Source organism: Chlorocebus sabaeus, chromosome 24 (genome assembly GCF_047675955.1).
Source record: "Chlorocebus sabaeus isolate Y175 chromosome 24, mChlSab1.0.hap1, whole genome shotgun sequence".
Taxonomy (NCBI): domain Eukaryota; kingdom Metazoa; phylum Chordata; class Mammalia; order Primates; family Cercopithecidae; genus Chlorocebus; species Chlorocebus sabaeus.
In genome coordinates, this window is record NC_132927.1 from 10,977,154 (window position 1) to 11,121,332 (window position 144,179).

General features: G+C 44.3%; 1 protein-coding gene, 2 non-coding genes and 1 pseudogene across 4 annotated transcripts; 2 read left to right on the forward strand and 2 right to left on the reverse strand.

The window, feature by feature from the left end:
- Positions 1–798: 798 nt before the first annotated feature.
- On the reverse strand, positions 799–962 carry LOC119623576 (U1 spliceosomal RNA). Its single transcript, XR_005239743.1, has one exon. It is a non-coding gene; the product is annotated as a U1 spliceosomal RNA (small nuclear RNA).
- A 3,679-nt stretch (positions 963–4,641) lies between these two features.
- SNX6 (sorting nexin 6) lies at positions 4,642–73,994 on the reverse strand. 2 transcript variants are annotated; one of them, XM_037983880.2, is made up of 14 exons: positions 73,911–73,994; positions 73,707–73,754; positions 55,197–55,301; positions 53,575–53,685; positions 49,092–49,213; positions 46,508–46,631; positions 40,470–40,565; positions 36,002–36,107; positions 29,229–29,304; positions 24,539–24,578; positions 19,125–19,211; positions 10,822–10,981; positions 10,654–10,739; positions 4,642–6,410 (listed from the first exon to the last, which is right to left on the reverse strand). In XM_037983880.2, the coding sequence occupies exons 1-14, from the start codon at positions 73,950–73,952 to the stop codon at positions 6,357–6,359; spliced, it is 1,257 nt and encodes a 418-aa protein (XP_037839808.1). In that variant the 5' UTR covers positions 73,953–73,994; the 3' UTR covers positions 4,642–6,356. The 2 variants fall into 2 exon arrangements, with proteins under 2 accessions (XP_037839808.1, XP_037839807.1); XM_037983879.2 differs by lacking the exon at positions 53,575–53,685.
- A 49,782-nt stretch (positions 73,995–123,776) lies between these two features.
- Positions 123,777–123,880, forward strand: LOC119619239 (U6 spliceosomal RNA). The gene has a single exon (XR_005235651.2). It is a non-coding gene; the product is annotated as a U6 spliceosomal RNA (small nuclear RNA).
- An 18,021-nt stretch (positions 123,881–141,901) lies between these two features.
- LOC119618975 (large ribosomal subunit protein uL23 pseudogene) lies at positions 141,902–142,483 on the forward strand (annotated as a pseudogene).
- The last annotated feature ends 1,696 nt before the right edge of the window (positions 142,484–144,179 follow it).

Here is a 144,179-nt window from a genome sequence, read left to right on the forward strand (position 1 = left end):
CAAAGTGCTGGGTTTAGAGGCGAGTCACCGCACCCGGCCCATGAAAAGCCTTTCTACATGGCTTTTCTGACCAGTCTTGCGTGGTCTCCCAAGGCCATTAGCGAGGACCCAAACTGTTCTTGAGGGCCTTGTAGTCCGGCCTTCACTGTCATGCATGACACGTCTGCTTCTCTTTGGGAGTGGGATGAGTCAGTTCTAGTCCTTCCAGAAGATCCTGCTGCCTACAAGCCCAGCACCTGCGTGGGTGGGATCAGCAGCTCCCGCGGAGTCGATCTCCCCCTAGGTGGGGACGCGGGGAAGTCAACCCTGTCTGCTTCTCTTTGGGAGTGGGATGCGTCAGTTCTAGTCCTTCCGGAAGATCCTGCTGCCTACAAGCCCAGCACCTGCGTGGGTGGGATCAGCAGCTCCCGCGGAGTCGATCTCCCCCTAGGTGGGGACGCGGGGAAGTCAACCCTGACGGCTCCTTCCTAAACCTCTGAGCCGGATACTTGCCTGTACCAGGATTAATTGCCCATACATACTCTGTCGTTTCTGCTAGCGGTTAACAGATCCTGGGATATTTTCCCCAGGGGCCCAGTCCACACCAGAGAAAGCTGTTGTGGCTTTTTCCTCTACACACCCCAAACTTACAGGAAAAACGCAGCTTTGGCCTGGAAAAGCAGAAGATAGTAATGTTTTCAGCTAACCCGTGCGCAAAAAGCTCTTCCCCAAGCGAGCGAAGAAAACCAGCAGCAGTCTCTTCGGGGAAAAAAAGAGAAACACGACCGGGTGCCACCTGTTTTTCAACCTGTTGAATGCCAGGGGAAAGCGCGAACGCAGTCCCCCACTACCACAAATTATGCAGTCGAGTTTCCCACATTTGGGGAAATCGCAGGGGTCAGCACATCCGGAGTGCAATGGATAAGCCTCGCCCTGGGAAAACCACCTTCGTGATCATGGTATCTCCCCTGCCAGGTAAGTATGAGTTGTCATTCCCGCTTCCTCTCACACTCTCGTGCCCACCACACTCTAACACACGGTCACTTCTCTCATGCGGCCCCAGCCGCCTCACCCTCTCCAGTCCCCTTGCTCCATCCTCGCCGCTAGGGAAAGTCACACCGGCAGCACTTGGAAATCCGCACGGGACGTGGGGTCCCAGACCGACCGTGACCGGCAGCCTCCGCGCGCCGTGCTCATCTGCATATGCCACGCCCTCGCTGGGGGACGTCCCTGGCGCTCCGGTCTCTCCAGCTGCCTGCCCGGGGACCTACTGAGGGACAGGCCTGGGTGTCTCGGGGCTGGGTGGGCGCAAGTGGGGGCGCGGCCGGGAGTCTGGAACCTGAAAGGGAGACCTGAGAGGACGAGAGAGAGAGAGACCGAGACACAGAGAGAGAGACAGTGACAGAGAGAGAGAGAAGAAGAAGAGGGCGAGAGGGAGAGAGCGAGAAGAAGAAGAGGGGGAAAGAGAGAGAGAGAAAGAGAAGAGAAGAGGGGGAGAGAGGGGGAGAGAGGGAGAGGGGAGGAGGGGAGAGAGAGAAAGAGCTTGCGGCCCCACCGCCCAGTCCCCGAGGGACCTAGCGTCTGGGCCCGGCGGGGCTCGGGTTTGGGCTCACCTTCCTCTCAGCAAAAAGCAAGTTTCGGCCCCTTCTCTTCTCGCCAGCCCAACAGAAGTCTTCCCCACAGGACACGACTATTATGAAGTTCCCCTCCTCCCCCCGGTTAAACATTAAGCACTAAGATTTCCCCAAGCAGCTTGACAGAACATCGTTTTCCTTGAGCATCTTCCCTGGTAGGCCTGTCAGAAATGGCTGCAACTAACAGGAGAACCTAAAGGAGAGGGGCCGGGTGGAGTCGGGAGAGAATCAAGCCTCTTACTTTGAAGGAAAACAAATCAGGACAAAGTACAAAGTTGTCCACTATGCAAACCGTGCGTGCGCTGGTCGAGTTAAGTGTATAACGCTGGACAACAGACCGTGTTTAAACACTTGGGAAAATCTGTAAATACACTGTTATTATTTTATTATTATTATTGTTGTTGTTGTTGTTGTTGTTGTTGTTGTTGTTGTTGTTTTGAGACGGAGTTTCGCTCTTGTCCAGGCTGGAGTGCAATGGCGCGATTTCATCTCACCGCAACCTCCGCCTCCCGGGTTCAAGCGATTCTCCTGCCTCAGCCTCCGGAGTAGCTGAGTAGCTGGGATTACAGGCATGCGCCACCACGCCCGGCTAATTTCGTATTTTTAGTAGAGACGGGGTTTCTCCATGTTGGTAGGCTGGTCTCGAACTCCCGACCTCAGGTGATTTGCCCACTCTCAGCCTCTCGAAGTGTTGGGATTACAGGCGTGAACCACCATGCCCGGCCACTGTTATGTTTTATAGTCAATTCACCCGATCTGAGATATTCTAGGTAATCTGTTCAACCTTCATTTTATGCTCAGATGGTGAGCCGTCCTCGATTTTTTTTTTTTTTTTTGAGACGGAATCTCGCTCAGCCGCCCAGGCTGGAGTGCAGTGGCGCGATCTCCCCGGGTTCAAGTGATTCTCCCGTCTCAGCCTCCCGAGTAGCTGGGATTACAGGCACCCGCCATCATGCCCGGCTAATTTTTTCTATTTTAGTAGACCAGGCTGGTCTTGAACTCCTGACCTCAGGTGATTCGCTCGCTTCGGCCTCCCAGAGCGACCGCGCCCGGCCGATTTTTTTGGACAGTAACCCGAGAACTTTCTTCTTTACTACTTCTCCCATCGAGAAGTAGAGTCCAATTCCCCTCTCCTTGGATCTGGTTTGGCCTTATGCACAACGGCATTTGGCAGAAGCGATGTCCAGGGGCTCCCGAGGCTGGGTGGGAGGCATCCTTACAGCTCCAAAGGCATCTGGGTCTCCGGGAATCGTCTTGGAGGTTTGCGCCGCCATGGAAGAAGGCTGACTACGCAGGCTGCCGTGTCGTGAGGAAGCCCGAGGCTTTGTGGAGAGAAATACATGGAAACAGTTTCAGTCCCCAGCCGAGACCCTAGGCATCAGGGAGCAGAACATCAAAACTGTGGACTTGGGGATAGAAATGCATGATCATTGTTGTTGCAAAGCCCTTACGTTTTGAGGGTGGTCTTTTCGGGAAGCAATAGAGAAATGGAACGGGGAGACGGACAATGAGCAGACAAGTAATATGCAGCAGAAGGGGGAAAAACGTGGACCACGGGACAGAGAAGAGGGCACGGAGAGAAAAGGCTGCGGTTGAGGGCTTAACATGTTAGACAAGGGGGTCACGGAAAGCCTCCCTGCTTCTCTCTGTTTGCTCCAAACTCTTGCTTCTCTTTGCTTGCTCAGCATCAGCGCATAGAATCCCCAAAGGTCACCCCACAATGGCAGCCTCAGCTCCAGTTTACGTGTCCTGTTACAAGTCCTAGGACCACAACCAACTCTAGACTTGTGTGCTTTTCTTCTAATGTAATACCCACACACGCACACACACATTTTTGAGACGGAGTCTCGCTCTGTCACCAGGCTGGAGTGGGGTAGCACGATCTCAGCTCACTGCAACCTCCGTCTCCCGGGTTCAAGTGATTCTCCCGCCTCAGCCTCCCGAGTAACTGGGACTAGAGGCGCCCGCCACCAAGCCCGGCTAATTTTTTGTTATTTTTAGTAGAGACCGGGTTTCACCGTGTTACCCAGGATGGTCTTGATCTCCCGACCTCGTGATCCGCCCCCCTTGGCCTCCCAAAGTGCTGGGATTATAGGCGTGAGCCACTGCTGGCAGCCAAAAAGTTGTTTTAAAATTTTTTTAGCGATAGGATCTCGCTTAGTTGCCCAGGCTGGTCTTGAACTCCTGGGCTCAAACAATCTTCCCACTTTGGACCCCCAAAGTGCTGGGATTACAGGGGTAAGCCACCGCACCCAACCTCAATCTTCTTGTGATCTGTTATGTTGACAACCAAGACAGCTATTTAGTGGTTGGTGGGTGGACAGCGTATACAGCATGGACACACTGGACAGAGGCGTGACTCAATGTTCCAGGTAGGACGGCAACAGATTTCATCACGCTGCTCAGAACAGCATAAAATTTAAAACATAAATCGTTTCTGCAGTTTTTCATTTACTGTTTTCAGATTTCAGGTAACTGCTGTAACTCGAAGAAAAGTGAAACTGCAGAAAAGGCAGGACCACTGGACTGCTGCCTTCATTCTACGCCCACTTTTTTTTTTTTTTTTTTTTTTTTTTTGAGATGGAGTCTCGCTCTGTCACCAGGGCGGGAGTGCAGTGGCCAGATCTCGGCTCACTGCAAGCTCCGCCTCCCGGATTCACGCCATTCTCCTGCCTCAGCCTCCCGTGTAGCTGGGACTACAGGCGCCCGCCACTTCGCCCGGCTATTTTTTTGTATTTTTTTTTTAGTAGAGACGGGGTTTCACCGTGTTAGCCAGGATGGTCTTGATCTCCTGACCTCGTGATCCGCCCGTCTCGGCCTCCCGAAGTGCTGGGATTACAGGCCCACTTTTTAGAGTGCATTCCCACAATAAGCACTCTAACAATGTAAACCAGGGGCCGGGGGATGCACCTTCCGCTCTACTTCCTTCCCCAGAAAAGATCACCTTGGTACAGAATAGCAAATGGTTAAGTGAAACACTGTATAGCTTTTGGCCCTATACTTAGTATTTCTTAACATTTACACAGCGTTTTCACATTTCCAAAGCACAGTACCAACGTTTATTAATCCTCACAACACCCCTGTGAGGTAGGTCAATAGGTCCTTTAGAGTAGAAAACTGAGGCAGAGGTCAAGCAAACCTGCCCTGGGCCACAGAGCGGCAGATGAAGGGGCTAGACCTGGATCCAGAAGCTAGGGCTCTTGGTCCTGCCTTCATCCACTGGTGGACATCACATGGGCTTATTTTTACCAGTGAAGGTTATGTGAAGGACAAAACGCACTCAGCCAGCAACGGAAAATCAACAGTTCAAACAGCACTGGGGAACACGTCAGTTAAAGAGACGAAACACTGATCAGCTCATGAATGAGACAAGAGAACATGCTGCTGAGGAAGTGTGGAATCATCACCACCCGGGACTAGACCAAGAATGGGCGCTCAGGAGGGTTCAGGAAAATGTAAACAAACTAGGAACCCATCCAAGGGGTGACAGGCCCAAATCCCTATGGGTCTCCAAATGGTAGAAAAATTAGAAAAAGATAGTGGAAAAATCCAACCACGCAACCTAACTTTAAACTAGGAATGACAGTAATGTTCATTCACATTAGAAAGGCCGACTGTGTTTGTAATATAACTACTGGCGATAGTATCCTATTTGTATGCCAACTTTCATCTCAAGTATTCTACTTTTCTTTCCCCACAGACAAACAAGTGTTGTTCTTTACAGCAGACCTCTTTCCCTCTACATACCAATCTATCCACTCGCATAACTACTAAGTGGCTCACTGGTATATGTCTCATGCTTAATTGGCTGAGCTAGGCGCGGAATCCTGGAAACCACAACAGACTGTACTTTGCTCCTGTATTTCAGGAATAACTGTCGCTAACCTGCCTCTGTCCGATTCCACCTTCTATGAAGTACACACAGAGGAGCAGTTCATTCTTTTGTAAAGGGATTGTTGGACTTTGTTCGAGATGCCATTTCAAAAGAAACGAGAAAAAGAAAAACTAAGACCTGCACTGTAAAGCATTATATAGGAGTAGATTTATTACAGCTACTCCACATTTTCCAGAGTGATACAATTACCACAGAGTTAAAAACTATCACTGTTATCGCTGTTTATTTTACAATAATTGGTTTAGTCTACAAGTTTAAGGCAAACATACTAATGCATTTGCTTTTCTTCAGAAATCATACTTATAAAGATTACATAAAATCTGTCCCAAAACTTCTAAGAAATATTCAGTAATTAAAAATAAGTCTGATTAAGATGCTTTACCAGGATACATGAATGAACTAAGGTGGTATATAATGCTTTTAAAAACAAAATTAAAAAAAATTCAAAAAAGGCAATCTTCATCTTGTTTGAACAATGCATTCTGAAAAGGTTAAACTTCAGAAATTATTTAAAGGTAAATAAGATTGGCAGCCATAAGGAATACTATTTATAAAATAAACAGAGTTATAGAGGCTACTTTAAAGAAGAATGAACTTTGGACTTCTGAGTATGACAAGTGCACGATGATGGACCACTGTCGTGGAGAACACAGTGCAGCATCACAGCACACAGACTGGCATCGCCTAGGTGTGCGCTGCTCCATGTTTCTCAGAAAAAGAGGAGTAGATGCACTTTTTCAGCTGTTTTCTGTTGGTTTCCAGTGAGCATAAATGCTTAACATCATTAAGAAAACAAAAATAACATTTGAAGGAAGGCAGCCCTTTTTAACAGGAAGGCGGAGTGTGGCTTATGTGTCTCCATTTAACACTGCCAGGCAGTTCTGCAGCAACTGTAGGTTACCCTAAAAAAGGGATAAAAAATAAATTATAAATTTTAGTCCAAACAATCTAGAAGACTCCTACTGAAAATACACTGTTAGAAACCACATAAAATAGACTGTTAGAAATCATATGACTTTATCGATACATTAGAAATTTAAAAACAGCCATTCATTATATACACATAAAGGGTTAAACACATAAAATTACATAATTTGTTTCACATACAATAATACTTTCTGCATACCAGATTCTTCAGTAAATTTCTTTTTTTCTTTTTTTTCTGAGATGGAGTATTACTCTGTTGCCCAGGCTAGAGTGCAATGGCACCATCTCAGCTCACTGCAACCTCTGCCTCCCAGGTTCAAGTAATTCTGCCTCAGCCTCCCCAGTAGCTGGGATTACAGGCGTCTGCCACTATGCTCCGCTAATTTTTGTATTTTTAGTAGAGACGGAGTTTTGCCATGTTGGCCAGGCTGGTTTTGAACTCCTGATCTCAGGTAATCCACCTGCCTCAGCCTCCCAAAGTGCTGGGATTACAGGCATGAGCCACCGCGTCAGCCTTTCTTTGTTTTGATATGGAGTCTTGCTCTGTCACCCAGACTAGAGTGCAGTGGCATGATCTTGGCTCACTGCAACCTCTGCCTCCTGGGTTCAATCGATCGTCCTGCCTCAGCCTCTTGAGTAGCTGAGATTACAAGCGTGTGCCACTACACTGGCTAATTTTTTGTATTTTTTAGTAGAGACAGGGTTACGCTATGTTGGCCAGGTTGGTCTTGAACTCCTGACCTCAGGTGATCTGCCTGCCTTGGCCTCTCAAAGTGCTGGGATTACAGGGGTGAGCCACGGCACCCAGCCTTCACTGTAGGACGTTTAACAGCATCCCTGGCCCACCATGTACTGGTAGTAACCATAGAACACCCAGTTGTGATAACCACAAATGTCTTCAGCTACTGCAAAATGTCCTCTGGGGGGCAGAATCACCTCTGATTGAGTACTACTGTTAATAGAACAGTTATCAGAAATCTAAATACAGAGAACTCAGGTCAGAAAGAACTTGAAAAATTATAGAATCTGGCCAGGCGCGGTGGTTCATGCCTGCAATTCCAACACTTTGGGAGGCCGAGGTAGGCGGATCACCTGAGTTCAGCAGTTTGAGACCAGCCTGGCCAACATGGTGAAACCCTATCTCTACTAAAAATACGAAAATTAGCCGGGCATGTGCACCTGTGTCCCAGCTACTTGGGAGGCTGAGGGAGGAGAATCGCTTGAACCCAGGAGGCAGAGGTTGCAGTGAGCCGATATCACACCACTGCACTCCAGTCTGGGGCAACAGGAGCGAAATTCCATATCAAATAATAAAAAAAAAAGTGCAGAATCTGGAAACTGGACACTGACATCAGTCTATAGCAGGACTCAGCAAACTTTTTGTGTAAAAGGCTAAATAATAAGTATTTTAGGCTGTTTCAATAATTCCAGTATACTACTACGTAAAAGCAGCCACAAAGCATAAATGAATGAGCTTGGCTGCGTTCCGATAAAATTTTATTTATAGATACTTAAATCTGAATTTCATAATAAATACATGTCATATTATTATTATTATTATTATTATTATTATTATTATTTTGAGACGGAGTCGTTCTGCCGCCCAGGCTGGAGTGCAGTGGCCCGATCTCGGCTCACTGCAAGCTCCGCCTCCCGGGTTCAAGCCATTCTCCTGCCTCAGCCTCGCGAGTAGCTGGGACTACAGGCGCCCGCCACCTCGCCCGGCTAGTTTTTTTGTATTTTTTAGTAGAGACGGGGTTTCACTGTGTTAGCCAGGACGGTCTCGATCTCCTGATCTTGTGATCCGCCCGCCTTGGCCTCCCAAAGTGTTGGGATTACAGGCGTGAGCCACGTCGCCCGGCCGACATATTATTCTACCTTAAAAACAAAAACCAGGCCGGGCGCGGTGGCTCAAGCCTATAATCCCAGCACTTTGAGAGGCCGAGGCGGGCGGATCATGCGGTCAGGAGATCGAGACCATCCTGGCTAACACGGTGAAACCCCGTCTCTACTAAAAATACAAAAAATTAGCCGGGCGTGGTGGCGGGCGCCTGTAGTCCCAGCTACGCGGGAGGCTGAGGCAGGAGAATGGCGTAAACCTGGGAGGCGGAGGTTGCAATGAGCCGAGATCAGGCCACACTGCACTCCAGGCTGGGCGACAGAGCGAGATTCCATCTCAAAAAAAAAAACCAAAAAACCCAAAAAAAAACAAAAAAAATCTCAACCATTTAAAAATGGGAACACCATTCCTGGCTCACAGACTTTACAAAAGAAGATGGGCTGTAGTTTGCCAACCCTTGATGTATAGCAAAACTTCTGGTAGTTCATAACTTTTTATTTTTATTTTTGGACACAGAATCTCATTCTGTTGCCCAGGCTGGAGTGCAGTGGCATGATCTCGGCTCACGGCAACCTCTGCCTCTCGGGTTCAAGCGATCATCTTGCCTCAGCCTCCGGAGAAGCTGGGATTACAGGCGTGCACCACCATGCCCAGCTGATTTTTGTATTTTTAGTAGAGACAGGGTTTCGCCATCTTGGCTAGTGGTCTCGAACTCCTGACCTAAAGTGCTGGGATTACAGGCATGAGCCACTGTGCCCTGCCTCTCTTTAAAAAAAAAAAAAAAAAATGAATATTAGAAACCAGCTCAGGCTCCATAAGAGTAACAATGCCAAACTTATCAAAACATTTTGACAGGGTTATTAGACTAACAAATCAGAAAACAAAAATAGCAAATGTTAAATAAATTTTTTTTTGGCGTCCAGGCTGAAGTGCAGTGGCGCAATCTCGGCTCACTGCAGCCTCCACCTCCTGGGTTTAAGCAATTCTGCCTCAGCTCCCAAGTAGCTGGGATTACAGGCACCTGCCACCACGCCCAGCTAATTTTTATATTTTTAGTAGAGACAAGGTTTCACCATGTTGGCCAGGCTGGTCTTGAACACCTGACCTCAGATGATCCACCCATCTTGGCCTCCCAAAGTGTTGGGATTACAGGTGTGAGCCACTGCACCCAGCCTAATTTTTAAATGTTTTTATTAAGACTTTTAAAAAAACAACTAGTCAAAAAATGATACTGGTTTCCATATTAGGTATTAGATTCTTTCAGAGCTGACCATTGGAGATGATATAGATATTATTCTTACCTTGATTAAATAATCTTTAAAATCCCTCTCAATTCTAAGATTCTCTATTCTTAAAATTACTCTAAGGTTTGGGCCAAACTTTATATTAACTACAAGAAGAGGCTTAATTCAAAGTAAACAACTAATGTAAAAAAGACCAGAGGGCCAGGCATGGTGGCATACACCTGTAATCCCAGCTACTCGGGAGGCTGAGGCAGGAGGATTAACTGAGCCCAGGAGTTTGATGCTATCCTGGACAACACAGCAACATTCCAGCTCTAAAACATAATTAAATAAATACAATTTTAAAAAACCAGGCCGGGCGTGGTGGCTGATGCCTGTAATCTCAGCACTATGGGAGGCTGAGGCAGGTATCGCCTGATGTCAGGAGTTCGAGACCAGTCTGGCTAACATGGTGAAAACCTTGTCTCTACTAAAAATACAAAAATTAGCCAGGTGTGGTGACTAGCTACTCGGGAGGCTGAGACAGGAGAGTTGCTTCAACCTGGGAAGCAGAGGTTGCAGTGAGCCGAGATCATGACACTGCACTCCAGTCTAGGTAACAGGGCAAGACTCTGTCTCAAAACAAAACAAAACAAAACAAAAAACCCCCAGACTAGCTGGGTACAGTGGCTCATGTCTGTAATCCCAGCACTTTGGGAGGCTGAAGCAGGAGGATCATTTGAGGTCGGGATTTCGAGATCAGCCTGGCCAACATGGTGAAACCATGTCTCTACTAAAAATACAAAAATTAGCCGGGTGTGGTGGCACATACCTGTAATCCCAGCTACTTGGGAGGCTGAGGCAGGAGAATCGCTTGAACCCGGGAAGCAGAGGTTGCAGTGAGCTGAGATTGTGCCACTGCACTCCAGCCTGGGCAAGAGCGTGAGACTCTGTCTCAAAAAAACAAAACAAAACAAAAAACCCAGAACAACTGTTTTGAAGCAGTGAAATAATCTTGGAAAATGTAATTCCAATTCAGGAATAGTTGTCACAGTATCCCTATGAGAATTAAGATTAAAGAATTATCAATGTCATAACTGATTAATTTCTAAATTACAAGTAACTTAAATTATTACATCTTTATTACAACACTACCTTTGCATGCTTCAGTTCTAACTCTGCCAGTTCCACTAAATTTTTTCTGAATGCAGCAACTCTTCTTGTCTTAAAATCTATAAGTTCTGTGAACAAGAAATTAGGATTATTTAATTTACATAATAGTCATAAAGCATACCTTGTGATTGAAAGTTAACATAACAGTACCTTGTTTTGCAGACTCAGAGATTTTTTCAAATTTCTGACAACATAATTGTTGGGAAGTTTCGGCCTGTAGAACATCTTTATTTTTTGCTCTTGCTTTATCCAGTGCTTTATTAGCATTTTCATAATCCACTAGTGACCTAGACCTTCGATACAGGAGATCCTATAAAACAGAATGCTTCACAATAGTATACATATTGCATGTTTCCAGTAGTCACACCCAGCCACCACTGTCACCACCACCACAACCATCAGAGCTAACACACAGTGAATATACTACACGCTAGTTACTCCAGTTTTTTTTTTTTTTTTGAGGCAGAGTCTCGCTCTGTTGCCCAGGCTGGAGTGCAGTGGCGCAATCTCCGCTCACTGCAAGCTCCGCCTCCCGGGTTTACGCCATTCTCCTGCCTCAGCCTCCCGAGTAGCTGGGACTACACAGGCGCCGCCACTACGCCCAGCTAGTTTTTTTTTTTTTGTATTTTTAGTACAGACAGGGTTTCACTGTGTTAGCCAGGACGGTCTCGATCTCCTGACCTCGTGATCCGCCCGTCTCAGCCTCCCAAAGTGCTGGGATTACAGGCTTGAGCCACCGCGCCCGGCCTCCAGTTTTTTTTTTTTGAGGCGGAGTTTTACTCTTGTGGCCCAGGCTGGAGTGCAATGGCATGATCTTGGCTCACTGCAACCTCTGAAGTTATTCTAAATTTTTTTTTTTTTGAGACGGAGTCTTGCTCTGTCACCAGGCTGGAGTGCAGTGGCGCAATCTCAGATCACTACAACCTCCACCTCGCGGATTCAAGCAATTCTCCTGCCTCAGTTTCCCGAGTAGCTGGGACTACAGGCGCGCACCACAACGCCTGGCTAATTTTTGTATTTTTACTAAAGACGGGGTTTCACCATATTGGCCAGGATGGTCTCCATCTCTTGACCTTGTGATCCACCCGCCTCCGCCTCCCAAAGTTATTCTAATTTTTAAATATTTTTGTAGAGATAGGGCCTCACTATGTTGTCCAGGCAGGTCTCAAACTCCTGGCCTCAAAGCGATCCTCCTATTTCAGCCTGCTAAAGTGTATTACAGGCGTGAGTCACTGCACTCAGCCCGTTTTTTAAGTAACAGCTTGAATTACATAGTCCATCTACCACATAACTCACAATTTAAAATATGAAATTCAATGGTTTTTAGCAAGCTCACAGAATTGAGGATCACCATAATCAATTTTAGAACGCTTTCATCACCCAAAAAGAAACCCCATGCCCATCAACAGCCATGTGCCATTTTCCCATGTGTGCCCATATCCCTAGACAACTGCTTATTTGTTGCCTCTACAGATTTGCCTATTCTGGACATGTCTTTTTTTTTTTTTTGAGATGGAATCTCACTCTGTTGCCTAGGCTGGAGTGTGGTGGTGTGAACTTGGCTCACTACAACCTCCGCCTCCCGGGTTCAAGCGATTCTCCTGCCACAGCCTTCTGAGTAGCTGGGACTACAGGCGTGTGCCACAACGCCTGGCTAATTTTTGAATTTTTAGTAGAAATGGGGAATTCACCTATTCTGGACATTTCATAAAAATGGAATCATGTGTTTTTTGTGCCTGGCTTCTACAGCTTAGCATGTTTCAAGTTCATCTATGTTGTAGCACAAATCAGTGTTTCACTCCTTTCTACTGCTGAATAGTATTTCACGTATGGCTATATCACATTAATTCATTCATCAGTTGATAGGCATTTGGTTTATTACCACTATTTGGACATAATTAATAATGCTGCTATGAACATTTACATACAAGTGTTTATATGGACATGGCTTCATTTCTCACTATTAGGGAATGAAATTGCTGAGTCATATGGTAACTCTACATCAAACCTTTGAGAAACTGCCATATGGTTTTCCATAGTGGCTGCACATTTTACATTCCTACCAACACCATATGACAGTTCCAATTTCCTCAGTCACATCCTTGCCAACACTTATTATCTGTTTTTTGGTTTTGGAGAAGGAGTTTCGCTGTTGTTGCCCAGGCTGGAGTGCAATGGCGCAATCTCAGCTCACCACAACCTCTGCCTCCTGGGTTCAAGCGATTCTCCTGCCTCAGCCTCCAGAGTACCTGAGATTACAGGCATGCGCCACTATGCCTGGCTAATTTTGTATCTTTAGTAGAGATGGGGTTTCTCTGTGGTAAGGCTGGTCTCAAACTCCCGACCTCAGGTAATCTGCCTGCCTCTGCCTCCCAAAGTGCTGGGATTACAGGTGTGAGCCACCGTGCCTGGCTTTATCTGTTTTGTTTTTTTTTTCTTTTTAAAATGAAGGCCACTTTGTGGGTATAAAGTGATATCTCGTATTTTTTTTTCCTGACACGGAGTCATGCTCTATCATCCAGGCTGGAGTGCAGTGGCGCGATCTTGGCTCACAGCAACCTCTGCTTCCCAGGTTCAAGCAATTCTCCACCTCAGCCTCCTGAGTAGCTGGGATTACAGGTGCCTGTCACCATGCCTGGCTAATTTTTACATTTTTAGTAGAGATGGGGTTTCACCATGTTGGCCAGGCTGGTCTCAAACTCCTGACTTCAAGTGATCCACCTGCCTTGGTCTCCCAAAGTGTTGGGATTACAAGTGTGAGCCACCACGCCAGGCCTATCTCATACTAACGATTTGCATTTCCCTGACAGCTTGTGAGCATCTTTTGATGGTTTAATGGCCATTTGTGTATCTTCTTTGGAGAAAACTTTAAGTCCTTTGTCCATTTTTAAATTGGGTTATTTCTCTTTTTATTTTTATTTAGTTATTTATTTTTGACAAAGTCTTGCTCTGTCACCCAGGCTAGACTGCAGTGACACGATTTTGGCTCACTACAACCTCCGCTTCCCGGTTCAAGCAATTCTCTGCCTCAGCCTCCCGAGTAGCTGGGATTACAGGCGCCCGCCACCATGTCTGGCTAATTTTTTTTGTATTTTTAGTAGAGATGGGGTTTCACCATGTTGGCCAGGCTGGTCTTGAACTCTCAACTCCGCGATCCACCCACCTCAGCCTTCAAAAGTGCTGGGATTATGGGCGTGAGCCACTGCACCTGGCCTTCTCCCTTTTTTTTTTTTTTTTTTTTTGAGATGGAGTCTTGCTCTGTCGCCCAGGCTGGAGTGCAGTGGCATGATCTTGGCTCATCTTGGCTAGACCATCTTGGATAGACCATCTTGGCTAACATGGTGAAACACCGTCTCTACTAAAAATACAAAAAATAAGCCGGGCGTGGTGGCGGGCGCCTGTAGTCCCAGCTACTCGAGAGGCTGAGGCAGGAGAATGGCGTGAACCCAGGAGGCGGAGCTTGCAGTGAGCCAAGATCGCGCCATGGCACTCCAGCCTGGGCGACAGAGCCAGACTCCATCTCAAAAAAAAAAAAACAAAAAAACAAAAAACAAAACAAAAAAAAAAACAAAAAACAAAAACCAAAAAGACATAGAAGAAACTTAAATGCATAAACTAAATGCAAGAAGCCAATCTGAAAACACTATATATGATTCCAACTATATAACATTCTAGAAAAAGTAAAACTATGGAGACAGTGAAAAGATCAGTGGCTGCCAGGGACTGAGGGAAAGGAGGATGAATGCAGAGAGAATAGAGGATTTTTAGGACAACAAAAATACTACGTATCATATTATGAAGGTGGACACATATAATAATGGTGGACACATATCATGCATCCATAACACATTTCTTTTTTTTTTTTTTGAGATGGAGTCTTGCTGTGTCTCCCAGGCTGGCGTGCAGTGGATCTCAGCTCACTGCAAACTCTGCCTCCCGGGTAGCTGGGACTACAGGCGCCCGCCACCTCGCCCGGCTAGTTTTTTGTATTTTTTTTAGTAGAGACGGGGTTTCACTGGGTTAGCCAGGATGGTCTCGATTTCCTGACCTTGTGATCCGCTCGTCTCGGCCTCCCAACGTGCTGGGATTACAGGCTTGAGCCTCCGCGCCCGGCCAACACATTTCTTTTTATTACTGAGTACTATTCCATCGTATGGCTATATAACAATGTGTTTATCTCATCATCCATTGGATATTTGTGTTGTCAGTTTTCAGCTGTTACAAATAAAGTTGCTGTGAACATCTGTATGGACATACGCTTTCATTTCTTTCTTTCCTTTTCTTTCTTTTTTTTTTTTTTTTTTTGAGAGGGAGTCTCGGTCTGTCACCCAGGCTGGAGTGCAGTGACCGGATCTCAGTTCACTGCAAGCTCCGCCTCCCGGGTTCACGCCATTCTCCTGCCTCAGCCTCCGAGTAGCTGGGACTACAGGCGCGCACCACCACACTTGGCTAATTTTTTGTATTTTTAGTAGAGACGGGGTTTCACCGTGTTAGCCAGGATGGTCTCGATCTCCTGACCTCGTGATCAGCCCGCCTTGGCCTCCCAAAGTGCTAGGATTACAGGCGTGAGCCACCACACCCGGCCCTTTCCTTCTTTTCAATAGAGATAGGATCATGCTATGTTGCCAGGCTGGTCTTGAATTCCTGGCCTCCAGCAATCCTCCCGCCTTGGCCTCCCAAAGTGTTGGGATAACAGGGGTGAGCCACCATGCCCAGCCCTGCTTTCATTTCTCTTGGGTGAATACCTAGAAGGGAACTGACTGGATCACTGCATAGTATATTTCGCCTTTTAAGAAACTATGGAAGTTTCCCAAGGAGGTGCACCACATTCCTATTAACAGTATATGATGGTTTAAGTTGCTATGTATCTTTGCCAGAATTTTTCTCCTTTTATCCATTCTAATTAAGGTGTATAGTGATACCTTGTTGTAGTTTTAATTCTGACAACTACATTTTAATCATTTCTTAAAGTTACTAAGAAATTGTTATCTATTAATGACCACATTTGGCTGTGAACAGGGGCTCACACCTATAATCCTGACACCTTGGGAGGCTGAGGCGGGAGGATAACTTGAGCCCAGGAGTTTGCAACATAGTGAGACACTTGTCTCTGCAAAAAATTAAAACAAAAAACAACCACATTTGATAATTTAAAGTCTTCAAAAGTGAATATTTTAGCACTGCCCACCCAATGTAGTTTATAAGATATAATTTGATATGAACAGTGTATTTATAAGTACCTAAGAATTCAAAGTTAAAAGGTTATAATTTAATAAAAATGATCAGCATCAGTGATCAGGTGGGAATTTTGTGTACAATATCTCAATTCACAAATCAACACTGAATTTGGGTTATCTGATCCACTAAGTTTTCGGTGCTTTTCAGTTATCCGTGTTAACGTTTTCTTTTTTGAGATGGAGTCTCGCTCTGTCGCCCAGGTTGAAGTGCCGTGGCGCGATCTCCGCTCACTGCAAGCTCTGCCTCCCGGGTTCATGCCATTTTCCTGCCTCAGCCTCCCGAGTAGTTGGGACTACAGGCGCCCACCACCACACCCGGCTCATTTTTTGTATTTTTTAGTAGACACGGGGTTTCACTGTGTTAGCCAGGATGGTCTCGATCTCCTGACCTCGTGGTCCACCCACCTCAGCCTCCCAAAGTGCTGGGATTACAGGTGTGAGTCACCGTGCCCGGCCTTGTGTTAACTTTTTTTTAAAGACAAGGTCTTATCTTACTCTGTTGTTCAGGCAAGAGTATACAGTGACAATCACGGCTCACTGCAGTTTTGAATTCCTGGGCTCAAGCAATCCTCCTGTGTCAACCTCCCCTGGGACTATAGGAACATACCACCATGGCCTAGCTAATTTTTAAAACTTTTTGTAGACACAGAATGTCATTTTGTTGCCTAGGCTGGTCTTGAACTCTTGGCCTCATGTGATTTTTCCACATTGGCCTCCCAAAGTGTTGGGATCACAGGCATAAGTCACAGTGCCCAGTCAAAAAAATTTTTTGAGGCCAGGCGGGATGGTTCATGCCTGTAATCCCAGCATGTTGGGAGGCTGACACTGGTGGATCACTTGAGGTAAGGAGTTCGAGACCATCTTGGCCAACATGGTGAAACCCCGTATCTACTAAAAATACAAAAATTATCCGGGTATGGTGGCGAGTGCCTGTAGTCCCAGTTACTCAGGAGACAGAGGCAGGAGAATGGCTTGGACCTAGGAGGCAGAGGTTGCCATAACCCAGTATCACGCCACTGCACTCCAGCCTGGGCAACAGGGCGAGACTCTGTCTTAAAAAAAAAAAATTAATTAATGATAATAATAATAATTATTTTTGGTTAGTGTTTTAGTCTTGCAGTTTTTTTTTTTTTTTAAATTAATTTTTTTTGAGACGGAGTCTCACTGTGTTGCCCAGGCTGGAATGGAATGGCGTGGTCTCGGCTCACTGCTATCTCCCCCTCCTGGCTTCAAACGATTCTCCTGCCTCAGCCTCTGGAGTAGCTGTGATTACAGGCACCTGCCACCATGCCTGGCTAATTTTTGTGTTTTTAGTAGAGATGGGGTTTCACCATGTTGGCCAGGCTGGTCTCAAACCGCTGACCTCGTGATCCATCCGCCTCGGCCTCCCAAAGTGCTGGGATTACAGGCGTGAGCCACTGTGCCCTGCCGCCCATGGCTTTTAAAGGGAAACATGAGTTGCCTTATAAAAAAACATGTTTTTGTTTTATGGCGCTCTGATTCTCAATGGAGGACTTGCATAGACCAAATTAGAAATCCTTTTGCAGCTGGGTGTGGTAGCTCATGCCTGTAATCCCAGCACTTTGGGAGGCCAGGTGAGGGGATCATGGGGTCAGGAATTCAAGACCAGTCTGGCCAATATGGTGAAACTCCATCTCTACTAAAAATAAAAAAATTAGCTGGGCGTTGTAGTGGGCGCCTGTAGTCCCAACTACTTGGGAGGCTGAGGCAGGAGAATCACTTGAACCCAGGAGGCGGAGGTTGCAGTGAGCTGCAGTCACGCCACTGCACTCCAGCTTGGGTGACAGAGCTAGAGTCCACCTCAAAAGAAAAAAGAAATCCTTTTGCAATATGTGGCTCATGCCCGTAATTCCAGCACTTTGGGAGGCCAAGGCATGCAGATCACCTGAGGTCAGGAGTTCGAGACCAGCCTGGCCAACATAGGGAAATCCTGCCTCTACTAAAAATACAAAAACTAGCTGGGCGTGGTGGCACACGCCTGTAATCCCAGCTACTCAGGAGGCTGAGGCAGGAAAACCACTTGAACCCAGAAAGCAGAGGTTATAATTGGGTGACAGAGTGAGACTCCATCTCAAAAAAAAAAAAAAAAGAAAGAAATCCTTTAGCAATACAGCTGCTATTTGACCATTTTACTTTTGTTTTCCAAGACATTTTACCCAAAGAAATATACCAAATTCATTTTTTTTTTTTAAGACAGAGTTGGGGTTTCACCATGTTGGTCAGGCTGGTCTTGAACTCCTGACCCCAGGTGATCCACCCGCCTCGGCCTCCCAAAGTGCTCGGATTACAGGTGTGAGCCACTGTGCCCGGCCAGGTCTTGCTTTTTTTCTTTTTCTTTGTTTTTATTATTTATTATTATTTTTTGAGACAGAGTTTCACTCTTGTTGCCCAGGCTGCAGTACAATGGCGCAATCTCTGCTCACTGCAACCTCCACTTCCTGCATTCAAGCAATTCTTCCTCAGCCTCCCGAGTAGCTGGGACTACAGGCGCCCACCACCATGTCTGGGTAAATTTTGCACTTTTAGTAGAGATGGGGTTTCACCATGTTGGTCAGGGTGGTCTCAAACTCCTGACCTCAGGTGATCCATCCGCCTCACCCTCCGAAAGTGCTCAGATTAGAGGCATGAGCCACCACCCCCGGCCTCTTTTTTTTTTTGAGATGGAGTTTTGCTCTTGTCACCCAGACTGGAGTTCAATGGCACGCGATCTCGGCTCACTGTAATCTCTGCCTCCCAGGTTCAAGTGATTCTCCCACCTCAGCCTCCCAAGTAGCTGGGATTATAGGCACCCACCACCATGCCCAGTTAATTTTTGTATTTTTAGTAGAGACAGGGTTTCATCATGTTAGCCAGGCTGGTCTTGAACTCCTGACCTCAGGTGATCCTCTGGCCTTGGCCTCCCCAAGTGTTGGGATTATAGGCGTGAGCCGCCACACCTGACCACAGATTCCTTTTTTTAAAGTTCTAGATTATATCAGAAATATAATAAAGAGGAGACTTTTATGTGGGGTTTCCCACATGAAATATGTATAATTATATACATATATACAATTTCTAAAAGGAGAAATAAAATTCATATTTGAAAATATAATTTAAAATCACATAAAGGAGATAAATCATCAACAATCTGAAGTCTAACAAACTCAAGAAATGGCTGTTTGTAAAATGGCTCATTAAAAAAAAGATTAAAATTACCTTAGCAGCTTGAGATTCTCTTAAGTAATATTTTAAAAGATCAGAAAGTTTGAGGTCTTCATCAGCAGACACTCGTGCTTCTATTTTCTGGAAAGGAAAAAATTGAATATTTAATCAACAACTACATTCTGCTCTCAGTGGTTTCCTTCTTAATTACAACTATTATTATAGTTTAAAAAACTGAAGTTTTAACTATAGTATCCATTCCTATTTATCTAGCTTTCCTTCCCTTTTTGTTTCTACTAGCCTGCTACTTTTCTTTGCAACTCTCACATAAAATGAACAGAAAAAAGATCAGATCAAATGAGACTCGTGAGTTTATGGAAGGACAACTCTTTTTTTTTTTTTTTTTGAGACGGAGTCTAACTCTGTCACCCAGGCTGGAATGCAGTGGTGCAATCTCGGCTCACTGCAACCTCTGCTTCCCAGGTTCAAGCAATTCTCCTGCCTCAGCCTCCCAAGTAACTGGAAATACAGGCATGCACCACCATGCCCAGCTAATTTTTCTATTTTTAGTAGAGACAGGGTTTCACCATGTTGGCCAGGCTGGTCTCAAACTCCTGACCTCAAGTGATCCTCCTGCCTCAGCCTTCCAAAGTGCTGGGATTACAGGTGTGAACCACCATGCCCAGTTAGACTCTATAATGAGTTTCAATATCATCTTTTACCTTCATTAATATTTTCTCAGGCCAGGCACGGTGGCTCATGCCTGTAATCCTGGCACTTTTGGGAGGCCAAGGTGGGCGGATCACGACGAGGTCAGGAGTTCGAGACCAGCCTGACCAACATGGAGAAACCCTGTCTCTACTAAAAATACAAAAATTAGCTGGGCATGGTGGTGTGTGCCTGTAATCCCAGCTACTCAGAAGGCTGAGGTTGCAGTGAGCCAAGATTGAGCCACTGCACTCCAGCCTGGGCGACGAAGCAAGACTCTGTCTCAAAAAAAAAAACTTTCTAGGTATTTCTTTCTTTTTCAGACGGAGTCTCGCTCTTGCCAGGCTGGAGTATAGTGGCATGATCTCAGCTCCCTACAACCTTTGCCTCCTGGGTTCAAGAGATTCTCCTGCCTCAGCCTCCCTAGTAGCTGGGATTATAGGTGTATATCACCACACTCGGCTAATTTTTTTGTGTGTTTTTTTTAGTAGAGATGGGGTTTTGTCTTGTTGACCAGGCTGGTCTCGAACTCCTGACCTCAGGTGATCTTCCCACCTCAGCCTTCCAAAGTCCTGGGATTACAGGTGTGAGCCACTGTGCCCAGCTGCTATTCATTTCAATTGTAATTGATATGTACACACAATTTTAAAGGAATGAAGGCTTACAATGGTAGACTAGTTAATTCAATCTAATCCTCCTGCTGAGGACAACCAGAAATACAGTCAAAGCGTTAGTAAAATGTGCCTGAAGACACTGTAGAGTAATAAACAGAAGTGGTATGTACAAGGTGAGATTGAAGGGGAAGTAGTCAGGTCAGACTAAAAAGATAGCTCTTCAGTATGACTGGACAGAGGATTAAAAAAAATACATCAACCAAATGTAATATATGGGACCCTGTTTGTATCCTGATCAAACAAACTATACTATAATAAAAAGCCATTTATGAGACAATTGGGAAAATGTATATACTGGATATTTGATGACATTAAGGGGGAATCATTAGTAACAGTATTGACTATATTAAAAATAATTCTTATACTAAAAAAAGAGACAAGTGTGCATGAAGGACACAAAACAGAATGAAGATGGACTTTTTGGAATGTAAGAACTTTAAGCAATGTAGAAAACGTTAACATTGGCCAGGTGCAGTGGCTCACATCTGTAATCCCAGCACTATGGGAGGAAAAGGCAGGTGGATCATTTGAGGTCAGGAGTTCGAGACCAGTCTGGCCAACATGGTGAAACCCCCCATCTCTACAAAAACACAAAAATTAGCTAGGAATGGCAGCACACGCCTATAATCCCAGGTACTTGGGAGGCTGAGGCATGAGAATCACTTGAGCCCAGGAGGCGAAAGTTGCAGTGAGCCAAGATCGTGCCACTGCACTCCAGCTTGGGCGACAGAGCAAGACTCTGTCTCAAAACAAACAAACAAACAAACAAAAAACAAAAGGGAAAATGTTAATATTCAGAAACCTGGCTGATGCATTACAGGAATTCTTGTACTATTTTCTGCAACTTTTCCATAAGTCTGAAATTATCGTCAAAGTAAAACGTTAAAGTAAGGCTGGCACCTTAATAAGGCTCATGCCTAGCATTTTGGAAGGCTGAGGCGGGTGGAACATTTGAGGTCAGGAGTTCGAGGCCAGCCTGGCCAACATGGTGATACCCATCTCTACTAAAAGTACAAAAATTAGTCGGGTGTAGTGATGTGTGCCTGTAATCTCAGTTTGGGAGGCTGAGGCAGGAGAATCACTTGAACCCAGGAGGCAGAGGTTGCAGTGAGTCGAGATTACGCCACTGCATTCCAGCCTAGACGACAGAGACTCTGTTTCAAAAAAGAAAAAGAAAAAAAAAAGTTAAGGGGCCAGGTGCGGTGGCTCACGCCTGTAATCCCAGCACTTTGGGAGGCCAAGGTGGGCGGATCACGAGGTCAAGAGATCAAGACCGCCCTGGCCAACAGGGTGAAACCCCATCTCTATTAAAAATACAAAAATTAGCTGGGCGCGGAGGCGCGCACCTGTAGTCCTAGCTACTCGGGAGGCTGCGGCAGGCGAATTGCTTGAACCTGGGAGGCGGAGGTTGCAGTGAGCCGAGATTGCGCCACTGCACTCTAGCCTGGCGACAGAGTGAGACCTCATCTCAAAAAAAAAAAAAAAAAAAGTTAAACTAAAATAACTACACACCTACCAGAATGGCAAGAATTATAAAGGTAGAAAACACTCAGTTTTAACAAGCTTGTAGAATAACCTAAATGCTCATACTTATTCTTGTGGGCATGCAAATTGGTACAATCATTATGGGAAAGTTTTGCAGTTTCTGCAAAAGCTTTTCAGATGGTTATCCTATGATCCATCAATTCCCCTCCTAGTTATATATATCCAACAGAATTGTATACTTGTGTTCAGAAGATATACAATAATCATCTTAGCAGTACTGTTATAAAGAAACCCAAACTAGAAACCATCCAAATGCCTATCAACAGTAGAACAGATAAACAAATTAATAAAATACTATACAGCAAGAAGAATAAAGGAACCAGGCTAGGTAGCTCATGCCTATAATCCCAATGCTTTGAAGGGTGAGGCAGGAATATCAACAGAGGCCAGGAGTTCAAGACCAGCCTGGGCAATGTAGTGAGATTCCCTCTCTACAAAAATTAGCCAGGCAAGGTAACACACATCTGTAGTCCTAACTACTTGGGAGGCTGAGGCGGGAGGATGCTTGACCTCAAGAGTTTGAGGCTGCAGTGAGTTATGATCATGCAAGTGCACTCCCACCTGGGCAACAAAGTGAGACCCCGTCTCTAAAACAAAAAGAATAAAGGAACTACATCTATGTGCAACAACATGGTTTAATCCTATGAATGAATATAATGTTGAGTATATTAAACAGACATGAAAGAATATAAGCTAGGCACAGTGGCTCATACCTGTAATTCCAGCACTCTGGGAGGCTGAGGCAGGATGACTGCCTGAGGCCAGGAGTTTGAGACCATCCTGGGCAACATAGCAAGACCCTGTCTCTACCAAAGGAAAAAAAAAAGAAAAAAAGAAAAAGAATACATGTTGCACAAGCATTTATATTATGTATAAAACTAAAAAAGGGGCCAGGTTGGGCGCAGTGGCTCACGCCTGTAATTCTAGCACTTTCAGAGGCGAGGGTAGGCAGATGGCTTGACATCAGGACTTTGAGACCAGCCTGGTCAACATGGTGAAACCCCTCTCTACTAAAAATACAAAAATTAGCCTGGTGTGGTGGTGCATGCCTGTAATCTCTGCTACTCGGGAGGCAGGAGAATCACTTGAACCTGGGAGGCAGAGGTTGCAATGAGCCGAGATTGTGCCACTGCACTCCAACCTCCAGCCTGGTTTTGATCTCTAAACAAACAAACAAACAAAAAACAAAACAAAAAACCCAAATCCATACTGGCAGTGCCTTGAAAGGCAGCTGAGGAGATGAGGAGGCAGCCAGGCATCTGGGTTGCTGGTAATTGGTAATTTTCTATTTATTTTCTTTCTTTCTTTGATACAGGGTCTGTCACCCAGGCTGGAGTACACTGGCACAATCACAGCTCACTATAACCTTGACCTCCTGGGCTCAAGAATCTTCCTGCCTCAGCCTCCCAAGTAGTTAGGACTACAGTTGTGCACCACCATGACTGGCTAATTTTTGGTAACTTTTGCAGAGAGGGAGTCTTGCTACATTGCCCAAGCTAGTTGAACTCCTGGCCTCTACTGATCCTCCCGCCTCATCCTTCAATGTATGGGATGATGGGCGTGAGCCACGTGGCCTGGTTCCTTTATTCTTATTGGTATGTAGTATTTAATTAATTTGTTTGTCTGTTCCAGGAGGTATTCTTTTTTTTTAGAGATAGGGTCTCACTCTGTTGCCCAGGATGGAATGCAGTTGCATGATCATACACCTCACTGCAGCCTCAAACTCCTGAGCTCAAGCATCCTCCTGCCTCAGTCTCCCAAGTAGGACTACAGGCTTGCACCACCACACCTGGCTAATCTGTAAACATTTTGTAGAGATGGCATCTTGCTGTGTTTTCCCAGGTTGATCTCAAATTCCTGCGCTCAAGAGATCCTCCTGCCTCAGCCTCCCAAAGTGCTGGGATTACAAGCATTAAATCACTGCACCCAGAAGAATATGAACTTTTATACAAATACCTAAAGGCCATAACAAAAAATGGAATTTCCTGAAAAACTCCCAATGGAATCCAAATCTGAATCTGTTTCATCCTTCTGAAGTATATTCATCTTCCTCGATAGAGTTAAACAGAACCATAGCAAGTTAAATATTACCATATGCAGATATTTAAATAGCCAAAAGGTTAATAGTGATTACTTTTTTTTTTTTTTTTTTTGAGACGGAGTCTTGCTCTGTCGCCAGGCTAGAGTGCAGTGGTGCGATCTTGGCTCACTGCAATGTCGGCCTCCCAGGTTCAAACGATTCTCATGCCTCAGCCTCCCGAGTACCTGGGACTACAGGCATGCGTCACCATGCCCAGCTAATTTTTGTATTTTTAGTAGAGACAGGGTTTCACCGTGTTGGCCAGGACAGTCTTGATCTCTTGACCTCGTGATCTGCCCACCTCAGCCTCCCAAAGTGTTGGGATTATAGGCATGAGCCACTGTGCCCGGCCAATAATGATTACTCTTTTAAAAAAAATTTTATGAATTGTGGTAAAAACCTTTAACATGAGCTCTCTGGGCACAATACTATGCAGTATATCTCTATAATTTAGTACTTACTCTTGTTTTATCGAACAGTTCTGAAACTTTGAGAAAAAACCTGTAAAGGAAAATATTTTCATCATATGCTACATTCAAAGTAATTTTCCATTTCAAATGTATGAGAATATGCTCCCAAACCATATTAACACCTTGTCTCATTGCAATTATATTCAATAGCCCTATTAACTGCAGACTTGATTTGGCTTCACAAAAATCTCCCTGTATTTCTACCAGTAAAAGAGATAACTTGAAATCTGTTTACAGATAGACTATCTGTTCATTTATTTATTTATTTCTTTGAGATGGAGTTTCACGCTTGTTGCCCAGACTGGAGTGCAATGGCTCAATCTCAGCTCACCGCAACCTCTGCCTCCTGGCTTCAAGCGATCCTCTGGCCTCAGCCTCCTGAGTAGCTGGAACTACAGGCGCCCGCCATCACGCCCAGCTAATTTTTGTCTTTTTGGTAGAGACAGGGTTTCACCATGTTGGCCAGGATGGTCTTGATCTCTTGATCTCATAATCCGCCCACCTCAGCCTCCCAAAGTTCTGGGATTACAGGTGTGAGCCACTGTGCCCAGGCCTGATTTTTTCTTTTCTTTTTTTTTGAGACAGAGTCTGGCTCTGTTGCACAGGACAGAGCGCAGTGGCGCAATCTCAGCTCACTGCAACCTCTGCCTCCTGGGTTCAAGTGATTCTCCTGCCTCAGCCTCCTGAGTAGCTGAGATTACAGGCAATTGCCCTCATGCCTGGCTAATTTTTGTATTTTTAGTAGAGACGAGTTTTCACCTGGTTAAAAATTAGCCAGGTGTGGTGGTGCACACCTGTAATCCCAGCTATTCAGGAGGCAAAGGCAGAAGGATGGCTTGAGTCCAGGCTCATCTTGGACTCCTGATCTCAAGTGATCTGCCCGCCTTGGCCTCCCAAACTGCTAAGATTACAGGTGTGAGCCAGAGCGCCAGGCTCCATTTCAAGATGACAGCCTAAGCCATACATTAAAGGTGTTTTTGTTGTTGTTGTTCTTGAGACTGAGTCTCGCTTTCTCGCCCCAGCTGTAGTGCAGTAGTGCCATCTCGGTTCACTGCAACCTGCACCTCCTGGGTTCAAACGATTCTCCTACCTCAGCCTCCTAAGTAGCTGGGATTACAGGCACCCACCACACCTGGCTAATTTTTGTAGTTTTAGTAGAGATGGGGTTTTGCCATGTTGGCCAGGCTGGTCTCAAACTCCTGGCCTCAAGTGATGTGTCCACCTTGGCCTCCCAAAGTGCTGGGATTACAGGCGTGAGTCACTGTGCCCAGCACAAAATTTATCTAGATTCATTTTAGCAAACAGGCTGAGGCAAGCAGCTCACTTGAGGCCAGGAGTTTGAGACTAGTCTGGGCAACACAGTGAAACCCTGTCTCTACTAAAAATACAAAAAATTAGTGGGGCACGGTGTCACAATCCTGTAATTGAACTACCCTTTAATACTCTGGTGCTTGGTCAGGTGCAGTGGCTCATGCCTGTAATCTCAGCACTTTGGGAGGCCGAGGTGGGCAGATCCCAAGGTCAGGAGATCGAGTCCATCCTGGCTAACATGGTGAAATCCTGTCTCTATTAAAAATACAAAACAAAATTAGCCAGGTGGCGTGGTGGCACACGCCTGTAGTCCCAGCTACTCAGGAGGCTGAGGCAGGAGAAAGGTGTGAACCTGGGAGGCGGAGCTTGCAGTAAGCCGAGATTGCGTCACTGCACTCCAGCCTGGGCAATAGAGTGAGACTCCATCTCAACAACAACAAAAAAAGTCTGGTGCTGGGATATTTTTTAGTTGGTATCAGCATATGACAGATAAACTAGGTAAAAGTGAAAATAAATTCTTAAGTAGAAATTGGTTATTCATTTTTTTCTTTTCTTTTTTTTTGTGATGGGCTGTTGTTCTGTCACCCAGTTCTGGCACAAATCTGTGGTCCCAGCTACTCAGGACGCTGAAGCAAGAGGATCACTTGAGCACAGGAGTTCAAAGCTGCAGTGCTCTATGACTGCACCTGCAAATAGCTACTGTATGCCAGCCTGGGCCACACAGGAAGACCTGCTCTCAAAAAAAAAGGGCACAGCACAGTTTCAAGTATTCTGTAAAATATATAATTAAAATGACATTATAAATGAATTAGGGCAAATACTACTCAAAGCAAAAACAATTTTATGAACTTTGCTTTCACTCAAGAGAATTTGCTTTGACAGATTTACGTTAGAGAACAGATGGCAAGGTTTACTTTTTTCCTTCTTCCTGATAAGAAGAATTAACTCTTTGGGAAGGTGGCTTTTTTTTTTTTTTTTTTTTTAAAGACAGAGTTCCTCTCGTTACCCAGGCTGGAGTACAATGGCGTAATCTCTGCTCACTGCAACCTCTGCCTCCCAGGTTCAAGCGATTTTCCTGTCACAGCCTCTGCAGTAGCTGGGATTACAGGCATGCGCCACCATGCCTGGCTAATTTTGTGTTTTTAGTAGAGATGGAGTTTCTCCATGTTGGTCAGGCTGGTCTTGAACTCCCGACCTGCAGTGATCTGCCTGCCTTAGCCTCCCAAAGTGCTGGGATTACAGGTGTGAGCCACTGTGCCTGGCCGATGGCATGTTAATTAGTGTAAGCTATCATACCGTGCTTTGTCAAAAAGCTTGACTTTTAAATATCTGAGACAGAATATACTAGAGAAAAGGTCAAGGATGTGGTTTAGAAAAAGGCATAGACTATGAAAATAGTTTTCCTGCTTAAAAATGTGTTTAATTTTTAGTTTTTTTGAGACCAAGTCGGCTTTGTCGCCCAGGCTGGGGAGCAGCAGTGTGATCTCGGTTCACTGCAATCTCTGCCTCCCAGGTTCAAGTGATTCTCATGCCTTAGCCTCCCAAGTAGCAGGGATTACAGGTGTGTGCCACCACGTCTGACTAATTTTTGTGTTTTTAGAGATTGTGCCACTGCTCTCCAGCCTGGGTGACAGAGCAAGACACTGTCTCGCAGGGGAGGGGCGGGGGGCGGAATCAATTTGACCTCCAGTGAAATACATATACACATATACATACATACATATATGTTCTAATTTCCAAATAGCAGTTCTTATTTATAAGCTTTATCAAAACCTAAAAACACTAATATAAATTCTGTTCTTCCACTCTCTTACACACAAATCAGCCCATTTTCATAAATAAAACAGGGGAGGAAGAAAAAAATATATATATATAGAGTAAAGTCGATTTTTATTTCTCAGATTTAAAAAAATAGGACAGAAAGGGAGGAGAAAAAATATCAACCCAAGTTTTTTTTGTTTGTTTGTTTTGAGACGGAGTTTTGCTCTTGTTGCCCAGGCTGGAGTGTAATGGTGCCATCTCAGCTCACCACCACCTCCGCCTCCTGGGTTTAAGCAATTCACCTGCCTCAGCCTCCCAAGTAGCTGGGATTACAGACACCCACCACCACACTTGGCTAATTTTGTATTTTTAGTAGAGACAGGGTTTCTCCATGTTGGTCAGGCTGGTCTCAAACTCCTGACATGAGGTGTTCTGCCCACCTCGGCCTCCAAAGTGCTGAGATTACTGGCATGAGCTACCTGCCCAGCCCTCAACCCAAGTTTTTAAAGGAGGTCCTTATTATCAATGTGTTTTGACAAAAATATTCCAAAAGTTTTGCATTGTAAGTATTGTTGGCTGGGAGAAGTGGCTGACACCTGTAATCCCAGCACTTTGGGAGCTGAGTTGGGCGGGCCACTTGAGGTCAAGGGCTTGAGACCAGCCGGGCCAATACGGTGAAACCCTGTCTCTACTAAAAATAGAAAAATTAGCCAGGCATGGTGGCAGGCACCTGTAATCCCAGCTACTTTGGAGGCTGAGGTGGGAGAACTGCTTGAACGTGGAAAGAGGATGCTGCAGAAAGCCATGATCATGCCACCTCACTCCAGTCTGGGCGACAGAGTAAGACCCTATTTCAAAACAAAAACTAAAACAAAAACCAAAAGTATTGTGTGCATCCAGACTGCCAATAGAAAATTTTCTCTGCTTTATTTATATTTCACATATATATATACATACACACATACACACACACACACACACACATACACACACTTTTTTTTTTTTTTTTTTGAAACAGTCTTGCTCTGTCACCCAGGCTGGAGTGCAGTGGCATAATCTTGGCTCACTGCAACCTCCGCCTCCCGGGTTCAAGTGATTCTTGTGCCTCAGTCTCCTGAGTAGCTAGCTGGGATTATAGGAACACACCACCCACACCTGGGTAATTTTTATATTTTTTGGTAGAGATAGGGTTTAGCAATGTTGGCCAGGCTGGTCTCAAACTCCTGACAGGTTTTCCACCTCCCAAAGTGCTGGGATTACAGGCATGAGCCACTGTGACCAGCTATATTTCAAGTTTTATTTATTTATTTTTTTTCTGAGATGGAGTCTTGCTCTATTGCCCAGGCTAGAGTGCAAAGGTGTGATCTCAGCTCACTGCAACCTCCGCCTCCCAGGTTCAAGCAATTCTCCTGCCTCAGCCTCCTGAGTAGCTGGGATTACAGGTGTGCATTTTTGTATTTTTAGTAGAGAAGGGGTTTCACCATGTTCGTCAGGCTGGTCTTGAACTCCTGACCTCTTGACCCGCCCACGTTTGCCTCCCAAAGTGCTGGGATTACAGGCGTGAGCCACTGTGCCTGGCCTATTTCATGTTTTAAATTAGAATACTTACTTGCATATATCTGTAGAATCCTGAGTTCCTAAAGCATATAATGAAGAACCAATTCTATTGTAATCATCTGCAGCACCTATGGAGAAAGTTTTAAGAATTTAGTATACCTATTCCTTGATTTAAAAATACTGAGTACTCACCTGTCAAACAATGTGTAATATGAGACACACTAGTAAAGAAAATAACACAAACAACAGGCATGGTGGCTTATGCCAATAATCCCAACACTTTGGGAGGCTGGGGCAGGCAGATCACCTGAGGTCAGGAGTTTTGAGACCAGCCTGGCCAACATGGTGAAACCCCATCTCTACCAAAAATTTAAAAATCAGCCAGGTGTCGTGGTGCATGCTTGTAATCCCAGCTACTCAGAAGTCTGAGGCAGGAGAATCACCTGAACCCAGGACGCAGAGGTTGCAGTGAGCCAAGATCACGCCACTGCACTCCAGCCTGGGTAACGGAGCAAGACTATCTCAAACAAAAAAACAAACTGGAGGCTGGATGCAGTGGCTCACGCCTGTAATCCCAGCACTTTTCGAGGCAAAGGCAGGTGGATCACGAGGTCAGGGGATTGAGACCATCCTGGCTAACATGGTGAAACCCCGTCTCTACTAAAAATACAAAATGTTAGCTGGGCGTGGTGGCGGGCGCCTGTAGTCCCAGCTACTTGAGAGGCTGAGGCAGGAGAATGGCGTGAACCCGAGAGGCAGAGCTTGCAGTGAGCCGAGATCACGCCACTGCACTCTAACCTGGGCAACAGAGCGAGACTCTGTCTCAAAAAACAAACAAACAAAAAACAAACAAACAAAAAAAGCAAAGTAGAAAGCAAGAAATATAACTTTCTTCATTAATAGACGTGACATGATCATCTACATAGAAAATACTAAGGAATCTACAAAATAGTTACTAGAACTAATAAGTGAGTTTATTTAGCAAGATTGCAGAATATAAGATCAATACTGAAAAAATACACTGTGTTTCTACGTATTAGCAAAGAACAATTTGAAATTGAAATTTTAAAAAACATAACATGGCCTGGCGCGGTGGCTCACGCCTGTAATCCCAGCACTTTGGGAGGCCGAGGCAGGCGGATCATGAGGTCAGGAGATTGAGACTATCCTGGCTAACAAAGTGAAACCCCGTCTCTACTTGAAATACAAAAAAATTAGCCAGGTGTGGTAGCGGGCGCCTGTAGTCCCAGCAACTCGGGAGGCTGAGGCAGGAGAATGGCGTGAACCCGGGAGGCGGAGTTTGCAGTGAGCCTAGATCGCACCACTGCACTCCAGCATGGGCGATAGAGCTAGACTCTGTCTCAAAACAAACAAACAAAAAACCAAAAAAAAACCACCACCACCACCAACAAAAAATAACATTTATTTATTTGGAGACAGGGTCTCACTCTGTTGCTCAGGCATGAGTGCCGTGGTGTGATCATGGCTCACTGCAGTCTCAAGCTCCTGGGCTCAAGCGATTCTCCCACCTCAGCCTCCCGAGTAGCTGGGACCACAGGCACATGCCACCACGGTTGGCTATTTTTTTTTTTGGCAGGGGAGGGATAAGGCCTGACTCTGTCGTCCAGGCTGGAGTGCAGTGGTAGGGTCTTGGCTCACTGCAACCTCTGCCACCCAAGTTTAAGCGATTCTCATGCCTCAGCCTCTCAAGTAGCTGGGACTACAGGGGCACGCCACTATGCCCAGCTAATTTTTGTATTTTTAGCAGAGATGGGGTTGTTTTTTTGAGATGGAGTCTCGCTCTGTTACCCAGGCTGGAGTGCAGTGGCTCAATCTTGGCTCACTGCAAGCTCTGCCTCCCGGGTTCACACCATTCTCCTGCCTCAGCCTCCCGAGTATCTGGGACTACAGGCGCCTGCCACCACGCCCGGCTAATTTTTTGTATTTTTAGTAGAGACAGGGTTTCACCATGTTAGCCAGGATGGTCTCGATCTCCTGAACTCATGATCTGCCTGCCTTGGCCTCCCAAAGTGCTGGAATTACAGGTGTGAGCCACTGCGCCCAGCCAGAGATGGGGTTTCAGCATGTGGGCTAGGCTGGTCTCGAACTCCTGACTTAGGGTGATTCGCTTGCCTCAGCCTCCCAAAGTGCTGGAATTACAGGCGTGAGCCAACACGCCTGGCGCCTATTTTTTGCAAAGACTGGGTTTCACCATGTTGCCCAGGCTGGTCTCAAGCGATCCAAACACCTCAGCCTCCTAAAGTGCTGAAATTACAGGTTTGAGTCACTGTCTTCAGCTTAATAAAACATAACATTTATAATAGCATCAAAAACCAAATAATCAGGAACCAATCTGACTAAAGATGTATAAGAGCTATACAATGAAAACTACAAAACACTGCTGAGATAAATTAACAAAGACCCAACTCAGCGGAAATATGCTATATTAATGTACCAGAAGGATCAATATTGTTAAGATACCAATTCTCTTCAAATAAATCTATAGAATCTACACAATCCCAATCAAAATCTCAGCAGCCACTTGTGTAGAAAAAGACAGCTGATTCTAAAAATTTATATGAAAATATAAAGATTCTAGGGTTGAGGGCAGTGGGTTCACACCTGTAATCACTCCCTCCTTTGGGAGGCCGAGGTGGATAGATCACTTGAAGTCAAGGGTTCGAGACCAGCCTGGCCAACATGGCAAAACTCTGTCTCTACTAAAAATGCAAAAATTAACCAGGTGTGGTGGCATGCATCTGTAGTCCCAGCTGCTCGGGAGGCTGAGGCACGAGGATTGCCTGAACCTGTGAGGCGGAGGTTGCAGTGAGCCAAGATCACGCCACTGCACTCCAGCCTCCAGTCTTGGTGACAGAGTGAGATTCTGTCTCAAAAAAAGGAAAAAGTATAAAGATGCTAGGGCTGGGGGTGGTGGCTCACGCCTGTAATCCCAGCACTTTGGGAGGCCAAGGTGGGCAGATCATCTGAGGTCAGGAGTTTGAGACCTGCCTGCCCAACATGGTAAAACCCCCTCACTACTGAAAATACAAAAATTAGCCAGGCTTAGTGGCAAGTACCTGTAATCCCAGCTACTCATGAGGCTGAGGCAGGAGAATTGCTTAAACCCAGCAGATGCAGGATGCAGTGAGCCGAGATCGTGCCACTCACTCCAGCCTGGGCAACAGAGTGAGACTCTGTCTCACAAAAACAAAAAGCAAAGCAAAACAAAACAAAACAAAACAAAACAAAGAAAACATAAAGATTCTAAGAGGGGTCAAAAACCACTTTGATAAAGAATAAAGTTGGGCACAGTGGTTCACACCTGTAATCCCAGCACTTTGGGAGGCTGAGTTGGGCGGATCACTTCAAACCTGGAGTTCAAGACCAGCCTGGGCAATATGGCAAAACCCCATCTCTAATAAAAATACAAAAATCAGCCAGGCGTGGTAGTGCACACCTGTAATCCCAGCTACTGGGGAGGCCGAGGCATGAGAATCACTTGAACCCAGGAGACAGGGGTGGCAGTGAGCTGAGACTGTGCCACTGCACTCCATCCTGGATGACAGAGTGAGACTCCGTCTAGGGAGAAAAAAAAAAAGGAGTCTGGTGGCTCATGCCTGTAATTCCAGCCCTTTGGGAGGCCAAGATGAGAGGACTGCTTGAGTCCAGGAGTTTAAGACCAACCCGAGCAATGTAGCAAGATCCTGTCTCTACCCCCTCAACAACAACAACAAAAATTAGCCAGGCATGGTGGCGAATGCCTGTGGTCCCAGTTACTCGGTAGGCTGAAGTGGAAGGATCGATTGAGGCTGCAGTGAGCCATGTTTGCACCAATACACTGATCCTGGGTGACAGAGCAAGACCCTGTCTCAAAAAAACACAAAATACAAAAAACAAAAAACAATAAAGCTGGGGCTGGGCACAGTGGCTCATGCCTGTAATCCCAGCACTCTGGGAGGCTGAGGCGGGCAGAATACGAGGTCAGGAGATTGAGACCATCCTGGCTAACACGCTGAAACCCCGTCTCTATTAAAAATACAAAAAATTAGCCAGGTGTGGTGGTGGGCGCCTGTAGTCCCAGCTACTCGGGAAGGCTGAGGCAGGAGAATGGCGTGAACCTGGGAGGTGGAGTTTGCAGTGAGCCGAGATTGCGCCACTGCACTCCAGTAGCCTGGGTGACAGAGCAAGACTTCGTCTCAAAAAAAAAAAAAAAGAAAGAGTAAAGCTGAAGGAAGGACACAAGAAAAAGAAAAGATGTTGAACCTCAACAGTCATTAGGACAATACAAATCTAAACCACATTGAGTTACCACCACTGACCTACTTGAATAAAGTAAAAAAGACTTCAAATTCCACTGGGAAAAATAAAAAGACTGACTATCCTTGTTGGCAAAGATGTGGAGCAACTGGAACTCTCATGCCCTGCTCGTGGGAATGCAAAATGGTACAATCATTGTGGGAAAAAAATGTGGTAGTTTCTTAAAAAGTTAAATATTCATTTACCACATGACTCAGGCATTCTACTTCTAGGTATTACCCAAGAGAAAGAAAGGATGTCCACATAAAGAGTTATATACAAATGGCTCATATAAATTGTATCTGTAATAGTCAAAGCTAGAAACAAATAATTTTTGTATATCCATTCAATGGAACACTACTTAGCAACAAAAAGAAATGAACTATCGATGTACACAACAACTTGGATGAATCTCAAAATAGTTTTTTGAGTTTCAAAGCTACACAATAAAGAACACATACTATATGATTCAATTTATATAAAATACTAGAAAATACAAACTAATCTCTAGTGACAAAAAGCAGACCAGTGGCTATCTGGGAATACGGCGGGAGGGAGAGATTTCAAAGGGCCACAAGAAACTTTTGGGGGTGATGTGTGTGTTCATTATTTTGATTGTGGTAAGGATTTCACATATGTCAAAACTTACCAAACTGTACATTTTGACTACTGCAGCTTACTGATATCAATTACACTCAACACAGCTGTTAAAAAAAACCTCATTGGTCTATTTTGCACTTTGAGTGGTTCTTTTACATATATGATTTTGTAGCATTATGTACTTGGCCGTTTAGAAAACATCGGTCCAATGAATTATGCAGATATTCTAAGTGGTGACACACTTAAATGTACAATTTTTTAAAAAATCACATTCACTAGTAACATTATCAATCTCTATATAGGTGTTCATTGGCCCATCTAGCTGGGCACAGTGGGAGGCGCCTGTAATCTCAGCTACTTGGGAGGCCGAGGCAGGAGAATTGCTTGAACCTGGGCGGCAGAGGTTGCAGTGAGCCGAGATCGCACCATTGCATTCCAGCCTGGGCAACAGAGACTCCGTCTCAAAAAAAAAAAATTGCAAGTGTATGGCAGGAAAGAATATAGAGACTACTAGTCCAGTATCCATTGGGAAGTAAGCTCATGGTGAGAGATGGAAAGTTTTCCAAAATTCTAATTATCGCTTGAAGTTTGACTTTTCATTGGCAACAAATACTATCTTTGTTTTTCTTGAAATAACTGATTTTTTTTTGGCCAGGTTCCTCCAATTTAAATAATTACCTGATTTTTGAGAAAACATTTGCCAAATATATTTCATAAACATAGTTTGTCTATCAGTCATTCTTTAAAGTAAAAGTAGTATTCTATGAAAAAATTAGCTAGTTCAATCACAACTCAATCACTAAAATGCTTTTCTACAGAACCATCATACTTGAGTATGTAGCCAAAGTGCTTTATGCATACCTCCTATTTCATCACTCAGAATATTTAAAAATGTATACTCAAGGGTAGAGATTACAATCAATTTTTACTGTTTCATTAAGGGCATTCTTAAGTGAAAGTCACATTTTTAAAAATTGTAAGTGGCTGGGTGTAGTGGCTCACACCTGTAATCCCAGCACTTTGGGAGGCCAAGGCAGGTAGATCATGAGGTCAGGAGTTCAAGACCATCCTGGCCAAGATGGTGAAACCCCATCTCTACCAAAAATACAAAAATTAACCGGGCACGGTGGCAGGCACCTGTAATCCCAGCTACTTGGGAGAGTGAGGCAGGAGAATTGCTTGAACCTGGGAGGCAGAGGTTGTTGCAGTGAGCCGAGATCGCGCCACTGCACTCCAGCCTAGGCGATAGAGACTCCATCTCAAAAAAAAAAAAAAAAAAAAGCTAGTGCATGGCAGGAAAGAATATAGAGGCTACTAGTCCAGTTTGTTGCCACTGCCTCAATTTGTATGTAATTAAGCAGCAGCAGCTTTATCCATCATTGGTGTAAACGTCAACATGGTGAAAAAGGCAAAAACTATCACAGTATCATTATAAAAATAATTATTGTTTTGTTGTTGTCTAGACAGTCTCACTCTGTCACCCAGACTGCAGTGTGGTGGTACGATCGACCACAGCTCACTGCAGCCTCGACCTCCCAGGCCCAAGGCATCCTCCCCCACCTTAGCTTTCCTAGTAGCTGGGACCACAGCCATGGGCCACCACGTCTGGCTAATTTTATTTTTTGTATTAGGCTGGTGCAATACAAACAGGGTCTTACTCTGTTGCTCAGGCTGGTCTTGAATTCCTTAGCTCAAGTGATCTTCCCACTTCAGCCTCCGAAAGTGTTGTAATTACAGGCGTGAGCCACTGTGCACAGCTGAAAATAGTTTTGACCTCACAGGCTCACTATAAAAGAGCTAGGGAGCCTGGACTCCAACAGACCACAGTTTGAGAACTACTGCTCTATATTAAGACTTTTTCAAACTATAATATGAACTTTATAATTATTCCATTAAAAGATATAAGCTTTAGCCACAGAAACATCTTACTTTTGTGAGATCTTGTCATTCTATCAGATTTAGCAGATGCATCCTTAACTCGGTTATGATATTCCAAAAGAAATGTTCGTTCATGCTCAAAGAAATCATCTACATCCTATAAGATCAAAAGAAAATACAAACTTTTTTCACTTATTTGCTTTAGTTTAATATATAAATAACTTTATAAATATAAAAGATTATCAGTAAAATAGCACAGCTATCCTCTAATAGTCAGATGTTACTGTACTAATTTCACCAGCAAGACTTTAATAGACATGCATTTCTATCAATCAAGTAAGAAATCTTCTATGATTTTGTAACTGAAGGCTCCCCAGATAGGTCCAAGTTCACATGCTGTATGTGCTCCCCAAATAGGTCCAAGTTCACATTCTTTCTTTTTTTTTGAGATGGAGTCTCACTCTGTCGCCTAGGCTGGAGTGCCGTGGCATGATCTTGGTTCACTGCAACCTCTGCCTGCCGGGTTCAAGCAATTCTCCTGCCTTGGCGTACCAACAGCTTGAGACTACAGGTGCACACCACTACACCCAGCTAATTTTTTTTTTTTTTTTTTAGGCGGAGTCTCGCTCTGTCACCAGGCTGGAGCGCAGTGGCGCGATCTCGGCTCATTGCAACCTCCGCCTCCTGGGTTCAAGCGATTCTCCTGCCACAGCCTCCTGAGTAGCTGAGACTACGGGCACACGCCACCACGTCCAGCTAATTTTTTTTTGTATTTTTAGTAGAGACGGGGTTTCACCATGTTGGTCATGCTGGTCTCGAACACCTGACCTTGTGATCCACCTGCCTTGGCCTCCCAAAGTGCTGGAATTACAGATGTAAGCCACCGCGCCCAGCCTAATTTTTGTATTTTTCAGTAGAGACAGAATTTCGCCATGTTGGCCAGGCTGGTCTCAAGTTTCTGACCTCAAGTGATCCGCCCGCCTCGGCCTCCCAAAGTGCTAAAGTGCTGGGATTACAGGCATGAGCCACTGCACTTGGCCTCACATGGTGTACTTATTTGTGATCTGCCTCTACAATTCTGCCTCTTCAGTAAACATACTATTGCCAGCAGAAGTGATCAATTGTTTTTAAGGAAAAAGAAAACAATTCTGGTGGACAAAAGTGAAAATCTATTTTTCTTGGCCTCTTACGTATTCTACTGGCCATTCCTGAAGGCTGCCTAGCCTTAGTCATTAAGGCCCTTTCTGACTGCACTGAGGAACCTGGCCAAACTATCTGAGAGCAATAATACGATTAACCACTGTCTTCAATCTTTTTTTTTTTAAACAAAGCTAGCTATACATTAAAAATAAAAATTATTATTATTATCTTCAGACAGAGTCTTGCTTTGTAATCCAGGCTGGACTACAGTGGTGCAAACATGGCTCACTGCAGCCTCAACCTCCCTGGCTCAAGAAATCCTCCTGACTTAGTATCCCAAGTAGCTGGGACTACAGGTGCATGCCACGACGCCAAGTTAAAAAAAAAATTTTTTGTATTTTTTGTAGAGACAGGGTTTTGTCATGTTGCCCAGGCTGGTCTTAAACTCCTGAGTTAAAGTAATCCACCTGCCTTAGCCTTCCAAAATGTTAGGATTATAGGAGTGAGCCACTGCACCTGGCACAAAACTGAAATTAATAGTATTTTACCCCCTTGAAAATTACCAATAATTAAGTGAAAAAGCATCAGCTGACAGGATATAATTGGAGACCAGTATCAACAGAACACAAGCAGCAAGAGTCAGTACTGACAAAATGTCATTGAAAACTGTAATTCAGTTGGATACAGTGGCTCACACCTGTAATCCCGGCACTTTGGGGAGGCCGAGGTGGGCAGATCACTTGAGCCCAGGAGTTCAGCCTGGGCAACATGGAGAAACTGTCTCTACAAAAAATACAAAAATTAGCTGGGTGCAGTGGCATGCACCTATAGTTCCAGCTACTTGGGAGGCTGAAGTGGGAGGATCGTCTGAGCCTGGGAGGCAGAGGTTGCAGTGAGTCGAGATTGGGGCTGCACAGCAGCCTAAGGCAACAGAGCAAGACCTTGTCTCAAAACACAAAATAAAATAAAAAATAAATATTAAAATAAAATTCATAATTCATATGTAACAGTTCTCTCTCTTTTTCTCTTTCGCCCAGGCTGGAGTGCAATGGCACAATCTTGGCTAACTGCAACCTCTGCCTCCGGGGTTCAGGTGATTCTCCTACCTCAAAAGCCTCCCGAGTAGCTGGGATTACAGGCATGAGCCACCATGCCTGGCTAATTTTGTATTTTTCGCAGAGACAGGGTTTCTCCATGTTGGCCAGGCTGGTCTCAAACTCCCAACTTCAGGTGATCCGCCCGTCTTGGCCTCCCAAAGTGCTAGAATTACAGGTGTGAACCACCGCGCCAGGCGAGTTTTCTTAACTGTAGAAATGTGGATAAAACTGGCAGGGTTGTTGTGAAGATTACACAAGAAAATGTGGGCTACCAATCAACACATTATAAGTGTTCAAAAATGTTATTACTCTATTAATAAAATTATCAAAATTATAATCAACATAGTGGTTTACATTTAATGGCTAAGAAAAATGGTTGATATTAATGCATAAGCAGCATCAAATGGAAGTAAGCTGAGTCCTTATTGGAAAGCAGCCATAGCACACGCACTGTCAAGTATCCACTGACCTGTCTCTGAAAAATCAGAGTATAAATCAAATAGTACTCTACACACCAATTTTATTATGTCTATAAAAACAGGCAATGATGACAAAGCAGCATTCTTTTTTTCCTAGTATTTGCTTGATAATAGAAACATTGTTCTCATATTTTAATGGTAAGAATCTTCAGATAAATCAATTCTTGTACCATTTTTATAACATCATTAAGAAAAATACAGGTGTTTTCGGCCGGGCGCGGTGGCTCACGCCTGTAATCCCTGCACTTTGGGAGGCCAAGGCAGGCAGATCACGAGGTGAGGAGACGAGACCATCCTGGCCAACACAGTGAAACCCTGTCTCTACTAAAAATACAAAAAAATTAGCTGGGTGTGGTGGCGGGCGCCTGCAGTCCCAGCTACTTGGGAGGCTGAAGCAGGGGAATGGTGTGAACCTGGGAGGCGGAATTTGCAGTGAGCCGAGATCACGCCACTGCACTACAGCCTGGGCGAGAGAGTAAGACTCCGTCTCAAAAAAAAAAAAAAAAAAAAGGAAGAAAAAAAAAATAGGTGTTTTCCACACATATTATCTCAATCTTTTTATTAAGTCAGTAAGGTGGGTAGTATTATTAACCCCATTTTGAAAATGGAAAATCTGCCAGGGCACAGTGGTTCACACCTGTAACATCCTAGCACTTTGGGAGGCCAAGGAAGGCAGATCACAAGGCCAAGACTTTGAGACCAGCCTGGCCAACATGGTGAAACCCCGTCTCCACTAAAAATACAAAAATTAGCCGAGCATGGTGGCAGGTGCCTGTAATTCCAGCTACTCAGGAGTCTGAGGCAGGAGAATTGCTTGAACCTGGGAGGCAGAGGTTGCAGTGAGCCGAGATTATGCCACTGCACTCCAGCCTGGGCGACAGAGCAAGACTCTATCTTGGGGAAAAAAAAGAAAAAAGAGAGAAAACGGGAAAACCGAGATCCAGAAAAATAAAAGAAAGTAACTTTTCCCAAGGACATGTAGCTTGAAGCAACACCAAAACCCCAACTGAGATCTTTTTTTTTTGTTTTTTTTTTGGGACAGGGTGTCTCACTCTGTCGCCCAGGCTAGAGTGCAGTGGCAAAATCTCAGCTCACCGCAACCTCCGCCTCCTAGGTTCCTCAGCCTCCCGAGACCTCCAGGCTGGTCTTGAACTCCTGATCTCAAATGATCCACCCACCTTGGCCTCCCAAAGTGCTGGGATTACAGGCGTGGGCCACCGTGCTCAGCCTCAACAGAGATCTTCTAACTCTAAGCTGAACTTAGGTCTGCCCCTAACATTTCCAAGGCTAAACGTTAAATGTAAAAACAGAGGCAGCACCTCTTGGTACGCTCTGCAGCTCTGTCTGTCCTGCATCTAGGAGGACTTCATGTGCACGTGGGTGGACATTCCAAATTGCACACTGTCCCTCCCCTCCACCCACCTGCCCCATGATCACCCCTTAACCACTCATGGAATACACATGAATGGCATGAACTCAGGGACGCTGCCCACATAGGAACTGCAAGGCTTGGGATTTGGGTAGGGAAATAGGGGATTCTAGAAACCTGTAACCTGGTCTGATGTGAAGGGAAGGGGTGTGGGCTGCAGTTGGGCAAATTCCCTTAGCTTAAGACTTCTCATCCATTGTAGAAGGGAACGCTCTAAGGAGAGGAATCCAGGTCAAGGAGATTCCTCCTGTTCCTAGGACTAAAGATTCTAACCATACAAATGTCTTTTACTCTAATTCTGCACATTTGAAATCTCAATCTATCTCCCTTTTAAAAGAAGACTCAATACCACAGTTAATCAAGTAAAATCTTACCTTTACTCCTGAAACGATTACTCCATCTGCTGATTTAACCATGTTTTTAAAGAAATCTTCAAGTTTCTCTTTTTTATTTTTTCCTCGCACACTCAACTGAAAGAAAGGTAATTTAACATTTTTTAAGGTTACAAAAGGAAAGCAATACCTCCTTTTTCTTTGATATTTAAATGGCAATCTCAAAAGGATCCTAGTTTTTAATCTTAATATATAAGTGGCAATTTCATCATGTACATCAATGATTTTCAAATTTTAGGGCATAAAAAGGAGTTTGGTAATAATATAGATATTCAGGACTCACTCTCAAAGATTCAGGTTCAGTTGGTCAACAAGAAGGCCTAGATATTTCACATTTTACGAGCATATCTGATAATTCTGTTGCAAGCAGCCCTCTCACCATATTTTGTCAAACACTGCTGTATAAAATTTTAATAGACAATTAAAATTTTGGCTCGGGAATTCCTTTAAACATGTAAAATTTATTGGGGCACAATATACTACTGTACGATTCCACAATAACTCTGAATACATATCCTATACATTTGGAACTCTGCACTCATCCAAGTGTCTCTTGTCTGGCTTTTGGGGTCAGCAATTTATAGCACAAGGGACACAAAAAAGATGACTGTGAACAACATGAATGGTTATCCAAGGGCAAAACCAACAAGCAGCAGCTAACTTTGACTCCTAGCACTTGCTGCATCAGGGTGCTCCATAAAGGAGCAACCCATCTAATTCCCGTGTACTTCCATTGCTTCAATGCCCACCTTTATGTAAATGACTCACAACTCTCTATCACTACCTGCTATGGTCTGAATGTATGTGTCCCCCTAAAATTCATATGCTAAAAAAAAATTTTTTTTGAGACACTGTCTCCCTCTGTCATCCAGGCTGAAGTACAGTGGCGTGATCTAGGCTCACTGTAACCTCTGCCTCCCGGGTTCAAGCTATTCTCCTGCCTCAGCCTCCCGAGGAGCTGGGACCACAGGCATGTACCATCATGCTCGACTATTTTTAGTAGAAACAGGATTTCACTGTGTTGGCCAGAGTGGTCCTGAACTCCTGACCTCAGGTGATCCAACCACCTCGGCCTCCCAAAGTGCTGGGATTACAGGCATGCGTCACCACGACTAGCCCGTATCTTGAAGCTTAACTCCCAAGGTAATAATAATTAAGAAGAGGTGGGCCTAAGCCAGGTGCAGTGCCTGGAGTCCCAGCTACTTGGGAGGCTGAGGTGGGAGGATCATTTGATGCCAGGAGTTTGAGACTGCAATGTGCTATAACTGCACCTGTGAATAGCCATTACATTTCAGCCTGGGCAACACAGCAAGACTCCATCTCTTAAAAATAGGTGGGGCTTTTGAGAAGTGATTAGGTGATGAGGGTGGAGCCTTCATAAATGGGATTAGTCCTTATAAAAGAGGCTGAGGGAATGTTACCCTCTTGCCCCTTCCTTCTGCCATGTGAGGACACAACAAAAAGGTGCCACCTATAAAGCACAGCACCCTCACCAGACACGCAATCTGCCAGCACCCTGATCTTAGACTTCCCATTCTCCAGAACTGTAAATGATAAATTCTGTTGTTTATAAATTAGCCAGTCTAAGGTATTTTGCTATAGCAGCCAAACAGACTAGAATACTACCCATAAGCTCGTTCCTTAACCTTACATGTTATATCCAATTGCCCACATGATTTCCTTACATGGAGACTGTGACTGTAACCTCACATTAGATGACTCTAACACAGTGCTCATTATAATCTAATCTCTGGGCTGGGCGCAGTGTCTCACACCTGTAATCCCAGCCCTTTCAGAGGCCAAGGCCGGTGGATCACCTGAGGTCAGGAGTTCAAAACTAGCCTTGACCAACATGGTGAAACCCCATCTCTACTAAAAATACTAAAATTAGCTGAGCGTCGTGGCATCTGCTTATAATCCCAGCTACTAGGGAGACTGAGGCAAGAGAATCTTTTGAACCCGGGAGGCAGAGGTTGCCATGAGCCGAGACCGCACCATTGCATTCCAGCCTGGGCAACAAGAGCGAAACTCCGTCTCAAAAAAAAAAAAAAAATTAGCCAGGCATGGTGAAACGTGCCTGTAATCCCAGCTACTCGGGAGGCTGAGGCTGGAGAATCACTTGAACCTGGGAGGCAGAGGTTGTACTGAGCTGAGATCGCACCACCACACTCCAGCCTGGGCAACAGAGCAAGACTCCATCTCAAAAAAAAAGAAAAAAAGAAAAAAAAAATCCAAACTCCAAAATTTCTGTCTTCCCTCTTTGAGTTGTGGCCCCTTCATCCGAACAGTCTCTCTGACTCCAACATGTTCCCTAAAATTCCACACTTCTCATTTAAATCTTGAAATTTCTACAACTTCTTCCTTTTCCTCATAGCTCAAATTCTACCAGCAAATGACTGAAAACTGTCCCTTTCCACTCCTATTCTCCTAGTAAAGTCTTCATCATCTCTTTCCTAGACTGATCTATTAGTTAATAATTCTCATCTTATTCCAATCCATTCTATTGCCTGGGACAGCTTTCCCAAATCAAATTTTGAGCATCTCATCCTTACTCACAAACTTTAGCTTCTTTTCTCTTTTTTCTCTTTTGAGACAGAACCTCTCTGTCACCCATGCTGTTGCACAATCTCAGCTCACTGCAACCCCCACCTCCCACATACAAGTGATTCTCATGTCTCAGCCTCCCAAGTAGCTGGGATTACAGGCCAGCGCCATCACGCCCAGCTAATGTTTGTGTTTGTAGTAGAGATGGGGGTTTCACCATGTTGCCCAGGATGGTCTTGAACTCCTGGCCTCAAGTGAATGTCTTGCCTCAGTCTGCCAAAGTGTTGGGATTACAGAAATGAGCCACTGCACCCGGCTTTTTTCTTTCTTCTTTTCTTTTTCTTTTTTTTTTTTTTTTTTATTGAGACGGAGTCTCGCGCTGTCACCCAGGCTGGAGTGTAGTGGCCGGATCTCAGCTCACTGCAAGCTCTGCCTCCCGGGTTTACGCCATTCTCCTGTCTCAGCCTCCCAAGTAGCTGGGACTACAGGCGCCCGCCACCACGCCCGACTAGTTTTTTGTATTTTTTAGTACAGACGGGGTTTCACCATGTTAGCCAGGATGGTCTCAATCTCCTGACCTCGTGATCCGCCCATCTCGGCCTCCCAAAGTGCTGGGATTACAGGCTTGAGCCACCGTGCCCAGCCTCTTCTTTTCTTTTTTTAAACAAACAGGGTCATACTATGTTGCCCAGGCTGGTTTCGAACTCCTCAGCTCAAGCACTCCTCCTGCCTCGGCCTCCTAAAGTACTGGGATTAAAGGTGTGACTTACCACACCTGGCCCAAATTCTTTGATCTTGAGCTTAACCTGTAAGTACATGAGCACTATGCTACATTTATTTTCTGCGAAAATTATGAATTAATCTTGTCATCCAAACATAGGTTCCAAGATTTGTATCAGTGATTCAGTAAAAAATTTTTTGCCAGCACTATGAACGAAGAAATCGTTAAAGTGCAACCACCCTGGTCTGGCACGGTGGCTCACACCTGTAATCCCCGCACTTTGGGAGGCTGATGCAGGCGGGTCACCTGAGGTCAGGAGTTCGAGACCAGCCTGATCAACATGGCAAAACCCTGTCTCTACTAAAACACAAAAATTAGTTGGGTATGGTGGCTACTCGGGAGCGGCAGAGGAATCACTTGAACCTGAGAGGCGGAGGTTGTAGTGAGCCAAGATCGTGCCACTGCACTCCAGCCTGGGCGACAGAGAGAGATTCCATCTCAAAAAAAAAAAAAAAAAAGTTTTTAGGTAGGGAAGGGAAAAATAACGACTGATCAGCACCAATGGTCAGTTAAACAGATTCAGAGTCAATGATTTACCCAAATCTGGAATTCTTTAGCTCAATCACCTCCTCAGAATTCTCTACAAGGCTTCAGAAGACTCCAAACTCGGCCGGGTGCGGTGGCTCAAGCCTGTAATCCCAGCACTTTGGGAGGCCGAGACGGGCGGATCACGAGGTCAGGAGATCGAGACCATCCTGGCTAACACGGTGAAACCCCGTCTCTACTAAAAAATACAAAAAAAAAAACTAGCCGGGCGAGGTGGTGGACGCCTGTAGTCCCAGCTACTTGGGAGGCTGAGGCAGGAGAATGGTGTGAACCCGGGAGGCGGAGCTTGCAGTGAGCTGAGATCTGGCCACTGCACTCCAGTCTGGGCGACAGTGAGACTCCGTCTCAAAAAAAAAAAAAAAAAGAAGACTCCAAACTCAAATTTAAGAACATTAGTCAATGTGATAACCCTATTTCTTTTGTTTTTGTTTTTCTTTTGTTTTGTTTTTGAGACGGAGTCTCGCTTTGTCACTCAGGCTGGAATGCAGTGGCGCAACCTTGGTTCGCCGCAACCTCCGCCTCCCACGTTCAAGCGATTCTTCTACCTCAGCCTCCCAAGTAGCTGGGACGACACGCATGTAGCCACCAAGCCCAGGTAATTTTTGTATTTTAAGTAGAGACGGGGTTTCACCATGTTAGCCAGGATGGTCTTGATCTGCTGACCTTGTGATCCACCTGTCTCGGCCTCCCAAAGTGCTGGGACTACAGGCGTGAGCCACTATGCCCAGCCAGTAACACGAATTTTTTATTTTTTATTTTTAGTTTTTGAGATGGGAATTTCACTTTTGTCCCCCAGGCTGGAGTGCAATGGCACGATCTCGGCTCTCTGCAACCTCTGTCTCCCGGGTTCAAGTGATTCTCCTGTCTTAGCCTCCCGAGTAGCTGGTACAGGCACCCGCCACCATGCCCAGATAATTTTTGTATTTTTAGTAGAGGTAGGATTTCATCATGTTGGCCAGGCTGGTCTCGAACTCCTGACCTCAGGTGATCTGTCTGGGTCAGCCTCCCAAAGTGCTGGGATTACAAGCATGAGACACCATGCCTGGCTAGTAACATGCTTAACTAACATTCTGTCAATTAATCTACTCAAGTTCTACTGAAATAACTGCATTACTACTGAAAAAGTGTCACTTAACTTGAAAAATACAAACAGGCCAGGCGCGGCTCACGCCTATAATCCTAGCACTTTGGGAGGCTGAGGCGGGTGGATCACCTGAGGTCAGGAGTTCGAGACCAGCCTGGCCAACATGGTGAAACTCCATGTCTACTAAAAATACAAAAATTAGGCTGGGCGCAGTGGCTTACACCTGTAATCCCAACACTTTGGGAGGCTGAGGTGGGTGAATCACCTGAGGTCGGGAGTTCAAGACCAACCTGACCAACATGGAGAAACCCCATCTCTACTAAAAATACAAAAATCATCTTGGCATGGTGGCGCATTCCTGTAACCCCAGCTACCTGGGAGTCTGAGGCAGAAGAATCGCTTGAACCCAGGAGGCAGAAGCTTTGGTAAGCCGAGATTACACCATTGCATACCAGCCTGGGAAACATGAGCGAAATTCCATCTCAAAAAAAAAAAAAAAATTAGCTGGGACTACAGGTGCATAGTCTTGGGAAGCTGAGGCACGAGATTCACTTGAATTTGGGAGGAGGATGTCGCAGTGAGCAGAGATTGCGCCACGGCACTTCAGCCTGGATGACAGAGCAAGACTCTGTCTCAATAAAAAAAAAAGAGAAAAATACAAACATTCTAAAAAAAGGCCTTGAGCCTTTTCTAACTATGCTTGCCTTTTCCAATGACTCTTTAAAAACAAAACGTGGGCCAGGCGCAGTGGCTCACACCTGTAATCCCAGCACTTTGGGAGGCCAAGATGGGCGGATCACAAGGTCAGGAGATCGAGACCATCCTGACTAACATGGTGAAATCCCCTCTCTACTAAAAAATAGAAAAAATTAGCCAGGCGTAGTGGCGGGCGCCTATACTCCCAGCTACTAGGGAGGCTGAGATAGGAGAATGGTGTGAACCTGGGAGGCGGAGCTTGCGGTGAATCAAGATCATGCCACTACACTCTAGCCTGGGAAACAGAGCGAGACTCCGTCTCAAAAAAAAAAAAGAAAGAAAATTTGACCACCAATCATTGATACTCACATCTTGATTATATTCCAAGAAGACATGGAAATTTAAATCTTTTCTCAAAATAGGATGTGCTGCCACACGACACAGGAACACTTCATGCATCGCAACTGTCTTCTTGAATATTGCCAAATATTCACTAGAAACAATACAGAAAATTAAAGGTAAAAAACTCCATCAACTAAAAAGTCACCTGCAACAATTTTTTTCAGAAAATATTCTTTGGATTATTCCAAATGCAAAATTAGAGATACAAAGATATAATTCATGTAAACAAGGGTTTTAGTTGAACTGTTAATGAAATACATAAAACCCAGCTTTGAAAAAGATTTCATGCCAGTTAATAATATTTATATCTGATTGTTAATATTTTTAAGTTTTACAAATTTTTCTTACTATGAGAGTAGATGTTAAAGTTAACTATAGGGCTGCTTGTTCTCAGCTCTAGAGAAAGTATGTTACAAATTATTTGATAGAATCTTAATGATTCAATATCCAATTACTGCTTTTAAACAACTTAGTACAAAAAAAATTAAAACCCAAACCTCAGTGAGCATATTTTCAACGTTAATAATTATTTTCATCTAATTACCTAAACACACAAGAAACACACTACGAAGAAACTGATTTTTTTTTGCCATTACACCAAGGAAATGTGTTTAAAATATTTTAATACCAGCAGTGAATCTCAGAGACCACAAAGTAATATATGTCAGTTTGGGGGGAAAAAAAACCAAACATTCAAGGAAAAGGCCTGATATTCTTGCTTCAGCTACGTGCAAGAAGGGTAAGTTTTACATACCAGCAAACCAGCAAACCAGCAGGACCAATCAATGTTGGGAGAAGTTTGATCTCTGTGAGGGTAGTCATTCAGTGAAGACAAAAAAGAAGGATGCAGAGGATGGAGGTAGCAGTAGAATAAACCCAAGGTTCTCTGTCATCCAACCCCTAACCAGACCACAAAAGAATCATGATCAGGGCCACTGGAAAATCACAGATTCTTCTATATTAATGTGCTCTGCTCATTTCCAGTTTTCAGTCTTATAAACTTTGAATATATATCTGTCTGCTATCAGACCACTGCTTGCATCCAAGACCTGCTTTGCTGATTTATCTTTTCAAGAGTTTAGCATCCTGAAGAGGAGTCTAGTAGCAGTGTCAATATATAACTGATAACTGAAACTAGTGGAAGAAGAGGAGAGGAAATGTATGAAGGGGAGAAATGACCCAAAAAAGTGACAGAGGTGATAACTAAGGAAAATTATTTCCTTGTACAACTCTCAAAATAGAGAAACATATCCAGCAAATCCAAAATTACTCCAAATGTTTAATAAAAGGGGAAAGATTCTGTATGTTTAGCAAATACACTAAAAATGAAATATAGGCTGAAAATCTAAAAATATACCCCAAAATCTGAAATCTAAAATACTCCAAAATCTGAAAAGTTTTAAACAAAGACATGACGCTCAAAGGAAATATTCATCAGAACATTTCAGATTTCAGATTAGGGATGCTCAATCAGTAAGTATAAAGGAAACAGTCCAAAAAAAAACCAAAAATTCAAATCCAAAATGTACTCCCAGGCATTCTGTGTAACTGATACTCAACCTGTACATAATTTCCCTTTCTTCCTTTCTCTGCCTGTGGCTTCTGCCCAAAGGGAAAAGAATATAGGGCCGGGCGCGGTGGCTCAAGCCTGTAATCCCAGCACTTTGGGAGGCCGAGACGGGCGGATCACGAGGTCAGGAGATCGAGACCATCCTGGCTAACACGGTGAAACCCCATCTCTACTAAAAATACAAAAAACTAGCCGGGCGAGGTGGCGGGCGCCTGTAGTCCCAGCTACTCCGGAGGCTGAGGCAGGAGAATGGCGTAAACCCGGGAGGCGGAGCTTGCAGTGAGCCGAGATCCGGCCACTGCAGTCCAGCCCAGGCTACAGAGCAAGACTCCGTCTCAAAAAAAAAAAAAAAAGAATATAGAAGCAAAGTAACTAAAGAATAGTTAAAAACTGTTTTTCATGAAATGACTGTATTAGTTTCATATATACTAGAAATGTATTAGATTCTTGAAAAAATTGTGATAATTCGCATTGTATACACAGGCATTTTTAAGAAAACAGAATATATGTAGTTACTCAGTACATTCTCTTTTGAGAATTATGGCAATATGTCCACATTGAAAAAAGAGAACTAGGTTGGTAGTGACTAAGCTTTGTAAATAGAAATAAAACAAAACAATGTCTATTCTGCTTTAAAAAGTCATGTTCTCTATTTCTTTTTCCCCTAAGTCCAAAGACAGACTGAACCTTTTACTTTTTTAAAATAAGCTTTTGGATCTTCCATTTTCAACTTTCAGGGTCTATTTCAAATATGAATTTAAATAATTTTACAGTGGAGACAATTATTCTATCATTTTCCTGTAGGCTCTGATCATGATCATTAATACTGGTTGTGTGACTTAAACCTGCATCTTCCAAACAGGGTCTCCATGGTGAAACAATTAAAATGATGGGATATCAGAAAACACCAAAAAAGGCAAGCACAATTAACAAAGGCAACAACGACCACAAAAAGAAAAAAATAAAAATAAAATCACATACGCTTCCAGTTCCTGTTTCATCTTTGTGAATTCCTCCTTCGTCATCGACCCTTCTCCTTCACCAAGCTTCTGTAGTTTTTCCCTTGAAGCATCAAAGTCAGGTCTTGGTGGTGCTGGTGGAATCTGTAACAGGACCAAATCACTAATTTTAAGGAAATTTTCATTTCTTGAAGCACTATACTACTGCCACCATAAAAGACTGTGTCTGGGAAAGCTAAGGGTATCCAGAATGAGCTGAACACCAGGAACACCCAAATTCAGATTGGAGAACTTGACTAGTTGTAGAAATTAAGAGTTTTGACCGAGCGCAAAGGCTCACACCTGTAATCCCAGCACTTTGGGAGGCCGAGGCAAGTGGATCATGAGGTCAAGAGATTGAGACCATCCTGGCCAACATGGTGAAACTCTGTCTCTACTAAAAATACAAAAATTAGCTGGGTGTGGTGGCGCACGCCTGTAGTCCCAGCTACTCGGAAGGCTGAGGCAGGAGAATTGCTTGAACCAGGGAGGCAGAGATTGCAGTGAGCTGAGATCATGCCACTGCGCTCCAGCCTGGCAACAAAGCAAGACTCCATCTCAAAAAACAAACAAACAAAAAGAGTTCTGAGGTCCTGTACACTAAAGAAGAAATACAGCATAGACAGAACTACTTTCTGCTATTAGAACAGCAATTCTAAATAAATTTCAATCTGCAGACTCCCACAGCAACCTGGAATCCTCAAATTCATGTGCATACTAAGCTCTGACCACAGACTGAATACGTGTAACAAATACGCATATCACTTTCCAAAAGTATATAAATGGTATGATTAAACAAAAATGTATTTTTTTTTTTTTTTTTTGAGATGGAGTCTCACTCTGTCACCCAGTCTGGAGTGCAATGGTACAATCTCGGCTTACTTCAAGCTCTGCCTCCCGGGTTCACGCCATTCTCCTGCCTCAGCTTCCCGAGTAGCTAGGGGTACAAGCTCCTGCCACCATGCCTGGCTAATTTCTTTTCGTATTTTTAGTAGAGACGGGGTTTCACCATGTTAGCCAGGATGGTCTCGATCTCCTGACCTCATGATCTGCCTGACTTGGCCTCCCCAAGTGCTGGGATTACAGGCATGAGCCACCACGCCCGGCCAACAAAAATGCATTTTAAAAATTAATGAACTCCTAATAGCTTTATGCTATTGTGTTTTTTAAATTAATACTAATTAAAAAATTTTTAATTAATGAATACATTACAATGCAGCAAGGGATGTTAAAACGGGTCCTGGATTGGAGGAATGTACCAGAAACAAAGAACTGTTTTAAAAATAAAAGAACAAACCAGGTGCGGTGGCTCACGCCTCTAATCCCAGCACTTTGGGAGGCCGAGGCGGGCGGATCACGAGGTCAGGAGATCGAGACCATCCTGGCTAACACGGTAAAACCCCGTCTCTACTAAAAATACAAAAAAAAATTAGCCGGGCATGGTGGTGAATGCCTGTAGTCCCAGCTACTCGGAGGCTGAGGCGGGAGAATGGCGTGAACCCAGGAGGCAGAGCTTGCAGTGAGCCGAGATGGTGCCACTGGGCGACAAAGCAAGACTCCATCTCAAAAAAAAAAAAAAAAAAAAAAAAAAAAAAAAAAAAAAAAAAAGCACACACAGAAAATAAAAGAACAAGACACAGATTAATGACTAACTTCACTCTATTCATCCACAGTCAGGGAGTAAGTAAGCACTTACCTTAAATAAAAATATAAGACTTAGAAGACATATATCATTCAAGAGAAAGATGTAAGAAAAAAAACTGTCTTAGGAGGAAGGGCCCATAAATAAGAACTGTTGGCTGGGCATGGTGGGGGCTCATGCCTGTAATCCCAACATTTTGGGATGCCAAGGAATATCACTTGAGGCCAGCCTAAGCAAAGAGTGAGACCCCTTCTCTATAAAAAAATTTGAAAATTAGCTGGGTGTAGACACCTGTAGTCTTAGCTACCGAGAAGGCTGAGGCAGGAGGATCACCTGAGCCTAGGAGTTGGAGGCTGCATTCAGCTATGCTTAGCACCACTATACCCCAGCCTAGGTGACAGAGCAAGACCTTGTATCAAAAAAAAAAAAAAAGAAAAAGAAAAGAAAAAGAAAATAAATTACTGAAAAGGGTGGAAGCCACAAGGATGGAGATGAAATCAGGTCATGATGATTAAAAAAAAAAAAATTTTAGAAATCTGAATGTGGTTAACAGCTGAGACCACAATAACCATCTATTCTTTACTATAACATCTGGCACATATTTATTTTATTATTATTAATTTTTTTTTTTTTGGTAGAGACAGGGTTTCAACATGTTGCCCAGGCTGGTCTTGAGCTACTGCGCTACAGCAATCTGCCTGTCTTGGCCTACCAAACTGCTGGGATAAACAGGCGTGAGAAAACATGACTGGCCACATCTGGTACATATTAAAATTAGATAACCTGAGGCTGGGTGTGGTGGCTCATGCCTATAATCCCAGCATTTTGTGAGACGAGGTGGGAGGATCACTTGAGGTCAGGAGTTCAAGACCAGCCTGGTCAACATGACGAAATCCTGTCTCTGACAAAAATACAAAAATTAGCTGGGTCTGGTGGCAGGCGCCTGTAATCCCAGTGACTCGGGAGGCTAAGGCAGGAGAATCGCTTAAACCCGGGAGTCGGAGGTTGCAATGAGCCAAACTTACACCACTGCACTCCAGCCTGGGTGACAGAGGAAGACGCTGTCTCCAAAAAAAAAAAAAAAAAAAAAAAAGTTATCTACTTTTTTTTTTTTGGAGCCAGAGTTTTGCTCTGTCGCCCAGGCTGGAGTAGCTGGGATTATAAGCGCACAACACCACACCCAGCTAATTTTTGTATTTTTGGTAGAGACGGGGTTTCGCCATGTTGGCCAGGCTGGTCTTAAACTCCTTGCCTCAGGTGATTCACCTACCTCAGGCTCCTAAAGTGCTGGGATTACAAGCGTGAGCCACCGTGCCTTGTTGCCCAGCCTGGAGTGCAATGGTGTGATCTCGGCTCACCGCAACCTCCGCCTCCTGAGTTCAAGCAATTCTCCTGCCTCGGTCTCCTGAGTAGCTGGGATTACAGGCATGTGCCACCAGGCCTGGCTAATTTTGTACTTTTAGTAGAGATGGGGGTTTCTCCATGTTGGTCAGGCCGGTCTCAAACTCCCAACCTCAGGTGATCTGCCTGCCTTGGCCTCCCAAAGTGCTGGGATTACAGGCGTGAGCCACCGTGGCCAGCCGAGACTTCCAACTCTTAAGTATCTGTCCAACTATGGCTTTTTCTTTCTTTTTTTTTTTTTTTTTGAGACAGTGGCTCGCTCTGTCACATAGGCTGGAGTGCAGTGGTGGGATCTTGACTCACTACAACCTCTGCCTCCCAGGTTCAAGCAATTCTGCCTCAGCCTCCCGAGTATCTGGGATTACAGGCACCTGCCACAACGCCCGGCTAATTTTTAAAAATATTTTTAGTAGAGACGAGGTTTCACCATCTTGGCCAGGCTGGTCTTGAACTCCTGACCTTGTGATCCACCCGCCTCAGCCTCCCAAAGTGCTGGGATTACAGGCATGAGCCACCACGCCCAGCCCCAACCACGGTTTTAAAACCAGTATGGTTTGTAACATTTCCTTAGTCCCTAGGACAAGCCCATTTCAATTCTAACAAACGGTAAGAAATTAAGTTTAAATGAGGGAACGTAACATACCCCACATCCCCTAAGAAAACATTTCAGGATAAAGGTGGTAACCAAACATGTTTCATAATTGACAATTTAAAAAAACATATCAGGCTGGGTGTGGCGGCTCATACCTGTAATCCCAGAACTTTGGGAGGCCGAGGCAGGAAGAATCACCTGAGGTCAGGAGTTGGAGACCAGCCTGGCCAACATGGTGAAATCCCGTCTCTACTAAAAATACAAAAAAAAAATTAGCAGGGCATGGTGGCGGGTGCCTGTAATCCTAGCTACTTGGGAGACTGAGGCAGGGGAATCGCCTGAATCCAGGAGGGAAAGGTTGCAGTGAACAAAGGTCACGCCATTGTACTCCAGCCTGAGCAACACGAGTGAGACTCTGTCTCTAAAAAACATAACAGAGCCGGGCACGGTGGCTCACACCTGTAATCTCAGCACTTTGGGAGGCCGAGGTGGGCGAATCATCTGAGGTCAGGAGTTCAAGACCAGCCTGGCCAACACGGTGAAACCCTGTCTCTACTAAAAATACAAAAATTAGCTGGGTGTGTTGGTGGGTGATTGTAATCCCAGCTACTTGGGAGGCTGAGGCAGGATAATTGCTTGAACCCGGGAGGCAGAGGCTGCAGTGAGCCGAGATGGAGTCACTACACTCCAGCCTGGGCAACAGAGTGAGACTCCATCTCAAAAACAAAACAAAAAAACAGTTCACAAAAAATGCTAAACAATATTCCAAAACATAATAAAGTACCTAAAACCTCCTAGAAAATGGAATTAAAATGGAGTCTCAATACTTACGATATAACCTGCATAGTCTTCATTTTCAACAAAGGAATCATGAAGCCAGATAAATTCCTCATGTTGCCGAACAACTGAAAACTCGTTTTGTTTAAAATTTGGCAGTGAACTCTGTAAAGATAGAGATTTTCTTGAATAAAAATCAAATTTACACTAAAAAGTTTTTTGAAACTGCGTCTTGCTCTGCCACCAGGCTGGAGTGCAGTGGAACAATTTCAGCTCACTGCAGCCTCAACCTCCCAGGCTCAAGCAATCCTCCCACCTCAGTCTCCCAAGTAGCTGGGACTACAGGTACGAACCACCACACCTGGTTAATTTTATTTTTTGTAAAGATGAGGTCTCACTAAGATGCCCAGGCTGGTCTTGAACTCTTGGACTCAAGCGATCATCCTGCCTCGGCCTCCCAAAGTGCTGGGATTATAGGTACAAGCCACTGTGTCTGGCCTTAAAAAGTTTTTAATAAATATTTTCTATCATTTAAAAAAATTCATCTTATTTCAAGACTATCAGTGCCCTTTAAAGTCTATCATAAAACCTGAGATATCTGGACAAAATTATCTTCGGATTGTTGGGAAAGTAAGTTGACAGACTCTTATTATATTGTACTGCTACAGTTACTTAAAAGTTACGTTACTAATGTATATTAAACTCACCTATTCAAACAAAGGAAAGAAATCTGCAATCTGAAAATGCACTCAAGAACTGAAATCTAATAACAATAATAATTTGTGGCCAGGCGCGGTGGCTCAAGCCTGTAATCCCAGCACTTTGGGAGGCCGAGACGGGCGGATCACAAGGTCAGGAGATCGAGACCATCCTAGCTAACACGGTGAAACCCCATCTCTACTAAAAAATACAAAAAACTAGCCGGGCGAGGTGGCGGGCGCCTGTAGTCCCAGCTACTCGGGAGGCTGAGGCAGGAGAATGGCGTAAACCTGGGAGGCGGAGCTTGCAGTGAGCTGAGATCCGGCCACTGCACTCCAGCCTGGGCGACAGAGCGAGACTCCGTCACAAAAAAAAAAAAAAAAACAATAATAATTTGTGCCTGGCCACGGTGGCTCATGCCTGTAATCCTAGCACTTTGGGAGGCCAAGGTGGGTGGATCACCTGAGGTCAGGAGTTAGAGACCACCCTGACCAATATGGTGAAACCCCATCTCTACTAAAAATACAAAAATTAGCCGGGCGTGGTGGCTTGTGCCTGCAGTCCCAGCTACTTGGGAGGCTGAGACAGGAGAACTGCTTGAACCCAGGAAGCGGAGGTTGCAGTGAGTGAGCCAGGATCACACCACTGCACTCCAGCCTGGACGAAAGAGACTCCATCTCAAAAAAAATAGCAATAATAATAATTTGTAAGACAGTAATTTGACAGAAAGAACAATGAAATTGAAAGTAACAAGAATGATAAAAGATACTAATAAAAATTTGGAAAAAAATTAAATTTGCCCTCTGTCTAGGTTCTGATTCTCAGAATATTAATCTAAAAAAAGTACATTTTCCTACACCTATTTTTGTTAAAATAGTCTCTTTCCAATTATGTTTAAAATCCAAGTACCAGTCAACATATCACATATGTAGTATAATAAATGGCTAAAATAATAGAAAGTACAAAATCACATTTACCTTTGTGTGAACAGTGAATTTTACTTTATCCCGCTCACTAAGAGCATCAGAAATGTCCACCTGCAGCGCAGCATCACTTTGAAGATCTACATTTATTGCTTTAAGCTGGAAGAAGAAAACCAGCATCTTAATGAAAATCATGTGCTTTTATATAATTTTTTTCTCAGACAATGCAAAAACAAAACAAAAATAACAAAAGATTAAGTCTAAAGAGGTACTCATGTCCATATAATATACATATTATATACATTTTGAAGCAGCTGCTTTGGGCAACGCTATTACCTTAATACTGTAGTATTCAACTCTAGAATTTTCATTTTATAGTATTCAACTATATTTTGCTTAAGTCACCAAGCTAATCATGATTAATTATAGTTTAGTTACAGTTTAATTCAAAAAGAAAACTCTTTTCGGTCAGATGTGATGTCTCACGTCTCTAATCCCAGCACTTTAGGAGGCTGAGGCAGGAGGACTGACTGAGTCCAGGAATTCAAGACCACCCCGGGAAACATAACAAGACCCTGTCTCTACAAAAATTGAAGAAAAAAAAGAAAATAGCCAAATATGGTGGCACACACCTGTGGTCTCACTACATAGGAGGCTGAGGCAGGAGATGTGAGCAGTAATCATGCCACTGCACTTCAGCCTGGATAACGGAGCAAAACTGTCTCAAAAAACAAAAAACAAAACAAAAAAAACAAAAAAAAAAAACAACTGTCTCAAAAAAAACCCAAAAAACCTATTTTCCAAGAAAGTGCTCCATCTAAGTTCAAGTACTCTAAAATTAAGGAATGTATCTGTCTTGAAGCACAAGAAAAATAATAGAAAGACTATCAAGCAACAAGTTTAACTCCCGCCTCTTTATATTCAGGAATATACAATGTAACTATCAAATATAATTAAATACATTAAAGTGCTAAGAAAAATACTAACATACAGTAAGTACTCAATAAATAACTCCATAAGCTACATTTCCAGAAATGAATATATTCCCTATATAGTGCTTCCACTTTCTCATCTATAAGAAGACTCTTATTTTAAATTTTTAAACTTCATGTTTTTCTTTTTTTTTTTTTTTTTTTTTTGAGACGGAGTCTCGCTCTGTCGCCCAGGCTGGAGTGCAGTGGCCGGATCTCAGCTCACTGCAAGCTCCGCCTCCCGGGTTTACGCCATTCTCCTGCCTCAGCCTCCCGAGTAGCTGGGACTACAGGCGCCTGCCACCTCGCCTGGCTAGTTTTTTGTATTTTTTAGTAGAGACGGGGTTTCACCATATTAGCCAGGATGGTCTCGATCTCCTGACCTCGTGATCCGCCCATCTCGGCCTCCCAAAGTGCTGGGATTACAGGCTTGAGCCACCGCGCCCGGCCTTCTTCATGTTTTTCTTACTCTTTAAACAATAAATACTGTAACTTGTTTGGGTAATTTTGAGACTTAGGAAAGACTCAAAACACTAAAAGATAAGTCTTAGCCAGCTGCAAAGACATGAAATAGACGGTTTCAAAGACAGTACTCTAGTTGTAAAACCTAGGACTTAGAGAATCTCACCTGGTCATTAGTACCTCAAATTTTAATTTATTGTAAATGAAAAAAATGCTGAATGCAAATGCAAAATTGTTTACTCAATGATTTCAAATATATACATATGTATATATAAATTTTATTTTTTGTTTTTGACACAGGGTCTCACTCTGTTACCCAGGTTGGAGTGCAGTGGTGATCTCTGTTCACTACAACCTCTCCCTCCCGGGTTCAAGTGATTCTCCCACCTCAGCCTCCTGAGAAGCTGGGATTATAGGCGTGCACCCCCACATCCAGCTATTTTTTGTAGTTTCTGGTAGAGACGGGGTTTTGCCATGTTGGCCAGGCTGGTCTTGAACTCCTGACCTCAAGTGATCCGCCCACCTTGGTATTCAAATTGCTTGAGCTCAGGAATCTGAGACTAGCCTGGCCAACACAGAAAAACCCCATCTCTACAAAAAATACAAAAATTAGCCTGGCACATGTTGTACACCTGTAGTCCCAGCTACCTGGGAGGCTGAGGTGTGGGGAATGGCTTGAGCCCAAGAGGTGGAGGTTGCAGTGAGCTGAGATCACACCACTGCACTCCAGCCTGGGCAACAGAGCTAAACCCTGTCTCAAAAAAAAAAAAAGGGGGGGGGGACGCCAGGTGCAGTGGCTCACACCTATAATCCCAGCACTTTGGGAGGCTGAAGCAGGTGTATCATGAGGTCAAGAGATTGAGACCATCCTGGCCAACATGGTGAAACCCCATCTCTACTAAAAATACCAAAATTAGCTGGACATGGTGGCATGCGCCTGTAGTCCCAGCTACTTGGGAGGCGGAGGTTGCACAAAGTGGAGATCACGCCACTGCAATCCAGCCAAGTGACAGAGTGAGACTCCGTCTCAAAAAAAAAAAAAAAAAAAAATCTGTTTCCCTGTTTCCTTTTCTTTTTTTTTTTGGAGACAGAGTCTCACTCTGTCACCCAGGCTAGAGTGCAGTGGTGCAATCTTGGCTCACTGCGAGCTCCACCTCCCGGGTTCACAACATTCTTCTGCCTCAGTCTCCTGAGTAGCTGGGACTACAGGTGCCTGCCACCATTTTTTGTATTTTTTTTTTAGTAGAGACAGGGTTTCACTGTGTTAGCCAGGATGGTCTTGATCTCCTGATCTCGTGATCCACCCACCTCGGCCTCCCAAAGTGCTGGGATTACAGGCGTGGGCCACTGCACCTGGCCTCCTTTTTTTCTTTAATCACATTCAGGCCTTTTGTTTTTTGTTTTTTGTTTTAAATAGAGACAGCGTCTCACTATGTCACCCAGGCTGGTCTTGAACTCCTGAGCTCAGGCAATCCTTTCACCTTGGCCTCCCCAAGTGCTGAGATTACAGGTGTGAGCCACTGAGCCAGGCGAGGCCACTTTTAAGATGTTTATTGTGGTAGCTCCCTGGGAGGTTATCTACATCCAAATTCCTGGGAGCTGTAAATGTTACCTTGTATGTCAATAAAGGACTAGGACTTTGCAGATGTCATTCAATTATGGATTTTGAGATGGGGATTTTGAGATTATCCTGGATTATCTAGGTGGGCCTTAAAGGCAATCAATCACATTATTTTTTGAGATGGAGTCTCACTTTGTCCCCCCAGGTTGGAGTGCAGTGGCCCCATCTTGGCTCACTACAACCTCCGCCTCCCATGTTCAAGCGATTTTCCGGCCTCAACCTCCCAAGTAGCTAGGACTACAGGCATGTACAACCAGGACCAGCTAACTTTTGTATTTTTAGTAGAGATGGGGTTTTACCATGTTAGCCAGGCTGGTCTTCAACTCCTGACCTCAGGTGATCCACCCGCTTCAGCCTCCCAAAGTGCTGGGATTACAGGAGTGAGCCACAACGCCGAGCCAGCACGTTATCTATATACAAAAGGCAGAGGCCAGGTGCTGCTGGTGGCTCACGCCTGTAATCCCAGCACTTTGGGAGGCCAAGGCAGATGGATTACCTGAGGTCAGGAGCTCGAGACCAGCCTGACCAACGTGGAGAAGCCCCATCTCTACTAAAAATACAAAATTAGCCAGGTGTGGTGGCGCATGCCAATAATCCCAGCTACTCGGGAGGGTGAGGCAGGAGAGTGGTGTGAACCTGGGAGGCAGAGCTGGCAGTGAGTAGAGATGAGGCCACTGTACTCCAGCCTGGGCAAGAGTGAGACTCAGTATCAAAAAAAAAATCTGACACAGAAAAAAATACTCCAATAACTAATGAGAAGGTCATGTGACCATGGAGGCAGATTAGAGTACTGCAGCCACAAACCAAGGACTGCTGCTGCTGGTAGCCACTGAAAGCTGGAGGAAGCAGGGAATCCTTCCCTCGAGCCTCTGGAGGGAGAGCTGGCCCTGCCAGCTTGACATCCTGACGTCAGCTCAGTGATACTGATTTCTGACTTCTGGCCTTCAGAACTGTGAGAGAATAAATTTATGTAGTTTTTTTTTTTTTTTGAGACGGAGTCTCGCTCTGCCGCCCAGGCTGGAGTGCAGTGGCATGATCTCCGCTCACTGCAAGCTCTGCCTCCCGGGTTCACGCTATTCTCCTGCCTCAGCCCCCAGAGTAGCTGGGACTACAGGCGCCCGTCACTACGACCAGCTAATTTTTCGTATTTTTAGTAGAGACAGGGTTTCACCGTGTTAGCCAGGATGGTCTCAATCTCCTAACCTTGTGATCCGCCCGCCTCGGCCTCCCAAAGTGCTGGGATTACAGGCGTAAACCACCGCACCCGGCCTAAATTTATGTAGTTTTAAGCCATCAAGTTTGTGGTAACTTGTTACAGCAGCCACAGGAAACTAGTTCATTTATCATACAGGTTTTAGAATAATAACTGTGGCATTTCTCCACTTCTTACGTTTTCATTGCTTAGTCTAGCATTTCCAAAACACACCTAATAAGAATCAACCTGGTTGCTTGTTAAAAATACAGAATCTGGGGCCGGGTGTGGTGGCTCACGCCTGTAATACCAGCACTCTGGGAGGCTGAGGCAGGTGGATCACGAGGTCAGGAGTTCAAGACCAACGTAGCCAAGATGGTGAAACCCCCGCCTCTTACTAAAAATACAAAAATTAGCTGGGCCTGGTGGCAGGCGCCTGTAATCCCAGCTACTCGGGAGGCTGAGGCAGCAGAATGCTTGAACGTGGGATGCGGAAGTTGCAGTGAGTCAAGATGGCACCACTGCACTCCAGCCTGGGCGACAGAGTGAGACTCCATCTCAAAAAAAAAAAAAAAAAAAAATCTGGCTGTGTGTGGCAGCTCACACCTGTAATCTTAACACTTTGGGAGGCTGAGGCGATTGGATCACTTGAGCTCAGGAGTTCAAGACCTATCTAGGCAACATGGCAAAACCCTGTCTCTAAAAAAAAAACCCGAAAACAATTAACAAGAACAAAAATTAGCCAAGGGTGGGATTACAGGTGTGAGATTTAGTGTTCATTAAATAAAATGTACACAAATTGTCTAGGCAGATTTTCTTCTCAGTTTAGCAAAAAGTCAATCATTTAGAGGGTTTTACTAAGGACAGGAGTCAAGCAAACAACTTGTGTTTCATAAAAATTTTAAAAATGTTATGTGTTTCATAAAAATTTTATTGGCTGGGCACAATGGCTCACGCCTGTCATCCCAGCACTTTGGGAGGCCGAAGCAGGAGGATCGCAAGGTTAGGAATTTGAGACCAGCCTGGCCAACATGGTGAAACCTTGTTTCTACTAAAAATACAAAAAAGAAAAAAAAAATTAGCCATGTGTGGTAGTGGGCGCCTATAATCCCAGCTACTCAGGAGGCTGAGGCAGGAGAATTGCTTGAATCTGGGAGGCGGAGGTTGCAGTGAGCTGAGATCGCACCACTGCACTCTAGCCTGGTTGAGAGAGCACGTCGTCTCAGGTAAAAAAAATTTAATCAACTTTCTGCAACTAGTGAGTTCAGTTTGAAGAAATTTCTAATTAGATTACATTCAATGGCTTAATCTTTTTCTGGGACAATAAACATTGGACTGTCTTCTGTCAGAGGCTGACTAGGTTAAACATTTGTGTCACTGGTCAAGAGAAAGATTATGACAAAAAAAAATAAGGATTAAGTAACATAAATGTAGTATCATTAGAAGAACAATTTAAAGACCTTGACCTGCTGTTCCATATATAATCACTTAGTAAAAGGCTAGGCACGGTAGCTTATGCCTGTAATCCCAGTACGTTGGGAGGCCAAGGCAGAAGGACCACTTGTGGCCAGGAGTTTGAGACCAGCATGGGCAACACAGTGTGACCTTGTCTGCACAAAAAATTTTTAAATTAGCTGGGTGTAATGGTGCACATCTGTGGTCCCAGCTACTCAGGAGGCTGAGGCTGCAGTGGGCTGTGACTGTCCCACTGCACTCCAGCCTGGGTGACAGAGTGAGATCCTGTCTCAAAAAAAAAAAAAAAAAAATTGGGCCAGGCACAGTAGCTCATGCCTGTAATCCCAGCACTTTGAGAGGCCAAGGCGGGTGGATCACGAGGTCAGGAGATCAAGACCATCCTGGCTAACACACTGAAACCCCGTCTCTACTAAAAATGCAAAAAATGAGCCAGGCGTAGTGGCAGGCACCTATAGTCCCAGGAACTTGGGAGGCTGAAGCAAGAGAATAGCTTGAACCCAGGAGACAGAGCTTGCAGTGAGCCGAGATTGCACCACTGCACTCCAGCCTGGGGGACAGAGCAAGACTCTGTCTCAAAAAAAAAAAAAAAAAAAAAAAAAAAAAGACTTAGGAAGACATTGACTACTAGTTATTATACTGACTAGTGTACTATGAAGTATCTAGCTTAGAACATCCCTAAAAAGTCAGTTGTTCATATTCTGACAGAAAAAAAATGTAGAGAGATGGATGAGTGGATGGGATGGGGCAAAGAGGAAGGAAGAAAAGAAAGAAAATAATTTTGACTCTTACAATAGTATTCGAACTGATGTTACTTCAGCCCTTGCCCCTCATATATTTATTCCCTACTGGGTCACCACTATGGTATCATTAAACTAGAAATCATTTCTCTGCTCAAAATCTAAGGAGTTTCCACGTGAAGAAAAGCTAAATACCTTACAGTGGCCTACCAGGCACTATAAAATCTCCATCTGATATCATCTAATTTACCACTCCTCTGGCTCACTATAGTCCTGCCATATGGCCTCCTTCTTTTGGGGGGGATGGAGTCTTGCTGTGTCGCCAAGGCTGGAGTACAGTGGTGCGATATTGGCTCACTGCAACCTCTGCCTCTCTGGTTTGAGTGATTTTCCTGCCTCAGCCTCCCTAGTAGCTGGAATTATAGACATGCGCCACCACGTCCAGCTAATTTTTGTATTTTCAGTAGAGATGGGGTTTCACCATGTTGGCCAGGCTGGTCTTGAACTCCCAACCTCAGGTGATCCACCCGCCTTGACCTCTCAAGTATTGGGATTACAGACGTGAGCCACTGCACCCGGCCCTCCTTGTTTTTTGAACACACAAACATGCTGCCGTCTCAGGGAGTCTTTGCACCTGCTGGTTCCCTCTGCCTGGAACACTCTGCCCCCAGATATCTATCTGCACAGCTCACTTTCTTCAAGTCCTTACGTCTTCCTCAGGAAGGCCTTTCCTAGGCACCCTATCTAAAAGTACAGCTCAAACCATCCTCCCTTTCAGCCCAAAAATCCTTACTCCTCCCTCATTTTTCTTCATAATGCTTATTCAAAACCTAATATACTTTACTTTTTAAAAATGTCTTTTCATGACTGTAATTCAGCTCCATGAAGACATAGGTTTTTATCTATTTTGTTCATTGCTATATTCCCAATGGAAGTTCTCAACAAATATTTGTGGAATGTAAAGGAGGGAAGAGGAAAGAAAGAAAGGTGGTAACCACAACTGGGCTGCAAAACTATTTTCAGGTAATTACAGTACAATCAATTAAAAACCCTATGATAGAAGCGAATTTGATTGGCCGGGTGCAGTGGCTCATGCCTGTAATTCCAACACTTTGGGAGGCCAAGGTGGGCAGATCACGAAGTTAGGAGTCCGAGACCAGCCTGGCCAACATGGTGAAACCACATCTCTACTAAAAATACAAAAATTAGCTGGGTGCAGTGGTGCATGCCTGTAGTGCCTGCTACTTAGGAGGCTTAGGCAGAAGGATCACTTGAACCCAGGAGGTGGAGGTTGCAGTGAGCTGATATTACACCACGGTACTCCAGCCTCGGTGACAGAACACAACTCTGTCTCAAAAAATATATAGATAGAATAAATATAAACACTTGACTCTCTAGGCAATACAGTAATATGCGGTTATTTAATAAACTTTTTTTCAGCACTTAAACGCAAACAACTGTCCCAGGTATTGCGGAAGATTTAAAGTGAGCAAAAAGCCCTGCCTTCAAGAAATCTGTTTGCAATGAGAAAGACAATCAACCTTATGTAATATAAAATTAACTGCTTCCTGCTTTCTCCCCACCACTTTTACCACATGTACAATGTAACCTCATCAACACCTCCAGTCCTGTGTCCTTTCCATTTATTTCCAGTCTGTGGGCACTCCCTCTGCTTCACTCCTTTTCCAATCCACTCCGCAAATGCCATTCCAATACCTTTCCTGCTGGCCCCTACAACTCTCACTGCTCTTTTACCATACCTGGCTTACAAATTCCCATTCAGGATCTACTTATCTTTTATTTATTTATTTTTTTATAGAGACGAGGTCTCACTATGCTGCCCAAGCTAGATTTGAACTCCTGGGCTCAAGAGATCCTCCTACCTTAGCCTCCCAAATGCTGGGATTACAGGCATGAGCCAGTCACCTGGCCTCAAGATCAATATAATCTTCAACTTTTACATTTCGGCTGCTGAATATGGCTACAGAAAAGTCACCATTGTTTGTACTGTTCCATTTCAAATTAATGGTCTCCAAATTGCAAATGCTCTTTTAAAACTACTCAGCAGTCCAGTCCTGTGCAACTTCACTCAGCTCCTCTTTTGATTTCCTACAGCAACAATTCCAACTTTTACTACCACATTACACCCCACCCTCAACAAGTGAACTTGCCTCCTCCAGCCCAGAGAAATAAATGCCAGCAGCTGTTTATTCTCTGAGGCCCACCAACAAACCTTTTTACAAATAAATTTTGCCTTACAGCTGGTCATCGTGGGACACGCCTGTAGTCCCAGCTACTTGGAAAGCTGAGGTGGGAGGATCACTTGAGGCCCAGGAGGTCAAGGCTGCAGTAAGCTGTGATGGTGTCACTGCATGCCAGCCTGAGCAACAGAGCAAGACCATGTCGAAAAACAAAAACAAAATTCTTTACATGAGTACCTAATTTCCAAACCAATGATATTTTTCAGTCTGCTTGGCCTCTCTGCAGTATTCTGCGTTGGTATCATTCTGACCACTCCTTTCTTAAAACTATCTCAACTTTTAAAAAATCATTATTTTTAAAACTGGAGATGGGGCCAGGCGTGGTGGCTCACGCCTATAATCTCAGCACTTTGGGAGGCTGAGGCAGGAGGATCACTTGAGGCCAGGAGTTTGAGACCAGCCTCAGCCGGGCGCGGTGGCCCAAGCCTGTAATCCCAGCACTTTGGGAGGCCAAGACGGGTGGATCACGAGGTCAGGAGAGCGAGACCATCCTGGCTAACACGGTGAAACCCCGTCTCTACTAAAAAAATACAAAAAACTAGGCGGGTGCCTGTAGTCCCAGCCACTCGGGAGGCTGAGGCAGCGTAAACTCGGGAGGCGAAGCTTGCAGTGAGCTGAGATCCGGCCACTGCACTCCAGCCCGGGCGACGGGAGCGAGTCTCCATCTCAAAAACAAAAAAAAAAAAAAAAAAAAAAAAAGAGACCAGCCTGGGCAACAAGGTGAAACCCTGTGTCTACTAAAAATACAAAAATTAGCTGGGCATGGTGGTACATGCCTGTAATCCCAGCTACTCAGGAGGCTGAGACACAAGAAACTGCTTGAATCCGGGAGGAAGAAGTTGGTGCCACTACACTCCAACCTGGGTGATAAAGTGGGACTCTCCCTCAAAAAAAAAAAAAAAGTGACGGGCATCTCACTCTGTCGCCCAGGCTGGAGTACAGTGGTACAATCTTAGCTCCCTACAGCCTTGAACTCCTGTGATCAAGCAATCTTCCCTCCTCAGCCTCCCAAGCAGCTAGCTAGGACCAAATGCATGTGTGATCACACCCTGCTAATTTTTAGTTTTTGTAGAGACAGGATCTTTCTACATACCCCAGACCGGTTTCAAACTCCTGGGCTCAAGTGATCCTCTTGCCTCAGCCTCTCAGAGTGCTGGGATTATAGGCATGAGCCACTAAGCCAGCTTCTCTCAACTTTTGAAGTCTCCTCTGATTCGCCTCCTATCCCTCTCAGCCCCATTAAGCAATCATCTTTGCTCTGGTCCTTAAATGCTGGTTTCCCTTGGGTGCTATCTAATGTTGCAAATATCAGCCATTCTCAACTAATAATTCCTAAGTAATTACATCTCCAATTCAGACCTTTTATTCTAAGTTCCCAATTTAATTTCAAGTTACCAACTAGACATAGCCATCTGGATGTATTTGCCTATTAAACAACTCAGTGCCCTCAATGTATCAAGCACTGTCCTACATGTTAAGGAGACAGCAGTGAAGAGACACAATCCTCAACCTTACAGATCTTACATTCTAGTTTGGCAGGGGCAGGTTAGATGCCTCATAGGCACTTTAAATCCAACATACCTGGAACTAGACTTATGACCTAACCTCTAACCCTGCTCTTCCTTCCTATTTTCTCCTTCTCCCTTGCCCAGCCCATGTACTTACTTATTCAGTCACTATGTCCTGTCAATTCTATCTCCTAAACATCTCTTTACTACATCCCTTCCTTCATCCCTCTTCCACTGCCTTAGTTCTACCTTTGTCATTTCTCATCTGGACTGTTGCATTAGCCTGTTAACTGGTTTCTTTGCTTTCTGAAAGGAAGCATCAATCTATCCTCTATATTAGAATAATCTACAATGATATTTTCACCTGGAAATGTCTTTCCTCTTTTTTTTTTTTTTGGAGATGGAGTTTTGCTCCTGTTGCCCAGGCTGGAGTGTAGTGGCATGATCTTGGCTCACTGCTGCCTCTGCCTCCTGGGTTCAAGCGATTCTCCTACCTCAGTTTCCCTAGTAGCTGGGATTACAGGCACCCACCACCACACCTGGCTAATTTTTTTTCTGTACTTTTAGTATAGATGGGGTTTCGTCACGTTGGCCAGGCTGGTGTCGAACTCCTTACCTCAGGTGATCTGCCCACCTCGGCCTCCCAAAGTGCCGGGATTACAGGCATGAGCCACTGCACCTGGCCTGGGCATGTCTTTCCTAGCTTAAAACCCCTCAGTACTTCCCACTGCCTGGAGTCTTTCACTATGCACTTTATACTCTGTCCATACTGGCTGCATGTACCTTTGCAACCTCTGCTCCAGTAAGAACAGGTGCTCTAGGAGGAACCAAATTACCAACACATGCCATCCTCCCCGGTGGAAAGCAGACCAATAGCACAGTGGTTAAAAGCCAGGCCCTAGAGCTAGACTGCCTATTTGACCACAGCTTTTGACTTTGGGCAAGTTATTTAACGTCTCTGCAACTCAGTTTTCCTTTCCCAAATAGGAATAACAGTAGGTGTATTTCATAGGGATTTGAGAATTGAGTTAATACATGGAAAGTCCCTGACATACAGTGAATGCTACGTAAATGTGTAACTATCATTATGTCTTTACTACTACCCTTTCCCCTAAAGTTGAACACTTTACTTTGTACTCCCATACACTTTATTTCAAGGGATTATAACTCTATCTCCTTCACTACACTGTGATGGTCTCAGGGCAGGAACTTTGTCTTATTCACCTTTTTAGTACTCAGCCAACATAATATATGTCACATTTTTATGTGAAATAACTATCAATAAATGTGGAATGTGTTTAAGCTAAAAAGTGTGCAGGTGCAAAACAAAATGCAAGCATCTGGGCCAAATTCAAGTTGAATTTCAAGTGAAAGAAAAGGTGAGGGGAAAATAAAACACTGAAATGCATGCATAAAACAGTCAGTCAAGTGTAGAGGTGCTTGGGCAATGGGGAATAGACTAGAATATGGGGGAAGAGATACTGAGAAATGAAGCTGGTCAGAAAAGGTTATAAACAGAGTTTAATGTTAGCCTAAGGAGTTTGGACCTTACCCCCAAAAAAACTGGGGTCCAAGGAAGTTCTTTTCACTAATGGTGCTATATGGTTTAATCATTTTAGTAATAAAAGTAATTTGAAGACTGAATTTGAGGTAGAAAGACTAAAGACAGAGACTGATAGGTACTGCTACAGTCCAAGTAAGAAGTAGCAAGGAGTTTAAATGGGACCATGCACATGAAAGATGGGGTAAACATTTCCAAGGTGAAATTAACTGGCCGCAATGACTGTTCTGATATAAAATGAAGGATATGACTCAGAGGTTTCTTGCCGGCATAACTGGAAAGTGATGCTATTAACGAAGATAAGGAATACAGAGGTAGGAACAAGGCTAGAAGTACAGGAGAACGAGTAGTTACTCTACCTAAAGTAATTCTTGAAAACAATAAACATATTATTTAGAACTGAAATCAAGTGCAAAGAGAATCATGCCATCACTCTGGCACGCACTGTTCTTATTTAACAAGCACATTAGAAAAAAATGTGTCCAATTCAAAGGGCTCATTTGTTTACCAAATAATATGTTACTGTCCTTTATTTGGGGGAGAAAAACCTATTATATAGAGGTAGGGCTAAAGAGATGAAAATGTGGCTAATATTTTTCAACACTATGTAGTCTTGAAGCCTGTTTTTTAAATTTCTCACAAAACAGTATTTTCCTTTTTTTTTTTTTTTGAGACAGTTTCGCTCTTGTTGCCCAAGCTGGAGTACAATGGCAAGGTCTTGGCTCACCGCAACCTCTGTCTCCTGGATTCAAGTGATTCTCCCGTCTCAGCCTCCCAAGTAGCTGGAATTACAGGCACCAGCCATCACACGCGGCTAATTTTTGTATTTTTAGTAGAGATGGGGTTTCACCATGTTGGCCAGGAGGGTCTTTAACTCCTGACCTCAGGTGATCTGCCCATCTTGGCGTCCCAAAGTGCTGGGATTACAAGCATAAGACACTGTGCCTGGTCAAAACAATGTTTTCTTAGGGCACTGAGATTCTGTTCTAAGCGAAACATCATGATGAAAATGTGCGGCTACTTAAAGATTTATTTAAAAACACTGACTTTAATTTTGTTTACCTGTAGCCAGACGTGGTGGCTCACACCTGTAATCCCAGCACTTTGGGAGGCCAAGGCGGGTGGATCATGAGGTCAAGAGATCGAGACCATCCTGGCCAACATGGTGAAACCTCGTCTCTAATAAAAATACAAAAATTAGCTGGGCGTGGTGGCGAGTGCCTGCAGTACCAGCTACTCAGGAGTCTGAGGCAGAATAGCTAGAACCTGGGAGGCAGAGGTTGCAGTGAGTCAAGGTCGCATCACTGCACTCCAGCCTAGCAAGAGAGCAAGACTCCGTCTAGGAAAAAAAAAAAAGGGCCGGCGCGGTGGCTCACACCTGTAATCCCAGCACTTTGGGAGGCCAAGGCAGGCAGATCACGAGGTCAGGAGATCGAGGCCATCCTGGCTAACATGGTGAAACCCTATCTCTATTAAAAATACAAAAAATTAGCAGGGCGTGGTGGCGGGTGCCTGTAGTCCCAGCTACTCAGGAGGCTGAGGCAGGAGAATGGCATGAACCTAGGAGGCAGAGGGTGCAGTGAGCCAAGATCGCGTCATTGCACTCCGGCCTGGGCAACAGAGTGAGACTCCGTCTCAGAAAAAAAAAAAAAAATATTGCTTACTGCTTTACATGAAATGCTAGTTATTATTTTTGAATGTGCTGCCCCCTTTGCAACTCATATCAATATGTACTTCATGCTTTTTCTCTATCAAGACGCCCTTTTCTTTTCGAGACAGTCTTGAACTATTGCCCAGGCGGCAGTGCAATGGCATGCTCTCAGCTCACTGCAATCTCCACCTCCTGGGTTCCAGTGATTCTCCTGCCTCAGCTTCCCAAGTAGCTGGGATTATAGCTACCCGTCACCACGCCCGGCTAATCTTTTGTATTTTTAGTGGGGACAGGGCTTCACCATGTTGGTCAGGCTGGTCTCGAACTCCTGACCTCGTGATCCACCCGCCTCCGCCTCGCAAAGTGCTGGGATTACAGGAGTGAGCCACTGTGACCCACCAAGACTCCCTTTCTTAAAAGGCTCAGCAAGATGATCTAAACTAAAAATGCAATGCCTAAAAGTTATAATTATGGCAATCTATTTCTATCAGGACAAACACAATGTAAGGAAATTTAAACAGGCCAGATATTTCTGTTTCTAAAATGAGGAAATAGCAGGATAACTTTGTGCAGCAGTAATCAAATTTCAGTCACAAACAGAAACTCCTTGGGCACTCGTTAAATAAGCAGTTATCATCCGGGCGCGGTGGCTCACGTCTGTAGTCCCAGCACTTTGGGAGGCCGAGGCGGGCAGATCACCTTAGGTCAGGAGTTCAAGACCTGCCTGGCCAATATGGTGAAACCCTGTCTCTATTAAAAAAACAAAAAAATTAGCCAGGTGTGGTGGTGGGCGCCTATAATCCCAGCTACTCAGGAGACTGAGGCAGGAGAATCGCCTGCACCTGGGAGGTGGAGGCTGCAGTGAGCCAAGATCGTGACATTGCACTACAGCCTGGGCGACAGGAGTGAAACTCCCTCTAAAAAAAAAAAAAGGTTATCAGCTGGGCACAGTGGCTTAGCCTATACTCCCAGCACTTTGGCAGGCCGAGGCAGGTGGATTACCTGAGGTCAGGAGTTCAAGACATGCCTGATCAATATGGTGAAACCCTGTCTCTACTAAAAATACAAAAATTAGCTGGGTGTGGTAGCATGCACCTGTAGTCCCAGCTACTCAGGAGACTGAGACAGGAGAACTGGTTGAACCTGAAGGCAGACGCTGCAGTGAGCCAAGATCATGCCACTGCACTCCAGCCTGGGTGACAGAGCGAGACCACGTCTCAAAAAAATTTAAGAAAAAAACAAACAAACAAATGCAGTTATCTGCCCTTATGTAGAGGTGGGGCTGAAGAGATCAAAGTGTGACCAACAGTTTTCAATACTGTGCATTCCCTACCCTAAGAGATGCTGATTTAGTGAGGAGGTGACAGCCAAAAACTTTCATTTTGATTTTCAAACGACCCAGGTAATTCTAAGGCAAGTATTTCAAGGCCACTTTGAGAAACCTGTGCAGTGGCTCTGATATCAGAAATGTGGTTTAAAGACCAGCTCTCCCACTCATTGCTGTGTGACCTCAGACCACTAACTTAGTTTCTCTGAAGTTCAGATTTCTCATTAGAAAAAGGGGCATACTAAAGGCTACAGAGGGATGATGAAATATAATGAAATATAATGAAACAATGATTATGCTGTGCCCACCTATAATTATATAATTATTATGATTCACTCAGTTCCATGGGACAAAAATAAGGAAGAACTGGGCAAGTGTACATATCCATGCTGATGTTCCAAAAGTGTTCTAATTCATGTTTTTTTTCCATTTCCATATTACAATTTTCATCTACAGGATTCTATAAGAACATCTCCGTCAGGCGTGCTCTTTTGTTTTCCTCTCCCTTTAATTTTGTAATACACAAAAAAGTTTCTGGGGCCAGGTGTGGTGGCTCATGCCAGTAATCCCAGCACTTTGGGAGGCCGAGCGAGCAGATCACGAGGTCAAGAGATCGAGACCATCCTAGGCAACACGGTGAAACCCCGCCTCTACTAAAAAAAAAAATGCAAAAACTTATCCAGGCATGGTCATGGACTCCTGTAGTCCCAGCTACTCAGGAGGCTGAGGCAGGAGAATGGCGTGAACTTGGGAGGCAGAGCTTGCAGCGAGCTGAGATGGCGCCACTGCACTCCAGCCCGGGCAACAGAGCAAGACTCTGTCTCAAAAAAAAAAAAGAAAAAGAAAAAGAAAAAGTTTCTGGACAAATTACTTAAGTGCTTCCAGATCCATGAGCAAATCTTCCTGAAGGCATAAAGCCATGAACAAAAATATTCACCAAAAGATACTTTTCACATCATCGACATACTCAAAAATTAATATTTTTATTTTTACTGAACATTATTAGTAAGATCCTTCAAGAAAGCAAATTCTGTTTGCTTGTGCTAGTAGACCCCAAAAATAGGACACAAAGTTATCTAAATATAAAGGTCATATGCTTTATATTTAGAAAAATCAGTTTAATTGTGCTCTAATCAACTCCTCTCACTTCATTAAGTAACTCTGCTAGTTTCCCCTATTTTAAAATCCAAAATACAATTTAAAAAATTTTTTTAGAGACAGGATCTCACTGTGTCACCTAGGCCCTCTCAAGCCATAGCTCACTGTTCTTAAGCTCTCAGTCTCTCAAATAGCTAGGACTATAGGCATATACCACCAAGCTTGCCTAAGTTCAAAAAAAAAATTGTTGTTTTTTTTTTTTTGAGATGGAGTTTTGCTCTTGTTGCCCAGGCTGGAGTGCAATGGTGCAATCTCAGCTCACTGCGACCTCCACCTCCCAGGTTCATGTGATTCTCCTGCCTCAGCCTCCGGAGTAACTGGAATTAGAGGCATGCACCACCATGCCCAGCTAATTTTTGTATTTTTAGTAGAGATGGGGTTTCACCATGTTGGTCAGGCTGGTCTCAAACTCCTGACCTCAGGTGATCCACTCGCTTTGGCCTTCCAAAGTGCTGAGATTACAGGCTGAGCCACCACATCCGGTCTTAAAAATTTTAGGTAGAGTTGGGGTGTTGCTATGTTGCTCAGGCTGATCTTGAATTCCTGCCTCAAACAATCCTCTTGCCTTGGCCTCCCAAAATGCTGGGATTACAGGTGTGAGCCATTGTGCCTGGCCGAAACTAAAAATCTTAGAAACAACTAGTAATTCCATATGATGCTTTTGCTTTGACCTGAAATTCTAAATAATGTCTTTGTTTACACTGACAAATTAATTTATAAAGTATGCAGCACCTTCTCCATCTTTCCTACTAAAAAAGTTTGGTTGGGCACAGTGACTAATGCCTATAATCTCAGCACTTTGGAAGGCAGAGGCAAGAGGCCCACTTGAGCCCAGGAGTTTGACACTGGCCTGGGCGACATGGTGAGACCCTGTCTCTATAAAAACAAACGAACAGGCCGGGTGCGGTGGCTCACGCCTCTAATCCCAGCACTTTTTGGGAGGCCAAGGGGGGTGGATCACGAGGTCAGGGGATCGAGACCATCCTGGCTAAAACGGTGAAACCCCGTCTCTACTAAAAATACAAAAAATTAGCTGGGCGTGGTGGTGGGCGCCTGTAGTCCCAGCTACATTTGGTAGGCAGAGGCAGGAGAATGGCATGAACCCGGGAGGCGGAGCTAGCAGTGAGCCAAGACAGTGCCACTGCACTCCAGTCTGGGTGACAGAGCAAGACTCCGTCCCAAAAAACAAACAACAAACAAAAACCTAGCTAGGCATGGTGGCCCATGCCAGTAGTCCCAGCTACTTGGGAGGCTGAGGTGGGAGGATCACTTAAACCCAGGAGGTAAAGGCTGCAGTGAGCTATAACCATGCCACTGCACTCCAGCCTGGGCAACAAAGGGAGATACTGTCTCATAAAACCAAATAAATATTTAAAAGCTTTATAAAAGTCATCAGTTCATACTAACTACCTCATCTGTTATTACAAAGAGCAATAACATCCCACAATATTTTATCACCTACCAAATATGCACTAACAGATGTCTCTTTCACATTAAGACGGCTAAGAAAAAGCAAAAGGGAAAACTGAAGGGCAGGCTGTGAAATGTGAAGGAACCATGGAACCTTGATGAATAGTAATTATCATATATCAACATTTTCCAAGTGCTCACTTGTACAAGGGACTATAAAGATAACCACCCTTCAGCCAAGAAAAAAGGGAGTGGAGAGAGGGGTGGAAGGGAGGAATCAGAGACGGGAAGGCTCTTTCTGAAGTAGAATGCAACTAACCTCAGAACACCAAGGGTAGAATGGAGGTGATCAAAGGCCTGGCGGGGTGTGTATGTGGGGGGTGGGGGAGGTGGAGCGTAGATGTTGGTCAAAGGGTACAGACTTGAAATTTGCTTAGATCTCAAAGGTTCTCACACACACAAAAAAAACTGGTAACTAGGTGAGGCAATGGATATGTTAGGTTGATTGTGGTACTCATTTCATAATGTATTGGTGTATTAAAACATAATGTATATCTTAAGTATATACAGTTATCAATAGTATTTTTCAATATACCTCAAAGAAGCTAAGGGAGAATAAAACACCAAGGAAATCCTGCCAAAGACAGGATTCGTTGGATATTAGAAAAAGTAAAGATACCGTGGGCTACCCGCACTTTGCATAATCTAGTAGGGCACTGGACAGGAGTTGATTCGGCTACTGTAAAAATCTTTGCAAAATGGTAATGTACACTACACCGGTACTATTTGAGAGACAGAGAGAAGGGTGGGCGGGAGCAAGTTCGAGATGTCAACACCGGGTGAAAATTGAGGGTGCCGCCGGAAGGTCCGAGAATGGGTTTTCATGGCCCTAAAGTGGCGAGGGAGGGTGGGGGCGTTCCAGCTCCCGCCTCCACTTCCACTTCCCCACCTGCACCCCGCCCTGGGTGGGAGTGGAGGTCCATCAGAAGGCCCGAACCAGCGGAGGGGAACAAGAAAGCAGCCGCGGGTCCCCGGGAATCGGAACCGAGCGTCCCCCAGGAAGGAAGGGCTGCAGGAGGGTGGGGCGCGGTGCAGCGAGGAAACCGAAAGGAGGACTACAGAGAGGGAGTGCGGCGCGGCTGGGGACCCCTCCCCGTACCACACCCGTGGACCCAGGATGGGGAGGGAGGGTGGCAGGGTTCCGCGAGCGAAACGGAGGCAGAACTTACTCCGCGGTCCTCTTCTGAGAGGAAGTCCGGGCCGTCGTCCAGGCCTTCCTGCGGGGTCGGCGGGCCCGACGCGCCGGAGAAAAGGATGGGATGGGGGAGACACAAAGGGAGACATTAGTGCCAGGCTGGCGCGGTCCCCGCGCCCGCCCCGCGCCCGCCGCCCCCACCGCGCTCCCGGGGTTCGGCGCCGCGGAGAACACCCACCATCATGGCTGCTCCGAGGCTAGGGCCAGCGCAGGCGCGCATCCCCCTGCTGCCCGAGGGAGCGGGCGGCCGCGAGCGGGGCGGGGCGGGGCGAGGCGGAGGCGGAGGGGCGGGACCTAAGGGCGGTCCCGCCCCGTCCCCGGCGCTGAAAGCTCGAGTCCGTGAGCAAGGAAGGGTAACAGGGCCCTCCGCCCAAGGTCAAGGCACCGAAGTCGGGAGATCCTGAAGACCCAGACCTCATGGCTGGGAGCACCTCGCTGCTGGCGGGCTCTGACCAGGGAAGGGCCGAAGGCCACGCAGGGATTTCTCCAGTTCCCCTGCCCCGAGGGCTCCAGCGAAAAAACAAAGCAGGCGCCCTCCGGAAGCCACAATACATCATCTAGTCTTTGTATTATGCCACACGATAATTAATCACAATAATATTTTGCCTATGGAAGTTGCTGGAAACAAAGACCTTCACAGAGTCAGTAATCAGGGACTATAATCAAGCTTTTATTGCTGGTGAGGTAATAACTACCTCAGAGTTTGGGGGCACTAATGGTTGCGAACTACAAAAATGAGCTGTTTCATTACAAGAATATTCCTTTCCCTTGTTCGAAGAAATTTCCCCACAGCTACTCTAACTGTCCAGGTGGTTAGCATCACACGGGATCCACATTTCAAATAACAGGAGAAAATCATTCTTAATCCTAGAATCCACACGTTCCTGAGCTTGCATTCAGTTAAGGAACGGCATCTTCAGATGTTCAGACCGGAAACCCTTAACCCATTGAAATCCGTACTCTGGGATTATGCTGTGGCCCACATCTGTAATCCCAGCACGTTCGGAGGCCAAGGTGGGCAGATCACCTGAGGTCAGAAGTTCGAGATCATCTTGGCCAACATGGTGAAACCCCGTCTCTACTAAAAATACAAAAATTAGCCGGGTGTGGTGACGTGCGCCTGTAATCCCAGCTACTCGGGAGGCTGAGGCAGGACAATCACTTGAACCCGGGAGGCAGAGGTTGCAGTGAGCTAAGATTGTACCACTGCACTCCAGCCTGGGCAACAGAGCAAGACTCTGTCTCAAAAAAGAAAGAAAGAAATCCTTACTCTCCCTTACTCTTCATATCCAACCAAATCCTATGGCTTCTACAATTGATTGTCTTCCATACCTCTTTAATTAGTCCAATTTTTCCAATTCTCACAGCAATTACCATCAACTCTTGTCTAGACTTTTGCAATACTCTCCTGACTCTACTATTTTCCATCACTCTCTCCTATTTTACACACTGCTGCGAGTGTTCCTCCTAAAACACAGATATTGATGATTATGCTATTACCCTGTTCAGTAATCTTTACAAGCCCCCATGATTCAGTTCCTCAGTCTACGATTTCAAGCCTTCTACATTTGAATCCCTCTCTACTCTGCCAGGCCCTCCATCCTATTTTATTGAAGTGAAGCTCTGAAAACAATATTAAACTTAACTGATATTTTGGCTGGGCACAGTGGCTCACACCTGTAATCTCAGCACTTTGGGAGGCCAAGGAGGGGTGGATCACCTGAGGTCAGGAGTTCAAGACTAGCCTGGCCAACATGGTGAAACCTCATCTCTACTAAAAATACAAAAATTAGCTGGGTGAGGTGGTGCGTGCCTGTAATCCCAGCTGCTAGGGAGGCCGAGGCAGGAGAATTGCTTGAACTCAGAGGGCAGAGATTTCAGTGAGCTGAGATCATGCCACCACACTCCAGACTGGGTGACAGAGTGAGACTGTGTCTCAAAAAGAAAATAAAAATTAAAAATTAAAAAACCACTCAACTGCTATTTTCATAAGAACTTCTAGCTTTCATTTTGTATGTAAGGAGAACTGAAGTATAGAGAGGTTAAGTTACTGCTCCAACAAAGGTTACTCTACAAAATGGGGGGTGAAAGGGACTTTATTTTTTGTCTTTTGTTTCTTGTTTCCCACTGCATTGCGGTGACTACTAAAGTAGTCTTTTTCACTGGGAGTCATGAGGCATCATGCGGCGTCATTGTAGAGTGATGAATTGTCAGGAGGAATGTTCCAGTAATTTGCTACTGATTAAAAGTGCCACTATTTCCTATCGGTTTGTTTTTAGATTAAAGGTAATGTCTGTAAAGCTCTTCCTAGGTGGAGAGAAAGAAGTGGAGCTACAATAAATTAGAGGGATTTACATACAACTTATAGGAAGGCCAAGTGCATCCTTGTGGACAAAGGTTGAGAAGTGCCACAGAGAACCACCTGAAATGCCTCCTATCATTAACCAAGAGTTTTAAATTTCAACATTTAAATAAAGTCCAGCCTGGGCATGGTGACTCACTCCTGTAATCCTAGCACACTGGGAGGCTGAGGTGGGAGGATTGCTTGAGCCTGGGTGTTGAAGGCCAGCCTGGGCAACATGGCAAAACCCTATCTCTACAAAAAATACAAAAACTAGCCGGGCATAGTGGCACACACCTGTGGTTCCTGCTACTTGGGAGGCTGAGGTGAGAGGATCACTTGAGCCCAGGGAGGCTGAGGCTGCAGTGAGCCATATCAAACTACTGCACTCCAGCCTGGGCAACAGAGTGAGACCCTATCTAAAAAAAAGAAAAAAAAAAGTAAACAAAGTTCAGAAACATTGTAATTCCCAAATGCCAAAACTTTAAAATCATTAGTTATGAAAAAAAGAGGTATGATCTAAAGTACAAGTAACTCAACTAAAATTATCAACAAAGGCATGGTAATTACTGCAGCTATAATTCATAGCTGAAAACTCACATGAGTACAGAACCCAAGCTTGAAACAATAAACTTGATAATTAATACCAGAGCTTTCCTTTCTGAGCAAAGGTCTCCAGCTATATTTTGTGAATGATAAAAAGGAATTGTCAGTAACTGATTCTAACAACTGTCAAAAGGCCAAGTTATAGAAAGTAAGGAATTTCGGAAGAAAAGAAGTTAAGAAAAGTTTACATGACAGATTTTTCTGCTACTGATAAAATAAAGAAGACATTAAAGCTGAACCACTCTTCTAATATTTGTAAGCAAATAATTAATTTTTCATTTTGTTTTGATAGATTTCTATGAAATTATCTACTTCTATACAAATGTAATGAACTAGTTATGCTGAATTGCTATCTGATTACTTAATAGATTTAGCTACACTAAAGTAAAATGTTATGATTGTGAATAGTAAATAGTGTTCTTCAAAAACAAATGTATTGGAAGATTTTAGAGAAGAGTAAAATTTTAGAGAATAACGAATGTTATTTTTAAATTTTAAAAATAAAAAATAGTATTTGCTTTGAACATTTTTGTCAAACAAAAATCAAGCTTTTTCTAGAAAACAATTTTAATATAAAATGACAATTATTTAATTATAGAAGAAAAAATGTTTAATTCCTTTCCTTTTATCATGTTCTGATCAAAGAAGATTTCACCAAAACATATTTTTGCCAATTTCTTACTTCCTCAAATTCTAGAAGATCCCTTTTTGTTTTGAATAACCTGTGGATCCTAATTTTTTCCTCCTACTCCACAGGAGTTATGCTACAACAAAATTCTCTATAGGAAGATTGCTGACCTCTGTTATTTCCAAGATGTACTGTATCAATCAGGATGCCTTTAGCTGCAAGTAACAGATAACACCAATTCAAATAAACTTGAGCAGTAAAGAAATTTATTATTTTACCACCACCACAACAACAACAAAAATCAAGAAACTAGCTGTTTCTGGGCATAGTACAACCTGTGGGTAATGGTGTCATCAAGGACCCAGATTTCTTCCAACTCTCCATTCTGCCACCTTCAGTAACAATCTCATTCCAAGGCTGCTTCTCTTCATGATCCAAGATGACTTCAGTATTTCTAGGTTTTACACCTTGACGTAACAGCATCCACAAGCAGAAAAAACAAAAAAACAAACAAAAAAAACCCTGCCCAGGCTGGGCACCGTGGTTCATGCCTGTAATCCCAGCACTTTGGGAGGCCAAGGTGGGTGGATCACGAGGTCAGGAGTTCAAGACCAGCCTGGGCAACATGGTGAAATCCTGTCTCTACTAAAAATTAGCTGGGCGTGGTGGTACATGCCTGTAATCTCAGCTACTCGAGAGGCTGAGGCAGGAGAATGGCTTGAACCCGGGAGGTGGAGGTTTTGGTGAGCCGAGATCGCGCCACTGCACTCCAGCCTGGGTGATAGAGTGAGAGAGACTCCGTCTCAAAAAAACACAAAAAACAAAAAACCCCAAAAACCTGCCCAGAAGCGACCGCTCCCTCTCATATACTTTTCGTATTTCATGGACTAGAAATGGGTCACATCCTTACTCTTAAACAATCCCTGGCAAGGGGACCGATATAATCATAATTGGCTTAGAGTCTAAGACTTCACCCAATCAAGATTTACCCCTATGGCTGCACGCAGTGGCTCACGCCTGTAATCCTAGCTGCTTGGGAGGCCGAGGCAGGAGGATCACTTAAACCCAGGAGTTCGAGATCAGCCTGGGCTACAAAGTGAAACCATGTCTCTGCAAAAAATTAGCTGAGCATAATGGTGTGTGCCTGTAGTACCAGCTACTCAGGAGCCTGAGGTGGGAGGATCACCTGAGCCCAGGAGGTTGAGGCTGCAATGAGCCTTGATCGCACCACTGCATTCCAGCCTGGGTGACAGAGTGAGACCTTGTAATATATTTAGCTACATGAAAGTAAAATCTTATGATTGCAAATAGTTAATAGTGTGTTTTAATAGTGTTTTAAATGAGTTTTAAGTGTTTTACGTAATAGTGTTTTAAATTTTTATTTATTTCAAAATAAATGTGTTATAAGTGTCTTACTTGTGTTTTAAATTTTTGTTATTTATTTATTTCAAAATAAATACAAAGTAGTAATAAAAATTTTTAAATAAAAAAATTGGCTGGGTGTGGTGGCTCACACCTGTAATCCTAGCACTTTGGGAGGCCGAGGCAGTCAGATTGCCTGAGTTCAGTAGTTCACGACCAGCCTGGGCAACACAGTGAAACCCCGTCTCTACTAAAAATACAACAAATTAGCCAGGCGTGGTGGCATACACCTTTAGCCCCAGCTACTTGGGAGGCTGAGGCAGGAGAATTTCTTGAACCCGGGAGGCAGAGGTTACAGTGAGTCAAGATCGCGCCACTGCACTCCAGCCTGGACGACAGAGCAAGACTTCGTCTCAAAAAAAGGAAATAAAAAATTAATCAGGAGTGGTGATATGTGCCTGTAGTCCCAGTTACTTAAGAAGATGAGGCAGGAGGATCCTCTGAGCTCATGAGTTTGAGATTATAGTGAGCTATGATCCTGCCACTGCACTCCAGCCTGGGTGACAGAGTGAATGAAACCTGTCGCTTAAAAAAAAAAAAAAAAGATTTACCTCTCGGCCTGCAACTGGCGTTAGCCTCCCCAAACCAAAAGAAGAATGTGAGCACCTGGATAAAACTGGAGTTGTGGGAAAGGAAAGGAGGGGAAAGGAATGTGAGGTAGAAATCCAACAATGTCTCTTATAAATACCAAAGAAACATTTTTAAGGCCAAAAAGAGGTCATGGTACAATAGCAATCAAAAAAGACATATTGGCCAGACACAGTGGCTCATGCCTGTAATCCCAGCACTTTGGGAGACCGAGGTGGGTAGATCAAGAGGTCAAGAGATGGAAACCATCCTGGCCAACATGGTGAAATGCCGTCTCTACTAAAAATACAAAACTTAGCTGGGCGTGGTAGCGCACACCTGTAGTCCCAGCTATTAGGGAGGCTGAGTCAGGAGAATCACTTGAACCCAGAAGGCAGAGGTTGCAGTGAGCCGAGATCGTGCCATTGCACTCCAGCCTGGTGACAAAGTGAGACTCCCTCCCCCACACAAAAGAAAAGACGTATTATCTGACACTGTCCAAATTTATTAGATGCAATAGATCTGATAAAATGAATAATTCATGATCCACTAGTTGGAGAAAATCAGTTTTCATGTTTTGGCAAATATCCTCTTAAATGTTTCCCGTGCCTATGCCTCAGATAGTATTTTTCTGGCATAATCAAGATCAACATATATATTACTAAGTATATTTCTATTCTTCAGCATGAGTTTTGTTTTGTTTCGTTTTGTTTTGTTTTGAGATGGAGTCTGGCTCTGTTGCCCAGGCTGGAGTGCACTGGCCCAATCTCAGCTCACTGCAAGCTCTGCCTCCCGGATTCAAGTGATTCTCCTGCTTCAGCCTCCCAAGTAGCTGGGACTACAGGCGCCTGCCACCAGGCCAGGCTAATTTTTTGCATTTTTAGTAGAGACGAGGTTTCACCGTGTTAGCCAGGATGGTCTCTATCTCCTAACCTCATGGTCCACCCACCTAGCCTCCCAAAGTGTTGGGATTACAGGCGTGAGCCACTGCCCCCGGCCAGCATGAGTGTTTGTTTATTTGTTTGTTTGTTTTTGAGATAGAGTCTTGCTCTGTCGCCCAGGCTGGAGTGCAATGGCAGAATCTCGGCTCATTGTAACATCCACCTGCTGGGTTCATACGATTCTCCCAACTCAGCCTATGGAGTAGCTGGGATTACAGGCACCTGGGATCATGCCTGGCTAATTTTTGTATTTTTTAAGTAGAAACAGGGTTTCATCATGTTGGCCAGGCTGGTCTTGAGTGCCTGACCTCAGGTGATCTGCCCGCCTCGGCCACCCAAAGTGCTGGAATTACAGGCATGAGCCACTGCGCCCCACCAAATATATATTTCTTGAAAGACTAGTGACTTTGAACTTTTGTTTGTTAATTTCATGGTTTTTTTTTTTGTTTTTTTTTTGTTTTTTGAGACGGAGTCTCGCTCTGTCGCCCAGGCTGGAGTGTAGTGGCCAGATCTCAGTTCACTGCAACCTCCGCCTCCCGGGTTCAAGCCATTCTCCTGCCTCAGCCTCCCGAGTAGCTGGGACTGCAGGCGCCCGCCACCTCGCCTGTCTAGTTTTTTGTATTTTTTAGTGGAGACGGGGTTTCACCGTGTTAGCCAGGATGGTCTCGATCTCCTGACCTCGTGATCCGCCCATCTCGGCTCCCAAAGTGCTGGGATTACATGCTTGAGCCACCGCGTCCGGCCAAATTCATGTTTGTTATTTCTTCTTTTATAAATTAACTATTTCTGTTCTTCTTTTTTTTTTTTTTTTTTTTTTTGAGATGGAGTCTCGCTCTGTCACCCAGGCTGGAGTGCAGTGGTGCAATCTCAGCTCACTGCAAGCTCCACCTCCCAGGTTCACGCCATTCTCCTGCCTCAGCCTGCCGAGTAGCTGGGACTACAGGTGCCCGCCACCATGCCCAGCTAATTTTTTGTGTTTTTAGTAGAGACAGGGTTTCACCGTGTTAGCCAGGATGGTTTCCATCTCCTGACCTTGTGATCCTCCCGCCTTGGCCTCTCAAAGTGCTGGGATTACAGGCCTGAGCCTCTGCGCCTGGCAACTATTTCTGTTCTTAGCCTATATATTTTACTGTTACTTTGTGAAATCTCTTTATATATTAAAGACAAAGGCCCTTTAGGCTGGGGGTGGTGGCTCATGCCTGTAATCCCAACACTTGGGAGGCTGAGATGGGAGGATCGCTTCAACCCAGGAGTTCCAGACCAGCCTGGGCAACATAATGAGACACCATCTATTTAAAAAAAAAAAAAAAATTAGCTGGGTGTGGTGGTGCACACCTGTAGTCCCAGCTACTCAGAAGGCTGAGGTGGGAGGACCACTTGAGCCCAGGAGGTCAAAGCTGCAGTGAGCTAAGATCCCACCACTGCACTCCAATCTGGGTGACAGGGCAAGACCTTGTGTTTTGTGAAGGAAGGAAGGAAGGAAGGAAGGAAGGAAGGAAGGAAGGAAGGAAGGAAGGAAGGAAGGAAGGAAGGAAGGAAGGAAGGAAAGAAGGGAGGGAGGGAGGGAGGGAGGGAAGGAAGGAAGGAAGGAAGGAAGGGAGGGAGGGAGGAAGGGAAGGAAGGAAGGGAAAGAAAGAAAGAAAGAAAGAGAGAGAGAGAGAGAAAGAAAGAAAGAAAGAAAGAAAGAAAGAAAGAAAGAAAGAAAGAAAGAAAGAAAGAAAGAAAGAAAGAAAGAGAAAAGAGAGAGAAAGAGAGGAAAGAAAGAAAAAGAAAGAAAGAAAGAAAGAAAGAAAGAAAGAAAGAAAGAAAGAAAGAAAGAAAGAAACCCTTTGTTAGGTATGATAAAGCTATATTTTGTTTTAATTAATTAGTTTATTTTTTGAGATGGAGTCTTGCTCTATTGCCCAGGATGGAGGGCCATGGAGTGATCTCAGCTCACTGCAACCTCCATCTCCTGGGTTCAAGTGATTCTCCTGCCTCAGCCTCCCGAGTTGCTGGGACTACAGGCACGTGCCATCATGCCTGGCTAATTTCTGTATTTTTTTAGTAGAGACAGGGTTTCACTATGTTGGCCAGGCTGGTCTCGAACTCCTCAGCTTAAGTGATTGTCCTGCCTTGGCCTCCCAAAGTGCTGGGATTACAGGCATGGGTCACTGCAGCCAGCCTGCCTTTTAATTTTAGATCATGATGTTATTTCAGGAAAACTCTTTTAAACCATGTTTTTCCTCTGTTCTCACACCACCACAACAATAATCAGCATAAAGGACTTCTGTGACCAAAGGTGTTTGAGTTTTTCCTCATATACCAAGCAGTGGACGCCAGCTGGATGTCCCCCAAATCAAACTATCTACTTGGAAATAGTGTCAGATCCCAGAAGTTGAGGGCTCAGTCCCCAAGACACCAGGTTCCCCAGTTGCGCCTTTGGAACTTCTGACTGACTGGCTTCAAGTTGGAGTTCCCTCTTTGAATTTGTTTAATTTGCTGGAGTGGTTCACAAAACTTAGGGAAACACTTACTTACATTTACTGGTTTACTATAAAGGATATTACCAAGGATAGAGATGAAGAGATGTGTAGGGTGAGGTATGGGGAAAGGGGCGAAGAGCTTCCATGCCCTCCCTGGGCGCACAACCCTCTAGGAACCACCACATGCTTAGCTATCTGAAAGCTCTCCAAACCCTATCCTTGTGGGTTTTTATGGAGGCTTCATTACATAGGGCTGATTGACAACCATGTAGAAATGTGACTGGACAAAAAGCACATGATCTAAACCTAACAAGGCCTGTCCCGATTTTTCTTGGCCTCCCTGTGTAACATTCCTTCCTCTAGGGTATGGGCTGGGATTCTCTCTGGAATGAGGGCTTTTAACCCACAATCAGATTGGAGTCCTGCCTTGGGCGGGTGAAAGAAAGACTGGAAAAGGTGAGAAAGAAATTCTGTTTCCTGAGGCCTAATGTACCCCAACATTATAACAAGGACTACAGGAGTTAGGAGTCAGGAATCATACATGATGTATATATCACAAAACCACAGATGTTTTTGACATGCACAAGTTTTTTAAGTTAATGTAGTTAGATCCATTAATCTCCTTTTGGATTTTTTTTAAATTTAAACTTTTTTTTTTTTTTTTTTGTAGAGACAAGGTCTATCTATGCTGCCCAGACTGATCTCCTGGCTCAAGTGGTTCTCCTGCCTCAGCCTCCCAGAATGCTAGGATTACAGATGCGCAGCATGGTGGCCAGCCTAGATTTCTCTCTCTTTTTTTTTTTTTCTTTTTATAGACGGAGTCTTGCTCTGTTGCCCAGACTGGAGTGTAGTGGTGCAATCTCGGCTGGCTGCAACCTCTGCCTCCTGAGTTCAAGTCATTCTCCTGCCTCAGCCTCCCGAGTAGCTGGGACTACAAGTGCATGCCACCACGCCCGGCTAATTTTTTGTATTTTTAGTAGAGAGAGGGTTTCACTGTGTTAACCAGGATGGTCTCAATCTTCTAACCTCATGATCTGCCTGCCTTGGCCTCCCAAAGTGCTAGGATTACAGGTGTGAGCCACTGCACCCGGCCTAGATTTCTTATTTTAGTGATAATGCCTAAAAAGACCCTGCCTACTCTAAAATTACATTAATATCTACCATTTTTTTTTCTAGTAACTTTTATTTTTTTTCTTTTTTTGAGGCGGAGTTTCGCTCTTGTTGCCCAGGCTGGAGTGCAATGGTACAATCTTGGCTCACTGCAACCTCTGCCTCCCGGGTTCAAGCAATTCTCCTGCCTCAGCCTCCTGAGTAGCTGGAAATACAAGCATGCGTCACCACGCCCGGCTAATTTTGTAATTTCAGCAGAGACGGGGTTTCACCATGTTGGTCAGGCTGGTTTCAAACTCCCAACCTCAGGTGATTCAGCCACCTCGGCCTCCCAAAATGCTGGGGTTACAGGCATGAACCACCACGCCCAGCCTTCTAGTAACTTTTTGATTGAACATTATTGACTTCAGTAAATGGAACAAATCAAATGAACAAAATAATTTTATCAATCTTATCACTCCTTGATTTCCCCCATAGTTCAGGCATTAAAAAAGAAAAGCAAACCACGTTTTATTTAAATAAATCAATAAGCAAGCAAGCACTATATCTAGAAGGTCAAAAAAGTAAAAATCATGTCTCAGCAGAATGAGGGTGGAAAAGCCAATGTTCCAGAGATTTAAATCACTCTTAGAGAAATAATCAACTTCCACTTCCCCGGGATTCAGACCTAGGAATCAGCACCAATGGTGAAACAGCTTATCTTGGTGCCTGGAGACCAAGAGGAGAAGTCACATGATCTCTACAGAAACCAAATCTCAGGGCACAGGTAGATTTATTGATTAATGTCAGTACCTCTAATTATATTTGGAAGAATTCTATCAGAAGCTAAAGGCTATTGAACTGTAACACACTTACTTTCGCCTATTTTTAATGGAAGTTCCTAAAGGGAGAGACATAGGGGACAGTTTAATTTTGCCCCATGCCTATAACAACAGCAGCATTCTATTAAATCATTTCTAAATTACATTTCAATATAATGATTTTATGACCTCATTCCTCCATCACAGAGCTGCAGTGGAGGCACAAGAGATAAGACCTGGAGAAAATGTGGGAAAGAAAGAGCCTAAAACATGACACTCATAAGTGGTAATGTAAATTAATGTAAATGTAAATGTAATATAAATGTAAAAATTAATGTAAAGGCTCAAGGCCAGGCATAGTGGCTCATGCCTATAATTCCAGCACTTTGGGAGGCCGACGTGGGTGGATCACGTGAGGTCAGGAGTTCAAGACCAGCCTGGCCAACATGGTGAAACCTTGTCTCTACTGAAAATACAAAAATTAGCTGGGTGTAGTGGCACGTGCCTGTAGTCCCAGCTACTAAGGCGGAGGTTGCAGTGAGCCAAGATCAGGCCACTACCATCCAGCCTGGGTGACAGAGTGAGACTCCATCTCCAGAAAAAAAAGTAGGGCGGGCTAGGCCGGGCACGGTGGCTCACACCTGTAATCCCAGCACTTCGGGAGGCCAAGGTGGGCAGATCAGGAGATCGAGACTATCCTGGCTAACATGGTGAAACCTCGTCTCTACTAAAATACAAAAAATTAGCAAAAAACCTCGTCTCTACTAAAAAACAAAAAATTAGTGCAGTGGCGGGTGCCTGTAGTCCCAGCTACTTGGGAGGCTGAGGCAGAAGAATGGTGTGAACCTGGGAGGCGGAGCTTGTGGTGAGCTGAGATGGCGCCACTGCACTCCAGCCTGGACGGCAGAGCGAGACTCTATCTAAAGAAAAAAAAAAAAAAAGAGGAGGCGAGGTGGCTTAAATTGAAGATTCCCAAAGCCCCTCAACTACCTTTCAGAAGAATTGCACCCAGAAATAACTCTATTTTTTAAGTCACAAAATCATCTAAAATATTTCATTTCCCAAAATTCTATTTTTAGTCATATTGCTAAGAATACACCCACTGTGCAATACAAGACTTAGTTGGTGTTTTTTTCAATCACAGGAAGAGAAGGTTGTAAAATTTTACAAAATTATTGGACTCTGTGCAGCAAGTAATCCACTATTTCTCTTTAAGAATTTTGGCTGGGCACATAGCTGGGTGCGGTGGCTCATGCATGTAAATCCTAGCACTTTGGGAGGCTGAGGTGGGCAGTTCATGAGGTCAGGAGTTCAAGACCAGCCTGACCAACATGGTGAAACCTCGTCTCTACTAAAAATACAAAAATTAGCCGAGCATGGTAGCGCACGTCTGTAATCCCAGCTATACAGGAGGCTGAGGCAGAAGAATTGCTTGAACCTGGGAGGCAGAAGTTGCAGTGAGCCAAGATCACGCCACTGCACTCCAGCCTGGGTGACCGAGTAAGACTCTGTCTCAAAAAAAAAAAAAAGAAAAAGAAAAAAAAAGAAATTTTGACTGGGCACAGTGGCTCCCACCTGTAATTACAGCAACTGGGCACAGTGGCTCAGATCTGTCATCACAGCAACTCAGGAGGCTTAAGTGGGAGGATAGCTTGAGGACACGAGGTAGAGGCCAGCCGAGGCCAGTTAGGGGCAGCCTAGCAAAACTCCATCTCTCTAAAAAAATTTTTTTTAATTAGCTGGGTTGTGGTGACATGCACCTGTACTCCTAGCTACTTGGGAGGCTGAGGTAGGAGGATCAATTGAGCCCAAGTTTGAGGCTTCAGTGAGCCATGATCATGCTACTGCTCTCCAGTCTGGGCAACAGAGTGAGACCGTGTTTCTAAAAAGAAAGAAAAAAGAATTCCTGCCTTCAGAATAAAAAATACAATTCCCCCAAATAAAACATCTACTGCTTCTCTAGAGTTGTTACCTCCCCTTTTCCTTCTATGTGTGTATGTGTGAAGTGTGTGTGTGTGTGAGTGTGTGTAGCCTCTTCAACTTCTACTTTTTCCTGTATTTTGGAATCTGGATTTTTAAAAAATTATCTTTATGATCACTGTCAAAAATGGAATTTTTTGCCGGCACGGTGGCTCACACCTGTAATCCCAGCACTTTGGGAGGCCAAGGCAGGCAAATCAGTAGGTCAGGAGTTTGAGACATGCCTAACCAACATGGTGAAACCCCGTCTCCAAAAAACAGACAAACAAACCAACAAACAAAATTAGCTGGACACAGTGTTATCCCAGCTACGCTGGAAGCTGAGGCAAGAGAATTGCTTGAACCTGGAAGGCAGAGGTTGCAGTGAGCCGAGATGGCGCCACTGCACTCCAGCCTGGATGACAGAAGGAGACCCTGTCTCAAAAAAAAAAAAAAAAAAAAATGAATTCATATCATATTAACTTTTAGAGGTAGGTGGCTTGTTTGTTTGAGACAAGGTCTCACCATTGTCACCCAGGCTGGAGTGCAGGGCATCATCATGGTTCACTGCAATCTTGACCTTCAACCTCCCAGGCTCAAGTGATCCTCCTGCCTCAGCCTCCCAAGTAGCTGGGACCACAGGAGTCTGCCAGCACAACCAGCTAATTTTTACATTTTTATTTTTATTTGTTAAGAGATGTGTCTCTATATGTTGCCTAGGCTGGTCTCGAACTCCTGGGCTCAAGCGATCATCCCACCTTGGCCTCCCAAAGTGTTGGGATTACAGGCATGGCATGAGCACCTGGTGCAGGCTCCACTCTAATTTTAGTCCTCTTGCTATTTCCACCATATCTGCAGTTACTTCCTCTACTGAAGTCTTGAATTGCTAAAACATTTTGATTACTTTTAAGAAAAAGAAGCTTTTAAATCCATGAAGATTGGAATCAGCTTCTTTCAAACTTTCATTAATGTTGATATTTTGACCTCCTCTATGAATCCTGAATGTTCTTAATGGCATCTAAAATGGTGAATCCTTTCCAGAAGGTTTTCAATTTACTTTGCCCAGGTCCATCAGAGGAATCATATATATGACAGCTATAGCCTTATGAAATGTATTTCTGAAATTATAAGACTTTAAATTCAAGATTATTCCTTGATCCACAGGCTTCAGAGTGGCTATTGTGTTCAAAGGCATGAAAACAATATTAATCTCCTTGAACATCTCTATCAGAGCTCTTGGGTGACTAGGTGCATTGTCAATAAGCAGTAATATTTTGAAAGAAATCTCTTTTTCTGAGCAGTAAGTCTCAATAATGGGCTTTAAAAATTCAGTAAACTGGCCAGGTGTTGTGGCTCATGCCTGCAAACTCAGCACTTGGGGAGATTGAGGCAGGTGGACTGCTTGAGCCTAGGGGTTTGAGACCAGCTTTTGTAACATGGTGAAACCCCATCTCTACCAAAAATACAAAAGTTAGCCAGTCTCATAACCTGTTCTCTAAATAAATAAGTAGATTAAAATATTCAGTAAACCATATTGTAAACAGCTGTGCTGTCAGCCAGGCTTTGTTTTTTCATTCCATTGATAAAGCATAGGCAGGCTAGATTTAGCAAAATTCTTTTTTTTTTTTTTGAGACGGAGTCTCATTCTCTCACCCAGGCTGGAGTGCAATGGCACAATCTCAGCTCACTGCAACCTCCTCCTCCCAGGTTCAAGTGATTCTTCTGCCTCAGTCTCCTGAGTAGCTGGGATTATAGGCACCTGCCATCATGCCCAGCTAATTTTTATACTTTTGTAGAGATGGGGTTTCACCATGTTGGCCAGGCTAGTGTAGAACTCCTAACCTCAGGTGATGCGCCTGCCTCGGCCTCCCAAAGTGCTGGGATTACAGGCATGAGCCACTGTGCCTGGCCGATTTAGCATAATTCTTAAAAGGCCCTAGGATTTTGGAATGGTAAATGAGCATCGGCTTCAATTTAAAATCACCAGCTGGTTTAGTCCCTAAGAAGAGAGCCTGTCCTTTGAAGCCAGGCATTGAGTTCTCCTCTCTAGCTGTGAAAGTCCTAGATGGCATCGTTTTCTAATATAAGTCTATTTTGTCTACATTGAAAATCTGTTTAGTGTAGCCACCTTCATCAGTTATCTTAGAGCTGCTGGATAACTTGCTGCTTCACCTTGCACTTTTACATTACAAAGATGACTTCTTTCCTTAAACCTTATGAATCAGCCTGTGTTAGCTTCAAACTTTTCTTCTGCAGATTCCTCATCTCCTCTCAACCTTCACAGAATTGAAGAGAGTTAGGGCCTTGCTCTGGATTAGGCTTTGGCTTAAGGATAATATGATGGCTGGCTTGATCTTTTATCCAGACCACTAAAACTTTCTCTATATCCACAATAAGGCTGTCTCACTTTCTTTTTGTGTTTGGTTGGTTAGTTGTTTTGAGATGGAGTCTCACTTTGTCGCCCAGGTTGGAGTGCAGGTTGGAGGCACAGTCTTGGCTCACTGCAACCTCCATCTCCCAGGTTCAAGCGATCCTCCTGCTTCAGCCTCCCAAGTAGCTGGAACTACAAGTATGTGCCACCATGCCTGGCTAATCTTTGTATTTTTAGTAGAGATAGGGTTTCACCATGTTGGCCAGGCTGGTCTCAAACTCTTGACCTCGTGATCCACCCACCTCGGGTTCCCAAAGTGCTGGGATTACAGGTGTGAGCCACCGTGCCCGGCCTAATTTTTAAATATTTGTAGAGATGGTTCTCCCTGTGTTGCTCAGGCTGGTCTCTATTTTCTGGGCTTAATCAATCCTCCCTCATCAGCCTCCCAAAGGGTTGGGATTACAGGCATGAGACACTGTGCCTGGCCTTTTAAAATTGTTTGTGGAGACAGGGTCTCACCATGTTGCTTAGGCTGGTATGAAAGAACTTTGATACCTATATTTTAATATGATTTCCTTCTTTTGTAACCTTAGTTTATGCATTTAATCATTTTTCTGGAATCCTGCAAAATACCTGACCAATACTCCTCAAAACTGTCAAAGTCATGAACAAAAGGGAAGATTGAGACACTACCACAGACCAGAGGAGACAACTAAATACAATGTGGTTTCTTGGATTAGATCCCAGAGCAGAAAAAGGACATTGGTGGAAAAACTAGTGGCAGTCTGGCATCTAGTTAATAATGATGTACCAATGTTAGTATCTTACTTTCAGGAAATGTGCCATAGTAATGTAAGATGACCACTTTAGGGGAAACTGAAACTGAGTAAGGAGCATATGGAAACTATACTTACTGTCAGGCCTCTGAGCTCAGGCTCAGCCATCATATCCCCAGTGACCTGCACATATACATCCAGATGGCCTGAAGCAACTGAAGATCCGCAGAAGTGAAAATAACCTTAATTGATGACATTCCACCATTGTGATTTGTTTCTGCCCCACCCTAACTGATCAATGTACTTCATAATCTCCCCCACCCTTAAGAAGGTTCTTTATAATTCTCCCCACCCTTGAGAATGTACTTTGTGAGATCCACCCCCTACCCCCAAATCATTGCTCTTAACTCCACCACCTATCCCAAAACCTGTAAGAACTAATGATAATCCACCACCCTTTGCTGACTCCTTTTTCGGACTCAGCCCACCTGCACCCAGGTGAAATAAACAGCCATATTGCTCACACAAAGCTTGTTTGGTGGTCTCTTCACACGGACATGCGTGACACATTTGGTGCCAAAGACCCGTGTCAGTGGGACTCCTTCGGGAGACCAGTCCCGTGTCCTCACCCTCACTCTGTGAAGAGATCCGCCTATGAACTCGGGTCCTCAGATCAACCAGCCCAAGGAACATCTCACTGATTTTAAATCTGGTAAGTGGCCTCTTTTTACTCTCTTCTGCAACCTCTCTCACTATCCCTCAACCTCTTTCTCCTTTCAATCTTGGCACCACCCTTCAATCTCTCCCTTCTCTTAATTTCCATTCCTTTCATTTTCTGGTAGAGACAAAGGAGACACATTTTATCCGTGGACCCAAACTTCCAGCGCCGATCACGGACTCGGGAAGGCAGCCTTCCCTTGGTGTTTAATCATTGTGGGGACGACTCTGATTATTCACCCACGTTCCATTGGTGTCTGATCTCCACAGGGACACCTGCCTTGGTGATTCACCCATGTTCCCTTGGTGGCAAGTCAATTGCAGGGACACCTGCTTTGGCTGCCCCCCACCCCTTCTCCGTGTCTCTACCCTTCTCTTTAAACTTGCCTCCTTCACTATGGGCAAACTTCCACCCTCCATTCCTCCTCCTTCTCCCTTAGCCTGTGTTCTCAAGAACTTAAAACCTCTTCAACTCTAGCCTGACCTAAAATCTAAGCATCTTATTTTCTTCTGCAATACCGCTTGGTCCCAATACAAACTCGACAGTAGTTCCAAGTGGCCAGAGAATGGCACTTTCTATTTGTCTATCCTACAAGATCTAGACAATTTTTGTTGAAAAATGGGCAAATGGTGTGGGGTGCCTGACGTCCAGGCATTCTTTTACACGTTGGTCCCTCTCTAGTCTCTGCTCCCAGTGAGACTCGTCCCAAATCTTCTTTGCCTCCCGCCTGTCCCTTCAGTCCCATCCCCAAGCGTCTCTGAGTCTTTTGAATCTTCTTTTTCTACGGACCCATCTGACCTCTCCCCTCCTCCCCAGGCTGCTCTTCGCCAGGCCGAGCTAGGTACCAAATTTTCCTCAGCTTCTTCTCCCCCGCCCTATAATCCTTCTATCACCTCCCTTCCTCACACCCGGTCTGGCTTACAGTTTCATTCCCCAACTAGCTCTCCCCTACCTGCCCAACAATTTCCTCTTAGAAATGTGGCTGGAGCTGAAGGCATAGTCAGGGTACATGTGTTTTTTTCTCTATCAGACCTTTCCCAAATCAGCCAGCCTTTAGGCTCTTTCTCATCAGACCCCACTTAATATATACAGGAATTCCGATATCTAACTCTGTCCTACAATTTAACCTGGAGTGACTTAAATGTCATCCTGACTTCTACCCTCTCCCCAGATGAACGAGAAAGAGTATTTTCTCTAGCCCAATCTCACACTGATAACTGCCAGCTTCATGAGTCAGACCTCCAGGAAGGCATTAGAGTAGTTTCCCGAGGAGATCCCCAATGGAACTATCAGGCCAATTCCCCAGGTGTAGCTAGGCGAGATTACATGGTTTCCTGCCTAGTTGAAGGGCTAAAAAGGCAGTTTACGGCCAGGCGCGGTGGCTCAAGTCTGTAATCCCAGCACTTTGGGAGGCTGAGCTGGGCGGATCACGAGGTCAGGAGATCGAGACCATCCTGGCTAACATGGTGAAACCCTGTCTCTACTAAAAATTACAAAAAACTAGCTGGGCGAGGTGGCAGGCGCCTGTAGTCCCAGCAACTCGGGAGGCTGAGGCAGGAGAATGGCGTAAACCCAGGAGGTGGAGCTTGCAGTGAGCTGAGATCCGGCCACTGCACTCCAGCCTGGGTGACAGAGACTCCGTCTCAAAAAAAAAAAAAGGCAGCTTACAAAGCTGTTAATTATGACAAACTTAAAGAAACTACCCAAGGTAAAGAACCCAGCCCAGTTTGTGGCCCGTTTAGCAGCAACCCTTAGACGCTTTACTGACCTAGACCCAGAGGGGCCAGAAGGCCGCCTTATTCTTAATATGCATTTTATCATCCAGTCAGCTCCTGACGTTAGAAAAAGCTCCAAAAATTAAATTCCGGCCCTCAAACCCCACAACAGGATTCAATTAACCTTGCCTTCAAGGTGTACAATAGAGTAGAGGCAACGCATTTCTGAGTTGCAGTTACTTGCCTCCACTGTGAGAGAAACCCCAGCCACATCTCCAGAACACAAGAACTTCAGAACGCCTGAACTGCAGCGGCCAGGTGTTCCTCCAGGACCGCCTCCCCCAGGATCTTGCTTCAAGTGCCGGAAATCTGGCCACTGGGCCAAGGAATGCCCGCAGCCCGGGATTCCTCCTAAGCCATCTCCCATCTCCCATCTGTGCGGGACTCCACTGGAAATTGGACTGTCCAACTGGCCCAAGGCTCTGAATGACTCCTTCCCAGATCTTCTTGGCTTAGCAGCTGAAGAATGATACTGCCCAATCACCTCGGAAGCCTCCTGGACCATCACAGATGCTTTGGGTAACTCTTATAGTGGAGGGTAACTCCGTCCCCTTCTTAATTAATACGGAGGCTACCCACTCCATTACCTTCTTTTCAAAGGTCTTTTCCTTTTCTCCATAACTTTTGTGGGTATTGATGGCCAGGCTTCTAAACCTCTTAAAACTCCCCAACTCTGGTGCCAATTTAGACAATACTCTTTTAAGCACTCCGAGACATTTTAACTAAATTATCTGCTTCCCTGACTATTCCCAGGCTACAGGCACACCTCATTGCTGCCTTTTCCCCCAGTTCAAAGCGTCCTTCGCATCCTCTCCTTGTATGCTGCCACCTTAATCCACAAGTATAGGACACCTCTACTCCCTCCTTGGTGACAAATGATGTACCCCTTACCATCCCATTAAAACCAAATCACCCTTACCCTGCTCAATGCCAATATCCCATCCCACAGCACGATTTAAAAGGATTAAAGCGGGCCGGGCGCGGTGGCTCAAGCCTGTAATCCCAGCACTTTGGGAGGCCGAGACGGGTGGATCACGAGGTCAGGAGATCGAGACCATCCTGGCTAACACGGTGAAACCCCGTCTCTACTAAGAAATACAAAAAACTAGCCGGGCGAGGTGGCGGGCACCTGTAGTCCCAGCTACTCGGGAGGCTGAGGCCGGAGAATGGCGTGAACCCGGGAGGCGGAGCTTGCAGTGAGCTGAGATCCGGCCACTGCACTCCAGCCTGGGCTACAGAGCGAGACTCCGTCTCAAAAGAATAAAATAAATAAATAAATAAATAAATAAATAAATAAAAGGATTAAAGCCTGTTATCACTTGCCTGTTACAGCATGGCCTTTTAAAGCCTGTAAACTCTCCTTACAATTCCCCGTTTTACCTGTCCAAAAACCAGACAAGCCTTACAGGTTAGTTCAGGATCTGCACTTTATCAACCAAATTGTCTTGCCTATCCACCCCGTGGTGCCAAAGCCGTATACTCTGCTATTCTCAATACCTCCCTCCACAAACCCTCCATAACCCATTATTCTGTTCTGGATCTCAAACATGCTTTCTTTACTGTTCCTTGCACACTTCATCCCAGCCTCACTTTGCTTTCACTTGGACTGACCCTGACACCCATCAGGCTCAGCAAATTACCTGGGCTATATGGCTGCAAGGCTTCATGGACAACCCCATTACTTCGGTCAAGCCCAGATTTCTTCCTCATTTGTTACCTATCTCAGTATAATTATTCATGAAAACACATATGCTTTCCCTGCTGATCGTGTCCAGCTAATCTCCCAAACCCCAACCCCTTCTACAAAACAACAACTTCTTTCCTTCCTAGGCATGGTTAGGTACTTCCACCTTTGGATACCTAGTTTGACCATCCTGACTAAACCATTATGTAAACTCACAAAACCAAACCTAGCCGACCCCATAGATCCTAAATCCTTTCATCACTCCTCTTTCCATTCCTTAGAAACAGCCCTAGAAGCTGCCCCCACACTAGCTCTCCCTAACTCATCCCAACCCTTTTCATTACACACAGCCAAAGTGCAGGGCTATGTGGTCCGAGTTCTTACACAAAAGCCAGGACCGTGCCCTGTAGCCTTTCTGTCCAAACAACTTGACCTTACTGTTTTAACCTAGCCCTCGTGTCTACATGCAGTAGCTGCCACTGCCCTAATACTTTTAGAGACCTTCAAAATCACAAACTATGCTCAACTCACTCTCTACAGCTCTCATAAATTCCAAAATCTATTTTCTTCCTCACACCTGATGCATATACTTTCTGCTCCCTGGCTTCTTCAGCTATACTCATTCTTTGTTGAGTCTCCCACAATTACCATTGTCCCAGGCCCAGACTTCAATCTGGCCTCCCACATTATTCAGGATGCCACACCTGACCCTTATGACTGTATCTCTCTGATCCACCTGACATTCACCCATTTCCCTATATTTCCTTCTTTCCTGTTCCTCACCCTGATCATATTTGGTTTATTGATGGCAGTTCCACCAGGCCTAATCGCTACACACCAGCAAAGGCAGGCTATGCTATAGTTATCTTCCACATCTATCACTGGGGCTACCGCTCTGCCCCACTCCACTACCTCTCAGCAAGCTGAACTCATTGCCTTAATTCGGGCCCTCAGTCTTGTAAAGGGACTACGTGTCAATATTTATACTGACCCCATATCCTGCACCACCATGCTGTTTCATGAGCTGAAAGGTTTCCTCACTACACAAGGGTCCTCCATCATTAATGCCTCTTTAATAAAAACTCTTCTCAAGGCCGCTTTACTTCCAAAGGAAGCTGGAGTCATTCACTGCAAGGGCCATCAAAAGTCATCAGATCCCATTGCTCAGGACAATGCTTATGCTGATAAGGTAGCAAAAAGCAGCTAGTGTTCTAACTTCTACCCCTCACAGCAGCATCCCTCACGGCAGTTTTTCTCCTTCTCATCTGGTCACTCCCACCTACTCCCCCACTGAAACTTCCACCTATCAGTCTCTTCCCACACACGGCAAATGGTTCTTAGACCAAGGAAAATATCTCCTTCCAGCCTCACAGGCCCATTCTATTCTATCGTCATTTCATAACCTCTTCCATGGAGGTTACAAGCCACTAGCCCGCCTCTTAGAACCTCTCATTTCCATTACATCGTGGAAATCTATCCTTAAGGAAATCAGTTCTCCGTGTTTCATCTGCTATTCTACTACTCTTCAGGGATTGTTCAGGCCCCCCACCCTTCCCTACACATGAAGCTTGGGGATTTGCCCCTGCCCAGGACTGGCAAATTGACTTTACTCACATGCCTAAATACCTCTTGGTCTGGGTAGACACTTTCACTGGATGGGTAGAGGCCTTTCCCACAGGGTCTGAGAAGGTCACCATGGTCTTTTCTTCCCTTTTTGTCAGACGTAATTCCTTGGGTTAGCCTTCCCACCTCTATACCATCCAATAACAGACCAGCCTTTATTAGTTAAATCACCCAAGCAGTTTCTCAGGCTCTTGGTATTTAGTGGCTCCTATTTTTACCTCAAATCGCCACCCTTAAGTCTCTCTTAAAGTGGATAGAAGGCCGGGCGTGGTGGCTCAAGCCTGTAATCCCAGCACTTTGGGAGGCCGAGACGGGTGGATCACGAGGTCAGGAGATCGAGACCATCCTGGCTAACATGGTGAAACCCCGTCTCTACTAAAAAATACAAAAAATTAGCCGGGCGAGGTGGCAGGCGCCTGTAGTCCCAGCTACTCTGGAGGCTGAGGCGGGAGAATGGCGTAAACCCGGGAGGCGGAGCTTGCAGTGAGCTGAGATCCGGCCACTGCACTCCAGCCTGGGTGACAGAGCCAGACTCCGTCTCAAAAAAAAAAAAAAAAAAAAAAAAAAGTGGATAGAAGATCTTCAGTGACAAGATACCCTCCAATACTTTCACCCTGACGAAGTCCTATTCTTTACTTTTACACTTACTCTTATTCTCATTCCTGTTCTTATGCCACCCTCTACTCTCCCCAGCCATCTCCACCACACTATCAATCTCAGTCACTCTCTCCTAGCTGTTTCTAATCCTTCTTTAACAAACAAATGCTGACTTCGCATTTCTCTTTCCTCCAAAATTGCCGAGGCCTCGACTTACTCACTACTGAAAAAAAAAGAAAAGATGGGACTTCATATATGTTTAAATGAAGAGTGTTGTTTTTAACTAAATCAATCTGGCCTGGTATATGACAACATAAAAAAACTCAAGGATGGAGCCCAAAAACTCGCCAACCAAGCAAACAATAACGTGGAACCCCCTTGGACACTCTCTAATTGGACGTCCTGGGTACTCCCAAGTCTTAGTCCTTTAATACCTATTTTTCTCCTTCTCTTATTCAGACCTTGTGTCTTTCGTTTAGTTTCTCAATTCATACAAAACCGCATCCAGGCCATCACCAAAAATTCTATACGACAAATGCTCCTTCTAACAGCCCCACAATATCACCCCTGACCCCAAAACCTTTCTTCAGTTGAATCTCTCCCACTGTAGGTTCCCACGCCGCCCCTAATCCCGCTCGAAGCAGCCCTGAGAAACTGCCCATTATCTATCTATACCACCCCCAAAATTTTCGCCGCCCCAACACTTTACCACTATTTTGTTTTATTTTTCTTATTAATACAAGAAGACAGGAATGTCAGGCCCCTGAGCCCAAACTGAGCCATCATATCCCCAGTGACCTGCACATATACATCCAGATGGCCTGAAGCAACTGAAGATCCACAAAAGAAGTGAAAATAGCCTTAACTGATGACATTCCACCATTGTGATTTGTTTCTGCCCCACCCTAACTGATCAATGTACTTTGTAATCTCCCTGACCCTTAACAAGTTTCTTTATAATCTTCCCCACCATTAAGAAGGTTCTTGTAATTCTCCCTACCCTTGAGAATGTACTTTGTGAGATCCACCCCCTGCCCTCAAAACATTGCTCTTAACTCCACCACCTATCCCAAAACCTGTAAGAACTAATGATAATCCACCACTCTTTGCTGACTCCTTTTTCGGACTCAGCCCACCTGCACCCAGGTGAAATAAACAACTCACACAAAGCCTGTTTGTTGGTCTTTTCACAAGACACATGAGACACTATCTTTGCAACTTGCCTGTAAATCTACAATTATTGCAAAATAAAAAGTTTATTTTTATTTTATTTATATTTTTTTGAGACAGGGTCTCACTCTTGTCTCCCAGGCTGGAATGCAGTGGTGCCATCTCACCTTACTGCAACCTCCGCCTCCCAGGTTCAAGCAATTCTCCTGCTTCAGCCTTCTGAGTAGCTGGGATTACAGGTGCCCGCCACCATGTCTGGCTAATTTTTGTATTTTTTAGTAGAGACCGGGTTTCACCAGTTTGGTCAGGCTGGTTTCGAACTCCTGGCCTCAAGTGATCCTCCTGCCTCAGCCTGCCAAAGTGCTGGTATTACAGGCGTGAGCCACCGTGCCTGCCCTAAAAAGCCTATTTTTAAACAAGCATTATTCTGATAAGGGATTCAGGCATCTACAGCACAAAAGGATTCAGAATGCTTGCCATAGAGCTGCAGATGCTGTTGAGTGAGGGCAGAGAGAGCACCAGGATCAAACGGACAGTCTTGTGGGCCATAAGCCTGGCAGCAGGAGCATCACTTCTTCCCAGATAGGTCCTGTGGCCCATCCTGAGGCAGTGGGTGTGGGAACTGTAACCCCTGATCTGGGCAGCAATAATCCTGAACTCTGGAGGAGGCACGTGCCTCAGCCAGCCACCTGCCACATGAGTTGAAGGAGATCCTGTCTATCAATCATAGCTTAATAGGAAACAGATGACACTTAAATTAAGCTGATTCAAGGAGGTTCATTTACAAAGAAAAAAAGTTCAAAGTTGAAGGTAGGGATAATGCAGGAGATTAGGGTCAGCAGAAATCCCAAAGAATTTAAATCTCCTTAAGGGCAGGAATAACTCCACCAAAGCAGTAGCATAGTAAGAAATCCTTAATGGACCCCCAACAATAGTTTTAATTGACTTGCAGTAAAATGGAATTGGCCAGGCACAGTGGCTCATGCCTGTAATTCCAGCACTTTGGGAGACCGAAGTGGGTAGATTGCTTGAGCCCAGGAGTTTGAGATCAGTCTGAGCAACATGGTGAGACCCTTCCTCTACAAAAAGTACAAAGAATTAGATGGGGGTTGCACGTACCTGTGGTCACAGCTACTCGGGAGGCTGAGAGGGTAGGAGAATCGCTTGAACCTAGGAGGCAGAGATTATAGTGAGCTGAGATCACTCCATTGCACTCCAACCTGAGCAACAGAGAAAGACGCTATCTCAAAACAACAACAACAAAAGAAGTAAAAAGCTGGGGAGTATAAAGCAAAACTGACCAGAAAAATTAAAGAATGAATTTGTCAAGTGCAGACTTAAGTCAGAGAAACTGCATTTGAGTTCTGGATTTGCCACTCATTAGCGAAACAGGACTTATTTTTGTAAATATTAAAACAATGAATCTAAATACTTCCTTAAATTTTGTTTGCTAGCTTCCCATCCCTGGACTGAAAGCCTAGAGGTTTACGGCCCCATGACAAGAGAGAGCAGTCACTCGCCCTTTTTTGAAGGACATTTGGGTCGTCTAGTTAGAATATCAAGCTCCTGACAATGTAAACAAGATATTCCTGCCTGCTCCTAAGAGCTTTCCATAGTCTAGAGCAGAGGAGGAGACAAGGTTAGGTGGGGAGAAAAGGGTAAAGTGAGAGAGATAGGAGGAGGGAAGAAATCAAGGATCTTGATTTCTTTAGGTTTGGAGGGAATTGGGGCATTAGACGCTTTGAAGCAACTGCTGATGGTAAGGGAAGGTTCTTGCCCTGTTTCCCATTTTAGGACGCAGAGATGACTTGTCTGAAGGGCTGCCCCTTTTCTAGTCTGGCAGTTCAGCCCAGTCAGGTAGGGGGAGATCTTGAGATTTAGCTTTCCCTAGGGTGTAACTGAGATCCAGAAGTTTCCCAACCCTCAGCCCTTCCTCAAAATTGGAAGATAGCCGAGTTGGATGCCAGAAGGTCTTCCATATGTAAAGTCCCTAGCCAATATTAGTATTGAGTATTCAGCTATGTAGAGATTTTCTGAGGACTGAGACAAAACTTTGAAAAGGTGTTTTCTTATCTCCATGCCTAGAGATCTTAGAATAGATCACAATTCCTGGCCCTCTTCCTGTCTCCTCCTCTCCCCACTTCCCACCAGCTCCCCTCACCAACTTCATCTGGGATGATTTCAGTCTACGGCTTCTCAGAAGCAGAGAGTTCAGCCAAATGACCTCTTGAGGTTTCTTTCTACTTTATGGCTCAGAAAATGTATTGAATTACTTACTCTTTTATATTCTACAGCCACATTTTTCAGTCACTTTTCTGACCTTGCTATCTACACAATTTCCTTGCCCTGCAGTTTCTAAAAAGGAAAGTCAGATAGAACATGTGTATTCTCATTTTAAAAGCATACTGACAGCATGTGATAAATTCTAAATTATTAAAAATATCTCGGCTGGGCACGGTGGGTTATGCCTGTAATCTCAGCACTTTAGGAGGCTGAGGTGGGTGGACCACTTGAAGCCAGGAGTTCGAGACCAGCCTGGCCAACATGCTAAAACCCTGTCTCTACTAAAAATACAAAAATTAGCTGGGTGTGGTGAAACATGCCTGTAATCCCAGCTACCTGGAAGCCTGGGAGGCTGAAGCAGGAGAATCACTTGAAATCTGGTAGGTAGAGGTTGCAGTGAGCCAAGATTGTGCCACTGCAGTCCAGCCTGGGCAACAGAGTGAGACTCTGTCTTAAAAAAAAAAAAAAAGTCGTTCCCCCTCTTGCATTTAATTGAATGGTATAAACATGGTGTGGGAGGCTTTCAGAAATTCCAGTGAAAGCCACCATTACCTGCCACAGAACTCATTAAAACGCTGAGACTGCAGTAGTTATAAAGGTCTGGTGCGAGACAGGAGTGTGGTGTTCTTGAGAAGCTGAAAGATGGTCAGTCTGGCTGATGGGATCTGTCAGGCCTCTGAGCCCAAGTTAAGCCAGCATATCCCCAGTGACCTGCACACATACATCCAGATGGCCTGAAGCAACTGAAGATCCACAGAAGAAGTGAAAATAGCCTTAACTGACGGCATTCCACCATTGTGATTTGTTTCTGCCCCACCCTAACTGATCAATCTCCTCGACCCTTAAGAAGGTTCTTTGTAATTCTCCCTACCCTTGAGAATGTACTTTGTGAGATCCACCCCTTGCCCCCAAAACATTGCTCCTAACTCCAGCAGCTATCCCAAAACCTATAAGAACTAATGATAATCCCACCACCCTTTGCTGACTCCTTTTTCAGACTCAGCCCACCTGTACCCAGGAGAAATAAACAGCCATGTTGCTCACACAAAACCTGTTGGTGGACTCTCTTCATATGGATGCGCGTGACAGGATCCATGGTCTGGAAGTCTCCATAAACGGATGTGGGGGCAACTGGCCCCAACCTTCTTTTTTTTTCCTGGCCACGTAGAGAGACTATATTCCCTGGCCCCCATACAGATAGGAGTAGCTGTGTGACTAAGTTCAATGGAACATGATTGAAAATCATGTGTGCACACATCTGTAACAACTTATCGTAACCTTAGTTACTTAACACAACATAAATTTATTCTCCTAATTCTGGAGGCCAGAAGTCTGAAATGAGCTTCACAGGGCTCAAGTCAGGTTGTTGGCAGGGCTGCTTCCTTCTGAAGCTCTAGTGGGGAATTCTTGCTTTTTCTGGCTTCTGGAGGCCTTCTGCATTCCTTGGCTTGTGACTCATTCCTTGCCTCACTCCAGTGTTTTCAATCTTCGTATCTCCTACTTCTTTCTCCTTAACTATCTTGCCTCGCTTTTATAAGGTCATTATATTTAGGGCCCATCCAGATAATCCAGGATAATCTCCCCATTTTAAGACCCTTCATTTAATCACAGCTACAAAGTATCTTTTGCAATAAAGATAACAATCACAGATTCCAGAGATTAAGATGTGGACATCTTTAGGGGCCATTATTCTGCTGTCCACAGTGATCCTAGACACTCCACCTCTCCACATCTGCCAGCTGAATGCAGAGAATGAGGAAGCCAAAGAGTAGAAGGAGCCTGTGTTGCTGAATGACCAGGTAGAGCAGACCTCTCTTGCTGACTACACTGGGAAGTCAGCATGTGAAATGAAGGAGAACAAAAATTTATTGTTTTAAGCCACTGTGGTCTTTTAAAGACACACCTCACCAAGCTCAGCCTCCAACTTAAAAAGGACTGGACAGTACTTTTACCTCTTGCCCTTCTTAGAATTGCCACCACGCCTGGCTAATTTTTTGTATTTTAGTAGAGACCGGGGGCGGGTTTCACAGTGTTAGCCAGGATGGTCTGGATCTCCTGACCTCGTGATCCACCCGCCTCGGCCTCCCAAAGTGCTGGGATTACAGGTGTGAGCCACCACGCCCGGCGTGGATGCACTTTCTTACTCAGCCCCAACCTCGTCCCAGACACCAACCCTCCAGTCCTCCAGCAGGCTAGACATGAAATTCGCCAGGCTGCGAATCTTCTCTTGCCTATTTCAGATTCCCAGGCATACGAAGACACTCTAGCCGGACGATCAGTTCTTGTTAAAAATCTGATCCCTCAAACTCTACAACCTCCATGGACTGGACCCTACTTAGTCATCGATAGTACTCCAACCGCCGTCCGCCTGCAGGACCCTCCCCATTGGGTTCACCTTTCCAGGATAAAGCTGTGTCCGTCCGACAGCCAGCCTGATATCTCCTCTTCCTCCTGGAAATCGCAAGTACTCTCCCCTACTTCCCTTAAACTCACTCGCATTTCTGCAGTGAGGATTTTGGGTGCAGAATTCCTCTTTCAGTACACCCTCTCACCTTTTCACTTTACATTTCCAATTCTGCCTGACACCAGGTCTCTTCTTTTTATGTGGCTCTTCCACCTACATGTGCCTACCTGCCACCTGGACGGGCACATGTACTCTAGTCTTCCTTACCCCCAGAATCCATAATAACCCTTATGAGCCTAATACATCCCTTCATTCTATTAGATCTATCCGTCCTTACCCTACTCTTTGCAATAGGGCTTTATGCAATAACCCCTACTACTTGGACTGTGCCCCAAAAACTTGTCATCCCTACCATATTCTGTCTAGTCATACTCCTATTCACCATTCTCAACTACTCATAAATGACCTGCTCTTGTTTACACTGCCGGTTTACATTGTTTCTCCAAGACATCACAGCTGATATCTCCTGGTGCTATTCCCAAACCGCCACTCTTGACTCCTTCTTGATGTGGGTAGATGATCTTTGGTGGCAGGGCACCCTCCAATACTTCCACCCTGATGAAGTTCTATGCTCTACTTTTATGCTCACTCTTATTCTCATTCCCATTCTTATGCCACTCTCTACCTCTCCCTAGTTACTTCCAGCATACTATCAATCTCACCCACTCTCTCCTCACTGCCTCCAATCCTTCTCTAGCAAATAATTGTTAGTTATGCGTTTCCCTTTCTTCCTGCTTTTATACAGGCATCCCCACTCTACAGGCTGACTGGGCTACCTCTCCCATCTCCCTGCACCTCAGAACCTCCTTTAATAGCCCTCACCTTTACCCGCCTGAGGAACTTCTTTACTTTCTAGACAGATTTGGTGAGAACTCCCCAGATATTTCACACCAACAAGCTGCCACACTTCTCTGCATCTACTTATGGCACCTTTCTTCTTATGTCAATTCCACTCCCCCCCGCCATGTTTGTACCCCTAACCATACAAACAACTATCCCTGTTACCACTCCTCCCAACAACAGCCTACTGGAATCCCTTTAGGCAGCCTTCCACTGTCCAAATATTACTCATTATCTCCAGAACCAAGCCACACACATTACCAAACAGATGGGAGCATTCCAACTTCGCATTACTGATAAGCCCTCTATCATTACTGACAAACTGAAAAACATTGGCAGTCACTATTGTTTAGGAAGACACCTACCCTGCATCTCACTCTATCCTTGGCTACCCTCCCCCTGCCCGTCTGAATCTCCTCCTGGACCCTTCTCTTGCTTGCTTATCCCCAGCCCCATGAATAGCAGTGAAAGGTTACTTGTAGACACTATGCGCTTTCTTGTACACCATGAGAACCGAAGCCCTCCCTCTATGCAGTGGCACCATCAATCCCTTGCTGGATCTCTAGGATTTTGGGTGCAGAATTCCTCTTTCAGTACACGCTCTCACCTTTTCACTTTACATTTCCAGTTCTGCCTGACACAAGGCCTCTTCTTTTTATGTGGTTCTTCCACCTTACATGTGCCTACCTGCCACCTGGATGGGCACATGTACTCTAGTCTTCCTTACCCCCAGAATCCAGTTTGCAGATGGGAACGAACAACTGCCTGTCCCCCTCATGACACCAATGCGACAAAAAAGAGTCATCCCACTAATGCCTTTACTTGTGGGTCTAGGACTTTCTGCCTCCACTGTTGCACTTGGAACTGGAATAGCAGGCATCTCAACCTCTGTCACAACATTCCGCAGCCTCTCTAATGACTTCTCTGCTAGCGTTACAGACACATCAAAAACTTTACCTGTCCTCCAAGCCCAGGTTGACTCTTTAGCTGCAGTTGTCCTCCAGAACCGCCGCAGCCTCAATTTACTCACTGCTGAAAAAAAAAAAGGAGGGGACTTTGTATATGTTTAAATGAAGAGTGTTGTTTTTAACTAAATCAATCTGGCCTGGTATATGACAACATAAAAAAACTCAAGGATGGAGCCCAAAAACTCGCCAACCAAGCAAACAATAACGTGGAACCCCCTTGGACACTCTCTAATTGGACGTCCTGGGTACTCCCAAGTCTTAGTCCTTTAATACCTATTTTTCTCCTTCTCTTATTCAGACCTTGTGTCTTTCGTTTAGTTTCTCAATTCATACAAAACCGCATCCAGGCCATCACCAAAAATTCTATACGACAAATGCTCCTTCTAACAGCCCCACAATATCACCCCTGACCCCAAAACCTTTCTTCAGTTGAATCTCTCCCACTGTAGGTTCCCACGCCGCCCCTAATCCCGCTCGAAGCAGCCCTGAGAAACTGCCCATTATCTATCTATACCACCCCCAAAATTTTCGCCGCCCCAACGCTTTACCACTATTTTGTTTTATTTTTCTTATTAATACAAGAAGACAGGAATGTCAGGCCCCTGAGCCCAAACTGAGCCATCATATCCCCAGTGACCTGCACATATACATCCAGATGGCCTGAAGCAACTGAAGATCCACAAAAGAAGGGAAAATAGCCTTAACTGATGACATTCCACCATTGTGATTTGTTTCTGCCCCACCCTAACTGATCAATGTACTTTGTAATCTCCCTGACCCTTAACAAGTTTCTTTATAATCTTCCCCACCATTAAGAAGGTTCTTGTAATTCTCCCTACCCTTGAGAATGTACTTTGTGAGATCCACCCCCTACCCCCAAAACATTGCTGTTATCTCCACCGCCTATCCCAAAACCTGTAAGAACTAATGATAATCCCACCATCCTTTGCTGACTCTCTTTTCGAACTCAACCCGCCTGCACCCAGGTGAAATAAACAATCTTGCTGCTCACACAAAGCCTACTTGGTGGTCTCTTCACACACACACGTGAGACACTTATGTCTATATCCTTGCCATGGTCTCATTGTGGGCAGAGCGGACTTCCTGGCCCTAGACTTTAGGCTTGACCATGTGACTTGCTCTGGCTAACAGCATATGATTTGACGTGACAGTGTGCCTAGACCTTAAGATATTGCTTGTGCTTCCACTTGCATTCGTTTGTCTCTGCCATTGCCACAAGCTCAGACTACATCAGTCAAATCCCAGCTGACCTACAAATCTATGAATGATTATTGTTGTGGGTTTTGTTTTGTTTTGTTTTGTTTTGTTTTGTTTTTCTAAGGGGCAGGGTTTCACTCTGTTGTCCAGGCTGGCGTGCAGTGGCGTGATCATAGCCCATTGCTGCCTCAAACCTCCTGGGCTCAGCCTCCAAAAGCACTGGGATTATAGGCACTGGGATCACTCAAGTGATCCTCCTGCCTCAGCCTTCCAAAGCACTGGGATGATAGGCATGAACTGCCACACAGGACTGATTATTGCTTTAAGCCAATAAATCTTAGGGTGATTTACCAGATAGCAATGATTGACTAATATAAACACTGAGATTTTAATTTTTTTTTTTTTTTTTTGAGACGAAGTCTCACTCTGTCACCTAGTCTGGAGTGCAGTGGCACAATCTCAGCTCACTGTAGCCTCCATCTCCTGGGTTTGAGTGATTCTCCTGCCTCAGCCTCCTAAGTAGCTGAGACTGCAGGCATGCACTACCACGCCTGGCTAATTTTTGTATTTTTTTAATTAGAGACAGGGTTTCACCATGTTGGCTAGATTGGTCTCAAACTCCTGACCTCAGGTGATCCGCCCACCTTAGCCTCCCAAAGTGCTGAGATTACAGGCATGAACCACCACACCCAGCCTTAATTTGTTTATTATAGCAGTTAGACTAAAACAGAGGCTGGGAGAATAACTGAGTGAAGGAACTGGAAGAATAGAATGCTGTGGCCAGAGAGGGAGAATGGAATCTATTATTGCAGTTTGAATCTATTATTGCAGCAGAGTTGCAGTTCCCAGTGACAGGAAGATCCAGGGTGTAACCATAGAAGGCAGTGGCTAAAATTGAGTGCAGGTATAGCTCACTAGAGATAAGCAGATCAAAGATAATGACAGAAATTCAGGTGGAATAGAAGACTTGTTATAAACCAAATGCCTGAGCTACCACTAAATGAGGGGAACTGTCTTGAGACTGGAAAGCTAAACATCAGGTCACTTTGGAAAGAAAAAATTTAGATTGTTATAATGACTCTGAATACTAGCTGGAGCCCTCCTCCTAACTCCCGTTGTATGGGAAGGTGAGATCACAATTGGGAGGTGAGATCTTTATGCAGAAAGATAAACTGTACTTAATCTTGGTTGTCTAATCCAGTCCCTTAGAACAAGAAAAGCAGTGGGGCTGGGCAGCCTCCATTGAATGACAGGTGTGAATTATAGTGGAGCTTCTGCTGAGTGGACCAAAGATCAGTAGTGCTGACGGGGTACTTCAACAAGGCCTGAATTACATGCAAATGCAAAATGTTTTCCACTAGCACATTTAATGGAACATTGCTTTTGTACTAATTGTCTCATAAATTGCACAGAGAAATAGCATGAGAGTATTTTGCATATCCTCTACAGAAATTAAGTTTTCTGGCTGGGCGCGGTGGCTCACGCCCGGCCTGTAATCCCAGCACTTTGGGAGGCCGAGGTGGGTGGATCATGAAGTCAGAAGTTCAAGACCAGCCTGACCAACATGGTGAAACCCCATCTCTACTAAAAATACAAAAATTAGCTGGGTGTGGTGGCGCGTGCCTATAATCCCAGCTACTCAGGAGGCTGTAATCCCAACTACTCAGGAGGCTGAGGCAGGAGAATCGCTTGAACCTGAGAGACGGAGGTTACAGTGAGCTGAGATCGTGCCATTGTACTCCAGCCTGAGTGACAGAACAAGACTGCATCTCAAAAAAAAAAAAAAAAAAAAGAAAAGAAATTAAATTTTCTAGTAATAACACAATCATAAGATAAATGAGCTTGATGTTTGAGTGCTCCTAAAAAAGGGCCTGGACATGCTTATAAACTCACTTATTTCTTCTTCTTTTTTTAAATCTTGCTTTTTCTGCTTATGTAGAACTCACTCACTTCTGTAGCTCTAAAGGTATCCTGAAGAAATAAAGTTCATTTTCCAACACAGTTGCTTACACCTGCCTTCTGAAACAGACTACAGTTTCCTTTATTCATTATGTTTTATTTTATTTATTTATTTGTTTTAGAGATAGGGTCTTGTGATTGTTGGCCAGGTTTGTCTTGAACAGTTAGCCTGAAGCAATCCTCCTGCCTCAGTCTCCCAAAGTGTTAGAATTACAGGCATGAGCCACAGTGCCCTGCCCCTTTCCTCATTATAGATGCCATTGCAGTGGTGCATTTCTAATCCCAAACAGTTTATATTGTATGATAGGCAGAATAATGGCCCCCAAGAAGTCTGTGTCCTAATCCCTGGAACCTGTAAATATGTTACCTTACATGGCAAAAGGGAATTAAGTTAGCAGATGGAATTAAATTTGCTAATCACCTGACCTTGAGATGAGAAGATTATTGTGGATAATGTGTGAGATCAACATAACATAATAATAAGAGTCCTTATTAGTGGAAGAGGGAACCTGAAGCTGATACCAGAGAGATGGCAGTGTGAGAAAGACAGCCAGACATTGCTGGCTTTGAAGACAGAAGAAATGCACCAAACTCCAGAAGCTGGAAAAGCCAAGGAAACAGATTCTGCCTTAGATCCTCCAGAAGGGGCCAGGCGCTGTGGCTCACACCTGTAATCCCAGCACTTTAGGAGGCCAAGGCGGGTGGATCATGAGGTCAGGAGATCGAGACCATCCTGGCTAACACGGTGAAACCCTGTCACTACTACAAATACAAAAAAAAAAAAAAAAATTAGCCAGGTGTGGTGGCAGGCGCCTGTAGTCCCAGCTACTTGGGAGGCTGAGGCAGGAGAATGGTGTGAACCGGAAGGCGGAGCTTGCAATGAGCAGAGATCGCGCCACTGCACTCCGACCTGGGCGACAGAGCGAGACTCCATCTCAAAAATAAAATAAATAAATAAATGGACAACAAATCCTCCGGAAAGAATGCAGCCTTGTCAACATGTTGATTTTAGCTCCTTGATTTCAGTGAAGGCCCTTTTTCACTTCTGACTTCCAAAACAAAACAATAATAAATGTGTGTTGTTTTAAACCATTAAGTTTGTGGTAATTCAGCACAGCAGCAATAGGAAACAAATAAACATTGCATTCTCAATTCTGTGAGCTATTCCAGGATCCCTCAAGCAAATCCTCCTTTTTATTTAAGCTAATTTGGTTTGGATTTTGGTCTCCTTCAACTCAATTTACAAGATCTCTTATTATAAAACCGTACTTCTCACTAGAACAAAAATCAGACTTTCAGAAATAAAATACATATGCTAACCCTAAACATGTCATGACAAGATTTCTTCTGCATGATGAATGGACAGAAAAAGAAATTTGAAGAAGTATAACAAACTAGCACTTGACAGGTAAGATTATGTCACTGAATTAAAATGTAGATAAGGGAGCCACATGTTCTAATTTCCCTCTGATTTCTTCTTTGTCCCATGGGTTATTTGGCAGTGTGTGGCTGGATTCCAGAAAGATATTCTAAATATTTTTCTGTTGTGGACTTCTAATTTAATTTTATTGTGTTCACAGAAGATCCTTTGCATTATTTGAAACTTTTGGCCAGGTGTGGTGGCTCATGCCTGTAATCCCAGCACTTTGGGAAGCTGAGGGGAGCGGATCAACTAAGGTCAGGAATTTGAGACCAGCCTGGCCAACATGGTGAAACCCCGTCTCCATTAAAAATACAAAGAAAATTAGCTGGGAGTGGTGGTGGCACGTGCCTATAGTCCCAGCTACTCGGGTGGCTTAGGTGGGGAATCACTTGAATCTACGAGGCAGAGGTTGCAGTGAACCGAGATCATACCATTTTGTTCCAGCAGCCTAGGTCACAGAGTGAGACTCCATCTCAGGAAAAAAAAAGCCGGGTGCGGTGACTCATGCCTGTAATCCCAGCACTTTGGGAGGCTGAGGCAGGAGGATCACCTGAGGTCAGGAGTTCAAGACCAGCCTGGCCAACATGGTGAAACCCCATCTCTACTAAAAATACAAAAATTAGCCAGGCATAGTGGTGGGTGCCTGTAATCCCATCTACTTGGGAGGTTAGCCAGGACAATCGCTTGAACCCGGGAGGCAGAGGTTGCAGTGAGCCGAGATTGAGCCACTGCATTCCAGCCTGGGGGACAAGAGTAAGACTCTGTCTCAAAAAAAAAAAAAAAGAAAAAGAAAAACAAAGAAAAATAAACTTTTAATATGAGTTTCAGGTTTTTGTTTTTGTTTTTGTTTTTTCTTTTGAGACGGAGTCTCACTCCGTCGCCCCCAGGCTGGAGTGTAGTGGCATAATCTCGGCTCACTGCAACCTCTGCCTCCTGGGTTCAAGCTATTCTCCTGCCTCAGCCTCCCGAGTAGCCGGGATTACAGGCACACACCACCATGCCCGGCTAATTTTTGTATTTTTAGTAGAGATGAGGTTTCATCACGTTGGTCAGCCCGGTCTCGAACTCCTGACCTGGTGATCCGCCCACCTTGGCTTCCCAAAGTCTTGGGATTACAGGCGTGAGCCACCCCACCTGGCTCAATTTTGTTTCAGCTTTAAAAATGTATTTAGACTTGAAGCCATTATTCTCAGCAAACTAACACTGGAGCAGAAAACCAAATACCGCACGTTCTTGTAAGTGGGAGCTGAATGATGAGAACATGTGGACACATGGGGTTGAACAACACACACTGGGGCCTGTTGGAGGGTGAAGGGTGGGAGGACAGAGAGCACCCGGATGAACAGCTAATGAATGCTGGGCTTTTTCTAGGTGATGGAATGACCTGTGCAGCAAACCACCATGGCACACGTTTACCTATATAACAAACCTGCACATCTTGCACATATACCTCTGAACTTAAAAAAAAAGTTGGAAATTTAAAAACATGTATTTAGACTTGTTTTATGACCCAGAAAATAGTCAATTTTGATAAATGTTCTGTGTACCCTTACAAAAAGAATATGTATTCTGAGAAGAATATGTATAGAATACAGAGTGTTCCGTAAGTGTCAGTTAGGTCACATTGGTTGATAATGTTGTTCAGTCTTGTCTACTTGTTCTTTTAATCATTGAAAGAGGTGTTCAAATCTGTGACTATCATTGTGGATTTGTCTGTTTCTCATTGTAGTTCTATCAGTTTTTGCTTCATGTATTTTGAAACTTTGCTGCTAAGTGTATAAACACTTAGAATTACATCTTCTTGAGGAATTTGACCCCTTTTCCATTATAAAGTGAACCTCTTTATACTTGTTAATATTCTTTGCTCTGAAATCTACTTTGTCTGATATTGATGTAGCCCTTGAAGCTTTCTTTCAAATAGTGTTAGCATGGTATATATTTTACCATCCTTTTCTTTTAACCTGTCTGTATCTTCATATTTGAAATGGCTTTCTTGTTGGATCATATAGTTGGTTCTTGCTTTTGTATCCAACCAATCTTATCCAACCAATTGGTATCCAACCAATCTCTTCCTTTTAATTGGAATGTTTGAACCATTTATATCTAATGTGACTACTGATATGGGATATGTTTGTAATTAAATAAACCATCTTGCTCATTATTTTCTATTTGTCCTACCTGTTGTCTTTTTCCTTTCTCTCCCTTTTCTGACTTCTTTGGGATCAATTCAGTATTTTTATGAGTCCATCTTAACTCCTTTATTGACTTATTAGTCTTTGTTTTATTTTTGTCTTAGTAGTTGCTTCAGGGTTTGCTACGGTGTGAATGTTTATGCTCCCCCAAACTTCATATGTTGAAATCCTTATCCCCGAAGTGATGGTATTAGGAGATGGGACCTTTGGGAGGTAAGTGACTGAAGCCGAGCTCTCATGAATGGGATTAGTGCCCTTATAAGAGAGACTGGAGGCCGGGCACAGTGGCTCATGCCTGTAATCCCAGCACTTTGGGAGGCCGGGGCAGGTGGATTGCTTAGAGTTCAGGAGTTCGAAACCACCCTGGGCAACATGGTGAGACCTGGACTTTACCAAAAATACAAAAAATTAGCCAGGCATGATGGTATGTGCCTGTGGTCCCAGCTACTTGGGAGACTGAGGTGGGAGGATCTCGAGCTCGGGAAGTGGAGGCTGCAGCGAGCCAAGATCATGCCACTGCACTCCAGCCTGGGCAACAGAGTCAGACCTTGTCTCAAATAAATAAATAAGTAAACAAACGGACAAATAAATAAAGAGACTTGAGAGAGACCTCTCACCCCTTCTACCATGTGAGGGTAGGGTGAGAAGACCCTATAAGGAAGTGGCCCCTTCCTACACCCTGAATCTGCCAGCACTTTGATCTTGGACTTTTCAGCCTTCAGAACAGTGAGAAATAAATTTCTTTTGTTTATAAACCACTCAGCCTATGGTACTTTGTAATAGCAGCTCCAATAGATTAAGACAGGATTTATAATATGCATCTTTAACTTATCAATTTGACTTGAAGCTATAGTATACCACTTCACATCTAGTGTTAGGATCTTATAGCAGTATATCTTCATTTCCTCCCTCCTAGCGTTTGTTGTCATACATTTTATTTCCGTTCATTACAAACCTCACAGTAGATAAGGCAAAAATAATAAACATTGTTTATTAAAAATTGGCTGGGTGTGGTGGCTCATGCCTGTAATCCTAGCACTTTGGGAGGCCGAGGTGGGTGGATTGCCTGAGCTCAAGAGTTCAAGACCAGCCTGAGCAACATGGTGAAACCCTATCTTTACTAAAAATACTGTAAAAAAAAAAAATATTAGCAGGGCATGGTGGCCCACACCTGTAGTCCCAGCTACTCGGGAGGCCGAGGCACGAGAATCACTTGAATCCGGGAGGCAGAGGTTGTAGTGAGCCAACATCGCGCCACTGCACTCCAGCCTGAGCAACAGAGCGAGACTCTGTCTCAAAAATAAATAAATAAATAAATAATGTCTTTTATGTTTACCCCCGTATTTACCATTTTCCATTTTCTTCATCCCTTTATATAGATCCTGATATCCATCTGGTACAATTTTCCTTCTATCTGAAGAACTTCCTTTAACAATTTTGGTAATACTGGCATTCTGCTTATGAATCCTTTTAGCTTTTGTATATCTTTAAAAATCTTGGCCAAGTATGATAGTTCACACCTGTAATCCCAGCACTTCGGGAGGCCAAGGTTGGAGGATCACTTGAGCCCCGGAGTTCAAGACCAGTCTGGGCAATATAATGAGAACTTGTTTCTACAAATTGTTTTTTAAAAAATCAGCTAGGTGTAGTAACAGTACTTGGAAGGCTGAGGTGGGAGGATCAATTGAGCCTGGGAGGCAGAGGTTGCAGTGGGTCAAGATTGCACCACTGTGTTCCAGCCTGGGCTGTGGAGCAAGAAAGATCCTGTCTCAAAAATAAATAAATAAATAAATAAAATTAAATAAAAAATAAAGCAAAAACTAAAAATATTTCCCATAGCTCGCTGGTGCTCTGTCCAATTTTTTTGGTCTTTTTCTCTGTGTGTTTCATTCTGGATACTATGCCTTCAAATTCACCTCCAGATATTTTTCTTCTTCAGGGCATAATTTGCAGTAATCCCATTTAGTGTATTTTTTATCTTAAATATGGTATTTTTCCATTTCCAGAAGTTTGATTTGAGTCTTTTTAATATTTTCCATGTTTCTAATTAATATTCTCATACTTTCTTCTACCATTTTGAACATATAGAGTATATGATAGCTGTTTCAATGTCCTTGTTTAATATTATAATTCTCTTGTTTGTTCAATTTATGGATTTATATTGGTTTATTTTTCTCTTCAGTATTGGTTATATTTTCCTTCTTCTTTTAATAGTCGATTGGATGTCAGACATTATAAATTTTACCTTATTGAGTGCTGGATTTTTTTTTGTATTTCGATACTCCTTTAAGTATTTTTTAGCTTTGTTTTTGTTTTGGTACACACCCTTCTTCAAATCTTTAGCTTTCTCTCTTTTCCTCCAGCTCTCTCCCCAGGTCTCGGCTCTATAAGTTCCAGATGCCTTACTTTTTTCAAATTCTCAGTTCTGGCTCCTTAACTCAGGGAGACCTTGGGGCTTCGAGACTCTACCCGGGTTCTCTGCTCTGTGCGGCTACCTGGAAACTCCAGACAGTAAGACAACTGTGAGGCTCATCTCTTGTTTCCTTTCAGGGACCACCGTCCCCTGCTCCTGTTGTCCAATGTCTGAAATTGTTGTTTCAGATATTTCTTTCAGTTTAATTTTTTTTTTTTTTTTTTTTTTTTGAGACCTAGTCTCTCTCACCCCGTCGTCCAGGCTGGAGTGCAGTGGCGCGATCTCGGCTCACTGCAAGCTCTGCCTCCCGGGTTCACGCCATTCTCCTGCCTCAGCCTCCTGAGTAGCTGGGACTACAGGCGCCTGCCACCTCGCCCAGCTAATGTTTTGTATTTTTAGTAGAGACGGAGTTTCACCGTGTTAGCCAGGATGGTCTTGATCTCCTGACCTCATGATCCGCCCACCTCGGCCTCCCAAAGTGCTGGGATTACAGGCGTGAGCCACCGCACCTGGCCCAGTTTAAAAAATTTAAAGGCAAGATAGCAAATTTTTCTTTTCTTCTTCTTCTTTTTCTTTTTCTTTTCTTTTTTTTTTTTTTTTTTTTTTTTTTTTTGAGATGGAGTCTTGCTCTGTTGCCCAGGCTGGAGTGCAGTGGTACGATCTTGGCTCCCTGCAACCTCCACTTAACGGGTTCAAGTGATTCTCCCACCTCAGCCTCCCTAGTAGCTGGGATTATAGGCGCCCACTACCATGCCCCGCTAATTTTTGTAGACGGGTTTTGCCATGTTGACCAGGCTGATCTCAAACTCCTGACCTCAGGTGATTGGCCCACCTCGGCCAAAGTGTTAGGATTACAGGTGTGAGACACCGCACCCAGCCAAAATGGCAAATTTCATTTCTCTTGCTCCCTTATGGCAGAAAGCAGAAGTCCCAGGAGCCATATTCCAGTTACAGATATGTTACTTTTTCCCTGAGCAAGTCAGTTAATCTCTCAGACTTTACTTCCTCAAATGATTTTAAATTATATTTATACATGTGTAATACATATGTCAGCTTCATAGAGGTTCCCAAGTCCTTTGGAACTCAAATAACATTTGGTTCAAATACCCGTCCCATTTTCTCAGAGGATACTCTGGGGTTTAGTTTCCTCTGGGCATTCTCTGTGTCTGAAATCTTGCTTCCAGCAATGCTAGAGCTCCGGTGCTCCGTGTCTCTCCTCTCTTTTCCTCACCTTGTCCTCTCACTGGCACTGGAGACTGCCCCAATCTCTTCTCTGTGAAGCACCACTCATCCAGACTATATTATTATTGAAGGAAGAGAGCCTCAGAAGGGGATGACATTCTGGGGCAGGCTGACCTAATTTGGATTTTAACATTTCTTAACTTAAAAATTCCTGGTCCATTCCCATTTATGGAGAAATCATTCTGTGTCTCTTCCATTCAGGCTGTAGCCTCTAGGCATTGTGCTGGGTCTCTCTTAGGGTCACTACTGGTCTTTATAGTGCCTTTGTGCACATTTAGAAAAAGGCACCCTAGGCCGGGCACTATGGCTCATGCCTGTAATCCCAGTACTTTAGGAGGCTGAGGCGAAGGGATCACCTGAGGTCAGGAGTTCGAGACCAGCCTGGGCAACATGGCGAAACAGTCTCTACTAAAAATGCAAATATTAGTCTGGCGTGGTGGCAGGCGCCTGTAATCTCAGCTACTGGAGGCAGGAGAATTGCTTGAACCCGGGAGGTGGAGGTTGCAGTGGCTGGGCGACAGAGCAAGGTTCTGTCACAAAAGAAAAAAAAAAATGGGCACTACATTTGGGAGGCCTCACAACACATGGCCGGATTGCAGCCCCAGTGCCTCCTCACCTGGCTAACTTACTTGTCTCAATCCCTCAGATTCTAATTTATTTCTTATAGAGTAGCTTAGCTCTTTCTTTACTTGCCCCGAGCCATCAAACTTATTCCCAAAGGGCCTCATTTTTATAATTAATTTTTAAAATGTGCTCCTAAACAAAAATAGTTCTAACTAGCACTGGGATCAGTTTTGATTTTTTTCTTCCCCTGCTAAGTGTACACCATGATGATGGCAGTGGTGAGGAAGACAATGACAACAATCCTTAAGCTAATATGTTTAAGTTATTACATGAAGAGAAAAAAATACCCTTTTCCAGGAAAATAAATGGTATTTTCTTTGACATGTAAGAGATTTCTTGTTATACCCCTATTCACTACAGAATAGAAACTAGAGTTTCTAAAGTACTTTAAGCTCTCAAAAATAAAAATGCTTAACTCTGCAGATGCATTTGATAAATGTATCTGTATGGCAGCAAGCCAGCAAGTTCCTGAATGACAACAGGATGTAAGCCCAGCTTTATGAAGCATATTTATTGTCAGAGTCATCATATTCTCTAACAGACCATGGGGAAGTAAGAGACATGGGCCACAATTTTGACATCACATGTTTCTGCAATTTAAAAATGCACCAACAGCATTTGCGAGAAACAAAAAAAGCAGGATGTTAAATGTTCACACCAACCATAAGTTACATACTCATTTCAGAATTTTAAAATGAGAACAATAAAAGCATATCACGGAAGCAGAGAGTGTATCTACTTTTTGTTGAGGTCCTCTACAGCACATTTCTCTGTATCTTGAAGAAAAAGTCATTTTGCTAATATTGTTGCTAAATAACTGCACAGTAGTCTTTAAAATAGAAATGACATTGAGCCACTGCACTCCAGCCTGGGCAACAGAGCAAGACTCTGTCTCAAAAAAATAAATAAAATAAAAAATTTAAAAATCAAAACGTTCATTTTAGAGATGAGAAAAATGAGGCCCTGGGGTAAACTACTGATCTGGAATTCAAACTGAAATCTCCCAGTTTCAAACCCCCTTCCTCTCTTTGTTGCATTGTGTTGTTTCTCTTTAACTCTGTGAAGATTTATTTGGCTCACTTTCGTAATCCCAGCACTTTGGGAGGCCAAGGCAGGCGGATCACCTGAGGTCAGGAGTTCAAGACCAGCCTAGTCAACATGGTGAAACCCCATCTCTACTAAAAATACAAAAAAATTAGGCGGGTGTGGTAGTGGGTGCCTGTAATCCCAGCTACTCAGGAGGCTGAGGCAAGAGAATCGCTTGAACCAGGAGGTGGAGGTTGCAGCGAGCTGAGATCATGCCACCACACTCCAGCCTGAGCGAAAGAGCAAAACTCCATCTGTCTTAAAAAAAAAATTTTTTTTAATTAATTAAAAAATAAATTTCAGTTTAGTAAATCAATTATCTCTTTAGAATCAGATTATGAGCTGGAGCAGTGGCTCACACCTGTAACCCCTAGCACTTTGGGAGGCCAAGGCAGGAGGATAACTTTAGGCCAGAATCAAGATTAGCCTGGGCGACATAGCAAGATCTGTCTCTGTATGAAAAAATATATAATAAAGAAATAAATAAATAAGTAAAATCAGTCAATGTTGCCGATGTCTTATATATACATATATGTATATATACACACACATATGTATATTTTTTTATATATACTTTTTTTTTTTTTTTGAGACGGAGTCTCGCTCTGTCGCCCAGGCTGGAGTGCAGTGGCTGGATCTCAGCTCACTGCAAGCTCCGCCTCCCGGGTTTACGCCATTCTCCTGCCTCAGCCTCCCAAGTAGCTGGGACTACAGGTGCCCATCACCTCGCCCAGCTAGTTTTTTGTATTTTTGAGTAGAGATGGGGTTTCACCGTGTTAGCCAGGATGGTCTCGATCTCCTGATCTCATGATCTGCCCACCTTGGCCTCCCAAAGTGCTAGGATTACAGGCATGAGCCACCGCGCCCAGCCATATATATATACTTTTATATATATATACTTTTTTTTTTTTTTTGAGATGGGAGTCTTGCTCTGTCACTCAGGCTGGAGTACAGTGGTTTGATCTTGGCTCACTGCAACCTCTGCCTCCTGGGTTCAAGCAATTCTTCTGCCTCAGCCTCCTGAGTAGCTGAGACTACAGGTATGAACAACCACGCCCAGCTAATTTTTGTGTTTTCAGTAGAAACAGAGTTTTATCATGCTGGCCAGGCTGGTCTTGAACTCCCAACCTCAAGTGATCCTCTCACCTCATCCTCCCAGAGTGCTGGGATTACAGGCGTGAGCCATCATGCCTGGCCTCAGGTAGAGTTGTTTCTAAATGCAGGTCTATGGCTGGTTGCAGTGTCTCACGTCTGTAATCCCAGCACTTTGGGAGGCCATGGCAGGAGGATCACTGGAGCCCAGGAGGTCGAGACCAGCCCTGGCAACATAACAAGACTCTATCTCTACAAAAAATTAAAAATTAGCCGAGGGTAGTTGTGTGCACCTGTGCTTCCAGCTACTTGAGAGGCAGATGTAGCAGAATCACCTGAGCCCAGGAAGTCAAGGTTGCAGTGAACCATAATTGCACCACTGCACTCCAGCCTAGGTGACAGGAGTGAGACCCTGTCAAAAAAATAATAATAATAATAAATAAAATAAGCAATTAAAAAACCCCAAAACCAAAACAAAACAAAAATTTCTTGAATGAGTCACATCACTCATTCCCATGTCCCATGAGCTGTGGGACATGTGTGTGTGTGTGTGTGTTTAATTTTTTAGAGATGGGTGTCTTGCTATATTGCCCAGGCTGACCTTGAACTAGCTTCAAGCAATCCTCCTGCCTTGGCCTCCCAAGTAGCTGAGATTACAGGGGTAAGCCACTGTGCCTGGCTAATGTGTGCATGTACTAGTCTGTTTTCACACTGCTATAAAGATAGTACCCAAGGCTGGGTAATTTATAAAGGAAAGAAGTTTAATTTACTCAGAGTTCTGCAAGGCTGGGGAAGCCTCAAGAAACTTACAAGCATGGCAGAAGGCGAAGGGGAAATAAGGTACCTTCTTCATAATGTGGCAGGAGAGAGAAGGAAGAGGAACTTCCAAACACTTAGACAATCATCAGATCTCTTGAGAACTCACTATCACAAGAAGAGCATGGGGGAAACCGCCCCTTTGATCCAATCACCTCCCTTCCTCGACACATGGAGATTACACATGGGGATGAGATTTGGGTGGGGACACAGAGCCAAACCGGTTAATTTTTAAATTTTTAGTAGACACGAGGTATCACTATGTTGCCCAGGCTGGTCTTGGACTCCTGGGCTCAAGCCATCCTCCTAACTCTGCCTTCCAAAGCACTGGGATTACAGGTGTGAGCCACCATGCCTGGGCTGGGCTACTTTAATTTATTCTTCTAAAATGCTAATTACTTTAGATTTTGGGAACCAACAGACATATTTATCACATTTCAAATGGTATCTGGCCAGGCACAGTGGCTCACACCTGTATTCCCAGGATTTTGGGAGGGTTAGGTGGGAGGATACCTTTAGTCCAGGAGATGGAGGCTGTAGTGAGCTATGATTGCACCACTGCACACCATCCTGGGCAACAAAGCAAGTCTCTGTCTCTAAAAAATAAATAAAATAAAATAAGATAAAATGTATCTTAGACACACTTTAAAAAATTCTACACACGCTGCAGATGTAGCAGACACACTTTTTTTTTTCTTTTTCTTTTTCCACAGGCTGGTGGGGTGGAATAAGACACACTTCTGACTAAGGAATCAAGTTGTAACTAAAGAATAGTCATTTTTCGGCCGGGCGCGGTGGCTCACGCCTGTAATCCCAGCACTTTGGGAAGCCGAGACAGGCGGATAACGAGGTCAGGAGATCGAGACCATCCTGGCTAACACGGTGAAACCCCGGCTCTACTAAAATACAAATAAATAAATAAATAAATAAATAAATAAATAAATAAATAAATAAATAACACGGTGAAACCCCGGCTCTACTAAAATACAAATAAATAAATAAATAAATAAATAAATAAGCCGGGCGCGGTGGCTCAAGCCTGTAATCCCAGCACTTTGGGAGGCCGAGACGGGCGGATCACGAGGTCAGGAGATCGAGACCATCCTGGCTAACACGGTGAAACCCCGTCTCTACTAAGAAATACAAAAAACTAGCCGGGCGAGGTGGCGGGCGCCTGTAGTCCCAGCTACTCGGGAGGCTGAGGCAGGAGAATGGCGTAAACCCGGGAGGCGGAGCTTGCAGTGAGCTGAGATCTGGCCACTGCACTACAGCCTGGGTGACAGAGCGAGACTCCGCCTCAAAATAAATAAATAAATAAATAAAATAAAAAAATTAGCCGGGCATGGTTGCGGGCGCCTGTAGTCCCAGCTACTCGGGAGGCTGAGGCAGGAGAATGGCGTGAACCTGGGAGGTGGAGCTTGCAGTGAGCCGAAATCGTGCCACTGCACTCCAGTCTGGGCGAGAGAGCGAGACTCCATCTCAAAACAAAAACAAACAAAAAAGAATAGTCATTTTTCTCTCTTTGAGATAAGCCTTCAGAAGGTTACTTGATAAAGAAATCACAGGAGATTAAGGGTTATTATTTATGATGTTATTTCAAAAATAAATGAGTTGAAACCATCGACTGCCTGATTTTCAGAAGGTAACCAGCAGAGGGCACTCTAGGCTTTATAGACTGCAGAAAATGCAAGTTGATCCCTCCAGAAGTCGGGGGTCAGTGCCTTAATCTTTATCTCCAGAAAGGTACTTTCAGCTGCTGCTTCTTCTTTCTTCTTTCTTCCTCTTCTTTCTTCTTCTTCTTCTTCTTCTTCTTCTTCTTCTTCTTCTTCTTCTTCTTCTTCTTCTTCTTCTTCTTTCTTCTTCTTCTTCTTCTTCCTCTTCTTCTTCTTCTTCCTCTTCCTCCTCTTCTTCTTTCTTCTTCCTCTTCTTCTTCTTTCTTCTTTCTTCTTCTTCTTTCTTCCTCCTCCTCCTCCTCCTCCTCCTCCTCCTCCTCCTCCTCCTCCTCCTTCTTCTTCTTCTTCTTCTTCTTCTTCTTCTTCTTCTTCTTCTTCTTCTTCTTCTTTTTCTTCTTCTTCTTCTTCTCTTTCTTCTTCTTCTTCTTTCTTCTTCTTCTTTCTTCTTCTTCTTTCTTCTTCTTCTTCTTCTTCTTCTTCTTCTTCTTCTTCTTTTTTTTTTTTTTTGAGATGGAGTCTTGCTCTGTAGCCCGGGCTGGAGTGCAGTGGCCGGATCTCAGCTCACTGCAAGCCCCGCCTCCCGGGTTCACGCCATTCTCCTGCCTCAGCCTCCGGAGTAGCTGGGACTACAGGCGCCCGCCACCTCGCCCGGCTAGTTTTTTGTATTTTTAGTAGAGACGGGGTTTCACCGTGTTAGCCAGGATGGTCTCGATCTCCTGACCTCGTGATCCGCCCGTCTCGGCCTCCCTAAGTGCTGGGATTACAGGCTTGAGCCACCGCGCCCGGCCTCTTCTTTATTATTATTATTATTATTATTATTAGACTGAGTCTCGCTCTGTCGCCCAGGCTGGAGTGCCACCTCCGCCTCCCAGGTTCAAGCAATTCTCCTGCCTCAGCCTCCCGAGCAGCTGGCATTACCGGCGCCCGCCCCCACGCCCAGCTAATTTTTGTATTCTTAGCAGAGACCGGGTTTCTCCATGTTGGGTAGGCTGGTTTCGGACTCCTGACCTCAAGTGATCCACCCGCCTCTGCCTGCCAAAGTGCGGGGATTAACAGGTGTGAGCCACCCTGCCCGGCCGATACTTTCAGCTTATTATGAGCTCACCTGTTGAATGACTGTAGAACATTTTCTTGGTAATGAAAACTGAGGCTTCTGAACTCCCAAATAGCCATGTTAATCAACATTTACAAATAATTTTAAAATAATTTCAAGAGAATGAGAAGATGAGCCACAGACTGGGAAAAAATATTTGCAAAAGACTTATCTAATAAATGACTGTTATTCAAAATATATAAAGACCTCTTAAAACACAAGAATAAGAAAAATAACCTGATTAAATAATGGGCAAAAGATCAGAACAAACTCACCAAAGAAAATATACAGATGGTAAATAAGCATATGAAAAGATTTTCATATATCACTAGGGATATGCAAATTAAAACAACAATGAGATAGGACCATATACCTATTAGAATGACAAAAATTCACAACACTGACACCACCAAATGCTGGTAAGGATGTGGAACAACAGGAACTCTCATTCATTGCTGTTGGGAATGCCAAATGATACAGCCCCTTTGGAAAACAGTTTGGCTGTTTCTTACAAAACTAAACATCTTACCACAAGATACAGCAATTGTGTTTGTAGGTATTTACCAAATAAGTTGAACACTTATGTCTCCACAAAAACCTGCACATCAACGTTTATAGCAGCTTTGTCCATAATGATCAAAACATGCAAGCAATATGAAAATGTCCTCAGTAGGTGAATGGATAAACTGTGGTACATCCAGATAATGGAATACTATTCAGCGCTGAAAATAAATGAGTTATCAAGCCATGAAAAGACATGGAGGTGCAGGGGCCTTTGAAAACAGTATGCTGAGAATAGATAGGGCTCAAGGACAGTGTCTCCAATTGAACTTTAAATGAACTCCTGTAGGCGCCAAGAAGGCGGGCAGATAAGAAAGAGCATAGAAACAAGGAGCTGAGTAGAAGGTTACATGTGGGAAAAGAAAGTTTGTTTTGCATTGCATTCTTTCTGCTGACGTGGGGTTTATGGGGTATAAATAAAGTGAGGCGGAGGCTCTGAGTGCGGCCGCCGTGTTCTCTGTGTGTCTTTGTCTTTTGTGTGTTCTTTCATTCTCCACCACCCCCGGCACGGACCCCAACATGGAGGCACCTTAAATACATATTACTAAGTGAAAGAAGCCAATCTGAAAAGGCTACCTATTGTATGTTTCCAATTATATGACATTCTAGAAAAGGCGGCCAGGCATAGTAGTGTGTGCCTATAGTCCCAGCTACTTGGTAGGCTGAGGCAGGAGGATCACTTAGGCCCAGGAGTTTGAGATCAGCCTGGGCAACCTAGTGAGACTGTCTCTAAAAAAAAACAAAATAAAGAAAGAAAGAAAAAATATATATATATATATATATATATATATATATATATATATATATTTTTTTTTTTTTTTTTTTTTTTTTTTTTTTTTTTCCAGATGGAATTTCACTCTTGTTGCCCAGGCTGGAGTGCAATGGCACGGTCTCAGCTCACTGCAACCTCTGCCTCCCGGGTTCAAGGGATTCTCTTGCCTCAGACTCCCAAGTAGCTGGGATTACAGGTGCCCGAGACCATGCCTGGCTAATGTTTCTAATTTTGTATTCTTAGTAGAGACAGGGTTTCACCATGTTGTTCAGGCTGGTCTTGAACTCCTGACCTCAGGTGATCCACCCATCTCAGCCTCCCAAAGTGTTGTGATTATAGGCGTGAGCCACTGCACCTGGCTGAAAATGTTTCAATACTAAAAATAAATAAAAACTTAAAAAAAAATTAAAAAGACAAAAGGAAAAACCAGACATCCAGGGGTTGGGGAAAAATAAGGGATGAATAGTCAGAGCCTAGAGGGCTTTTAGGGCAGTGAAACTACACTGTATGATACTATGATGATGACTACATGAATACATGTCATTATACATTTGTTAAAACCTATAGAATGTACAAAACTAAGAGTTGTTTTTTTTTTTTTTTTTTTGAGACAGAGTCTTGCTCTGTCACCCAGGCTGGAGTGCAGTGGTGCGATCTCGGCTCATTGCAACCTCCATCTCCCAGGTTCAAGTGATTCTCCTAGTGATACACAAATTAAAACAACATAGAGATAGAACCACATACCTATTACCTCTTAGTCTCACAAGTACCTGGGATTACAGGCACCTGCCACCACAGTGGGCTAATTTTTGTGTTTATTTATTTATTTATTTATTTTAGTAGAGACGGGGTTTCACCATGTTGTCCAGGCTGGTCTCAAACTCCTGACCTCAGGTGATCCGCCCCCATCAGCCTACCAAAGTGCTGGAATTACAGGCATGAACCACTGTACCTGGCCTAAATCCTAATGTAAACTATGAACTTTCATAGTTTATGATAATAATGTGTCAATATAGGTTCATCAATTGTAACAAAGGTACTGCTTTGGTGCAGGATGTTGCTAGTGGGGAGGGCTATGCATGTATGTCTAGGAAAGGAGTATATGGGTTATCTCTGTACTTTGTGTGTGTGTGTGACAGGGTCTCACTTTGTTGTCCAGGCTGGGGTGCAATGGCACAATCTTGGCTCACTGCAACCTCCGCTTCCTGGGTTCAAGTGATTCTCCTGCTTCAGCCTCCTGAGTAGCTGGGATTACAGGCGTGAATCACCACAGCTGGCTAATTTTTGTATTTTTAGTAGAGATGGGGTTTTACTGTGTTGGCCAGACTGGTCTCGAACTCCTGACCTCAAGTGATCTACCAGCCGAGGCATGAGCCACTGCACCTGGCCATCTCTGTACTTTCAACTTAATATTGCTATGAACCTAGAACTGCTCTAGACAATAGTCTATTAATGGTAGCTCACATTTGTAATCCCAAAACTTTGGGAGGACAAGGCAGGCAGATTTGCTTTGAGTTCAGCCTGGGTAACACGGCAAAACCCTGTCCTTACTAAAAAAATATACAAAAATTAGCCAAGCATGGTGTCTTATGCCTGTAGTCCAAGCTACTCAGGAGGGTGAGGCTGGAAGATCACTTGAGCCCAGGAGGCAGAGGTTGCAGCGAGTCAAGATCGCACCACTGCATGCCAGTCTGGGTGACAGAGTGAAACTCTGCCTCAGAAAAAAAGAAAAACAAAAAGAAAAGAAAATAGTTTATTAAAAGCAATAATCCATGCTCACTTTAACAGCATGTATACTAAAAATTGGAACAATACAGAGATTAGCACTGACCCTGCCCAGGCTGACATGCACATTTGTGAAATGTTCCGTATTTAAAATAATAATGAGAATCCGATGTTCTTGTATCAGTGTTCCCCATTATTACATTTGTTCTTTTAATGAGTCACCTAGTGATACGGGTTTCTGGGAGATAATATACCCGTGATTATCAGGATTTCTTTCTTTCTTTTTTTGTTTTTTAGTTTCCTCTGTTGCCCAGGCTGGAGTGCAGTGGTGTGATCTCGGCTCACTGCAGCTTCTGCCTCCCAAGTCAAGCGCTTCTCCTGCCTCAGCCTCCCAAATAGCTGGGACTACAAGCGCATGCCACCACACCCAGCTGATTTTTGTATTTTTAGTAGAGACAGGGTTTCACCATATTAGCCAGGCTGGTCTCGAACTCCTGACCTCAGGTGGTCTGCCCACTTTGGCCTCCCAAAGTGCTGGGATTACAGGTATGAGCCACGGTGCCTGGCCAGGATTTCTTTTATTAATTTTTATTTTTGAGACAGGGCCTTGCTCTGTTACCCAGGTTTGAGTGCAGTGGCACAATAATAGCTCACTGCAGCCCCAGGCAATCCTCCCACCTCAGCCTCCTGAGTAGCTGGGAATACAGGTGCACCCTAGCGCACCTGGTTAATTTTTAAAAAATTGTTTGTAGAGACTGGGCAGGGGGGTGGTTTCCCTATATTACCCAGGCTGGTCTTGAACTCTTGGGCTCAAGCGATCCACCCACCTTGGCTTCTCAAAGCGTGGGATTACAGGCGTGAGCCACCACATCTGGCCTACCAGGATTTCTTTTCTTTTTTTTTTTTTTTGAGGCGGAGTCTCACTTTGTTGCCCAGGCTGGAGTGCAGTGGCGCGATCTCGGCTCACTCCAAGCTGTGCCTCCCGGGTTCACACCATTCTCCTGCCTCAGCCTCCCGAGTAGCTGGGGCTTCAGGCGCCCGCCACTGCACCCGGATAATTTTTTGTATTTTTAGTGGAGACGGGCTTTCACCGTGTTAGCCAGGATGGTCTAGATCTCCTGACCTCGTGATCCTCCCGCCTTGGACTCCCAAAGTGCAGGGATTACAGGCGTGAGCCACCTTGCCCGGCCACCAGGATTTCTTAATCCTCAACACTCTTGTTTGGATCCACATTCATTGCCTGAACCCAAATGCAGTGGAGACCTATTTTCACATCAGCCTTTAATTAACCCTGAAAAACACTGACATGCTCTGCGCAGTCTGGCAGGACAGCAAACCATGCTCTTTTTCACCTTTTATAACCAGTGTACAAAATAGGATTATCATTTCCCCACAAACATCCAGAAATAACTAGAACTTTACCAGGAATAAACTGTTAGGTGCCTTACATGCAGCAAAGTTCTTCTGAGGTCAGAGGAAAATTAATATTTGCTGAAGATCTAGTATTCAGGCATTTGACAGGTGTTTTGCACACACAATCTCATTTCATGCCTCTGTGACCATGTCTACCTTATGGCTAGGGAAACTAAAGTTGCCCAAGGATACTTGGCTAGCTAGTGGCAGAGGCAGAAAGAAGCAAACCCAGATATTTTTGGCTCCACATGCCTTTTCTTCAGAGGAGCTACCTCGACCTGCATTCAAACACTGCCACAATTTTCCCTGGCACTTGCCTGGGGTATGCTCCACAGTGGGGTCCATTTGCAGTGATTTCTGATTTTCCATATTTTAGAATTTTCCTGTTACTTGCAATATGTCTTCTGTTCTTATGAAACTGCCCAAAACCAGGGCAATGGAGGTTTTATTTCCTTGAAAAAAGGATCTTTTTTGTAGGGCCTGGATGGTAGGGGTGGAGGTTGGGTGAGGGCAATGAAGGGAAACTGGTTTTTTATTCTGCGTACTTCCATAATGTTTGATTATTTTATGGTCAAAATGTATTCATGCATTACTTTTTTTTGAAAAACAGAGAAGGGGCCAGGTGCGGTGGCCAACGCCTATAATCCCAGCACTTTGGAAGGCCAAGGCGGGTGGATCACAAGGTCAGGAGTTCAAGACCAGCCTGATCAACATGGGGAAACCCCGTCTCTATTAAAAATCCAAAAATTAGTCGGGCATGGTGGCGTGTACCTATAATCCCAGCTACTCAGCAGGCTGAGGCAGGAGAATTTCTTGAACCCAGGAGGCGGAGGTTGCAGTGAGCCTAGATCACACTACTACACTCCAGCCTGGGCAACAGGGCAAGAGAGACTCCATCTCAAAAAAAATTAATTTTAAAAAAAAAGAGAGAGAGAAGGAAAAAAAGCAGCTTTCTAGGCAAATACATGAAAACAATGTAGAAAGAGCCACAAAGGAGTATATATTCTATTTTTATGTTATATTTATAGTAATTTGAAGATAAAGACCTCTGTTGAGAGGAAAAAAAGAGGACCAAAGTTTCGTTATATGAATATTTGCTTCTCTTTGTCCCTCACACCCTACACACAGAAACACAAACAAAAGCCTCTCATTGTTTCCCCTGACGGAACAACGATGACTAAGTGGCTGCATAAATCATCCAGAGTTACCAAAACTTCATTCCCAGTCATTTGACACCATTTAGGGAGGACTGTGTTGGAAATGTGCAGCTGTTAGAGTCCCCACAACTCCCACTTAAGAATTAGGAGGCGTAAGAACAGGAAAGTGGTCAATGCTACAGTTTCTAAGTGGAATATGGGTGTTTCATTTAAACAGTTATTCCATCAGTTTGAGGGTGAAAATACACTTCTCCCTTCCTTTGTCATAACTCGGGAACAGACTGTTTTCAAACTAAATTCAAGGCAAAAAGATTGGAAATTGTAGAGTTTGACTTGCAAATTAGAACCCGATTAATTTATTCACAATCCTGTAAACAACTCTACAGTAACGTTGGTACTGGTAAACGGCAGTGCTGTGGGGTTAATTTCACAGAGATGAAGAAGGGGTTAATAATCTCACCCTGATTATTCAGTATCTACTGAGAAGAGTTTACCACAGAGACACAAGACAATAGAGACTGCATGCCACGTCCCCCACTGCTATGACGTACTCACACTGCTTTCAAACCACATTAATACCATGTATTGTGAATGCGCTACTCATTCTAGTTATTCGGGCAAAAAATATCTTGTTAGTTGGCAAGAGCACCTCAAACCTCTTTTCAACCATCAGCAGTTAGTACTCTACTTTCCCTTGCTCACACCACCTGAATAATCAGGAATGCCTCCGTATTCATCAGTGCCTCCTTCATGGGGCAAATTGTGTATACTATACATATACACATACATATATACACACATATGCCCATATATGTGTATATACATATATAGAGCTATATACTTATATGTGCATGTGTGTGTGCGTGTGTGCACGTGTGTGTGCGTGTGTGTGTGTGCGTGTGTGTGTGCGTGTGTGTGTGCATATAGTGGCATGCACCATATAACAACATTTCCGTGAACCACAAACCACATATACAACAGTGGTCCCATAAGATTATAACACCATAGGCCGGGTGCAGTGCCTCACGCCTGTAATCCCAGCACTTTGGGAGGCCGAGGTGGGCGGATCACCTGAGGTCAGAAGTTTGAGACCAGCCTGGCCAACATGGTGAAACCCCATCTCTACTAAAAATACAAAAATTAGCTTGGTGTGGTGGCGCACGCCTATAATCCCAGCTACTCGGGAGGTTGAGGCAGGAGAATCGCTTGAACCTGGGAGGCGGAGGTTGCACTGAGCCGAGATCACGCCACTGCACTCCAGCCTGGGCAGCAGAGTGAGACTCCGTCTCAAAAATAAATAAATAAATAGATTATAACACCATATTTTTACTGCACTTTTTCTGTTTTTAGATATGTTTAGATATGCAAATACCATTGTGTGACCACTGCCTACAGTATTTAGTACAGTAACATGGTGCACAGGTTTGCGGCCTAGGAGCAATCAGCTGCACCATATAGCCTAGGTGTGTAGTAGCCATACCATCTAGGTTTGTGGTAAGTACACTTGATGATGCGCACACAGTGATGAAATTGCCTAACGCTTTACTCGGAATGTATTCTCCATGGTTAAGTAATACATGACTCTGTGTGTGTGTGTGTGTGTGTGTGTGTATTCATGTGTCTTAAGAAACTGAGAGTTATATACATTTTCTCTCTTTTTTTTGAGACAGAGTCTTGCTCTGTTGCCCAGGCTGGAGTGCAGTGGCAGGATCTCAGTTCACTGCAACCTCCGCCTCCAGGTTCAAGTGATTCTCCTGCGTCAACCTCCCAAGTAGCTGGTAGTACAGACACCTGCCACCATGCCTGGCTAATTTTTGTGTTTTTAGTAGAGACAGGGTTTCACCATGTTGGCCAATCTGGTCTCGAACTCCTGACCTCAGGTGATCCGCCTGCCTTGGCTTCCCAAAGTGTTGGGATTACAGACGTGAGCCACTGTGCCCAGCCAGATTTTCCTTTTGCCTGCCTTTTTGTTTTTTTATCTGATCTTTTAAAAATCAAATTATTCAGTTACAGCCTTGTTCTTTATAAACATTTAAATCTAATTATACGTTTAAGATCTGCTCAACAAGTTGAGTAGATTTGCTATAATTATTGTAACTACATTATATTCACCTATTTGATATTTTTACTTCATTTTCTTGGCTCCTAAGACTTTTTTTAAAAAAACTGTGATTTTTAGGGAGTTTCTTAATTTATTGATTTAGTTTGCCTTTTTTTAAAACAATACAGAAATCTATTATTTTACATAACAAGAAGTAGTACAGCAGTGGGGTGGTTTTGCAGTTGGTTAACTCAGTGGTTCAGTGTTGTCAAGGACACAGATTCTTTCCATTTGTTCCCTGGTCATTCCAACCGAATTGGCTTTTGTCCTCCAGTTTGTCCCTTCATGTGCTCCTCGGCAACTTCTCTTCCTGACGATTATGCTTGAGTTTCTCCCTCTCCACAGTTTCTAGTGCCTACTCCTGTTTGCTTACCTAAAGGAGTCTTGCCTCAGGAGATCTGAGGTCTGGGGCTTGGAGCTTCTGGCCTGGCCTCCACCCTGCCTCTCCAGAAGGTTATCTGATCTGACTCCAGCTGGCATAGCTCTGGGCCCCAATGCCCCTCTCCTGGCCTCGTCTTGAGAATTAATTCACATCTTTTTTTTCTTTCTTTTTTTTTTTTTGTCAGAGTTTCGCTCTTGTTGCCCAGGCTGGAGTGCAGTGGCACAATCTTGGCTCACTGGCTCATTGCAACCTCCGTCTCCTGGGTTCAAGCAATTCTCCTACATGAGCCTCCCAAGTAGCTGAGATTACAGGCATATACCATGGGGTTTCACCATGTTGGCCAGGCTGGTCTTGAACTCCTGACCTCATGTGATCCACCCGCCTCAGCCTCCCAAAGTGTTGGGATTACGGGCGTGAGCCATGGCACCTGACCTAATTCACATCTTGAATTAAAAACCATAAGCAGGTCAGGGATGAAATTCATTGTCTATTCCTCATTATCTGTGTACTCCATTCCTTCCTTGCCTCTGAGGACACCCCACTCCCCTGGTTTTTCTGGATCTCCAGCATACCCTGCTGCTTCTCTTCTGGCCTGGGAGCCTCCCAACATTCAGACGGGTTCTTCTCACAAAATATTCTCTCCCCTGGGAAAAGTTACCCTTTTGTGGCTTCTCCTCTCACTCTTTGTAGATCCTTCTTTACCTTACCTAGGGAGAGATTCAGGCTTCATCTCCAACCACAGTTTGTCACCTGAATATTCGGTCATTACTATGAGTTGAATGTGCCCTTAGCTGAATGCCCCCACCTTCCCTGCCCAGATCTGTCATTGTGCGCATGCTGTTAACATTACAATTCTATTCAAATATTGTTTAAAGCTAAGAACTGAGAAATGGTGGGATTATATTCAATACAAGTCACTTTTTTTAAGTACATGGATCAAAAGTGAAGAAGTAAAATTACTGGGGCTTGCATTTAGTTATAAGACCCACTGAAGTGGATAAAATTAATGGGAAAACAACAGCTCTAGCTCCAAAAAGGAAAGGGCTGAATTTCGGAAATTGACTGGATAAGACATGACAATTAAATGAAATGTGTGACTTTTTTTTTCCTTTTTTCTTCTGGATCCTGTATATTAAAAACCTACAAAGGGTATTATTGGAATAACTGGGAAATTCTGAATATGAACTATGTTTTCAATACTACTATTGTATTAATGTAAAATTTCCTGAGTGAGATACTTATTTTATAGTTACATAGGATGAATATTTTTATTCTTAGGAGATACATGCCGAAGTATTTTTGGATGAAGTGTCACAGTGTCTATAGTTATGGTTCAGCAAACGATTTTTTAAAAATAGAACGTAAATGCAGTAAAATTTAATTGATAAATCTGAGTGAACATCTGGTGACATATGGTGTCCATTGTACTACTTACAACTTTTCTATCTTTGAAATTTTTCAAAATAAAAAGTTGTGAAAAAGCCGTGACAGGTGGACAGTCACCACTCTGACATAAGGACTGTGTGTGTGTGTATGTAGGGGGTATCATAGTTTAAGTTTATATTTAGAAACTTTAGCAGTATAATCATTCAAGAAAGAAGATCACATCATTTTCTATTTAAAACCTCCATTAACAGTCTAGTGGGTGAAAGGGCTGGTGAGTGATGCTGCTTCCTGAAGGCAGAGGCTGCCTCTATCCCCTCTCTGAAGCCTCCACCACTTGCACAGAACCCTGTTTGCAGGGTACAGTCCCCACAGATGAAGTTGGCCCTGACTCTCACTGCCGTAACTGCTCAGGTACAGGCACAGTTCAGTTGCCTGTATCTCTTGGGTTGGGTCATCCTAGGAGGTGGGGAGTAACATGTCAGTCCTGCCAGTTGTCAGGCTCTGGTCTAGACTCTCACATATGTTATCACATTCCATCTGCACAGCCTCCTGGTGAGGGAGGAATTATCATCCCCATCTACAAATGAGAAAACGAAGCCCAGGAGTGGTTTTCAGCCAAAGTCACAAAGCTGGTAAGTGGTGGAGCTGGGATTCCAGTGGAATCTTTCCACCAGAGAAAACCTAACAAATACAGTAACAAAACTGGTCTGTCTCACTCCACATGTCCTAACAGGAACACGACATGTCAATCCCAGATAATTTACAAAGTTATCAGCTGGGTTTCAGAACAAATTTGCCCGTTTGCTATGGAGAGGCTCAAGTCCTCTAAGCCTGTGTTCATCAACTAGAGGGTTGTCCAGATCCCACTGCTGCCCACTGTGTTTTTGACACACGTCAAATCAGTTTGGCTACATTGTTTGCTGCTCGCCATCACCGTATTGAAGATTTGTGAGGGGCTCTGCTATTGCAGCTGTACTTCAGGGTATGAATCCATTCAGTGTTTGCTTTCTCACCTCTCTCTAGGTTGGCAATGCTAGATGTTCATTGTGGTTGTTGTTTGGGTTTATTTTTAGAAAGTGACTCAGGAATTAATTTCCTGAATTTCAATTACCTTGCTTCTTACAGTTGGTCGTTCAGGTCCAGTAATTTCAACATTTTGGATATTTTTTCTTTGTGAAAATGTAATTGAAACTAGATATGAACTTTATTTTCATTTTTTTCTTTCCCAAACAAAGGCTATTTTAAAAATTTAAAGTAATACATTTATTTATTTGTTTTATTTATTTAGTTAGTTTATTATTGTTATTATTTTTTGAGATGGAATCTCGCTCTGTGGCCCAGCCTGCAGTGCAGTGGCGCAATCTCGGCTCATTGCAATCTCCGCCTCCTGAGTTCAAGCAATTCTCCTGCCTCAGCCTCCCAAGTAAATGAGATTACAGGTGTCTGCCACAACGTCTAGCTAATTTTTGTATTTTCAGTAGAGATGGGGTTTCACCATGTTGGCCAGGCTGGTCTTGAACTCCTGACCTCAAGTGATCCACCTACCTTGGCTTCCCAAAGTGCTGGGATTATGGGCGTGAGCCACTGCACCCGGCCTATTTATTTGTTTTAATTTTGATTGATTAATTTTTTTTTTAGAGTGACTGCTCCTTGTGGAGCAGGGCTAACCCACAGGCAGAGAGCCCAGAGTTGCCTAAAAGTAACATTATTTTAATCAGATCAAAATCTACAATAAGAGCTACTACTAATGATATGCCAGAAATTGTGCTAAGTGATTTCTATGTATTGTGTCATTTGCTTCTTGCAACAACCTTGTGGGTAGGTATTCTTCTGAGCCTTAGGGGAGGTTAAGTAACTTGCCCAGGTCAGTCAGTTAATACACAGCCAAGGTAGAGCTGAGACTGGAACTCAAATCTAGCTAACACCAAAGTGTAAGTTCTTAATCATAGCTGTCTCCTAATTATAAAAACATATGTGCTCATTGTAAAAATATTTGGAAAATATGGAAAGTCTGAAGAAGAAATAAAATTCCTCTGAAATCCTATCTACCAAAAGCAATCACCAGTAACATTGTCATTCAACCTTTTTCTCTGAACATATATCTTTTGCCTATATATGTTATACATTTTTGCATATAATGTTCAGTCAAAAGCAGGAAACAAGACAACACTGAATAATCCTGCTTCTTAAAAATATGTGGAAATGATATATAAATAAGAATTTTACTCCACATTAATATTTATTTATTTGAGATGGAGTCTGACTCTGTCGCCCAGGCTGGAGTGCAGTGGCATGATCTTGGCTCACTGCAACCTCTACCTCTTGGGTTCAAGTGATTCTCCCGCCTCAGCATCCCGAGTAGCTGGGTTTACAGGTGCCCGCCACCACACCCAGCTATTTTTTATATTTTTAGTAGAGATGGGGTTTCACCATCTTGGCCAGGCTGGTCTGGAACTCCTGACCTCAAGTGATGTGCCTGTTTTGGCCTCCCAAAGTGCTGGGCTTACAGGCATGAGCTATCACGCCTGGCCCTTCATCATGTTTTTTAAACTTAACATTTAACATAACATTTAAATGATATATATAATATATTATTTATAAATATATAATTTATATATATATATAGAGAGAGAGAGAGAGAGGGAGAGCGCTCCTAGTACATGCCAGCTGAAGTGCTAGGCACAAGGAGAGTGGTGAGCAAAAGAGGCACAGTCGCATCCTTCAGTGGGTGAGCAATCTAGTGGGGGAGATAAGCATTAATCCACTGATCACAAAAAAATTAATCCATACTGTGATTAGAAGGGAAGACACATGATGCTGACAGCACACACCACTGGAGAGACCTGTCCTGGTCTGAGGGATTAAGGACAATACCTCTGAGAAAATGATTCTGGGTTTGAGATCTGAGTGAAATGTAGAAGCTAGCTGAGCAAAGAGGCTGCATAAGAACATTGGCAGCAGTGGGAACAATGAGTGCAAAGGTCCTGTGCCAGGAAAGAGCACAAGGCATTTGAGGAACAGTCAGTGTTGCTATAGCAGCTGTAGCACAGAAAGCAAGAGGGTATAGGAACTGGGAGGCAGGAGTTCTGGATTAGCCCCTGCAGACCTCATTGAAGATCTTGATCTTTATGCTAAAATGCAAAGCAATTGAAGGATTGTACACAGGATGAGCTCTGAGCTTGGCAAAGATTTCTCTGCCTACAATGTGGAGAACAAGCAGGAGGTGGGCAAGACTATAAGAACTGTAATAACCCTGGTGAGAGATGACAGCAGCCCGGACCAGGGAGATAAAAAAAGTGAACAAGTCTGATATGCTAGAGGATAAAATTTTGAGGACTGGTGATCAATTGGCTAAGGAAGGGTGAGAGTGAAGAAGAAGGAGGTGGCAGGATGCTGCCTGGTTTCTGGCTTGCAGGACTAGAGACCCAGTCTCCGCATCAGGAATACTGGTGGAGAAGCAAGTTTGGAGGAGAGAGTCCAATCATAAAGCTAGGTTAGAAAATCTTTTTTTTTAATTTTTATTTTTAGACAGTCTCGCTCTGTTGCCCAGGCGGGAGTGCAGTGGTGCGATCTCCACTTACTGCAACCTCTGCCTACTGAGTTCAAGTGATTCTAATGCCTCAGCCTCTCAAGTAGCTGGGATTACAGGCATGTGCTAACACGCCTGGCTAATTTTTAGTAGAGACAGGGTTTTGCCATGTTGGCCAGGCTGGTCTCAAACTCCTGGCCTCAAGCCTTCCCAAAGTACTGGGATTACAAGTGTGAGCCACCATGCCTCGTCCAATTTTTACAATCTTGTTTCTTTGTCTGTTTGTTTTGAAATGGAGTCTTGCTCTGTCCCATAGGCTGGAGTGCAGTGGTGCAATCTTGGGTCATTGTAACCTCTGCCTCCCAAGTTCAAGTGATTCTCCTGCCTCAGCCTCCTGAGTAGCTAGGACTACAGGCATGTGCCACTACACCCAGCTAATTTTTCTATTTTTAGTAGAGGTGGAGTTTTATCATGTTGGTCAGACTGGTCTTGAACTCCTGACCTCAGGTGATCCACCCACCTTGGCCTCCCAAAGTGCTGGAATTACAGTTGTGAGCCACTGCGCCTGGCCTCAATCTTGGCTTAATTAAAAATTAGAAATGTAGGAGTTAGGCCAGGAGTGGAGGCTCACACCTGTAATCCCAGCACTTTGGGAGGCTGAGGCAGGTGGATCACCTGAGGTCAGGAGTTCAAGGCCAGCCTGGCCAACATGGTGAAACTCGGTTTCTACTAAAACTAACAGAAATTAGCTGGGCATGGTGGCGGGAGCTTGTAGTCCCAGCTACTCGGGAGGTTGAGGCAGGAGAATCTCTTGAATCCAGGAGGCGGAGGTTGTGGTGAGCTGAGATTGCGCCATTGCACTCCAGCCTGGTCAACAAGAGCAAAATGCCGTCTAAAAAAAAAAAAAAAGTAGGAGTTAATTTCCAAATATTTGTGAATTTCCTAAATTTCATTCTATTATTCTAATTTCACTCCAGTCAATCAGAGAACATTGTATGATTTCAATCTACTGATTCAAACCAGAAAAGAAAAGATAATTATTTATTTAGTTAGTTTTCCCTTTTATCTTCCAGGTTGTAAGCATGACACATGGTGGTGGTAAATAAAAGGACCAAAGGGCAGTCCACAGATTAATTTACTGGTCAAAGAGGGAAACGCAACTTTGTAATGGGAGACATCAGACTGTGACCATTTGACTGCACTGATCAATCTTGGCCTCACTATCAGTGGAGTAACCAGATATTTTGTGCACCTGATGTAATTCAGTAAGAAGGATACAGCATAACCTATAAAATTTCTTACCAAAATTGTGTAACCTGAATCTAAGCAACCGTTTAGATCTAACTACCAGCTTACAGGAAATACAAGAAATAGAGGAACAGGGGGCAGGTCATCACAAGGAAACCATCAGACAAATCCAGAATGTAGGACATTCTACAGGACAAACTGACTTAGTTTCTTCATCAAGTCAATGGCATTAAGAAAAAGTAGAGGGGCTGGGGGTATTTAAGATTGTTCTAGATTATAAGAGACTTAAGAATAAAAAACAAACAGTGCGTGGACTTTGTTGGACTCTAGTTTGAACATACAAGCTGTAAAATGACATTATGGAGACAATTGGGAAAATCTGAATACAGATTAGGTATTAGATTATATTAAGAAATTGTTAATTTGGGCCGGGCGCGGTGGCTCAAGCCTGTAATCTCAGCACTTTGGGAGGCCGAGACGGGCGGATCACGAGGTCAAGAGATCGAGACCATCCTGGCTAACACGGTGAAACCCCGTCTCTACTAAAAAGTACAAAACACTAGCCGGGCGAGGTGGCGGGCGCCTGTAGTCCCAGCTACTTGGGAGGCTGAGGCAGGAGAATGGCTTAAACCCGGGAGGCGGAGCTTGCAGTGAGCCGAGATCCGGCCACTGCACTCCAGCCTGGGCGACAGAGCGAGACTGCATCTCAAAAAAAAAGAAAAAAGAAAAAAAAGAAATTATTAATTTAGCTAGAAGTGATAATGGTCTCTCTCGATGCACAGCCAGGGTTCAGAATCTCTAGACTGAATCTAGTAGGACTCAGGCAGCAGAACTGGGTGTTTGCAAGACCAAAAGTATTCATAATCTCGCTAGATTGATCTCAGCAATGGGGAGAAAAACTCCGCTACAGCAATATCTCTGGATAAGAAGTGGCTGCTAGCCGGGCGCGGTGGCTCACGCCTGTAATTCCAGCACTTTGGGAGGCTGAGGCGGGCAGATCACGAGGTCAGGAGATCGAGACCATCCTGGCTAACTTGGCGAAACCTCGTCTCGACTAAAAATACAAAAACAATTAGCTGGGTGCGGTGGCAGGCGCCTGTAGTCCCAGCTACTCGGGAGGCTGAGGCAGGAGAATGGCGTGAACCTGGGAGGTGGAGCTAGCAGTGAGCTGAGATGGCACCACTGCACTCCAGCCTGGGTGACAGAGCGAGACTCCGTCTCAAAAAAAAAAGAGGTGGCTGCTGAAGTTAATGATGCCTGAAAATTAGGATTGGCAAGTTTGGAATTCATAAAATTTCCAGTAAGCCCTTACAAGCTTCTTGTAAGCATGTGGATTTCATGGGAGTGAACGTTGTTCTGGGGACCCCAAGGATCTAAAGTTATGGTTCTTTTCAAAAATCAGTGAATGAGCTGCCATACTTTTCACCTGCTCAATATCACTGTCCAGAAAGAAACTGACCCTTTCTGTTGGTATTTTGGTAAAACTTCAGCACTGGTCAGTTCACTTATACAGTTCCTTCCTTATGTCCAGGCACTCAGTGGGGGGAATGTGAAAAAGTCTGCATTAGTACATGAGGTTTTAAATTTTGCTTTAGAATAGGTGTGTTTGTATATGTGTGAGCTGAAGTTCCTGCCACCTTGAAATAAAAAACAGTTGTGATGGTTTGGACTCCTTTTTTTTTCCCCTGCTAATTTAACTATTCATAAAATATATTTTGCCCTTCCTAATTATCTCACCCTAGTAAAATCAACCAGCAATTGAACTGCTGGATCATCACAGTTTGGATGGCCACTTTCCTAGTTCCACTGACCTTGGTCCAGGAACACTGCGGACAGTGAGGTTAATGAATCTAATTCAGTTTTCACTTCTCTCATCTTGATGTAGAGCTTGCAGCCCCAGATCCTACATTTCTAAGTATTGAGGAAAGGAGGAGAGGAGGGAATTTATATTACTGAGTGGCCATTATTGGTCAAGCATTATACTATTTTACCTATGTTCACTCATTTAATAGGGGACAAATGTAATTTAGTAGTTAAGAGTACTGGCTCTAAAAAATGAAATCAGAGAGAGAAATGGGGATGTGAATCTGGAAAAATGTCAATAATTATTGACTTTAAATGGAGAGATACAGGTACTATGTACCATTCTTTCAACTTTTGAAAATTTTCATAATAAACATAATGTCCTCAAACAGTTAAACCGGCCAGGCATGGTGGCTCACACCTGTAATCCCAGCACTTGGGGAGGTCAAGGTGGGAAACTCGCTTGAGCCTAGGAGTTGGAATCTGCAGGCAGCTATGACTGTACCTTTGCACTTCAGTCTGGGTGACAGAACAAGACCCTGTCTCTTAAAAAAAAAAAGTTAAACATAATTATCATATTACTAGCATATGACAACTAGGAACATATATTTTTAAGAAAAATAAAAACATACAACCACACATACAAACTTGTACACAAAGATGCATAACAGCATTGTTTATGTATTTATTTATTTATTTTGAGACGGACTCTCCTTACCTTGTGATCTGCCCTCCTCGGCCTCCCAAAGTGCTGGGATTACAGGTGTAATCGTGCCACTGCACCCAGCCGTATTTATTTTTTAACATTTAAAAGAGACAATGGGTTGGGTGCAGTGGCTCATGCCTGTAATGCCAGCATTTTGGGAGGCTGAGGTGGGTGGATCACCTGAGGTCAGGAGTTTGAGACCAGCCTGGCCAACATGGTGAAATCCCATGTTTACTAAAAATACTAAAATTAGCCGGGCATGGTGGGGCACACCTGTAGTCCCAGCTACTTGGGAGGCTGAGGCATGGAGAATTGCTTGAACCCCAGAGGCAGAGGTTGCAGTGAGCCGAGATCATGCCACTGCACTCCAGCTTGGGCAACAGAGCGAGAATTCATCTCAAAAAACAAAAAACAAAACAAAACAAAACAAAAAAACAGTTGATCAAAACAAACAAACAAAACACTGGCACCATCTCAGCTCACTACAGCCCCAACCTCCTGGCCTCAAGCAATCCTCCCACCTCAGCCTCTCCAAGTAGCTTGGACGACAGGTGCATGCCACCATCCCCAGCTAACTTTTTAACTTTTTGTAAAGATGGGGTCTCTCTATGTTCCCCAGACTGGTCTCCAACTCCTGGGATCAAGTGATCCTCTAGAGTCCGCCTCTTGAATTGCTGGGATTACAGGTGTAAGCCATGACACTCAGCCAATGTGTCAATTTTTAAAAAAAGTTAGCTATTATTGATTATCCAACAACCCTAGAGGTAGTACTATTTCTGTTTTCAGATGAGGACTCTGGCACCCAGAAAAGTTGACACTTTGTCCGAGGTCATGAAACTAGTGCAAAACAGGAGCAAGCATTTTTTTTTTTTTTTTTTTTTTTTAGACAGAGTCTGACTCTGTTGCCCAGGCTAGAGTGCAGTGGTGCGATCTCAGTTCACTGCAAGCTCCACCTCCCGGGTTCACACCATTCTTCTGCCTCAGCCTCCTGAGTAGCTGGGACTACAGGCGCCCACCACTATGCCCAGCTAATTTTTTTTTGCATTTTTAGTAGAGACGGGGTTTCACGGTGTTAGCCAGAATGGTCTTGATCTTCTGACCTTGTGATCCACCCGTTTCAGCTTCCCAAAGTGCTGGGATTACAGGTGTGAGCCACCACACCCGGCCAAGCAGGAGCAAGCATTCTAATAACACATCTGACTGCAATAGCCAGGCTTCTCTACCATGTGATTTTGCCTGCTGGTGTAGACATGTCTTTTGTGGTATAATAAGCCTTCATAGAAGGTGCTCTAAGAATTAAGTAACTGCATGCAAAAAATCAATATGCTACAAAAATACACTTCTAATGTGACATAGCCTTTTATGCCAAAGTGATATTTATTTAATATTTCCCCAGTTTCTCTAGCTTGATCATTTGCTACAAAGGGGATCAATAAGATCCCAATTTGTCTTTGTGAAAAATAAATGAAGTGGACTTTCCCTCTATTCATGTGATATTTCTAAATGGCCTTGAGCTATTTATAGTCAAGTTAATGGAATTAATACTATACCATCAAAAACATATAGCATATTATCTAAAGTGCAGCACGAACACTTTCCTCTTTGTGTTACAGTCATTGACATATACAGATGCTCTTCCATTTACGATCGTGTTATGTTCAGATAAACCCATCATATTGAAAATATCATAAGTCAAAAACTTTCAATTTATGATGGATTTATCTGAATGCAATACTATCGTAAATCTAGAAAGGTTCTGAATGCATGTCACTTTCACCATCGTAAAAGTTGAAAAATCCACTTTGGGAGGCCGAGGCAGGCAGATCACAAGGTCAGGAGATCGAGACCATTCTGGTTAACACGGTGAAACCCCGTCTCTACTAAAAAAAATACAAAGAATTAGCTGGGCATGGTGGTGGGCACCTGTAGTCCCAGCTACTCGGGAGGCTGAGGCAGGAGAATGGTGTAAACCCAGGAGGCGGAGCTTGCAGTGAGCTGAGATCGCACCACTGCACCTCCAGCCTGGGCAGCAGAGCAAGACTCCGTCTCAAAAAAGAAAAAAAAAAAAAAAGGTTGAAAAATTGTTTAGTCAAACCAAGGTTAAATTGGGACCATCTGCATTTCTTTTCTTCTCTGAAAGGTCTTCTAGGGCAGTTGAGGATGCTACACAGAGAATGTATTCACCAAATTGTTTTTAAATGAATGGACAAATACATGCACACCACACACTTCAACAATCATCACCTCTAATATGGCAATACATTTTTCTACAGATTAAGTACTTTGTTTTTTTTCTTCCGAGATGGAGTCTTGCTCTGTCACCCAGGCTAGAGTGCAGTGGCACAATCTCAGCCCACTGCAACCTCACCTCCCAGGTTTAAGAGATTCTCCTGCCTTAGCCTCCGGAGTAGCTGGGATTACAGGCGCGCACCACCATGCCCGGATATTTTTTGTATTTTTAGTAGAGACTGGGTTTCGCCATGTTGGCCAGGCTGGTCTCAAACTCCTGACCTCATGATCCTCCTGCCTCAGCCTCCCAAAGTACTGGGATTACAGGCGTTAGCCACCGTGCAGGGCCCAGAGTAAGTACTTTATGCTAAGGACCAGATGCAGAGTAAGGGTTGAGGTCTTCCTTACCCCAGAACAGGGCAAAAAAGCCAAAATAACCCTTATTGATTAAGCCATAAATTCAACCACCAGTTATTTCCGAAAGGTATGAAAGTTAGCATTTAATCACCTTCCCCCACTCCTTTCCCAAACCAGACACACACACACACACATCCCGCTGGGATTTTCCTGTTTTCCTGCTTCTTCTTTAAACCTGTTAAACAATGTCTGTTTAAGGTTCACAATCTACTATAGGATGTGCTTTAGCTATGTAAGTGGTGCACGCTGCAAAAAGTCTTCCAGTTGCTTTGGTTGAAAAAGTCCCTCTGAACACTTAAACACAGAAACCAATCCTGGCACATCTGACTGGATTTGAGTTTTATGTGTCCCTGGAGGGAAACTACACACTTGGGAGTCAGTGCCATGTTTGGTACATACTAAGTATTCAACAAATGTTTGCCGAATCAATGACTGAAATTGTCCACTTTTCTTTGACTCCTGATCATGTTGCCCACACTGTATGTATGTATGTATGTATGTATTTACTTGAGACAGGGTCTCACTCTGTCGGCCCAATTTTCATATTTATTGTAGAGGTGGAGTTTCACCATGATGCCCAGGCTGGTTTCGAACTCGAGCTCAAGGGATCCACCGCTTCAGCCTCCCAAAGTGCTAGGATTGCAGGCATGAGCCACCACGTCCAGCCATTGCTCACATTTTATATTACCATTCTCATTTTTTCCAGGGACAGATTTGAGTTCCACTGTTTGGGCTAGGGGCAACGCTTTAGATGAGAAAAGACGAGGTATGTTTGAAAATCAGTCCAGTTAGAGAAAGAAGAAAGTGAAGAGATTTATGAACCACTAGAGTCTTTTTATGCTAAAATATTATCTTAAGGTTTGAGCTCTATGGAGGTCAATTCTCTTTCTTCTGTGGTTATGGTGATATGGAAGGTGAGTGCTGGGAAGGGAAGAGCATGGTCCCTTTAAATGACACAGAAGAAGGGAAGGGAAGTGCTGCGGGGGAGGAGGGCGTGGTCCCTGGCTAGGGCTCCACCCCCAGGGACCTAGGTGAGGACAGGCGTTTCCTGCCCAAACGTTGCAATTCTTAAGACCACCCAGGCCTGCCACGCCCCCATTCTGTGCCTGTAAAAACCCGAGACCCTAGCAAGGCAGAGACAGAAGCAGCTGGACCTGGAGAAGAGCACCTCAGTGGAGAAATACACAGGCAGCTAGACATCTAGAGGAAGGCACCGACAGGCACCAGCATGCAGGCAGGACACTGGCCAGCAAAATAAGGTGGAGTTTGGCTGGGGTAGTCGGAGGAGCATGCGCCAGACTCCCAGGGAAAGCCATCATCTCCCTGCTGGCTCCCCCATCTGCTGAGAGCTACTTCCACTCAATAAAACCTTGTACTCATTCTCCAGTCCCACTTGTGATCCGATTCTTCCCGTACACCAAGGCAAGAACCTGGGATACAGAAAGCCCTCTGTCCTTGCGACAAGGTAGAGGATCTAGTTGAGCTGGTTAATACAAGCTGCCTAGAGATAGCAAAACTAAAAGAGCATCCTGTAACACACGCCCACTGGGGCTTTAGGAGCTGTAAATATTCATCCCTAGGCACTGCTGTGGGATCGGAGCCCCACAGCCTGCCCGTCTGTATGCTCCCCGAGAAGTCTGAGCATGGGGGCACTGAAGGAGCGAGTCACACCCCCATTGCACGCCCTGCGAGGGGGACAAGGGAACTTTTCCCGTTTCAATGACCTGGTCCCAAACCTGATGGTCCTTTGTTAAGGTATGCCCTTGAAGAGGGAAAGGAAGGTAAACCAAGAGGCAAATCCATTACCAATTTTGAAAGAAAATCCTCAAAGTACAGTTCCTATTGAGCAAAGGTCAGTGATATAATTTTTGAAAACAGGACCCTTTTCACAAGATGGCGCCGAAAGCGAAGAAGGAAGCGCCTGCCCCTCCTAAAGCTGAAGCCAAAGCGAAGGCTTTAAAGGCCAAGAAGACAGTGTTGAAAGGTGTCCACATCCACACAAAAAAAGAAGACTCGCATGTCACCCACCTTCCAGAGGCCCAAGACACTGTGACTCTGGAGGCAGCCCAAATATCCTCGGAAGAGCGCCCCCAGGAGAAACAAGCTTGACCACTATGCCATCATCAAGTTTCTGCAGACCACTGAGTCCGCCGTAAAGAAGATAGAACACAACACCACACTTGTGTTCACGGTGGATGTTAAAGCCAACAAGCACCAGATCAAACAGGCTGTGAAGAAGGTCTGTGACACTGATGTGGCCAACGTCAACACCCTGATTCGGCCTCATGGAGAGAAGAAGGCATATGTTTGACTGGCTCCTGATTACGATGTTTTGGCTGTTGCCAAAAAATTGGGATCATCTAAATTGAGTCCAGCTGGCTAATTCTAAAATATATGTATATCTTTTCACCCTAAAAACAATTTTTTTTTTTTTTTTAAACAGAGGGGAACACTTTAATACACTCAAAGACTGTGAAAAAATGATGGGCCTCCTAGATGATTTCTTCCTGAGAAATCTCTGCCTAGAGGCAAAATATAGAGGCTAAGTGAGGCAGGATTTTCTACTGTAAAATCTAGAAACACAGGACCTCTTCCTCCATAGTTCACATGAAACTTCACTCATTTCTTCAAAAATCTTTTAATTTGAATACCTTCTATTTACCAAAAACTATTTTAGGTGCTGGAGATACAAATTAAGGGTTGAAAAGGATGCAAAGCATGAAGAACATCAGGAGATACTCAGAGAAAGTAGCCACCTGGCGTGGTGGCTCGTGTCTGTAATCCCAGCACTTTGGGAGGCAGAGGTGGGAGAATCACCTGAGGTCAGGAGTTTGAGACCAGCCTGGCCAACATGGTGAAACCCCCATCTCAAGGCTGGGTGCAGTGGCTCATGCCTGTAATCACAGAACTTTGAGAGGCTGAGGCAGGTGGATCACCTGAGGTCAGGAGTTCAAGACCAGCCTTGCCAACATGGTGAAATACCATCTCAAGGCTGGGCACAGTGGCTCATGCCTGTAATCCCAGCACTTTGAGAGGCCAAGGTGGGTGGATCGCCTGAGGTCAGGAGTTCGAGACCAGCCTGGCCAACATGGTGAAAACCCATCTCTACTAAAAATACAAAAATTCTTCAGGAAGCCAAGGCAGGCAGATCACCTGAGGTCAGGAGTTCAAGACCAGCCTGACCAACATGGAGAAACCCTGTCTCTACTAAAAATACAAAGTTAGTCAGGTATGGTGGCGTGTGCCTGTAATCCCAGCTACCCAGGAGGCTGAGGCAGGAGAATCGCTTGAACCCAGGAGTTGGAGGTTGCAGTGAGCTGAGATTGCACCACTGCACTCCAGTCTGGGTGACAGCAAGACTCCGTCTCAAAACAAAACAAAAAAACCCCCACCAGATAAACTTCTTAAAATAAAACCTCTGCTACTGTACAGAGTTGACAATAAGCATTTAGAAACTTTTACAGCCATTTGACATGGCCATAACATCCAAACCTGAAACCAGTGGACTTGTCAGGTTGAACAGACTATAGACCAATTTGGTTGTTGCCCAGCTCTAGGGATACGTTGCATCTGGTGCAAGCTGCATACTAGTCATGAACAGTAGGACCCTATTGTCAATCTATGACAGATTGAAAATTAAAGATGTGCTTCATCATAGACATTTGAAAAGCACTGGTCTACACCACACTGTTCTGCTTCATCTCTTATTCAGTCTTCAAGTCATTTCAATCTGGTATCTGCCCTTCACCTGCTGAAAATACCACAGGAAAGGTCACTGACTGTCCCGACCCGCGGGATCGTCAATGTAGGCCCTAGAAGAGGGAGTGGGAACTCGGGGGGACAAGAGACACGAGAAATCGAGACAAGACAGTATCCTGATCAAGTCTCGTTTATTGGTGGCAGTGTAATGCCTTATATAGACCAGCAGGGTGGAGGTTGGGCCAAGGCGATGATGGTGGCCCTGCAGTGGGTGTGGCCAGGTAGGTATTGGTTTCTTCGGTCGGACGTCATGTTGCGCCTGCGCTGTCGGTTGGTAATTTTCCCGGGTGCGGGATGGCGCCTGCGCTGTAAGTTGATCA

Bases quoted from the DNA above. Each gene is read 5' to 3' on its own strand.
- SNX6 (XM_037983880.2), bottom strand. From the start codon at position 73,952: ATGCGCGCCTGCGCTGGCCCTAGCCTCGGAGCAGCCATGATG. The intron at 46,632-49,091 runs GTATGTGATTTT...TATTGTTTCTAG, and splicing joins ATGAAACAGGAACTGGAAGC to TGAATATTTGGCAATATTCA. The intron at 19,212-24,538 runs GTAAGTACTAAA...TTTCCTTTCCAG, and splicing joins AACTGTTCGATAAAACAAGA to AAAATAGAAGCACGAGTGTC.